Source organism: Lepisma saccharinum, chromosome 11 (genome assembly GCF_977018435.1).
Source record: "Lepisma saccharinum chromosome 11, izLepSacc3.1, whole genome shotgun sequence".
Lineage (NCBI taxonomy): Eukaryota > Metazoa > Arthropoda > Insecta > Zygentoma > Lepismatidae > Lepisma > Lepisma saccharinum.
The window spans coordinates 28,039,792-28,183,970 of NC_139239.1; the positions used below are offsets into that span (position 1 = coordinate 28,039,792).

At 39.3% G+C, this 144,179-nt stretch overlaps 1 protein-coding gene across 3 annotated transcripts; it reads right to left on the reverse strand.

The window, feature by feature from the left end:
* Positions 1-811: 811 nt before the first annotated feature.
* On the reverse strand, positions 812-116,352 carry LOC145994693 (uncharacterized). Of its 3 annotated transcripts, none has more exons than XM_083130853.1 (4): positions 115,878-116,352; positions 54,119-55,287; positions 37,081-37,297; positions 812-3,423 (listed from the first exon to the last, which is right to left on the reverse strand). In XM_083130853.1, exons 1-4 carry the CDS (start codon positions 116,050-116,052, stop codon positions 3,266-3,268), a joined length of 1,719 nt encoding a protein of 572 aa, XP_082986979.1. In that variant the 5' UTR covers positions 116,053-116,352; the 3' UTR covers positions 812-3,265. The 3 variants fall into 3 exon arrangements, with proteins under 3 accessions (XP_082986979.1, XP_082986980.1, XP_082986981.1); XM_083130854.1 differs by lacking the exon at positions 115,878-116,352 and adding an exon at positions 68,964-69,193; XM_083130855.1 differs by lacking the exon at positions 115,878-116,352 and adding an exon at positions 67,303-67,511.
* Positions 116,353-144,179: the final 27,827 nt, after the last annotated feature.

Genomic DNA, 144,179 nt, shown 5'->3' on the forward strand with positions numbered 1-144,179 from the left:
GGGAAGAAGCCGGAAAAATTCCAACCAATTTCGGGAATCGAATCCGGATCTCCCGCGTGATTGTCAGACACTCTACCAACCAGACCACCACAGCTCCTTGGATGAGGATTATACTTTGATTATTTCAATTTATTTTAATATATTTTCTTGTTTTTATGGATTTTCTTAATCCTTAAAATGTCTCACCTCGTTGACCAGACAATTATTTCGTAACAAAGAAACAAATAAATGCTCCCAGAATTTGATAGAAATGGAATGACTAGAAAGTAATTTCGTTCTATTGTTTTCATAAATACTATATTTATGCAGATCTCTACTACTTAATAGTGGTAGTGGTATTACTAGTAATTCAGCTAATTAATTAATTGTAAGTATTATTAATTAATTGTGATTATTATTATTATTTATTATTTTATTAAAGTATAATAAAACAATGGTAATGTGAATTTGGAGAAAGTTTTAGAAATAACCCCCCCCCCACCTTGATGAAATCCTGCGTACGCTACTGTCGCACGAAGCAGACAAAATGGCTACACCAGCACCCCTAGCGGTAGTCGAGGAAACAACAACAGGAACTGGAAGTCAACCTAACAGAAAAGCATCGAGTTCCCAAGTGGAAGGTGACAAGAGGCCACCGAAATTAATAGAACATTTACAAGTTTCGCGGATATATCTTTAGTAACTCGCTTACGTCTTATATACCTGTTGTATTGTATAAAAATGATATGAAACTTCTGCTAAATTTTGAGAACTGGATCATAATTATATCCTACTTTTAATATTCAAAGTTTTTTTTTATTAATGTGTCTTATAGAAATACATTACATGAATCTATGACAAAATTGTACAAGTTAAAGTTGAACAGACTTTTACAAGAATGTAAGACTAAAATACGTATGCATTACGATACAATGTATGCTCACATTGTAATACACAACACAAGATGTTCAGTTTTTTTTGGCATACAAATGTGAATAGGAATTATTCAAGACTTAAATATTAAAATCTTCATATTGAAATGTCTGTTCCTTGTACCATGCAAGGATCCAAAGCACATTAACAAACACACATACTTACAATACTAATAATTTTTTTGACACAGCTGCTGTTCATTTATATATTCACAAATATGTACAGTACATGTATTAGAAACATGACAATACACAAATATCTATATAAAACAATGTTAAGTTACATTCAGTTACCTTTCCTTGTTACTAGATATTTACAAACCAAGGAAATACTCACTACCATGTACATTTAAATTACACAGAAATATAAAATGCAATGGTAAAACAAGAATAACTTTTAAGAAAGAATTAGATACACTAAAGATAATAAAACAGTACGGTTTTAATAGAATCTATAATTTAAAAATATCATTTGTATGATATACTATAAAATAAACATTATTACTGTGTAAAACACTGGACTAGATATGAAATACCTTCATAAGTTCGTGCAATAAAATGATGAGGAAAATTATGCAATTATTAGAAAGAATTGTGCAACACTGGACAATGTACAAAGAGTAAATATTCAGTGAGATATATACTAAAATTGGAAATTTATCATTTGGTAGAACGCATTACATGAAGAGTCTACGTGATTTGGTTACCATAATATGTATGTAATGTTCTTTAAGTAAGAAGAGAACTAGCTTCTTTGTGTGAAAAATTTAAGATATAATTTTAGAATGAAAGAAAACTCTTAGATATGGATAGCAACAAAATCTCTTTGATTTCATGAAATCTTCGTCAAATGGTATGAAGTAACTTAACAAATGCATGATAAGAACAGTGCTGATCCCATGATTAATTTCATCAATGTGGGTCAGACGTTCAATGGATTTTCACAATCATTTAATCAAATATTTATTGCAAAAACCTAAGTTCTGTAATACAATTGAACAAAAAAATATACCAATACATAAATATTTGTGGCAATATTTTAAACATATATTTTTACATTTGTTGAAATAATTTTCTCCATCAAGATGATCCTGATGTAATAATCACCTCACTAAAGTAATGAACTATCAATTTTACAGGCAAATTTTCATTATATATATTTTATTACAAGAAATGACTGCCAAGACTAAAACACATAGTGTTCACTTGAGATGCTAGATGCCTTTTATTTCATTAGGTGTTGAATCACGAAACTGATGTTACACTGTAAGATTATATATTGAGCAATTCACATCACAGCACACATATATAGCTTTTGTACATGCACATACACACGTGTACAGTCTACCATAAATATTTAAGCAATATACAACAAATGTTATCAACTTTGGAATGTCAAATTATGGAAGAAAGTCATTATGATGCATATTTACAGTAATCGCCACTATGCATGAAGGATGATTCATCATTAACTGATAAGCATACAAATGATTGTAGTTTGAAAATTTTGTATTAGTAACCATGTAAAACTGGGTGATTTCATTATAATTAAGCAATTTGCAAATATGACTTTAATAGGAAACTTTATACAACTGTTAGATTAAATTTCATGAACAGCGTGAATATGTTGAAGTATTTTAATATGCCGTTACTTTGCATTGAACATGAATTATGTTTTATTTGTTTAAAAAAATGCAAATAATGAACTTATTTCACAACATGCAAAATTGGTGACAGCTTTCTCTTAATAATCTTTTGGTATCTACAAGTTTCCTCTCCACAACTATCAAATCGAAATTTTATTCATGAAATATTACTTAAACTTGCCTGATGATATATATTCATGATTGTAAAAGCTAGTTAAAAATTTTGTTTTTAGCAAATTTTACCATACTGTTCTTGCAAATTGATGTGATGGTCCTAAATAAATAATATGATCAATTAAGGAGTACATACATTGTTTCTTTTTAAAATTTTATGTGTTCTAACTCAAATGTTTATTTGTTTCTTGTATTATCCTGTATTCCATATTCAATAAATACATTACAGCATGGGTTACTCATTGAAATGAAACTTGTCAAAGAACTAGAATGCATGACACTCTTTCCATGTTTAATTTTCATAAATCCAACAGAACTTTTCATGTTTACTATGTTAGCATCTTTATTTTCACTCATTTTCTTGGTGTTGTGAATCGTCGAACGTCATGAATACCAATAGAAAAAACAATTTTGTGGCTAAATTTTACTAAGTTCTTTGACAATTAGGAACTCAAAGTATGTTTCATTACTTACTACTTTATTTAATTAATCTTTGGTGCATCTAGACAATAAGTTCTTCACTGTTCTGGCATTTTACACAAGTTGGTGTTCCTTCTCCTTACGTTTTTTTGGAATTCTTCTGCCTATGTGTAACTGCACTTGTCCACTCTTGATTTCCTTAAATACACCAATGGCTTCAAGGTGACTGAAACCATGAAGAGCTTTTCCATTTACGGCCAAAATTTCGTCACCTGTAAAATAAGACAACAAAACAAGTTAGAAATAGTTAAACTGGCTGTAATAAACTGACAAAAGTAAGAAACAACCTATTCTGCTGATCACTTTCCTTGTGAAAATTCATATTACACTGATTATGGTTCCTAAAAGCTCTGTACTGAGTATCATACTGACCTATTCACCACCACAGGAAAATGTAATGAAACCACAATTTGCTCAGTTTCTAGAGAACTTGCATGCAATGCTGGAAGCCAAAGCTACATTTACTTGAAGTAAAATTTGTATCATGTACTTTAACGCAACTGTGAATAGAAATATGAAGTGTTATCATAAATGGCAAGACAAGAATAACAACTGGAAAAAGACTATTAAGATACATGGATCAATTTAATTGAAAATGAACACACTTAACAAAATGTTAATGAATATAAGAATCACTGACACATAATTTTATTTTTATCTTAAAACTAAAAGTTTGAACTTTCTTGAAGTTGTTAATAGCATGTCATGGATTTCCATATGGCCATTCAGTTCAATTTCCACACTCATCTGTAAGAATCAAACAGTGAAAAAATTACACAGCTGAATTATATATTTATATAATATGAATATTTGTATACATTTCCTTCGAAGAGGGAACTTTGACACATAATGCAAGGCACCTTCTGAGAAGGTACTGAACAATCAAGCCCTCTTCCACTAAGTACACATCCGTAACCCAGTGTTGCCACAATATGAGGACACAATTTCCCTTTCCAAGGGGCAATTCGGACCAATTTTTCCCTTCACCTAAGCAAATCATACAATAACAATAATAAGTATTAGTAATGGAAGTAGCAGTAGCTGTAATTATTATTATTATTATTATTATTATTCCGTGTGAATACAAAATGTTAAATTTTTCACTGTACATGTCACTTTCATCGCTTCCTGACCAGATGTCCCGGTTTGGATCCTGGTCAGGAATTCAGTTAATCGTTAAACCTCATCGTTACTATTATCCGAAGGTGCAGAAAAGCGAATAGAAAAAAATTAAAATGTGAATATGAAATTGGAACTTAACATAAGCTGTAATAATGTAGTCAGATGTCTTAAAATTTCCCTGAAATTGTGGTTTTCTCAATCGAAATTCTCTTTTCCCTTTTGGCTAAAATTTCGGTCCGAATTTCCTGGCAAAAGGGAAATTTCTCTTCATGTGGCAACACTGCCGTAACTTCATTCTTGCAAGCTAACGAGGTTCTGGCATCTAGATTCACAGCCAGCATAATCCTTTGTGGAGCTTTGTCCATTCGTGGACTGAGTGTCTCTATACCACCTCAGCTTTTAGCACAGGTATGTAAATTTTAGTCTCCAGATATTTTATTGCTTTTTAGTTTTTTGATTAAGAGGGTCTATTTTATTTAAGATCTGACCTTCATATTGATGAACTCCGATCTCTCGTCACCGAATGTTCGTTTTTTTTTTGGCATGGGTGTTGTTGGTAAGTATCCTTTCATCAATTAACTCTATTCGTCGCCAAAAGTAGTAGAAAAGCGACGTAAAATAACCTAATTCAACCAATCCTCCTGTTGCCCCTAAATACAGATTTATGTTGACTTAAACTGCATTCAATATCGCATGAAATAATGGCAGTACATTTAATATATGGAAGAGATTTCACTTAATTGATTGATTTAGTTTATTTTACTTTGTTTTTCTGCCACTTTTGGCTAATCGCGAAGATGAGGATGAGTAATAATATGATGAAATTGATGAAGGGACACTCACAAAGAAAACCCATGTCCAGTCCGGGATTTGAACCAGGGATCCCTGACGTTGTAGCACTTCAAACTTTAAAATAGAGTACAAAAAGAACAGCATACAGATGTACGGAAAACCTTTAGTATTTAACGCAAGAAGGAAAATGTAGAAATAACATGAATATGGAATATATGTCGCAAAAGTGTTTTAAAATATGGAAATTACATATAAGAATAACTCAGATATGTAAAATATGTACTAAAAGCTAACATTTGCAAAAATATTGAAAATAAAAATAGAATTTTCATGCTTACATTCGCAAAGATAACATGGGTTTTAGCACAATATGAACATATGTATTTACATGTAAATCCATTCCCTGATAATCACATTAATTAAGCATTGAAGTACCAATAGTACGGTGAAATGGGTAGTGATACATGGAAAAGCAAGGAAAATATCTCTAATTACAACCACATGAAGCTGGATTAAGTGTGAGGGTATCTCCCCCTCTGCACTAAAGGTGACTATATGAACATTTTAATCACAGAACCATATTCATGAGGCCATAGATCGCAAGAAGGGAGGAATGGAGTCATTTACCTCGTCGTGAGGGTCATAACGCCAGCGGAGGCCATAATACGAACCCATTAAAATGCATGAGGTGCAAAACACCCAATGTGCCAAGAGTTCGTACAGCACTTCCTGGGAGCGTCATTTCCTGAGAAGAGGCCTGTCGATGTTGTAAATCAATTGTCGTCTAATGGTGAGATAAAGCGAGGTGAACGGGGCGGGGGGGGGGCTTTTTCTTCCATCCATAAGAAGCGGTACTTTGATGGCATGTCAGGGTACTCTTGGTAAGTTTTCTGAAGGTTCAGGCAATTACAATGCTAAAAGCCGCCAAGGAATCATCAAAACGTAACTCTTTACACTCAAAGGCACTTATAAATATGGGTGGAATTATTGTGAAGGCAGAGAGAAGGTTCATGGAGTGGCGTACCCAAGGGAGGGGATTGTGGGGATCATAACCCCCTCTTTGGTCCAGTATTACTAAGAAAGAACGTCAAAGGAAGGACAAGATGGCAAAATGAAGATTGATTACTAAAAACAGTATAAGTAACCCCTTCTTTCGAAAATCCTGAGCACGCCACTGGGTTCATGACGTCATGAATGTTATAAGAAAATGATGGAAATATTCTACCAAAAACATAGAATATGGAAATGCAAATATTTTATCTTTCAAAAATCATAAATTTGTATGTCATTTTAAAACTAGTTGGAGTTCGAGAGCAAAGAATATTAAATAATAACAATGGGCTGAACCTCTCGTACAAAATAAAGGAATTAATACTATTAGTATTACATACATAAGATAATATAAGCATAAATAATATACATGAACATGTGAACAGAAAAATAAAGATTTCACATACACCTATTAACGATATACACATTACAATAATTGCAATTATAATACGATTACAATTTTAGAAATGTAGAAAGATATGAGCAGATGAAACTATAAAGGGAAAAGCTACAGACATTCAAGTTAACATACAACCTTTAAGTAAAGATAATTTAAAAATAGTAATAAAATAACAACAGTTACAAATATAAAATACAAGAAGTATACAACTTGTTGAGGTGTCAATTTACTTCCAGTATGTGACACTGTTCTGTTGCTGTTATTTCAGAAGCAACTCTTTTTTAGTTTGAAACTACTGCGGATTTAATATTGATTGGTAGTGCATTCCATACTTTTGTGGCGGATATAGAGAAAGGTGAACTAAATACTGCAGTCGAGTGTCATATATGGCAGTTACAGATATTTGCAGAGTATTAAAAAGCCCAAGCTCCGCCCCATCATAGTTATATATATAACAATACACTGGTCTCCAGTTTTACATTCCTTGAAGTTGAGAGCAATGTATGCGCTCAAAACATTGGAAGCTAATGGCGATTTGACCTGGCTGGTAACCAGAGAACACCTGTTCGATTTAAGTTTACGTTTAACTTCGGAAGATCATAAAACAGGTCCTTTAAATGAACGACTTAGCTGTTTGAGAAAGCAAATATTTATGTATACTGATATTTATCTGCAGTGTAGCCAGAAGCGTCTCGTGAACGCATGCGTCAATTGTGGGAAAAAGGACAGCTTGCTCTGCGACGACATTCATAAGCATTTCTACATTCGAATTTCTTCATATATGAGAGTATTTCTTTTACACGATAGCGCTGAACTAAGCTTATATTACATTTCTTGGATCTGAGGTGAAAGAAAGTAATAATTCTTTTCCCACAATTGATACATGCGTCACTTCAGATCCAAGTAATGTAATATAAGCTTAGTTCAGCGCTCTCGTGTAAAATAAATACTTCTCATATTATAACACCATTAAGCCTTGTTTCCATGATATGAAAAACTCAATATGCTGACCAAGGCAGAAATTTATTTTATTATAAAACATAAACTAAACGTAACGTTTCAACCTTCTAGCAAGGTCTTCTTCAGACTCTTGGTCAGCATATTGAGTTCTTCACTTCTCCTATATGAGGAAGTTAGAATGTAGAAATGCTCATGAATGTCGTCGCAGAGCAAGCTGTCCTTTTTCCCACAATTGACGCATGCGTTCACGAGACGCCTCTAGTAGCCTACATCTTGCGAAAACACTTCACCAGCAATAACTCGAATCATAGCACCACCGATAAACGTATACGCAGTGGCGTTGATTGGGTTCCAAACCCGGGGGGGGGGGGGGGGGGGCAAGGCGACAAAACTGGGGAAGCAAAGACAGTATATTGATCTTTGTAGATAAGGTTTAGCATAGTGTGGGGGCAAATGTAGCAAAAAGTGGGTGGGCAACTGCCCCCCGCTCCCCCTAATCACCGCCACTGCGTATACGTTCATCTGTTATAGCACAGTCATGGTGCTTGCTAACTTATTTAGCAACATCCGTCCATGAAGAAGAATCCTGAATTTCGAACAAAATCGTCTATTTTTACATTTATCATTTTTCGTGTTGAACAGTTGTGTAAGGGAAATGGCACAGCAAACGGTTCACGCTATTTCCAGGAAACCTACACTGAAAAAATAAAGAAATCCACATCACTCGGCCTTTTTAGTCATGGCAGGAAAACAACCTAGTTTTTGCAAGGACAATGCCTCGTGCGATTGCGAGGCGAAAATATAGCCAGTACGTGGCGGAATTCTGGCGTGATGATGAATGCTTTCATTTCTACCGTGCATTTATTGCAACATCAGAACTGCAAGCAACGTAACTCCATGGTAAAATTTGAACAGTAGTCGTCTTTTCGAAGCTCGTCCAAAGTTATGCTGTTGAGGTATTTACAAAACGAGAAAACAGTTTGCTGCAAGGCCATGCACGTAGTTTCAAAGCCACTCAAGAGATGGCGCAAATGAAGCAGTTGTGAAAAGTTTCTCTTTGTAGCAGACAAGTCGAAAGTAAGTGCACTTTTTAAAAATTGACAAGATGCAGAGATATCGCCTTGAGTGCTGTTGATTACACTAAGTAACAATTTACCTTTATCAATATAGGAAATTGTAATTGTTTGGAAAGTTGCTCAAAAAGATCCTTTACTTAACTTTTTTATTCTCTTTTACCTTACTACAATTGCAAGGGTTCCACGTGCAAAAAAAGGCTAGCGTTCCCAAATATATTTTAATACCTCTCTTCACCAGGCAAATAGCAAGGGGGGGTCCCCCCTGGTCCCCGAAATCCTACAAATATCTAATTTATAAGTTATAATATACTGAGAAATACATCTTCAGGGCTTCTACCCCACTTTTTCGCCTTTAGATGGCGGCTACTGATAAGGGATGAGCCCCTCGAAATAAAATTCTGGATATGGGCCTCACTCTCAAAAATTACTGAGGGCCTTCATTTGTACAACAGAAATTACGATTTTCTCCGTTATTCCTGTGGAAACGTCACCATAATTATTCCAATTTGTTTAGAAAATGTCTAAGAAGTGAGAACAAGAATAAACAAATATTTTACTATTTGCCAGTTCAATGTCAGCCGTTCAAAAAGGTCCCTGTAACTCAGTGGCGTGCGGTGCAAAATCAGGTGACCTGCACTTGCCCCCTCCCATACCTGTCGTAATATAATACAGTAAACCAAGTAAAATTCAACCCTTGTTGAAATGAACCAAATAAACATACGAAACGTATGTTAAACATTTTCAGAAGTGACATACATGAAGCACGTTAAAGTTATGAAAATACCAATGTTAAAGCAAATATGATATAATGTAAACAAAACATTAAAAACAAAATTGTTGATGCGCAACAAAGGAAAAATTAATAAAAGCAATTTATGATTGATCAGAAAAAAAAATGTTTTGTCGAAACCGGTTTCATCAGAGTTGAGCATTGTAATTCAAACGTCAATGCAATAATGGAAATCAGATGGCCGAGTTTTTTCATGACGTCAGCTAGATTTGTAGAAATTGTGACAAAACCCGAACTGTTCCAAACTCCCTCTCGGGAACAAACAAGGACAACAAAAATTTGCCACTGGAAGAGTTGTAGTAACTTGTTTGAAATGCCTTGTGTACCATTTCGTTTTAGTTTCTAATTAGGTTAGGATAGGTGTATGTCTGCTGTCTTTTCTGTAAAGTTCAATGTACTAAAAGCTTTCGTCTTCAGCCGGTCGATCATACAACATTCGCGTTCTTGTCCTGCGCTGCGCTTGTCTTGCTGGTGGAACAGGTGGATGCGAGCTGTTCCCTCGGAAGCTATTTCGCAGCGTTTAGCCAAGGCATTTAGCAGACGCTTAGACTCTAGAAGATTTTTCCAGTTCGTTATGACTGGCAGACGCAATTTTGCAATGAGATTAGGAAACTATAGACTTACTACACTCCAAACTATCACTACGACGCAATTAAGCTTTAGCACATAGCAAAAACTCGAAGGAAAACGAATTCGCTATGTCTCTCGTAGGGAACAGCTTGAGAGTTCAGCTTCCGCGGTGGGAAGTGGCTCCATGAGGATCGTTTACCTTCGCGCGTGGTCGGAAATACTCGGCGTCAGAGCAGAGGGTGGGACGACGCAAGTAAACAAACTTCCAGTCAGGGTGAAAGTTTTTCTTCGGCGTGTTGATTTCGGAAGAAAGAAGTGTTCTTATTATGTTATTATAGATAATTTAAATAGCTAAAAAGGGCGATAAGTAGAAGGGAACAGCCTGTTCCCTCTGTTCCATGGAGGGACCGCCACTGCTGTAACTCATTTGAGGGGAGGGGACCGATATGTACTTACATTTTTCTTTCACTTTCAATAGTTCATGTGACACGTCCGTCCTACAAATAGTAAAACTAAGAAAAACTACGCAGTTGATTGATAAATGTTCACAATCATACGCGTGCGTATTTTCTTTTCACACAGAGAAATTACTGTATGTGTATTTCAATTGTGCAGTGTATTCCCGTTTCACCTAATGGCTTATCAGTACACGCAGGGCCGTATCAAGGTTTGTGGAGGCCCCTGGGCAAAATGTTTTGTGGGGCCCCCCATTTTTTAAATTATTTTTTACTAGGAGCTTTATTAGCTCAATATGTTAACCACCAATTTTCAGCAGTTGAAATGGTATACCTGATTTTAGAATCAGTAGTCATTCTCAATCGAACATATCGCAGATAGGTTTGCAGGGAGAATAGCACAGTGAAATAAAGTTATAGGACGAAAATTGCAGCGCTATAGCAGGAGTAAAATTATGCGTCTAAATTTCTACAGTATATATGAAAAGTGAACACCGTAACTACAATATATAGTAAATACTAAGGTGGTTCAGACGGAAACAGAGAACTGAGCAGTAGACTGTACTTACGTACACAATTTATTATAAACGATATTATTTACAATTAAGATTAAATATGTCACTACATATGCACGGTCCATCTACTGGACAATTACCGACAGGTTCATTGTGGAAAGTGTAGTAACTACACTTTCTTCAAGAAAATTCCCAAAGGCTTAACATTTAGATAGTAGACACACTTTCCTTACCTTTTTCGGCGATTTTTTTTTTTTTGGTGGAGGCCCTTCACAGTTTCTTTTATCAGGCTGTTTCTGATATATATGATGAGGAACGTAACTAGTAGATATGATTTAGCATAGTGCGGGGCCAAAAGTGGCGAAAAGTGGGGAACCCCATCGCGCCCTAATCACCGCCACTGATACATATCAGAAAGTAATTTATTACAAAATGATATATAACGATAATATAGTAAACAACCTTGTGTTAGGATAAGTTTAGTCATATCAGAGGAGGGTATAACCTCTACAACCCCCCCCCCCCGCTCCCCCCGGGACGACACCAGACTTTTTAAACCATGTCGACAGACCTCTCCTCCTGCAAAAGGAAAATAATAAATCTGTTGCTACTTTAGAGAACAAATAAAATACTGTCATAATCTCTGTTCTATTGTAGACTTAAATTAGATGACACCACCAAACAGGCTCGCATGTCTATGTTCGCAATAAATCATTTAATACGCAAACTACAGTTGCTATCCGTCACATTCTAGAACTCATAGCTCTGGATGAAATTTTAGGTCACCAACAGATGGCAGCAGATTCTGTATCTTCAACTTTTTCATGCCTCTGACTTTCTCCTTTACTTTAAGCAAAGCTGGTACTACTGAAGATATCGAAAACAAGTTCATTTCTTTATTTAATTATTGAAATTTCCAATACATATTAAACAGGAAAGAAACAATAGTAAAAACAGCAAACTAGTGCTAAAAATAAGAACAAAAAATACCAACATAAACAGAGATCGCATTACTGTTTACATTAATTACATTGTACTTTTTTTTATGATATCAGCTGAAAATATCTTTGAAATGTTGTTAAACTGATTAGGATGATCCTGCACCAAGTTTTGTAATCTTTGAAATATTAGCCGCAACATGAATACCCCATTTGCTCAAACATGCCCAACTAGGGTATGCAGTATGAAAAAAATATATAGTGGGACAATGCAATTAACTATTTAGCCTGATACATCTCTAATTTTCAACGTATGTAGTACGTAATTACACTGTACTGCGTAGGCTTTCACGGTCAATTTTCTTGGAGAGGAAACATCTGATGCTGCTGGATGACCTTCGTCGTGTGTCTGACGTGCGGTCTCCTGGAATGTGGAGGGAAGCTATCGCGGTTCCAGTTACTGGAATTGCTTCTTTAATTGTGGTTCAGTTCCTTGCTGCCTGCAGAAGGAAAAACATGCGTAATATGGTTCGCTTCCTTTTGCGTAGAGCTAGCGAGACCATTAGTCAAGAACCTGCAAGGTCTCGCGTAGGAAGGGCTCCCATGTTGGGCGTTGGAATGCGCGATGGGTCACCTACAGCTTGCCCATACATGAGGCGGAATGAAATATTAATTAAGGAGAACTGGGAGATGTTGTTGAGGGCATATTACCTTCTCAGAAGATGGTCTCTAGAATCAGAAGGCCAAGCAAAACACATATAATCTTCTTTGAATCACAGTGTAACTCGGGGAACGCTTCAGAGATGACGTTCACTTCCTCTAGTTAACATTTTCGCACAAATGCACATTTTTGTATATTTTTGAGACGGATAAATACACACATTAAATTTGACTCCCGCTATTAGATATTTTCGCCCCTTTAGATGTCAATTCTTTGTTCTGGCGTCGTTTATTGAGATGACCAATCTCAAAATATTACGTGCAATCCTCACTTCCTGCCCATATTATCTTCCCTCATTCGTGGTCTCGCTCGTACAGTTTTATGTCCAATTTATGCCCAGATGAGCTATTCGGGGCTGGACCTGCAGTTTAAAGTGTGATCCGAACAGTGGGGGATCCAGAAGTTGCAGTTGGGAGAGGCGAATTTCGGTCGGGTACTTCACCTCACAGAAAATCATTTCTAAGTAACACTCGCACTGCTTTATACACAACATATGAACAGGGGGGAAGGGGGGAGTCCAAGTTTGGTGCAAATTGAGATTTTGATTGCATGCTACTCTAGGAGTGGTGTACTACATCTCCACATGCCAAATTTTAGAAAAAATAGTTCGGCACAGGGGTGGAAAAATACAGGGTGCCCGAGCGCAATGGCGCCTGAATTTTAAAATTGTTTTATTTTTTAAAAATATTTCGAGTTTGTTTAGGGAAATTTCCATTGACTTTTTTTTAATAACGAATACAGTTATGTGCTTTTAATGTGTGTGTGTTTTCTGCATCACATGCATCATTAAATCAGAACAATAAACGTGATATTATAAATTTTTGCAGTGTTGTTAGGCTACTTGAGTTCCCTAGGCGCAACAATTAATGACTTTTAATCCATTCGTGTATTAATTAATAAATAATATTTCAAGATCAAATTTCATAGCTTATCTTTTAGAATTCATGAAATACTGATCTTAAACTTACAGCGTACGTATTTCTACCAGCTTCCCCTTTTGTGTTTCGACTCGCCCACTCAAATCGGTTTCTTTGGGAAACAGCACAGATCGACTTACAGAGTATATATAAATTGGAATTTCCCCCGACGAGCTAGGATGCCCCTTTATTGAAGCAGTTCATGATCTTACGAGCCAAGCTAAAGTGCAACAGGACCAGATTTGGCTACAATGAGCAAAGCTGGCAACAGTGGGAAAAGATAAGGATTTCTGTTTAGTTTGATCTGTCACGATTTGTGGTTCTGGAAACGTCTTCAGGCTCTCAAAAGGCGTGACATGCGCGTGCAGAAGGAAACTGGAAGTTAACACATTTTTCCTGTCACAACGTTGCAAGGAGATAAGTAATGCAACCGCGAGGGAAGGCAAGCGAATGTGCGAACACGCGCATATTAGCTCCAACTGGTGCGTACCACGACAGCTTTCACTGCGACATAGGTAAACAGCCCAGCCCGCCTTCCCCTCTAATGACGAATCGGTGCATGAGAGTGGTAAACATGGATTATCCACATGTGAGCACGTGCAAGCATTTCAACTGAAGCGTTCACTAATTGGGGCTCTTTCCCCAATTAATATGATTCGATCGCTTGGTGGGTGCAATTTTGTGCATCGAATCGTACACAGCACATACATGCTGATAAATTAATAAATTTTTGGTGCATGTTTGCACTTATTTTTTGACTGCGCCATAATGGACGATTGATGTAGTAGATACCGATCCGTAACCATATTTGTGGCGCTAGTATCGAATGTTAAGCCATGGTGAAACCGCACATATATCCTGATGCTACAGTAAAAAAGGTTATTTCAAGCATTCAGTAGTGATTTACCAGCGTTCGAACGCAGAATCGATGTTTCATAGCTCGTACCACTCTAAACCACAGATGGCAGTAGTGTATTGTAGACCACACCATTGTGCATCCAGGGCTTCCCGATGGCTGCTGAGTGGATAATAGGCCTACATAGTTGCATTCTAGTGGGGGGAAGGGGAGAGCAGAATACATTACAAAATATTTCCTAAATTGCCGTTAACTTTCGTTTCAAAAAGTGTTCAAAGACAAAAAGGTAATCATTGCATCACCACTTAAGTTTTTCACGAGTTCTTTTTCTGCTTTCGTTTGAAAATTTCAGGCGGGGCTGTAGGCCCATCAGCCCCCCCCCCTGCATACGCCAGTGCCAGTGGAGGAATATTGTTGTTCGAATCCAATTTTAAACTCGATATCCACATCAAAGATATCTTGAAAATATACTGAATGCAATGGAAAGAAGAAACAGTTTAAAATATATGTTTATATTCTCCAGTATAAGTGGTTTTGATGGCGCGGGAGGGCGGTGTTTTGAATCCTTTTTGGATCATACTAACATTCCACAGGACCTTGAGGCTCAACAGCGTCTTCGAAAATGTGTCTCGTACCAAAAGGCACCATATCAATAGTACAAATACGAAAAAATACATTAAAGTACGAACATGAAGGGAGGAGAAAGGGTTGTATTTTTAATCTGGCTGACTGGTTATTTGGTGGTTGTTATTCGTTATTGTGAAGTGTCGTTTCCTTGGCTTCCACTGTTGTAGGATGATTCATTGTTGCAGTTTGAATTCTGCGACTGTCGACTGTCGCTTGGGGCCCGTCCTGCGTTGAGTCTGTGGTCCTTACAAGGACCGAATAGCTCCAAAAATTCTTCACTCTTTTTGGCCAATATAATGGAAAAACAACAAATAGAGTGTCAAAGAACAAGAATGTTTAGGGGGAGGATGTTAGTTATTTATATTACAATTTTAAACATCTCATATAAAGTTTATGCTTGTAAAAATTCGTTTAACTGCGCCTGTAACTTGGGGCCCGTCCTGTGTTGTCTGTGGTCTTTACAAGGACCGAACGGCTCCTGTTCTTTACTCACTTTATGTAACAATGAAAAAATAATGACGAGTGTCTGAGAGCAATTATGTTTAGGGAGAGGACGGTTGATACTTACACTTCCAATTTTAAATATCTAATGCAAAATTTATATTTGTGGCAAAGTCTGTTACAACTACAAATTCTTCTTATTTTGAGACGAGTAGGTGTCCGATAAGAATGCATACGCTCCTTACTGCCATCTAGCATCTTGACTGCCTTTATGCAGAGAAACTATTTCTCGCATGCCATTACAATCAATTTTCACACTGAAAAACCACTGTGAATTATGCAAATATTCTTGTAATAAAATCCGTTTTTTAAAAAAATCCACAGAGCAATTCAGGTGCACTTAACTGAAGGGAAGGAGTGAGTTACATTCCGTTCAACTTTCCACATTAATATATAAATGAGAAAGGTCTTGAATAAATCCACAGCACTGAAAGAATACCAAAAAAAATGTCGAAAGCGAAAGGCAGGAAAACGTGTAATGCACAAAGAATTAAAGAATCTGTATTTTTTTTCAAGTGCAAATCACTTACGTGAATAAATTAATTAAAAGGCCCGCGCCTCTTAATGTAAAATAGAAAATCGTGCATTGCACATTACGGCGAATGGAATGCATTTTACATTCTGTCCTGCTTAAACTCTTAACAGTGGCGTATGTTGAGTACAAGATCTGGACTCTCACTGTCACGTGGTCCTAAGCTATCGAGGAAGGGAGAAGAGTAGTCTCGCGTAAACTCCGTGTGTAAGTGGTTAGACACACTCATTTAATAGTTGTCAGCGTCTTCAAGAAGTCACTTTGCCATGATAGGTTGCCAACTCGTAAGAAATCAGGTTGCCAACTCGTAAAAAATGAGGTTGGCAACTCGTAAAATATCAGGTTGGCAACTCGTAAAATATCAGGTTGGCAACTCGTAAAATATCAGGTTGGCAACTCGTAAAATATCAGGTTGCCAACTCGTAAAATATCAGGTTGCCAACTCGTAAAATATCAGGTTGCCAACTCGTAAAATATCAGGTTGCCAACTCGTAAAATATCAGGTTGCCAACTCCAGATTCACCATCATCATCTCACTGAAATGAATAATCTTATTTACAATTTCTCATCAATTTTTCTTCTGTATTTTATTCTCTAGGCTTCAGGCTTCGCAGATAGCCTAGCTAGCCTAGAATATACGCTTCTGACTATTAACTACCCTCAGCTCCTACATAAGGTGGCAAATATAGCAAAAAACTGCTCATCTCTATGTCCATTCGCTTTGATTTATGTAAAATAACTACAAAAAATCTTGTATTAGTAGCGCACTATAGAACAGTTGGAAAATATGAGAATCACAGGATGCAGGAGAATATGAGGAACAGTTGGGGAAGATGAGAATCATAGGGTGGCAGGAAAAGATGAACGAACCTCCAGCGCCGTATTGTAAGGAAGTAAGGTTAATTTAAAATATAACAAGAAAGATAAGCTGAGAATTTAGCATAGCATTCAGAATCTTCATCGCTTTTTCTGCCCTCTTTTGATCGACAAGATGAATAAATGAAATTGATAACCCAACAAAGGTGGGTTAACTACGTACAACCTACCTGGGATTCGAGTTAAGTCCAGTTTATGCAGAGAGAGGCTAATCAGGACTGGACCTACAGTCTAAAGTGGGATCAACCACTATGTGCCTCCACCCAGTATCGAATCTGGAACCCCTAGAATACAATGCGACGACGTTACCATTATGCCATCTGGAAGGCCCTACCTAGGATTCGGACTCTTGCTGAGTACCACAACAGGCTAACCACTACATCACGGAGGAGTAGGTAATGGCAATGCAGTCTACCCAAAGACCACGCAACGAAAAGCAGCCTAGCACAGGCCTTAATCCTCAAAGCTTCTCGCTCCCTGAAGTTTGGTTAGGGGATTAGCAGGATGTAAACTGAGGCGGAGGAAGAGGTGGAATGGGGATAGCCGACGCCCTTCGCAATAAGGTATCTACCCTTGGCAAACAGAGATTGATTTTCACGCCAACTAGGGATTATTTTGTCCACAAGCTAACAATATTTACATTAGCTTAGCATGTACTGTCAGTTGATTTACATTTTAAAACATAGGAATTTCAGATCACTCATGTAGTACATTATATCTATTTGAAAAATTAAATTTAGCAGTTATACATGACAATATTGCTGGCTGGTACATAAACACTTTTTTTTGTAAATTAATGATCAAGTTGCAGTGCAAACTTTGTGACTAAAATTTCCCTTTAACTCTCAAAGATTTTATTGGACGAGATAGCTAATAGTTGATAACAAACCAGAATTACTCTGCATTTATTTACATATACCGTACGAATTATGACCAAATGTAGAGAAGCAAATAATTATGTCAGAGGTGGAGTCTATATCCTTTAAAATTCCAAATAAAGATAAGAGTTTAATGTGTGTATACTTTCTGCCATCTCGTGTTCTTTTTGTTATTGCTGATGATGATGGTGCACTTGTTACAGTTTCAGTATAAAATTGTTCTTGAAGTACTGGATCTTAAACTTTGAAATAAAATATTTTATAATAACTGTCGGGATATTTGACGTTTCTATCCCTTCTCGCGACCCCGCTTTAAGCCAGGGTTGTTAAAGATCCAAGAATATTAAATAAATTCAATTCCGATCCAGGAGAGAAAATCAGCAAGCGTAAATGAGTTCTGGACCGTAAAGAACATTTTTATCTGTAACGTATTTCAATTCGGTCCAGGAACCTTTTTTCCAGATCAATTTAAATACTGTCCAGGAACCTTTTTTCCGAATCAGTTTAAATAGGGTCCAAGTTCCGTATTGAAATAATACGCAACTTGGATGGATTACGGACCTGACGATAAACAATTATCCACTTGTGAGCATGAAAGAATAATCCAGGTGCTGCCTGCCTCGAGAATTTAAGGTACAAGGTAGAAATCGGTAAAAAGGTAAAGTGTTCCCCTGTGCTTAGCACCACGCCATGAAGGCGTATAGGGGGTGTGGGGGTAACGCCGCACACTTTCTTGATCCGGTCGTGAGTGGGGGTGATGTGATCGGCGCCACGCCCCTGACCGCCTTTACCCCCCAGGGTTTCCCCCAGGTACCCATGTTATTCGATGCTGGGTGGGCGCCGGGGCCGCTTCCGTTAGAAAAGTTCCCGGATTTGAACCGGCCGGGGATCGAACCAGGGACCTTTAGCATGGTAGTCAGACGCGTTACCGACTGAGCCACCGCGGTAGAAATGGGCGAAACGCTGCAGTTACGTTACCCCTCTCCATTTAGCCCCATTCTCTCGCGCGTGTTCCTTCACTTGGTTGTAGCAACACCTCTGGCAACACTACCTGTCCCTGTTGTGATATCTGCTGGGCGGCTCCTATTGGCTGCAGTTCCTGGATCGGATGCCGGAGCAACACGTAACGGGTTTGTTTGAGCTCAATGTGACGACGCCACGCTAATATAGTCCATTGCGTTATGTACAGTAACTCTTCGACAAGGGAGTTTTTGAACCTGGTCCACGAGAGAACAGCGTTATTATTTATTCCCTATGCTACGCTTTCTACAACAGCAGCGTGACATTCCAATGTAAAATGTACTTGCGGACATTTTTAGAAGGCAACTTTTAATCGGTCAACCCTGGCCCAGGAATTGTAATTTCAATCCCGGACTGGGAGAGAAAATCAGCAAACGTAAATGAGTTCTAGAACAGTGTATAACCTTTTCATATTTTAAAGCATTTCAATTAGGTCCAGGAACCTTTTTCCGGATGAATTTAAATACGGTCCGCGAACCTTTATTCCGGATGAATTTCAATTCGGTCCAGGAATCTTTTTTTCCAGAATGAATTTCAATTCGGTCCAGGAACCTTTTTTTCAATGTAACAACACGCAACTTGGACCGAATTTAAATTCTGCGAGAAAAAAGTTTCCGGTCCTGCAGATAAACCCAATAGAACCCTTTAGAATTTATTGGTTCCTGGACCTTCAACAACCCTGCTTTAAACTGTAGGTCCAGTCTTGATTAGCCAATGTGTACACCAAGTACCAAAAATCACTATGTTTTACACGAGAAAAAAAAATGTGTTACTAAACCATTCTGCAGGTACAGTCAGATGCTATATATTTATACAGGTTCTAATGAGTCGAAGAGGACTTCTGAAAATAATATGACGTCACTGTGGGTGGATTCCAGTTTCTGACTCTTTAAGACTAAACATGCACTGCACTATTATGTTCATCCAAACACCGATCAATCAAAATACCCAACGCTGGGGAAGAATTTATATCAATTGAAAAACCATAAACAAGCACACCCAATACCCTTCCCAATCACCATTTTAATAAGAAACTTTCCCCAAAAAAAACATGTAACGCAAGAAGGGCTCTAAATTCTTCCGCAGGCAATAAATCAGCTTTGAGCAAACGCAACAGTCACGGCCAATTTGCATAGTTTACGGTTGGCTCAGTGACAGACAAACCCCGCAGACGCTTCCCAGAGTGCAATGCCCCGAGGCATTGTGGGTGGCGGAAAAGACCTTCATTGGCGCGCTGTCTCCGGAACGAACTCAGCCAAACAGACATTCCTGCACGGGTTTTGACAGCATTCGCTTCAAAGTAATTGTCTGCATTTAAAGAAGCTTCTCGTTTTGCATGGAAAACAACGCGGTGTCACTTTGGAGCCATTTAGCCTGAAGTCAGGATATCCTGTAAAGAAGGCGTGTCTTTCTCCCCTTAGCGTCGAATGCTAATTACCGAGGGTTATGCACTAAACACTAAAAAAGATAATTAAAGACACTGAAAAGAAGTACACTAATAAGAAGTACTAGTGTGGTGGAGGTTGCGGGCAGGGCCGTAGCGAGAAATTTATTTCGGAGGGGGCTCATTCCTTATCAGCATGCATCTAAAGGCACAGGGCGGGGCCAAGGGGGGCACTCGCCCCTCCTGAGATTTCTGGAAAGAGTCAGTGTAATTCGAATAGTGAAAATGTAGCGATATTTTATAACATATTTTTTCTGTGCATTGTGACAAAGTACAAAAAAGAAAAAATAATTGGTCATCAACAAAGTGATATTGGAAGGAAGAAAGGCGAATCCTTTGCAAATCCAACGCCAAATTACTTTCAATTCAATTTGAATGATTTGTAAAGTAGTAATAGTAGTAACTAATAGTAATAGCAATAATAATACCAAAAATGTAATAATAATAATAATAATAAACGTTTCTATGACTCTGCCTCCACTGAGGAAAACCCTGCGGGCCGAGTTGTTGGTCTTTCTCAAATCCCTCCTGGTTCTTTCCAGACAGACAACAAAGGAGAAAAACCAATACAGACATCCCAAGGATTCCTAGGCTATAACACCCCCGTGTTATCGATGACAAAGATTCCTGTGAGGGGCGGGCGGGGTGGATGTTATCTGGGTGTAGCAGGTGTGCATTTGGGGGGAAGGAAACTGCAATTTGGAACTCCCTTTGGGGGAGGCCATTCAGGGGGTAAGATGGGAAGTTATGATGGATGGCAGCCAATTAATTTCCCACACCCTGGCAGCTATCAGGCGGCGACTTCATTGCAGAGATTCGAAAGGAGGGGAAGGAAGAAACAGAACGACTGGCTGGAAAAAAAAGGCAATGACGAGACAGAAAAACATCCGCGGTAGCCCCAATGGTTGTCTCTTTCGTCTCTTTGTGGCCTTATATTTTCTCATGGTGGCCATCATTTTTACGCCCAACAAAATTGAGTGATTACTGAAAGAGGACGACAAAAATGACACCCGTGTTTACAACAGCCCCCGGGACCGCCTAGTAAAGGGAAGTCTGGAAACTGTGACTTTGGGCCAATTAAAGTTTCAAAGGACTCTGATCTCTTCTTCTTCCCAGTAACCTATACGTAAGCAGTGTTGAGTGGAGGTCGTATTGATGCAGCGGAATGTGATGATAAGGCTTAGGATTTTAATGTACAATAAAATACCAGAAAATGCTCTATAAACAATGCAATAATGCACTAAAAATCACCAAAAAAATGTTCCATAAAATGTTTTCTCGCAACAAATTTACGAGTTCACTTCACCACAGTAGACGATGCAGAAGTTGCAGTTGGGAGAGGCGAATTTCAGACGGTTTTCTCACCTCACCGACAATCAATATTTTTAACCTAGCTTGCACTGTTTAATATAAACAATATATAGTACGAAGAGGAACCAAGCTGACTTCCATTTTCTAGAGATTAGAGTACAGTTTTGCAACAATAGGGTCCAAGCCTGGATTAGAAGGTTACTATCAGAGGCGTATATTCGGGGCTATCTAGGCTATCTGCGAAGCCCAGACTCAGTGAATAAAATACAGAAAAAAAAATATCTATCAGAAAATGTGCATAAAATTGTTCATTTCAATAAGAAGATGTACCTGATTTCTTAGAAGTTGGAAACATTGCCCGCTTTCTTTGAATTCGCGAGACTGCTGGCCCAGCGCCGGCGGGCAACTCCACGGGGGGAACGGGCAAGCTTGACAGGGCTCCGATCAATGTTGCAAACCAATTTTTCCCAGCATGAAATTTCCTCAGGATCGGGTAATTGTGGAGAAAAGCTGTTACAGGAGAGAGAATCGGATTGCATATGGCGGGGGGAAAAACCCTCTGAACTTCCACAACAGTCTGGGTCAATGTTGCAAAAAACAATTTTTCCCAACATGTAATTTTCCCAAGAATGTTGAATTTTGAAGCCAAATTATCGCAGGCAAGGGGAAAGTTTGTCATGTTGCAGGGACAAGAACATCATTGAACGCTTGCAGAGGAGTTGAAAAAGAGGTCGTTGACCTTCAAACAATTAGAGATACAGTGAGGAGTAGAAAATTGTTGGCTGAGCGGTAATGGTTTATGAGTGCATCTAAAAATTATCGAAATGACAAGGACCAGTTCTATTCTAGATCGCGTCGAATGGTCTTGGTGCGTGGAATTTATTTAGAGGCAGCGTGTGAATACAGTAGTGAGTGGATTGTATTTTTGTGAATGATATGTGCTGTGTTGTGCAGTGAACTGAAATGAGGGACATAATTAACAAGCTGTCTATTCGGCTTACGAATGACGATAAGCTCCAAATCGTTGTGGATTTTTCTTGTATGTCCACTTTATGAACAGATTAGCTAATGGGGATCGGACCTACAGTTAAAGTGATATCTAAACCACCATGCATCGAATCCGGGACCCCTTAGTTTCAAGGCAACGACGTTACCACTGCGCCAACAAGGAATACCCGAACTTAAAATAATGAAAATATGTAGGTTGAAATTTTATTTTTATTCTCGTATATAGGCCTACATAATATTTCACGATATGGGCCTCTTATTTATGCAAATAAGAATGAAATTCTTGAAAACCTCTCCTTTTTGACTGTACATTTCCATGTTTAATTTATGATGTATATAAATTTTTAATCACAGAGTCACATCACTTCAACCCGCCACCCCAAATGAGTTAAAAAAAACAAAAACACCCCCACCAGCAAATTTTTGTCCATTCGACAACTGATATATGGTGCGATAGCCCAGGTTCTTAACCCAGTATACGCCACTGGTTACTATTGTATGTTGTTTTCATACGTTCTCCCATTACTATGGTAAACAGAAAAAAAATGTCTCAAGGGGCCTCGGGTTTGATCACCATTTGAGGCATTCGTATTGCACAGTGGTTCGGATCCAAATTTGAACTATAGGTCCAGTTTCGATTAGCCTATCATGAGCGTAAAGTGAACTTACGTCAAACTTTAAAAACATATTCTGGAGCTTGTTAAACTTGGTGATAAAAGACAGAACAGTTGAGTCTTCGAAAATATTAGGCATAAGTATATCCAAAACCTCCCCGTGGATCCTCGTCTGCTTTAGGAATGGCCAAACGGATCCGGATCCGAAAAATCCGGATCCGGATCCAAAAGTTACGGATCTGGTTCCGGATCCGGATCCGAAAGTTTCGGATCTGGATCCGGATCGGAAAGTTCACGATCCGAAAATCCGGATCCGGATCCGAGAGTTTCGTATATCAATCCCATTATAATATTACCACACCTTAAAAAGTATTATGATCTTCGATTACAAAGAAATTTTTCATTAGTTAGTCCTACAAGAATTTTTTCAAGTGTTGTTCCTAAAATACTCTGCTACGCATCGGCTAACACACACGTGCACAAAAATAATCTTACTTGTTTAACATAAAATGTCAGAGGTGATTTTGTAAATGCCATTGAAACGAATATGTATTCATTAGAATGTATTGGAAATGAAAACACACATAAATGTGAGACATTCCATTCCAGGATGAAACCTTTAACACATATAACAAGATAAAAATGTTATACAAATATTATACAATTTTTCTAGTTACAGTTTTACAAATTAAAATAAAACATTATAATATATGCAGTGTTATATAATTACAAAGTATAAGACTAACAAGGGAGGTTATCTAAGTGTCCCCCTCCGATTTCCATGAAAATTGGCAGGTTTATAGTGGGGCCCAATGGAAGAAATACGTATTTTTTGTTTCAGCTAAAATACTGTCTTAGGGGGCAAAACCCCCTCAAATGTCAAGATGAGGACAAATTTAAGTGGGCATTTGACCCCTGTGTCCCCCTCCAATTTCCATGAAACTTGGCAAGTGTATAAAGGGACCCAAAGGAAGAAATACGTGTTTTTTTTGTTTCGGCTAAAAAACTGTTTTAGTCAAAATGAGCACAAATTTAAGTGGGCATTTGACCCCTGTGTCCCCCTCCGATTTTCATGAAACTTCGCAGGTGTATAGAGGGTCCCAAAGGATGAAATACGTGTTTTTTGTTTTGGCTAAAAAACTGTTTTAGGGTGCAAAACCCGCCTCAAATGTCAAGACGAGGACAAATTGACGTGGGGATCATCTGACCCCTGTGTCCCCCTCCGATTTCCATGAAATTTGGCAGGTGTATAGAGAGGCTCTATGCCTCCTGTTTCTTCCTATGCCATATTTACGTAGTTTCGCGGTCAGATCCCCACTTCAATTTCTCCTCATCTTGACATTTGAGGGGGGGGGGGGGTTGCCCACTAAAACCGTTTTTTAGCTGAAACACAAAAACACGTATTTCTTCCTTTGGGCCCCTCTATACACCTGCCAAGTTTCATGGAAATCGGAGGGGGAGACTTAGACCTCCCTTGTATGTGTATTAATTAATTACAAATCGCGCACGCGCGCACACACACTATATTATATACAGGGTGTCATTTTAATGGCGGCCACGGACCACAGATTCGTATAGAGGACATCAAAACAAACAACTTTTCCCAGTAACATTTTTCCCGCTGGTGCGTCGATTCGACGCTACAGCCGTTCAAAAAAGATCGTTTTGCCGCCTGGATGCTGGCAACCCAACACAACATTTGATCGTACCTCTGACGTCATATCCTAGGGCGAAACAGCGCATGGCAGGGTTGCAAGGAACAAACAAATTTTGGGGAAAATGACAAATTACCAACCACATTATTTGCTGTAAAACGAAGCGAGAAACGCGTCCAGCAGACCGAACATCATAGCCTACCAGCTAAAGATCAGCAGTCATCACGGGGAAGGGGGAAGTGAACTAACGATATGAGAAATGGTAAAAAAGTATGCATGCATATGTGAAGTAAACTATGTCACTAGCTTGCAAATCAGCTGGTAGTTCTCCAGTACAATGTTTTGTTTCTCCAATCAAAACATCAGCAATTGAACATGGCGTACTAAACCCTTCAATTTTGTTCAAAACCAGAACCGTTTTTTCACTACTTACTTTTCCACTTTCCCACGAACTTTTTCCTAAGTCCCTCTGTTCCAGAAGGAAGATTTCACCAGATTTCATGGAATCAAAGTTGTTCCAAAACTTTTGTATTGTCAAGAACCAAGTGGGTTGTTGTAAGAAAATACACAGAAACACTAAGAAATGTACTTTCTCTCGTGAAAGCATAAAAATGCAAGATAATGTTTTTAAAAAATGCTATGAGACTCCCTAAAATTACAATAGCATGCAAAGTCTACAAGAAATTAAATATGCTTTGGCTTCTTTTGTTATGAAACCCATGAAAATTGGATTTCCAAAAAAAGATGTAAATACGTACACTAAAATCCAAACTTTACTTTTCGGGTGTCTCATGTGATGAATGGTATTTCTTTCTACAGTTCCAAACGAATATTAAAATCTATATCTACAATACTCTAAATAATGTACACTTGCACATTTCTGTACTTTATTAAGGGAAGAATACACTGGAAACAAAAGTGGCATTACAATTGAAGAAGAAAATTAAGCTCTTATTGACAAATTTGTGCAAAATTTCAAATTTGCTTTTCCCAATCTTGTGACATTTAAAACAATATATTTTTTATTATCAAATTCACTCTGCCATCTGTCCACTTTTAGTGAAATTATTCTGATGGTCAAGTAGAGACTGCACAAGCCTCGACACAAAACAATGGCCATTCAAAAACGAAGCATTTGATTTACCCTTTCCTGGAAGAATATCGTAAACATATATGGAATGGGTAAACGGTTGCTAGGACTTGAAATATTCCTTCTAGGCCAGTGTGTTTCCTTGAATGATAACATCCTTGCAAACCGAGCTGGAAACTACAGTTGTACAGGAAGTTCATGTTATCAGGATGATACATGGACATCCGTTCGTTAGGTTGTGGCGAGTTGGCATTTTTTCCCCTCTCTTTTTATTTTGAAACTAGGTCAATGAAAGATTCGACTTGTTGAGGTGTAATCGCGTTTTTTTTTTTTCAGACTGCAACAAGACTGGAAAAGCTAACAGAGAAAAACAGGAAACCGTGAGGAGTTTTTACTCAAGACTGGAAGCAAAACAGTTATGCAACACGACCTGCTCGTGTACTGTCTAATCTAATTTCGCAACATGCTGAACAGATAATTGAAAACGTAATTAGCAGAAATTTTCTTTTTGTTATCCTATATATTTTTAAATACGGGAAAGTCAGCACATTGACTATTACGACTGTTACAGGGATAAGCTCCTACATGAAAACAAAACCTCAAGATATAATTTTAAAACTCAGTCGCTGATATCTTCAAAACTTACACAGAGAGCGATTCCCACAATGGACGTAGGGGAATCTGTACATTTCCCTTCCCCTCTGGTTACAATTTTCAAACCCTTGGGGACAGTAGCCTGCCCTAGGGGTGTGTAAAAAAAACGTCAAAGCAGGAAAAGATAACTGACCATTAAAAAAAGTACATGAGTATTTTGTTCTTCCTTAAACATCAGGGCACTTGGGATCAAATTCTACATTGGAATATTTTCTTCAGGAAGGGGGGTTAAAATCAAAATATTGTCTTGAGGTTGGATACATAAAAAATCGTGACATCATGTTTACGAAATATCATAAAATAGAATATTTTAAGAGACAGGGAAGAGAGAGAGAGAGAGAGAGAGAGAGAGAGAAGGCAGCTAGAAAAGACAAGGGAAAATAGTAAGAGGCAAAAAGAATACAAGTAAAGAACGGGAAAATAAGTAAGCAACGTAAGAGAAGAGACAAGGGAAAATAGAAAGGAGGAAAATGATACAAATAGAAGAGTGAAAAATAAGTAGACAGCGTAGCTACAAGCGGCAAACGAAAACAGTATGAAAGGATACGAATAAAACAATGGAAATTAAGTAGTCTGGCTAGAAGAGACAAAAACATAATAACTTTTCCTTATACCAGCATGGGGGCAAGTGACCACCAGGACCAACCACCCTTGTGGGGTTTCCATGATCACTTGTCCTGCTTCTAAGGGGTCCCGGGTTCGATACCCGGTGGAGGCACAAGTGGTTCGGATCCCACTTTAAACTGTAGGTCCAGTCCCAATTAGCCTTACTGTGCATAAAGTGGACTTAAAACAACAAATCAACCAACCAACTTGTCCTGCTTCTGTAAAGCTGGTGGAAAATTCGCACAGTAAATTGTGCACAGAAAGGCAGAGAGCTAAGTTTTCAAGACACACACGAACCAGAACGAGTCACAGCTGAAAGACAGCAGCCGAGGAATCATCTGACCAATTAGAATCGTAAAAGCTAAGGACCTTTTCGGTGTCATAGTAATTGAAAGTGAAGGCAGGGGGCGTTGGAATCGCAGACGCAGTGCATTGAACCTAACGACCCCTCAAGCTTGGCTGAAAACCATCTATGACGACTTCTTATCTTACAAGGTTCTTCACGCTGGTCCTTCATGGCATAACAAGCCAGATAAAATTCATGGGTAACTTTTTGGCATACAAGAGTTCTCAAGCGATATGTTTCAGCAGGTTACTTGCTAAACAGTCCTACTTGTTCAGCATAAAATACCTTTGACATATCGATTTGACCTAAATTATTCTCATTTTGTAAAATACATCTTATACATTACGGATGTCCCGAGGATTAGTAAGAAGTATAAATATTTGTCTGGAAACTTGTCAAACGCCTTGCTTAGCGCAAAATCAAACTCTGAGCCACTTCAATTCTAGTCTTTGAAAATACATAGGGTGCGAGAGTAAAAAAAAGGTGGGGTGAAGAAATCTAGCTGGTAATATTCATGCACTAAACTGTACTGCTGCAAAAAACCGCGAGGTTTGTGGACTGGTCAAAACCGTGACACAACGAAAACAGTGGGATGAGCTTCAGGTGAGCAATATGTAGCCTACGCCAAAGAAAATTATGTTTTACCCGATAATTGCGTTTTGGTGTGGGATTAGTGTTGAACATTATACCACCAAATATATAGTTTTTTTTCCCTAAGATCTCACAATAATAATAATACCCATCGCTGACATCGGATACCTTCTTAAAAGCTAGAAGAGAAATTATAACAAACACAAGTTCACAGGAGCATCTACACATTTAGCGATTTAGGCTACAGCACCAGCGTATGCAAGGAGGAAGCAGTAAAGAACTCGGGAAGAAAACGACTCACGATTACAATTTTTGTCTTTGAAAAACTTTTAAAGGTGAAAAGTGGTAATTACGAATTATTTTAGTGTGTATCCTGCTCCCCTAGAACGCAGATAAGTACGTAATATCCACATTTACAGTTCCAACCTCTTCCGGGAGAAAAAAAAACATGCATACGCTAGTGGGCCACAGAGAAAAAATATCTGTGACTGGCATATTACAAAGATGAAGAAAGAGGATGGTGCAAAACAGAATGCTGAAGGTACTGGTGTTACAAAGAAAATGGTGCACAATTATCACAGCTCAACAGACTTAGCAGAGAATCGAAGTAGCGTAGGAAACGGTGACCTTGGCTGTTAATAGGACAAAGAGTGATGGCGTTATAAACTCTTGAAACAGGTGACACGGTGATACAGAAAGTGCACAGTATGCAGATAGAATTGGACAATGAAACATGAGGAGAAATCTTAAGACTTGGGAAGAAAAAGGAAATCATTTTCGGTGAGTGAACAGAAAGTCAGCAAAAGATGACTCCCGGTCTGAAGTCCTCCGAACCAAAGTTCCACTGTACAACAGCATCTGCATTCCTTGCATTTTAAGATAGCCACTGGCCACGTCAAAACATGCCAGTTTGTATTGACAACTTCATCAATGATGCACAGGAATTACGAAGTTATAATTCCAGGAACTGCATGTGAAACTTACTGTCCATAAATGCAACGATAAGTTACATGGCGAGTCTAGCTTAATTTTTTTTTTTAACTAAAGATGATCAAGACAATCCTACCGAAATGTATGGCAGACAATCCCTAGATGACACTACAATCCATTGTAGTGTTCCAGTTACCTTGTCGAAAGTACCGTTAATGTAATGTTTTTCAAGACATTAGCAAATAATAACAATTTATTGTTACGAAAATGTGGACAAAAATCTAAAGAAGAATTACACGAACATAATTATAATTGTTTATTATTATCATCATCATTATTATTTTAATTCTGACGTCAAAAGTCCCTATTTTTACGAAATTACATTTCATATCACTGATGACTGACTTTCGATTGTACAGTGTCTCTCAAAAGTTTTAGGACAACGACATTTTAAACTAGGCAACCCAATTTACACAAGCCGTTGGTGGGTTGCGTGCAGAGTTAGGCTCAATTTCAGGGTTGCCACATGCACAATAGATATTTATAAAATACGCGAAAGAAATATAAACAATTATTATTGTATAAAATTATTAAAAATAGCTATCACTATTATATCGCAAATGACAAAAGAGGATAGACGAGGAGAGGAGATGTAGTGAGGAGAATGGAAAAAGATTCGAGGAGAGATGAGGAAAAAAGAACAAAGAAGAGAAAAGAGGAGGAAAACTAGAGGAGAGGAGAGGAGAGGAGAGGAGAGGAGGAGACGAGAAGAGGGAAGTGGAGAGTAGAGTAAAGGAGAGAAAAAGAGAAGAACGAAAAAAGAGAGTGCAGTGGAGTCGGAAATCTAAGACAGGAAAGGAGATAAGAGGAGTGGAGAAGAGTGGGATGGAGATAAGATGCGAGAAAAGTAGGGAAGGCGATATGAGATAAAAGCAGAACAGAAAGAGGGGAGAGAAGAAGGAGAAGGAACTGGAGAGAAGAGGTAGTTGCAGAAAATATTGTCTGAGCGTCAAGAATGGATGCATTGGTCAAATTATCGACATGAAACATTCAATAACATTTTGAAATGTATTGGAGAATATATTAGATCGGTGCGAAATGCCTTTTGGCTGAGTTCAGAGCAAACTAAAATCTTCCATGTAAGATCTTTGATTTTACCTGCGATTACACCACTAAAAAAATGAACGTAATTTTTAATATTTATAAGAATTATTCAATTTTTCTCTACTTCTCGGTTCGTTGAAATTGAGATTTTGTAATTCAATATTTCCCCTCCCACCATCGTTAATTCCAAACTGAATCATTCCGTTTCACACGGCGTGGACAATGAACACAATGGGATATGTCTAAAACTTACGAAAATTTTCTGCCAACGGAAGGGTTCGAACCTACGTCCATCAAACTGACAAACCTGAACGGTAGCCACTACCCTACAAGCTTTCGTTCCTTAAACCAGGTAGAAGAACCGCTACACCACGCCTTTACTTTCGAATGAAACAACAATTTTTTTTAAGTATTCTGTCCCTTTAATATTGTAAATGTCGTTTGGTATACGTGTAGTTGAACTTTGACTTTAATTTTGATTTCCTTTCTTGTAGTATAACCGATATCTTCGAGAAATAATTTTCGAAGTGATTAAAGAGAGAATATTGGTAGTTGTGAAAATGCCAGTTATTTCTTTCTAACTTATTATTGTGATTAGACATTACTAATGGAAAATATCTAGAGGCTTGAACATTACAGGACGATGTTCTTTTCCTGTGATAGTGTAACGGACAAGATGCTTGTTTACTGATGCAAGTCTTGTGTCCAGAACAGTCTTATGAAATGTATTTGCTGTTGCGTAAGGTAACACGAAATAATTACACCGTGTGCGAACTACCAAATCTGTGCAACGTTATACGTAAACAGGCGGAAAATTTTATTCATAAAATCATGTCACATTTGACAGTATTAGTCAAGAAAGACTCGTGGGACACTGTGTTAAGGTGCTGGACTAAATCCTTCTAATTTTTCTTCCTCGAAGAACAACAATTTCTAAGGAAGAGCAACAGTGATGATCTTTCTTATTTCTTTTAAATGCTTACACTTTCCTTTAATTGGGTTAAAAATAAATAAGAATATTGCTTGTATTTCTGTCATTGACGTAGACCAGAGAGAGAGACAGACAGACAGATATTACAAAATAGTTCAAATAGTGTGAGCGCCATTAAAAAGTCATGATAATTCTATGTCGCGTACTTAGAATTATTCATACAGTAAAGAACATGTCTAATTATGAGTTAACAAAAAAACAATAATAAAGAGACATTTTCGCATCACGATTGCAGTTCGAAAAAGTCGGAACAGGGATTGAAAGTAACGCACTGTCCTGACTAAATCGGTGAATCGGACGTCTGCTAGCCTTGCATCAATGATTATAAAACTAAAACCACTCAATATTGCAGCTCGAAGAATTTTGCGCAAGAAACAGATTCATTTATGCAAGAGCAAAATTGAAATTTTTACACATTTCAAAAATCGACGATGTTATTTTCGTATTTATTTATTTATTTATTTATAGGTTCACATTTAAATATTTTAGGGTTCGAGGAGGTAGCATGGCCCACATGGCCACTCCCCTGGGTACTGACCTATTTTGGAGAATCTTTCTATTAAATTTAGTATTTACATTCACCTTATGCTCAGATAGATTAAACCGTTTATTGACAATCGTGAACTTTTCGTTTAATAGATACTATTTGGTTTTAGACGACGGGAGAACATTGGTCGAATTTCCTTTCTTGCTCTTTTGAGAGAATATATACTTCTACAATAGCAATCGCGTTCGGAAACCGTGAAAAAAATGACTTGGTTTTCAAAGGCAGACAAGCTTGGTAGTCTAGCTTGCTCGCGATCAAAGTGACTCACTCACGCTATTCAAGGCCGCTTCTTATCGCAAAAGTGCTTCGATGAACAGTGTCTGCACCCAGCACGTTACAAGTGACCAGAGTCGAATTTTAAAGAGAATCTGAAGAATGGTAGATTTCATCAGAGGCGGCTAGGTAGGCACCAGCTCAACATGCAATAGTTTAAGTGATAATTCCTGACAAACAAAAAACCGTATTGAATAATTAATGGGATAGTAATACGTGTATCCGCTCCTTTTTAACAATGTAAGCTCGAAGACAATTTGTATTCCATTTATTTATATTGGCAACTTGGTCAACCGGAGGTTATTTTATCGCCTTCGATGATCGAATTGTCTGATCGATTATTTTTTGTTTACCCAGGAACATGCCCCATAGGAGATTTCCGAGACCGGGTTACGCTACTCACTCGTAGCTCCCCAATTTCTTCACGATGGGGGGTTTCTACCGGTCCCATACACAAGCCGAGAACCTAGAGAGTGAGGATAGGCGGACTCGAATCCATGCCGTCCTGCAGTTGGAGTCCAAAGCACAGCTCCTTTGACCGCACGGTCACGGAGGAGGACTTTTCTTATCTTACCTTTGGCTAATCGCGACGATGAGGATGAATTATGAATAGAAAAATAAAGAAGGTCACGCACGAAGTAGAGGACGATCTTCAACCTCTTGGGATGACGAGTTCAAGCCCTAAATATGAGGATTTCAACCTTAGACGACCTCAATTTCAAAATTATAAACAAAATGCCTACTTACACTAAACTTCTCATCAAGGCCAAAATAGTTTGTAACTGTGAAACTACCCCTGAATACAAATTGACATTTTTTTTCCATGTGAGTAAGAATTCAATGTGTGGCATACAGACATAGATGATACCTTTTGAGAAACAATTAACTGTACCCTGTCCCAGCATCTCTGGAGCAAAGCCACGCACAGCGGAAGAGAAGTGGGGAGAGGGGGTCGAGTGGACAGAGCGAATCAGTGCACGCTGCTGGGAAGGCTGGTAACTGCAGTGGTTTTCCTCCCTCCACGCAATCCCATTCCTCTCACGTGTTCATCGCTGCTCAGATACTTTTTTCGTTCACCTGCTCCAGAGATAAGTGGGACAGAGTGTAGTTCGCATACATGTAGCAAGTAAAGAAACTTATCCCAGAATGAAAATTCCACGTAGTTTTAAAACGTTTGTTTAAGCAATGAATGACTGGAAATGGATCACACATAATTCCCTTGCCAAAATCTAGTGGTCGAAAATTAATTTCAAGACATTTCATATATATTCACCATATTCCAAGTTATAAGGAACTATTTCGTAGATGTTCATGAAACCGTTATAAAATTACAAATAAAATATATTCACAAGCTTAGATATACTAATACGAAGAAAGAAATTCAGAGTTAAATTTCAAATGCTTGTGTATAAAGTAATTCTAGAAGTACAGAGCTATATCTGAGTATTTAACTTCTTTTTTGCAGATAACGTTACAATATTGAGGCGACAGAATAATTAGGAACTGTAGCTCCAAGAAAACAAAGGGCGTAGTGTATTGGTTAGAGTTCTTGAAAGCATTGCGGTCCCACGTTCGATTCTCCATACTAGATGTTCCTTAAAAAAGAATCCCTTCCATTAAACAAGAGCATGGTAACATTATTTGTAATAGCAGTGTAAAGTAGCTACATTATTCTGCATATGAAATTTATAAAAAAAAAATAAACAAATAAATGAATTGACACACCTTCAACGGGATATTTTTATATATAAGATCGTGAATTATGATACAAAAGGTATGCTTAGGTGTGCTTAGCACCACGCCATGAAGGCGTATAGGGGCTGTGGGGGTAACGCCCCACACTTTCTTGATCCGGTCGTGAGTGGGGGTGATGTGATCAGCATCACGCCCCTGACCGCCTTTACCCCCCAGGGTTTCCCCCAGGTACCCATGTTATGATACTCATACGATAATTGTGTACTGCTTCAAAGACATTGACAAATATTAATGAAATAACTATTTATATGTGTGGCAATTCAAGACATGCTAATTTTACCCCTTTTCCCACTTGAGTTCAATGCAAGGATACCTCCGCAAATATCGAATGAAAAGTTCTCACCATGTGCAATTCTCCATTAAATGTTTTCGCCGAGTCTTACTACTTTCGTTTTCTTTGTTACAAACAATACTTGTTTGCACGTTACATGCAGGAGAGTTATCTACATTTCACATTGGTCAGCTCCTTTTACCTCGCTTAAGGAGCGAAAGCTTGTAGGGTAGTGGCTACCGTTCAGGATTGTCAATCTGATGGTCGTAGGTTCAAACCCTTCCGGTGGCAGAAAATTTTCGTAAGTTTTAGACATATCCCATTGTGTTCATTGTCCACGCCGTGTGAAACGGAATGAATCAGTTTGGAATTAACGATGGGGGGAGGGGAAATATTGAATTACAAAATCTCAATTTCAACGAACTGAGAAGTAGAGAAAAATTGAATAATTCTTATAAATATTAAAAATTACGTTCATTTTTTAGTGGTGTAATCGCAGGTAAAATCAAAGATCTTACATGGAAGATTTTAATTTGCTCTGAACTCAGCCAAAAGGCATTTCGCACCGATCTAATATATTCTCCAATACATTTCAAAATGTTATTGAATGTTTCATGTCGATAATTTGACCAATGCATCCATTCTTGACGCTCAGACGATATTTTCTGCAACTACCTCTTCTCTCTAGTTCCTTCTCCTTCTTCTCTCCCCTCTTTCTGTTCTGCTTTTACCTCATATCGCCTTCCCTACTTTTCTCGCATCTTATCTCCATCCCACTCTTCTCCACTCCTCTTATCTCCTTTCCTGTCTTAGATTTCCGACTCCACTGCACTCTCTTTTTTCGTTCTTCTCTTTTTCTCTCCTTTACTCTACTCTCCACTTCCCTCTTCTCGTCTCCTCCTCTCCTCTCCTCTCCTCTAGTTTTCCTCCTCTTTTCTCTTCTTTGTTCTTTTTTCCTCATCTCTCCTCGAATCTTTTTCCATTCTCCTCACTACATCTCCTCTCCTCGTCTATCCTCTCTTTCTTCTCTCCTCTACTTTTCCTCTTCTCCTTTCGCTTTCTCTTTCTCCTCTCCTTCGTTTCCTCTCACCTCTTTTCCTTACTGTAGGCTCATCAGCGATGAAACACTAGAAAACCTATTTTTTTCTTTCAGAAAGAATTTTGTCATTTGCGATATAATATAAATATCTATTGTGTATGTGGCAACCCTGAAATTGAGCCTAACTCTGCACGCAACCCACCAACGGCTTGTGTAAATTGGGTTGCCTAGTTTAAAATGTCGTTGTCCTAAAACTTTTGAGAGACACTGTACAGGGTGGTCCATATGTCTTGTTACCCCCATAATTTTACATAACTTGATAATAATACAACTTTATAATAATACAATATAATATAATGAAGTGTAAGGTAGCCATTCATTCCACATGTCGTGTGACATCAACAATTTTACATACTTTTATATTATGATAATAACAATATAACAATTTGTAAGACGTATGGATTCAGCGTCAACCAGGATGTTGTTCACGCATCCAAAAGGTCAGTATGGCCACCATTATTTTCATGGCACAAAATGACACGGCGCCATGACCTGTGTGAGATTTTACGAAGCAAATTTTTCGTGATTGTTGTCTGAAAGGCTGCCCTAATAGCGTCCTTTAATTGTTCTGTTGTTTGGTATCGTTGTTGTGATAATTTTTCCTTAATAATGCCCCAGAGGGCATTGTCACAAGACTAGAGATCAGGGCTTCTGGGAGGCCAATCCAGAGGCTCCGGATGATGTACCGATCCGCGTCCTATCCACCTATTGGGAAACACTTCGCTTAAATATTCCCTGACAGCGATGGCATAGTGAGGCGGTGCTCCATCCTGTTGAAACCAGGAACGTCCCAAGAGATTCATTCTTTGGAGCTGTGGAACAAAAAATGCCCGTAACATGGCGAGATAGGAGTGTTGATTGACTACGCCATCGAAGAAACAGGGACCTATCAAGTGTTTAGCAGACATAGCGACCCAGAGCATCACATGTGGGGGGGGGGGGGGTTGTTTCCCAGCTCTTCGTAATAACGTGGATTTTCCTTGGACCAGAAATACACATTCCTTGCACGTGCACTTCGATATATTGCGCATTCATCGGAGAAGAAAAAGTCAGCCCGCTGCGGGAGTGTCTGAAATACCTCCAACATTCTTCCACATGCTGCATGTCGTCTATGCACGTCATCATCGTTGACGCTTTTCAATCGAAGATCCTTCTTCGTGTGTTGTAACATTGTTGTTTTCGAGATTCCAAGCTCACCAGACCGTTTGCGCAGTGACTTCTGTGGTGACTGAAGCACAGATGCCTCCTCTCCTGCACATGTGTTCTGTCTTTTGGTTGGTGCCAGGCCTCGGTTTGTCTTTGATACATCCCAACATAAACAGTTTATTTTCCCAACGCAGTATTGTCACTTTTGGTGGTGCATTTTTTTTTGGAATCGTCTTGTGAAATCTCGTCGCACATCCTCCATGGTCTTGCCGGTATGTGGACGTTCATGGGCCCAAACACTGACAACAAGGCGCTTTTCTACATTGTAGGAGCTTGTGTCAGCCATCTCTTCAAAAGAAATACTGAATTAGAGATAACAAGATATTGATTCGAGGGGGTAACAAGACATATGGACCACCCTGTATGTCTAAATGAAAATAACATGTGGGATTTTGTCGGAAGTTTGAAGTACCGCCAGTAGATGTCACCGTCAACTATACTACAAAATATACTTTCACATTAGAACATCAGTTAAATATTGCAATCTATCATCTCAGTAATTGTACACGATATACGTGTGATTGTTTTATGCATTATAGATAGAGTTTAACTATTTCTTTACTATATTTCGAAGATAATCCTGACAATATGGCCGAGATAACATATCCTCAAAATAAAATCAGGGTGAGGTAGACAGAGTATGTTGTCACACAATCGTTAACAAGGACAACTCGTTTGAACAGTTTGAGGATCCTAGCTGATAGACACCAGCTGGCGATATGTGTGCCACAGCAAAATAATGTTTATATACCTGAATATACATAGTTGCAACACCTACCTTCTTTGAGAGAGCCGCTGTCTGCAGCTTGACCATTTGGGAAAATCGTCTTCACATAGATTCCCATCATTCCACGTGGAGAGTCCCTTCCTCCAACGATACTGAATCCCAGGCCCTTCTGCCCTTGCCCTTTCTGGAAGACAACTGACAATATGGTGAACGAGGCGTTCTTCAACTGTCGAGGGAGGGTGCAGAATTTGCTCTCTTCTTCTTCCTCCTGTCATTAAGAAATAAGAAAAGTGTGGTTAGAAATATTATGAACTTCCGAAAAAAATACCAATATCATGTGTGTTATGTAGTAATTACTATTGGAGTAAAGTAACCTGGCAACACTTCAGGAATATGACACACTCTGCTAGGATACGTTAATGACAGTTATTAAATATTTAAATATAGGGATAGGAATAAATCATGGATATACGCATAAGGATTATAATAAGTTAAAGATATGGAGGCACTTGTTGGAACAACCTTACAAATTAAGACGCATGGCCACAGACACTTCTGGGTGTCATTCATTTGTTATTTATTAAATGAAAGACCAACAAGTATATACCCATTTACAGTATTTGTTACACGAAAAATATAAATAGGATTGTCGCACCCTCTGTAGTTAACTGGAGACATAAAATACCTAAAAATTTACAAACATCAAATTCCTGTTTTATATTTGCAGGGTATGAATTTTCCCTACGCATTTTTGAAGCTTCGATCGACATGAACAATACAGAAATGTTATATAGTTCTCGTATGCTCCTGATACGTGATATTTCATCGCGTTCATTTTCGTATTGCTACAGTAAAATACGTCCCTTGGGTCTGTCTTGTAGTTAAGTACAGGTATGTATGTTCCGAATTTGTTTTGGATATTATTATTAAATATCCTACATAAATAGCAAAGCAGTTTTATCTTCTCGTGTAGATAAGGCTGATTGCGATGTTTATCGATGGGAATATAGGCCTATAATTCATATTGAGAATACAATCTGATTTCTTTGTAGAAACCTTGCGAATTTTTCCTGTGCCATTTGAGTTTCCTTGTATACTTTTTTTTTTGTCATGAGGATCACATATTTCCAATGGGTCATGGAATCGTTACAACCAAGAAATGTCTGTTAGTGTACAATACAACCAAGAAATATCTCTGAGTGTACAATACAATCAAGAACTCTTAGGAAGTTTCTGATGGGATTTATATACTTAAAATCACTTGTATTTATCAGTCGAGCTCTGGGGAGGTAGAATTTTAACGATAAAAACATTACCTAATTTGCATTTTACAATTTTTACATTGTTTGGGGAATATTTCTTGCAGCAGAATTGACGAAATTTATACAAAGTTAGAGAGAAGGGGGAGGCTTGAGAAATTTCTCTCTTCATTTTTACATAATTTTGTGTCATGTCCCACCTAACACAAACTATTCAAACTGTGTTGTTGTAACAGCAATTTAAAGTATGTTTATTACAATGCTGTAACTAGTATGTCTAGAATTTCCATTCATTTCACTTTGCATTTCGACATACACTTTACTAGCTTATAATTAAGTTTTAATCCATGAAAAATGATGTTACGTACAGTCTAAGATTTTTGGGAATTAATTTCGAACTATAGAGCCGGGAAAGAATATCCAGGGGGGTTCTCTGTCACCCCCCTTTCAATTTGAACATGAGACAGGATCCTAAAAAAAAATTCACAATGAAGTTACTATATTTATATTAGCATTATAACCGGGTGTCCTAGAAGTCTTTCCCTGATTACAAACTTTATTCATATCCGCTATATGCAAGGTAGAGATGTGAAAGTGGTGCCAAAACGTTGGAAAACTAACCAAGTTTTTTTTTGTTCCAGGTTTCAGTATCGTGGCAGTAGTGTAGCAGTGTCAGTGGCCAGGAAACCGAAAAATGTTCACAAATCAGGGAAAAGCTCAGTGTGTGTCCCCTGGTATCATTAGGCAACAAAGCCTGTACAATTTGCACTTTGTATGCACGAAAAAATAAACGTTTGTGTAAGATATCTTGAAGATAACTTTTTGGCTGATGTTTTACGTTGTTTGAAAACGCTGAGGTTGATGGTTCGGCCACTTCTCGGTAAGTCAGCAACAGATTCTGTGGTCTTGAACTTGTCATACCACGACATCGGGAGGCATCTTTCCACAAGTTGTTTGAAAGTTCCTCTGCACTGTTATTGGTGACCGGGTCTCGTGACACACTGAGATTTTTCCTGATTTGTGAACATTTCTGGTTTCCTGGGCACTGACACTGCTACACTACAGCCACGTTACTGAAACCTCGAACAAAAAAACTGGGTTAGTTTTATGAATAAAGTTTGTAATCAGGGAAAGACTTCTGGGACATCCGGTACTATGAAGAACATAAAGGGAACTGCAACGGAAAAAAACATGACAACAATCGCTCGGAAAGCAACTCTATTGTTGAGTTATGTCCAAAATCTAAAGTAATCTAGTCCTCTTCTGTTATCGATGTGTATATGTATATGATATGTATAAAAGAAGTCGTCAGAGTAGCAAAGTTACATTTTTAGGAAATCTAACATTTTTTCCACTCGGTAACTGCTTTCTATAGCAATCCAACAGAGACCAAGCATTGTAAGCTAGCCCTGATTACCCAATTGAAAAACTAGAATTGGAGTAATTGAAATATTATCTTTACGTTCCAGTACTGGGAACGTGTGCGTGTGAATTTGATGCAAGGGTAACCTTCTGTCACGACTGGACAAACAATGCCGTAAATAATGATTGCAACCTTGAAGATCATGTTGAGTACAGAAAGTTAAACGTGATGAGTGAAAATCAAGATTCCTTTTCGTTCGTCTTGGTCACTGGGTGTAACATTCAATGCTGATCCAATTATCATCAATTTCAGAAAACCATTTCTTGGACCAGCATTTTTATTTATGCGGGCAGGGAAAGTTGCTAAAGAAATTCTCTCTTTGGCAATACACAACAAATAGTCGATAAATTGATACAAGAGTTTGGCAATGACATGTTTGCAAGTCTGCTCGCACAATATGAATATACGCTCTGATACCTTTATATCACCACGACGATAATAATGAACTGATGGGTGATGGGACACACAATGGCAAATCAATGCACACTAAGGAATCGAACCCACGACCTCTGATAACGTAGCACATTAATCATTCCAACACGAATGGGATATGCGGTGGTAAGTATTGGGCCAACAACATCGTTGATTCAAACATGGGTTCTCGTTTTACCATCCAGGTTAAACCGACGTTTTAATGCGCATACATACTAGGGCAAATCAAAAAGTAAGTTACACCCCCCTGTATAAAACAAACAAAACACATTAGAAAAAAAAATATTGGAGAAAAATGTATGAACATTTAACTTTTTTCGACATAGTCACCAAGGTACTCCAACCACTTTTCGAATCCTGTGACCAGTTTTTCGATTTCTTGTGTGTAAAAATTCCGTCCAATTTCAATTGAGTTGACTTTTGTGTTCATCGGTTAACAACCACAGCACCCAGTGAGAGCACAGTTTACTATACACCCAACTGGTCACGAATCAGCATAGACACACTATTGTATGATATGTTCAGTTCACTTGCAATCTCTTTTAACTTTCATGTGGTGGTTGGCAAGGATGATTGCATTCACGTGCTCCGTTTTGTCAATAGTGTTCCAGTTGGAGGGTGCCTGACACACTGTTTGTCGTTCACGTTCGTTCTTTCCTCCTCGAACATCTGGCACCGTTTCCTGATCATGAGGTGTGACATTGCATTCTCACCATACACCTCGACAATTTGGCGATGGATTTCACTCTGATTATGCCTTCGTGTCCACAAAAATCGGACGACTGAGCGAAACTCAATGTTGGATGCCACCTCAGTGCAACACGGCATACTGACACGGTAACTACTCTCATATTAAAGCAGCTGCAGCATGGTTGCTTCGGGTATGGAGAGAATACATTCCGGATAGTGCTGCCACCAAGCGTGATTTATTTTCTCTCTTTTAGTACAGGAACACGGCTCGAGTGTAACTTACTTTTTGATTCGTCCACGTTCATTGCACTCATCATCATTTCCTGAAATGTTAAAGCAGGCTTAACCTGAGAACCCTTGTTTGAATCCCGCCATGACATATTTAACCAGAGATTTAACTCTCGCTAATTGACGACAACTTCACTACTTCCTAATGTTTTTCAAAGGTCTAATTCAATATCAGTTAGTACAGTAGGAATCATAAGTATTACCAAGCAAATTGCCCATTACCATGCTATTCTCTTTGTTCTACAATGAGAACTTCAAGACTTTAACAAGCCTCAAACAAGATGCCGAGAACGTCACAACAGCAGACGTAAAGTTATATTCCTTAAATAAACACTCGGGGTGCAAGAGAACAGTTAACGACAATAGTCATGGACAATTTGCAGCGCAATGCTAGTGCTTCCTCTATTCTTTAGACCTCCCCCTGATTTAAAATTATTTTCTCTCCTTGTTTAACGACATGGCGCTCGTAAATTTCTCCTAAGCAGTTAACGGTAAAACAGATTAGGTAAAACTTCTGGGAAAATGTCGGATATCTTAAACCGTCTAGTTTGGGGATGGGATTGTGTGCCTTACACCGAACCAATTATTGAGGACATGTGTATAAGAAGGCTTGGATGGAAGGGAAGAGGGGAAATTTCCATTGAAAATGCAAGACCGAGCACAATAACGCCAAAGCCAATTATAGCAAAGCGACTTGGTGTAGAAGGGACCAAACTTTTCAACAGAGGCTTAAACGATATAAAGCCAAACTTACCATCATGAATATTTTCCACACCCACTCGCCATTCTAATTAGGAGAAGCGGAACTGGATTGTAATATAAGATAGGGGTTTGGAGACACAAAAGGGTTATATCGTAAATTGAACAATCGTTTCGCACATTCAGTTGTTAATGGTATTGTCATAATTCAATAAATCGGATTCATCGTTTGTGCGTTGGCTGGTGTACCACTTCTGGATAATCATCATGAGGACGAATGATGACGATGACCTGACACAAATCATGCGGGAGACCAGAGTTCGATTGTCTGGGGAGGGCAATTTCAGGTGCTCTGGGGTCCATCCAATCTCTACTGAATGGGTAACAGGACGAAAGGGGGTGGCCAAGGCGTGTTGCTGATCACATTATCCTCAGATGCCTTAACAAGATGTCGCACCCTCCAAGGAGCCCTTTACTTATTTCACCAGGCTGGGAATCGAACGAGAGACTTCAGTGGCGAGATTGTGAGTCGATCTAAAGAACATCCTGCACCACAGAGGTGACTGTAATGTATGTATGTGTTTATTCATACATATAGGTATAACTACCAGAAGGGCTCGATGGGCCGGAACTCCCCTACCTTACAACCGACCTCCGCAAATTCACATACTCGTAAATTAGGAGTGCACAAAAATATATCAACTTGGGCCTCCTTAAAAATAAACTATTCGTTACGCTAATTATATATATACAGGGTGGAGAATTTAAGTTGATAATTCGAAATATCTCAACTCACTCTCTCTTTCGTTTAAGTAATAAAAATGCCAATCTTTATGAAATATGAATTTTTGTTTTCATTTTTTATGTTAAATATCTGTGAAACTACGCGCTGAAAAAAATATGATTTCTACAAAAGTTGTTTAGTTATGTAAGAGGAATAAAAATATTAAACAATACAATTTAAATACTATAAGTGACATTGAAATGACCTTGAAAATGTCTCCACTGGTGAAACATACTTAATGGCATTCGCTTTCCCTGAGAAATTTCGAATTATCAACTTAAATGGTCACCCTGTATTTATGATTTAGCGTCTGTTACTTTCGGCTAATCGCGACGACGAGGATGAGCGATGATATGGTGAAATTGATGAAGGGACACTTACCGAGAACACTCAGGCAGGGATTTGAATCCGGGACTCCTGGCAGTGTGGCGCGCTGTACTAACCAGTCCCCCACGGAAGTAGAAGGTTTAGGTAAGTGTGTGTGTCCGGAGAGAGAGGGGGGAGAGAGACAGAGAGAGAGAGATAGATAGATAAAGATAGAGAGAGAGAGAGAGAGGGGGAGGGAGAGAGATAGATAGATAGATAAAGATAGAGAGAGAGAGGGGGGAGGGAGGGAGAGAGATAGATAGATAAAGATAGAGAGAGGGGGGAGGGAGAGAGAGATAGATAGATAGATGGAGACAGAGAGAGAGATAGATAGATAGAGAAATATAGAGAGAGAGGGGGGAGGGAGAGAGATAGATAGATAGAGAAAGATAGAGAGAGAGAGGGGGAGGGAGAGAGAGATAGATAGATAGAGAGAGACAGAGAGAGAAAGATGGAGAGAGAGACAGAGAAAAAGATAGATAGATAGAGAGAGAGAGAGAGAGAGAGAGAGAGAGAGAGAGAGAGAGAGAGAGATAGATAGATAGATAGATAGATAGAGAGAGAAAGATGGAGAGAGAGACAGAGAAAAAGATAGATAGATAGATAGATAGAGAGAGAGAGAGAGAGAGAGAGAGAGAGAGAGAGAGAGAGAGAGAGAGAGAGAGAGAGAGAGAAACCTGCTGCATACATAAGTTGCTTTCACATATTCAACATCTCCAATTAACATTCAGCCTAAATTCCTGCAAGATATCAATCAGTCCAGGCGAAGACCGATTAGATTGAGATGAACTCTCCAACAATGGCATTGTAGAGTACGTCAGAGGCAATGACACTTTTAGACGTCCTCTCAAATGACAATTTCACTATCTTCCGTTCCAAATTTCTTTTCATCCCATTTTTGAAATGGCAGTCACGTCTCGGTCTGAAATAAATGATCCGGCGTCTTTTGAAAGAATGGGACAAGAAGGAGCGTGTAATGAGAAAATAAAGCAAAATGGGGGCTGTCAGTGCTCTCTTTTGACTAGCGGAAAACGAGAACTGCATTTGGGATTTGTCTTTTGTTCAATCCTCTCAAGAGTTTTTCTGACACTCTGACATCCCCCCCCATAACATTCCCAGTGTTGCCACTTATTGTCGCTCAATATGTCTGGATTTGGTTGGAAAGGCCACTTGGCATGAAATTAGCAGTTTCCGAATGATTTTATATTCAAGATAATATTTGAGAAAATAGACCAACAAATTATATTTGAATTAATAAACCATGTTTGATTAAACTTCCTGATAACAATAAACAAACCTAATTTGGCAACTGACTAACGTTGTTGCTAACTATGAATGAATTAGCGCGTTTACTGAAAGAATTCGGTCCTGGTGGAGAATAATTTGCTTGACAAATATTTGTTTACGAGAACAACTGTCAATCCCCGTGGTGGAGTGGTTAGTAGCCTACAGCTCGCTACGACGTCGTGGGTCCCGAGTTCGAATTTCTGCTTTGGCATGGGTGCTCTTTGTGAGTGTCCATTAGTTTCATTACTTATCTTCATCGTCGCGATTAGCCAAAAGTTGAAGAAATGTGACATAATATAAACTAACTCAATCAACCAGAAACAACTTTTTCTGTGTTTATATGCGGTTGATTCATTAGGCTATATTATATATATAGACACACACACACATATGCATATTAAAAAATATGTAAAGTTGACACCTCTTTACATCACACACTAACAACATTGCAACATTGAAATCATCACATAATTACCAAGAAGCATTCAAAATGGGCTATCCAAAACTAATAAAATTACAAATTTGAATGCATTGAAATTACAGTCGAGGATGTATTAGAAATTTCCGATGGCGTAGTGGTAACGTCGTCGCAAGGGGTCTTGTGTTCGATACCCGGTGGAGGGACATAGTAGTTCAGATCCCACTTTAAACTGTAGGTCCAGTCCCGAGTCCCGATTAGCCTTTCTGTGCATAAAGTGGACTGAAAACAACAATTTAAACAAACAACGTATTGTAAATCGCTATTAAACAGAAAATGTGGAAAGATGGCAGAAGACAAGAAATAAATAGGGTGATACAACACATTCCAAGACTTGATACGTTTGATTTGGTATACTATTGCATGATTTACGTCCCTATTCTGCCTCTGTAGGCTCGTCGCGACGATAAGGGTGAATGATGATTGCAACAGCCACGCCGGGACTCGAACCAGGAGCTTTCAGCGGTGAAGGGATGAATGCTAGAAATGAGAGTTGAATGTAAGACACGGGTGAGAAACATCATGCCCAGGATAAGCAGAAAAATATACTCAAAAGATTGATGAGAGTTATCTAATCCATCCGAAGTTACAACTCGTTTTTCTCACTATAAGCAGGTATATTCGTATGCAGCAACACAGCATAGACAAATAAACTCGCGAAAAATCCTAAAAATACATGTGTAGGGGCATGTTCTCGCAGATGGCCACACTGTTCAACAAAACCTGTCATTACTTGAAAACCTACACCACCAAAAAAAGATTTCCGTGGCCTATTGAAATCTCTTGCTCTGAATGGATTATCAAAAGCCTGAGGAGGAGGAGAGATGCGAGATGAAAGATGAGGCCCCCATCCGTCCTCAAGATTCATTTCACCCACCCGCCTCGAGCCATTCACACGCATCGAACCATTGAAATGTCAAGTGACAAATAGCTTCTTTAGTGGCTCCGATGACAGTCGTGTTTGCTCGCTATTCCTCCCGACGTAACCTTATATCCTGTGGGATCTCTTCTGCGGTTTTCCCAGGATCCTAGCATTTCTTCACATCAACTCATGCGGATCGGTGTCTTCTCTCAAGAACTCTCTCTTTCTGCTTATCATTACAGCGAGTCCACTTACGCATGTTTACCACTGTTTATTCCGTTGTAAACATAGGCTATAATGCTCTACATTACTTTTGCGGTGTTTATGGTGTCTATAAATGGCAAATTTGAGGGTTAGTGCGTGTTTTGCATGTTGTTGACGCTTGTTTTCGCAACTTCACTTTCTGCACATTATAGATCTCATATATATTAAACTGACAACTAGCATTTACCATATTTCAGGTGAACTTACTTCCGTTGCGTGTTGACGTCATAGAAAAAGAGAAAGTCCTGTTGCGAGACGCATGTACATGTCACCTTAAGATTTGAAGCAAAAATAATAAGTACAGCTTCACCAAGACAAGAATGCCCCTGTGGTGCTGTAATTTTCATTCGTAACGGAGCGTACGCGATGCAATCAGCTGCTTGCATTGTTCCCTGTTCCTGCGTTGCCAAATTGTACAGCGTTAAGAAAAGGGCCCGAGAGGAGGAAACAAAAGACTGTGCACTTTAGTTCGCAAGTTTTGACGGGGGCATTCTTACCTTCGTGAAGCTGTGCAGGTTTGTCTAAGTTTCATTCCATTCTTTCTATTCGGGTTTTCAATATTACTTTTCAATATTTGGGTTTAATCGCGACGATGAGGATGAATGTTGAGTGGGACATACACAATGATATTATCTATGCCTTAAACAGGGTTCAATTCTATTATACGGGAGTGAAAGTTGGCCAGTAAGAGGAAAAGAAGTAAGACAAATAACGCAGTAGAGATGAAATGCTTCCGTACAATAGTTGGTAAAACGAGAAGAGAGACAGAGTACGTAATGAAAGAATCAGAGAATTAAATCAGAAGCCAATAGAAGAGAAACTGACACAAAGACAATTAAAATGGTTCGGACATGTGGTAAGAATGGACGAAGATAGAAACACAAAACAATTTAAGAAAGCTAGAACAGAGGGAAGGTGAGCAAGAGGTAGACATTGGAAAAAGGAATAGAAGAAATAGGACAACAAAAGGAACAAGAGAAATGAAGAGGATGACAAACGAAACGGGAGAGATGGAAGGAGTGGATATAGGCAACCTCGACGCTGTGAGGCAAAAGGGGAAAGAAGAAGAAGAAGAAACAGGGTTCAAACTTGAGATCTCTGGTTTCGTAGCACGTTATACTGGGCACTCCGTCACTGAGGCCAGTTCCAACAAGTTTCCAAGACAACAATAGCAATTACCTAATCTCTGCATATTCATAAACAGGTTTGTCTAATGCCAATTGCTTATTTCTACCCGCTATAGCATCTTCAACTTAAAGCGGCACAACATGTTCAACTGAGTGCTTATGGCGGTGGTCTCGTTTTCAGGCTTCAAATCTAGTGGCCAGTTTTCCTGAATGAGTTTCCTCGGTCACCTTTTGGCGAATGCTGCGATGGTGCGTTTCTCAGCGAGCCCAACATCTTACAAGAAGTTTTGAATCGGATATCTCTCCACATCTATTCTGCAAGAACGAATTCAAAAACATGGCGGAGTGGTTAGCACATCGCATTCGAATCCTGGCCTCGGCATGGATGTTTGTGAGTGTCCATTCATCGCATCATCGCTCATCCCCATGTTCGCAAATTAGCAAAAAGTAGCACAAGAAGCGAAGTAAAATAAAGCAAATCAACCAATTAATGTAACGAAACACACACACGCTTTCAATAATTTGGTCAAAAGCTCGCATGGCTTACGACAAATCCTATTGTTGAAGTAGCAACTGCGCTGGAATCTTGCGCGTGAGAATATAGTGCAAGTGATAAAACCGTACTACTCAATGTATACATACTATATTCAAGTTGTGAAACCTTGTTTTATGAGATGTGAAGGAACACCGAAACTATACGGGAAAGAACTATTTCTCTAATATTCGAACCCTGGTTTAAAATAAACGCAACAGAAAGAAAAGTATCGAAGATATCAAACGCCACAGTCCGTGTTGACTGAAACACAGCGATGAACAGAAAGAGTTACGCCGATTTTCGGGTGACATAACAACACCCTGACTTGACATTCTTAAAATAAAAAGAACATCAAATGCTGGAAAAGACAGAAGTAGAACCGATTATTAAACATAACCTGCATTATAACCATATCCCCCCTTCGAAAACACTGGGCACGCCACTGAACAGAAAAAGCTAATTTTTATCTTACCCCGGTAAATAAATATGACTTTTACTTTCTCTTCACAGTTATAATTTCAACACTTGAAAGATTACGTCCTGCGGCTACGAATATTCGCAGAAAACTCTCTGAAACGGAACTTTCTGAAGCTGGAAAAAGCTTTGATTTCTCTGATAAATTCAAACGTGCCAATTTGGAGAGGGAGAAAGTACACAGCGCGGATGCTGTTCTGCTATGCAAAACAAATAATCGTTTAACAACGCAGTAATACGATCCCCGATGCGTCTTTGATCCAGACGCGTTCAAAATAATTTGGCCAAAGTGAGCCCAAGGAGAGCGTTTAGCAAACTTGGGGAAAATTTAATCTAACGAACGATCCACACGCTTTCAATAATTTGGTAGAAGTGAGATAAACGATAGCGTGTGGCAAAGTTTGGGATAATTTAACCTAACGCTAACACTCCAAAACCTTTCAATAATTTGGTCAAATTGTGCGTTCGACAAAGTTTGTGATAATTTAACTGAACGGGCGATCCAGACGCCTTCAATAATTTGATCAAAGTGAGTTCAATGATAGTCATTGGCAAAGTTAGGGATAATTTAACCTAACCGAGAATGACGCGTCATGTGTGTTTTATTTCGATGTAAAATGTAAATGCACATTCTCCTCATTCAACGTAATATGTCATGTAACCATGGTAGATTTGCAGCTTCAATGGCAATGATTGGTTGAAAAGATATTCGACCTTACACTATTGTATATGGTCGACAGCAGTGACCAACGAGTAACCATTGACCGTAAACGTCATTCAAGCAACAAAGCACTGCCTGCATTCGGCTGAAACGACAGCAACTAGTTTAGACGACCTTCTGAAGTACAATATAGAATCCAACGTTTCTATTTAGCTTTGATGCTACTTTCAGAATATTCCCAACTCCAGACAGTAAACAGATTTAAACTGGAAATTGTCCCTGCTATAAACTGACTTTGCCAGGTACATCCACTGTAGAACCGAAGTCAATGTAAATATACGCATGTAGTTTGTGACAAACCTTATTGGTTGTTCCAGTGGCAGCTGCGCAAGAATCTTGCGCGTAAGAATATAGTGCATATGGAAAAGCCATATCACTCAACGTAACTACTGTATTGAAGTTATGAGCCGCACAGCAATGACCGATATATACATGAGCAAAATAACACCAGAACGAACATGAGAAGCAATGAAAGAAGAAGAGGAAAACATGAAGTGAACAGGGAAATAATTGGAAGGAAATCAAAGTTCCCATAAGAAAAAAACAAACGAACTTAAATTAAAAATGTGATCTGATCAATTCAATCCATTGTCGAGTAACGTTGTCACATCTGTCTATGTAATCTTGCCTTCTCTTTCTACATTGGCTCCGTTTGGGATATTTAAAACGTGTTAGGTTAAGGTCAGGGAACTCTTAAATTCTAATGGGATCTATTGATTTCCGCGACAGACCAGGAACTTCTTTCTGGCAGAATTTAAATTCGGTCTTGTAATCAAGGGGGCACATTCTCGTTCGGATTGCACTTTAAACTGTATGTCCAACCCCGATTAACCTATATGTGCATAAAGTGCACCTAAAACTCAAAAGTTGAAATAAGTGAATCCAAAAAAGACGATTTCTTTAGTCTTCATCATTCAGATGCAAGGATGGTACATCGCTTTGAACTCAACCGAAAAATTAACCAGATTCGAATATGGAAATTCTGAAGCCTTTTGCCACAGGCCAACTTAAGAGTTCGAGTTTAGCATTCCTGCATCCCCTCGATTCCATTCAGACATTTCCACCTTTTCACCACCCCTGCTGCAAAATAGGGGTGGTAAGCGAGCAGAAATTAAAACAACGCCGAAATGGACCATAAAGAACATCCGTTCCGGAGCTAACTGCTCCCCTAAACTATTTCCATCACAATGCACATTAACTGGTAAATGAAGTGCACTTGGGGCGTACGGGCAAGCACCGTTTGGAAGGGGTGGACGGAACGCAATTCCTCTAACGCTGTACAGCCAAGTGGTTTTCCGGAAGACCATGCTTGGGTGGCCTGTTAGCGGGGGCCGAGTGGCAGGAAAGGGAAAAGGATTTGTGGCTCTAAGCAGAGAATGACAGGACAATGAGGGAGAGAGAGGATGAAGTTGGGGAAAGTGTTGGAAACTGGGAGATGCCCATTGAATACGTTCCTACATCCTGACTCCTACCACTAGAAGCGCCCAATTGTTGAAGTCTCATCTTGGAATACGTTTAGCTGTTGATCCAAAGCAGCCATGCAAAACAAAATTTCCTTATTGTTGTTGTGGTAGTGAATATATTCCATTAATTAATTATGTGTTTGGAGGTAACTACTAGCCTATAGTTACATGCAACGCAGCTAAAAGTAAGTCACTTTTCTTTAGTCATTCTAAAATTCCATTTAAAAGAAAGTCGCTGTAACTTTAAAGTTAAAAAGTAAAAGTAAAGTGCCATGAAGACGTATAGGGGGTGTGGAGTTAGGGCCCCCCCCTTTCTTGAGCACGGCCGAAGGTGGGGGTGATGTGATGAGCATTACGCCCCTGTACGCCTTTACCCCCCAGGGACAGTTATTTTTTGCAATAAAATTAACATTATGAACAGTTTACTTTACGACACTTGAATTGTTAACAATATCACGGGTTCTAACCCAGGCCTGTGCATGTGTGTTCTTTGATTGTCCCTTCATTAATTTCACCATATTATCACTTTCTCACCGCTGGGATTAACCAAAAGTAGCGGAAAAGCGACGCTAAATAACAAAATAAAATTAAATTAAATTTTTAACTTGAAAATAATAACGAAGTAGATGCTGAACATCTACTCTGCCAGATAAATTTTCGAATCCCGTCGTCGAAAACTAGACTCAAGAACGAAGTTTTTCTTATAAAGAAGGCTAGATCGGAAATTAAAAAGAAATCTCCATTGTGGAGAATGTGCACCAGTTACAATAAATTGTTAAACAAGAATAACACCATTAACATCTTTTCTATGAACCTAAAGCCACTATTAACACAATGACCTAAGCTTAAACACATAATTTCCTATGAAATGATCAAGTGTGTGTGTGTGTATATATATATATATATATATATATATATATATATATATGTGTGTGTGTGTGTGTGTGTGTGTGTAATTGTATTCACTATGTATCCTTCATATCGGCTCTGTAAATAGGTATGTACGCGTACCTGTTGAGTTCGATAAATAAATAAATTTGGCAAATCTGTTCCCAACTATGTGTCTTCGCTGGATGTTAAGGTGAGATAAATTTTCGTGGAATCGCCTCACGCAAGAAAGCTGGAGATTTTCGAACATTCACGCTTTATTGCAATTTGTCATTTCCAATTGCACGCGAAGACTTCAGTGTTTTTAGTGAATTGTAAAATAAAATGAATGTCTCTCCACTGGGTATCCGACCTGGGACCCCTCGATTAAAAGGCGACTGCAATAGCGGTGCACCATCGGGGAACCTGTTATATTTCGGAAAGCTGGGAAACTTGGCGTACTTAACCTCATCAACCCCTCTTTGCCCCTGGGCACGCCTAAGCATGTCGCAATTAGTTTGTTTAGTCTAATTATAATTCCATCCTGATCGTCGCGATTAATCCAAAGATGCAGAAAAACTAAAGAACGAACTAATGCTACAACTTCAGTGTCAGTAATACATTGGCACCCAAGTGGTGGATGGTAATTAACGAATGTGGTCGAAACTGAGTTGCTAACCATTTCTTACTTGAAGCAAATGGTGTTGCCCATGTTCTTCTTCCCCCTCTCTCCAACGTGGAATCCGCGAGCTGTCACTCATTTTGCGGAAATCGGACGGAAGTGAAATCGTAAATTGAACTATTTATAACTCTTGCTGCCTACCGTTCAGCAAGACCAAAGCCAACAGCCACACACAAGCAGAGCTTACGTTACGTGAGTGAAGGGGCATAAAATTTGATGGATCATGAGCAACGAGCAAGCATGGAATGCAATTACGAGAAGGAATTTCTGTGTATGGGCACGTTTCGTCCATCCTGTTCTTACCTAAGCATTGATTGTGTTACGGTAACTAAGAGAGTGTGAGAAGTATGGAGCGTTCTGCAAGAAAAATACTTCCAAAACATACATAAATAGAAGAAAGGCGAGGAGATTTCATTTCTTATTAACAAAGCTCGCCTCTGCTTGATTGAATTAGTTGTTACGTCGCTTTTCTGCACCTTTTGGCTAATCACGACGATGGCGATGAATAGTGATACGATCGGGTGGAAAGAACACTCACAAACACATAGGGACGACGCACCACAAGCCACACAAAGGATTATACTGGCTATGAGTCCCGACACCACAGCCACCGACATTTTCATTCGGTGTAGACCGGATGTTCAGGCACTGAAAAGTATTAAAAATGGCAGGCAAAAAAGCAAAGAAAAATTGAAAAAAAAAAGGCAGTGTATGTAGAAAAAAAGGAAGCAAGTTTCAGAAAGAGGCAGTGAAAATTTAAGAAGAGGCATTAAAATTTGAAGAGAAGGACTTAAATTCTTCTTAAATCTTTAAAAATGTATTTACAAATAATAATTTGAATAACAATGGTTATTGAAAAACGAAATCAAATAGAAGAAGAGAAATATCATTTTAAAAATTGCCTTGTCGGAATGACAAAAGAGGCAAAAAAAGGCAAAAATGTTTGAAAAAGGCAGCGTAAGGTGAAATAGACAAAAAAAAAAGGGCAACATAATGCCTTGTTTGAATTACAAAAGAGGCAAAAATTGTTTGAAAAAGGCAGCGTAAGGTAGGCAAAAAAAAAAGGCAACATAAGTATTGTTCAGAATGTTAAGAACCTTCGTATCGGTGTACTTTTGTGTTCAATTTTTGTCTACCAGCGTCGGAAACGAATAGGCACTTTGCCTAAAATCCGGGCTCTAGCTGATGACTATGTCTTCTATAAGCAGAGAACAATGCTTGCTTCCAACCAACAGAGTTTCATTCCTTAAAACAACACAGGATGTAGAATAAAAAAAAGAATGAAAATAGAGGTGGACAATTTGCCTGTATTATCTTTGCCGTTGACTGTACTACGTGGAGGCGAGATTGTTATTTGGGTGCTTTCGGAAAGGTGCACAACATACAACCCGCTCAGTGTCTTGAACAGGGTTGTGAGGAAGGAACGAACTACAATGGAATTGAGCAGTCATAAATGAATAAAAATCCATTATAACAATAGGACTATAACAGTTGTTTTTTTCGTATTTCTTGGTTATTTAGAGTCACTTTTCTGCCACTTTTGGGTGACCATGAAGATAAGTGATAGAAGGAACACGGACAAAGTACACCCATGCCCCGGCCGGGACTCGAACCCGGGACTTTTGGTGGCGAGATCGAGTCAACTGCTTCACCACCCTAATTACAGAGCTAATTTTCATTTCATGATCAACTCTACCTTTATAATCCAATAGAACCCTGGCATTTTCAATGGCGGGGGATAGGTAAATTCGCAACCTCGTATTTCAACATTGAATATTCAACACACACAAACATAGATCTAAAAGAGTAAGCTGAATTTGAATTCTTGTTGTGTGGCCTAATCGTAACGATGAAGATGAGTGGTGATGAGTTTAAAGTGACGAAGGAAACTCACAAAGTTCACCCTTGCCTTCGCAGGGGCGTTAGTAAGGTCACTGCCTGAAGCAGAATATAAAATGGAAATACTATTTATGCAGGCTCTAAAAATCGGTAAATGTGTAACTTGAGGCCGAAATTTGAAGGGGTGGAAGTGAGGAGGGCAGGACCTCAGGTTCCAGAAGGTTTAAAAAAATACCCCTTACAAATTTTAATAAACATATACGTAAATTTGGGAAGGAAGTGGGGCGAAAGCACCCTTATTCCCGCCAAATTTCGTCTATGATTGGAGCATAGGACTACTGGTTTCGTAGCACGTTATGATAACCATTCTGTCACGGAAGGGCATACCTTTAGTGCTTTGGCAGTGGAGAAAGGGGGGGCGTGGTCCGAACGCCAATGACTGAAGTGGAAGCATTTGGACCTTGTCAAAGTGAAAGACCGGATGTTCGAGGAAGGGGAGATCATCAGAGAAGAAAGAGTCCAAAATAGTCAAGTTAATCCAATACATACCGTCTCGTCTTCCAAGATGCGTGACGTCATATCCTGCCTTTGTGACGAAGCGTGGGACAATCCGCGTCCCTCCGCCTTCCCACGGCGCGAATGCTGCCGTTCCACATGATCAGGTTCTATCGTCGGATGGGACTGGCACCTTTCCCTGACGCTCCTCTTCAGCTCCCTCTGCTGGAGCTGCTGCTCCCTGCGCTCACCTGCGGAGTCTTCCGGTACTGCATCTTCCACGTGCCTCACGTGGAGCAGAGACGGAGGCCCCGAGCTGTTCTCCAAGTCATCTCTCCAGTCGCAATCCCCGTTCATGATGTAACCGTTCATTCTTGAGGTATCCGCCAGCGACCACCTTCTGGAACGGCTAGGTCGTGCACTGCCGAGGAACCCATTGGGACCTTGCACCCTTTTGTCCTTGACCTTCTCGTTGCTACCAAGGTCGGAGTAGGAGCTCGTGTTGGTCTCCGTGCAGTAGCCGGAGTCCCATAGCCCCGTTGAGGAACCGTCCGCAAATACGGTCCCTGACCCCAACTCGCTGTCGAACTGGTGGTAGTGTCCGTCATTGGAGCTACTGCTGCTGCTACGCCTATCCTCGTCCTCCTTGGGAGAATATCCGTTGCATAGCTTATCCGGAGGCGAAGACATTCTCCGACCACTTTTGGAGGACATCTTCGGCGCATCCTCAATGCGCATCGGCGGAAGAGAGGCCGTGAGGTCCTCACGGAATGAGTCGTCGTGGTCATCCTCGTTCCTCGTCAACGGTGAGGGCACATAGAAGACCGGAACCTCATGGACAGACAAGCTCCTCCTCTTGCGCCTTCCAAGATTGAACTGCTGAAGTTTACTCCTCAGCAGATGCATGTCTGGCAAGAGTCCGCTACCGAACTTGGAAGACGTGGAGGACGTCGTGGAAACGGTGTCTGGATCTCGCCCGTTCATTTCCTCTAACCTTCTATTGTTGCCTCGGTGATGCAGGCTATTGTTGAACTGGGAGACCGGGGACATGTCTCTGAAGAAGTCATCTGTCGAAACAGAGACTCTAGGAATGGATGAATCCCGGGAATGTAGAAGCTGCTGCTGCTGTTGCGAGCTCAGAGAATGGGTGCTCGAGAAGGATGAGCACCTCCTGCGGAGTTTGCGCCATCTCTGGGACAGGGTTTTGTTCCACACTGCCAAATCTGGAAAGAAACAAAGAGTACACATGTAGCGACTTGGTAAAATAATCATTCACAATTAACATTATACATGTACAGCGTCAACGAATTTTGTAATAAAGTGCGTATATTGATAAACTTGTAGGTTGAATTGTATCGTCTGCATATACGGTGTGTAGAGAATTCCGAAGTTCTAAGTGAGGCGAGTGTACAGTCACGGATATTTCCGGGTTGTCAAGTTTCCATTGAAAGTAAAAGGGGTCATTACAACCCAGAAATGTCCGTGACTGTACATGTTTACATATCAATGTTTTGGAAGTAATGACATCTGTTAACTAATATCCATTCGCTGCAAGATTGAAATTCGTGTAAACAAAACCACGTGACCTGAGAAATAGCGCCTCTTCTATGTGTTAGTTCTGGTGTTAATTTACCAATGAATATATTCGTCGTAGCTGTGCAGCTCACAATAAGGTCACACAACATCAATATAGCAGCTACGTCGAGGCTTTATCACATGCACTATGTTTCCACGAGCAAGTTAACTGCACAGCTGCCATTCGAACAACCAATAGGATTTCTCAGAAGCCACGTGCATTTGTTTACACGGACTTCGATCTTACAGCGGACAAGAATAGTAAGTTTATAAAATGAGTAACTGTAACACATTTTCCACAAACGGCTAACGACATTTGCGGTTACTGCTTCGACAATGTCTACGTGCTGCACATGTTATAACAAAGCACCAAGGACCAATATTCCAACTTCGAAGTTCTCAAATTCCACGTTTTAGAAGATATAATTGAAAGATTTTATGTTCCCTCCCCCATTTTACAAAATTGTAAAATGGCGGTCCCTTTTAAAACTGCATGGGTTCGGTGATGCCTAGCCAAGTTTTGTTTATGTCAAGTATAAAGGGCTATATCACACCAGATTGGAAACTTCGTAATCTCTGACTTCTCTACGGTCTATGGACAGTGTTCTAATATGAGATTTATTATAATATAATGACAATGAATCTAATTTCAAACGATCGACAACGATAAAAAGCCCTTTTCGGTTCATGCTGTTCTACGAATTACATCTTATTTACAATAAAATATCTGTGAAAGTAAATTACATTTTAAAGTATTGTTAACAGTAATAGACTTGTATTTTACAATAAGTACTTGTGGCTGAGTTACTTTTTTGATAAAGTAACTGGATCTAAGTAACTTTTTGGAAGGAAACGGTCATAAATCTACCAGGGGCGCTAGTGTCACGACTTTAACATTGGAAGAATCATGTGATTCGTGGGTGTCACTTCTCGCACGTAACTCGAACACCTTCTCGGTCGACTCAAGCACGGAAATCTTTCGTGGTTAGATTAGGCTTTCAGCATAAATACACTAATGTAGCTTAATAACGAAATCAGTTAACCTGACGTCAGAAGACGAAATATGGCGCTTGACAGAGAAGGTGTGACTTCTGTGATAGTCAAACCTGTAACTCGCATTCCAAGGGCACAGATATCGTAGCGCTAGTCCTATATGATAAAATCGACGTTGGATGGCACAGTTTCGGGAAGAAAGAAAGAAACCAAAGGCTACAAGAACATTTTAAACGATTGATTCTTTCCACCCATTCACTAAAAACAGAACACAACCACTAAACTTAGAATACCAATGAACCATGAACTTCCATAGCTAAAATAACCATCAATTAAGAATGTGCAATTGTATACTGCCGTAGACCTTACGACTACAACAAGACATTTATATCGGGAAAATATTAGGCTAGACCATTCTTTAAAATTTTGAAGTGGCGTAAAATTGAAGAAAATTTCGTTGATAGAGGGAGCTATAAAAATATCCGTGCTTGAGAACGCTTTAAGTACATCAGGGATTGTAAAAATTTTCTGTACATAAAATGTGAAAAGATATCTATGTGCGGGAGTGTATCAAAGAAAACGCTGCTGGATTTATACTCATATCAGATTACTAGGGCCATGCATATTTCGTTTTTGACAAAAAAAACGACGTCAAAAAACACATTGTAGTGTTAATTTTTCAGGTCTTTGAAAGGTGCGAGATGCATTTTGCTACCATGTTTCGTGAGAAAATGATGGGAAATGAACTGCATAATGCGAAATAAACTCTTAAACACGAAATTTAGGGCTTATTTACAGTCGCGACATCTTCTGAGGTCTGAATTATCCTGAGAGTTATGCAATTCACGGAAAATGTATTAATTCTGCTGTTAATATTGGAGAAGCGAAAATAAACTCCTTTACACAGAAATAAACTTAATACTCTGATAACTACATAAATGTGCTATTAGAAGTAAAATGTTAATTTTGTGTAAGAAGTGTAGTTTTTAAATCAAATTTAGGATTATATTCACAATTTTAAAACCAAAATGTATTTTTATATATCACTTTTCATCCGATTTTTCACCGCTATAACACGGAAATTTAATTTTATTTACCGCTTTCGAACCTGAAATTAACTCTGTTTTTGTACCGAAATTTTGTTTTCTTATTTACCAAAATTACGTGCCTCTACCGATTACAAGAAAATGCTTTAGTCTAGATTTCGTGGATACGTGTAATATTTGCATAATTTCCCCAAGATAGGTTCCCTAAGGTCGCGTAAATTTAATTTGTTGACCCTTATTTCTTCCGTTCCCTAGAATACTTAAAATCCCTCTCGGATACATGACGAGCCCATGTTCCAACGAAATAATACCAAAAAAAAAACATATGCATGTACAAAGTTTACGTAGGTATCAAATGTTCACACAGCTTGGTACTATCTGTTTTAAGTTCAATTTGATCAGGGTAATCTGAACTGTACCTGCAGTTTAATCTAAGATCTGAACCTTCAACCTTGGAGGCCTTCATACAATTATGTCGGAACACACATGCACGTTTACACACATACGCTGGAAACAGTTGCGTCCATAGTTTTCAATTTAATGTGGAAAGTAAGATATATCTGCTAAAGGCGTTGTCTGCTTGACTCACGCACTACAGGCCACTGGCGTACACAAGGGGGATGATTGGGATGCAGCCCCTCCAAAAATTTTGAGAAAATCAAAACTTTCAAATGGAAGTAGCTAAGAACACTCGAATCTAATCCCCACCTTAAAATGCTGTCCGAATACAATTTTTGTCTGGTAAAATAGTATTAACAAAATGTTCTGCTTTGTACACCGCCCCTCCCCAGAATGCAGCTATGTAATTACAAACATTCCCAATTAAAGCTCCCTCCTAAAGAAAATCCTGAGCCGGCCTCCGTGATGGAATGGTTAGCACACCGCGCTGCGACGCCAGGGGTCCCGAGCTCGAATCCCGGCCTGGGCATGGATGTTTGTGTCTATTCATCAATCATATCATCATTCATCCCAATTTTCGCAAATTAGCCAAAAGTGGCACAAAAGGGAATTAAAATAAAGCAAATCAATAAACAATAAGAAAATCGTGAGTAAGCTAAGTTGCCACAGGATATGGGTTCGGACCTCGGCCTGGGCATCCCCTTATCAGTTCAGTTTCACTAGTTTCATTCTTACCTCATTCTCAAAATAAGCCAAAAGTGGCAGGAAAGGTACGTAAAAGAAGAAAATTACAGAGCAAAATATTGTGGAAACCGAACGCCATCACACTACCAAAATTTGAACTCTAGCACAAGAATTACTTACCGCTTTTCCCATCACAAATCACACGATTATTACTGTCGCACTAAAGTACTGATTATAAAACTTTATCCTTTGTTTCACCAGCAACGCACGCACAATACTCTGCCACAACAAAGAAGAGGTTCGCAGAGCATGCACCGACCACCAATCGCGCAACCACACTATCACTGAATGCAATCAATCACACAGGTTGTGCAGTCACGTTTGCTGATCACAGCAAGGTCAATGAGAAAAACTTTGCACCGCCCAAATCCGTTCCAATGACTGGGGGTTCACAGAAGAACAGGTGTGAGCTATTCTGCCGTGCTGTCATCCAGAACGCCAGGTGACATTCAGTGTTGCCAATCTGTGATTATGATCGCTACATTTAGTTATTATTATTGAGTTCGTAATGTTCGTGCGATTCGCCAGAATATCCAATCTGACAGGAATCTCTACTACAACTGTGACTTTGGTCTCAGTTTCGTGACCAGGAATTTCTGGTTGTGGGTGAGGAGAATACGACCAGGAGTGAAATTTTCGTGCAATATTTCTAATTTTCTAAAGTAATGTTATGTTAAGGGCTAGGATTTTTATGACCCCAAAATCACCAAAATACGCAAAATAAAATATGCTCTTAAAGCCTAAAATTTTACAAAATATGCACTATAATTTGAAAAATATGCCCTTATAACTAGACTGTTTCAAACATCAATATCTAACATATGCTGAAATACAGGGTGGGAAATAACCTTTTGCTAGGGGTCTGCAGGAAAAAGTAACAACAATTAAGAAATTATGGTAATACCAAATGTTTACTACGACAATTGTGGTTACAAAAACAAAATTAAAAGTTAGTTCGCGACAAAGCCCCTTGCTTCAAGGCAAATGTTAAAACCAAGACCTTCTTCGGCGAAGTGGCATTGACTTCTTCAGCATTTCTGAATGGCCGGGTGCATCACCGGACCTGAATGCAGCGGAGCACTTTGGGGCTGTTCTGAAGGACGCAGTTGAGTCCTTGATGATAGTGGAACGCGGACCGGACCGCTATTCCTGGCCAACACTCCTTGCACATCTGTAACAAGTCCTCCGTGACATGGAATGGAATACGGACTGTTTGCGAATCTTCTGAGCTCCTACCCTGATCGTCTTCGTGCTGTGAGAGAAGCAAACGACGGACATACTAACTTTTAATTTTGTTTTTGTAACCACAATTGTCGTAGTAAACATTTGGTATTACCATAATTTCTTAATTGTTGTTACTTTTTACTGTGGACCCCTAGCAAAAGGTTATTTCCCACCCTGTACATACTATTTTTTGTTCACTTTATGGGCCCTGATGAGTTGAAATGCACAATGAATACTTTCAGTAAATTTTCAATTAAAAATTAAAAAGATTTTGCTGCAGTCCCAAAAAAAACTTCGAGTGAACATTGGAGTAACAACGAACCCACTTGGAAAATGACTGTATATTTCTTGAAAAAGCTAAAATATGCTGAATATGACCGAAAATCCATCAAAATATGCTTTATCACGTAGAAATGGCCAAATATGCCCTTAAAAAGCACCTTCATTCAATTACTTTCTTCACAATATGAATTTTATTTAGGGAACACATCACCATTACCAAAAAAAAAAAAAATTTATATATATATATATACTAAGTCATAAAAATCCTTGCCCTAGTTGTGTATAATAAATGTTCTAAAATGTGAATACAATGCAATCGTCGATTTGGGAACTAGAGAAACGTACGAACTTGTAGTTAAAAAAAACACTAATGGTCCGAAAATATAATTCTAAATACGACACTGATATTATATTTGACACATTACTGTTTTTCATGTTCTGTAACAAAGACAGTAATAAAGGAATATTATTAATCAAATCATGAGTAACATGTAAGAGGGTACTTTTATTGCAAAGAAATCATTGATTAAAAACGATAAATTCATTAAGTTTATTTAACGTCGCATTTCTTCCACTTTGGGCTAATCGCGACGATGTGGATGAGATGAAATGGCTGCGTCCTAGGGGGAGCGTTATACGCAATATAATATTTCGTAATTACCATTTCTAACCTTCGTATTACAAGTTGTTCAGAGAAATCGTCTTCGGGGGTTATATTAAGGAGTGTCTGCACTTCGAACTTTGGTTTATCCCGAGTTCTTTAGTGCTTTTATTAGAAAATTTTTAGTTTTTCTAAATTTCGGAGGGAAGTTGCCCCATCGGCACACCCTCTTGCGTACGCCAGTGGGATTTGTAAGTATTATATTTGTTGTTATTATTATTAGGTATAAGATTGAAACAATTCCAATTCGAAATAATGGAGATGGTACTAATACTACCACATTAAACAACTACACTGTTAAAAGTCACATAACAGTCTACCTCTCAATTTACAAAAGCGAGTTTGAAGTACTGTTTATGAACGCTTTGAAATATGTTTTCACTTTGTGCTTGTATTGTTGCGGTTGATTTGATAAAGACAATTATACGTCATTAAGATGAGACATTTTGTCTGATTTTGTTGTTCCTTTGAAGGACCAATTTAACCAACAAAGTTTCCAGTTAAAGAACTAATGAAAGCTACTATTCAATTATGCAGGTTGACAACACTACAATAAGCGACAGTGCTTCAATCTGGCGTTGGCCTAACAAACGTTTTCCATTCACCGAAACTGATATAAAAACGAAATATACAAAGAGCACATCTGGCTACCGAAAGTGGTTCAAATGGGGGAAGGGGTGGCTACTGTTGCGTCAAACAGGAAAAGTTGTTGGAAGAAGTGAAGGAGGGGAACTGATATCACCTGTGGACAACACGAAAAGGCACTGCAGACAGGTGCTTCCGGTTTTTTCCACCTGCGAATACAAAAACGCATCTGTTGTCACCGTGCACGAAGTACACGCGAACTACATAGAAGTGCAGTGATTTTGAAACCAGTTCATTATTCACCCCAGTTTTCACCTGTATACACAACAGTATTTAGGAATAATTTAAATAAAAAAATTGAAGAAGCTGGGAAAACAGATAAGAAGAGGGGGACGAAAATTTATATTTTAACCTAGAAATCAGAGCCAATGATTTGATTTTTGTTATTTAACGTCACTTTTCTGCCACTTTTGGCTAATAGCGACGATGAGGATCACAATATGATATATCGCGTTCCGACATAATTTCTCGGGTAAAAATAGAATTAAGCGTGCTATTAAAAATAACAACAGAACGTCCATCGAATTTCCCATCATTTTTAAATGGGGGGAACAGTTGCCTGCCTATAGTGCTGCCACCTACAACAGCTTTCACTGACCAGCCCCATTTAACAACCCGAGCAATTTGTCTTCCATGTGTCTCATAATAATATCTCTAGGTTAATCGCAACGAAGATATTTTAGATACAAACAAGGAATATTTACAAGGAACTGATAAATGTTACCACAGCTCTCCCCCTAATTGTTACAAGGAAATTTCAATGGTTTGATCATTCATATTAAGGGTGGTGTCACGACTATTTTCCGCCACAACAAGTACGAAGTCGATATAAACAAAGCCTCGTGAGATGAGAGATATCCTATTGGTTGATTCCGACGACAGCTGCTCGCGACGATGAGGGTGAGTCATGTACTGCTGAAAAGACTGATACGGACAATCAATGATGCTCCCAAGTCCTCCACCGTAGCCGCTCGGTCTAAGGCGCTGTGCTTTGGACTCCCGACTGCGGGACGGCATGGGTTCGAGTCCGCCTGGTTCAGTCTCTGGGTTCTCGGCCTATGTATAAGGCCGGTGGCAACCCACCATCGTGAGGAAATTCGGGTGCTACGAGTGAGTATCGTAACCTGGTCATAAAAATCTCCTATAACGGCTGGGGGTTCGACGTGCTGACCCCACACCTCTAGGTAGGATCGTGGGAGGGAGACTGGCAGTCGGGAGATAGGCCAAGGCCCTTACGGGCTGTAGAGGCACGGGTTGTTGTTATTATATTATTTATGCCTTAAAATTAATTCTAACCTGGGACCTCTGACGTATACACCTCCTTACACTGACTTCAAACTAAAACAATGTATTGTGGAGCTGTTATGAGTAAATAAAAAATGCTTGCATTACCCACCAAAAAGAAATTGCTGGTGTCCATGGACAATGTGGAAAACAGGATAAATATCCAATGCTTGACTATTGGCGGCGATAAGAGGATCACAGCATAAAACCAAGCACGAGTTGTTACCTTCTAGATTGCAAACACTGCAACATTATGCAATGAAATAACTTGATTGCAGAGACAGGCTAAATGAATTAGCAGGGTTTATTGATAGCTTGGCGGTCAAAATACGTGTTCGTGAAGGAAAGTCCGAGTTCTGGTAGCTTGTGCATATTTTGTGTAACTATGTGCGTTAAAGCTCCTTTAACTTTTGGTGCAGTAAAATTGGATTATGACACGTAGCTAATTCTTATTGTAGAGACATCTACCGTGAAATAAAAAATGATTCAGGAAGAGACGGGTTAGAAGCCTTTGTGTGTGACACCTATTGTTAAAATGGATTTAAAACAATACTCGCAAGACGCTTTGTTGCACGGGAACGGAAAAAAACGTGTTGTTAATGTTGCTTCCTGTAGGATCTTCCTGCTAATGCTTTCCAATCAGGCCCGAAGCCAGGATTTTATTTCGAGGGGGGGGGGGGCTTATCCCGTATCAGCGCAGGCGTCGCCAGAAATATTTGTAGAGGGGGGCAGGCCACTGATAAAACTATTAGTAGAAATAATAATGACATATCACGGTTATAATTGTGATTTTACAATAATATATTATATATTATTAAAAATAAACAATTTTTAATTCCAAATTTATTATTATTATTATTAGAAATAGTATTATATAAATGGGGATCCACCGTATGATTGAATATCCAACACTGTTGTCAATTATTTTTCGTACATTTTGTACAGGTAGTGTACTGAAATTCATAGTTATTGTATTTTGTTATTAACTTTACACACTCCGTTAAAAAAGGCTTTAAAAGTTAGGGTCAAATTTTAGTCCTAAAGTTCATATTGTGTGACCTCTCACAAAGTAAACTAAACATTTTGAGAGTTGTGGATCCATTTATTCTTTAGATTATATGGTAGAAAATAAAAATATAACCTGCTTACTCTGTTATACACTAAACTTTATTAGATCTAATGTTTATTCCTGCTAAGGTAGTAAAATTAATTAGCACTATACACTATTTAAATTAGATATTTGTAGGATTTCGGTGGGGCTTCAGCCCCTTTAGCCCTCCCCCTGGCTACGTGCCTGTTTCCAATAGATGTGCTAAAACGTTCAATTTAACTAGGACCAGCGTCCGATAACGACGGCTTTCCATCTAGTTTAACAATTAGTGACTGGAGAGCAAATAACTTTTCACCACCTTTCTTTGATGTCGATAGCGTCGCCGAGCAAACGAGGACCACAGAAAACGCTATATAAATCCTCAACTCCCGAGGACAATACAACAGCTACTTTTGAAATTCCCAGAAAAGAAACAATACCGTATAACGTCTCCTCTTGAAGGGGATACAATAACTGACTGCTACTTTTATCCTTCAAGTATTTGCACCCTCGTGACAATGAAAGGGGCTTAAGATGGGCGGGGATACGGAAGGCCACTCATGCAGTAATCCGCCCCGGTGGCCAAGCACAAGAGGAGTAGTTGACATGGCAGACAATATTGACACCTATGGCGCCTTGTTCAAGTTACGACTTTGGCGTGAGTGTTTTTCATAAATTTCGTCTAATCATCATTGATACTCATCGTCACGATTATCCCAGAGGCAGAAATATAATTCATTTCTTGAAACTGTGAAAACATGAAGCTTTGAATAAAGACCTAAGGGGAAGTGGTGGGTTGGAAACCCCGGGATGACGAACTTCAACCTAAAACCATATACCGGGTGTCCCAGAAGTCTTTCCCTGATTACAAACTTTATTCATATCCGCTATATGCAAGGAAGAGATGTGAAAGTTGTGCCAAAATGTTGGAAAACTAACCAAGTTTTTTTTTGTTGCAGGTTTGAGCAACGTGGCTGTAGTGTAGCAGTGTCAGTGTCCAGAAAACCAGAAATGTTCACAAATCAGGAAAAAGATGAGCATGTCCTCTGGTATCACGAGACCCGGTCACCAATAACAGTGTAGAGGAACTTTCAAATGTACATAATTCTTTCGTCTAGAATATCTGCCATCAATAAGTTGGTATTTAAAAAATGGAATTTATCTTCATTCCCAAATCCTGTCAAGCCCAAGAAACATTGTATGGAAAGATGCCACCCGATGTCAAGAGCATTAATTCCGGATTCCTTGGCACTGACACTGCTACACTACAGCCACATTACTGAAACCTGCAACAAATAAACTTGGTTAGTTTCCGAACATTTTGGCACCACTTTCACATCTCTACATTGCATATAGCGGATATGAATAAAGTTTGTAATCAGGGAAAGACTTCTGGGATACCCGGTATTTCACACATAACTTCAGTCAAAAAGCATTGTGTTGATTATGATAAACGAATGATAAATGATTTCGTTCCTTTACTTCGCTTTTGGCTAATCGCGAAGTTAAGGATGAGTGATGATATGATTAGATTTGTAAAAGGGCACTCACAAAGAACACCCATGCCCTGGCCGAGATTCGAACCCAAGACCCCTGGCGTCGTTGCGCGCCGTGCTATCCATTCGGTCAGTGATGTCGGCTAACAAATTATAATTACAAATAAGACGGTACTTATCGTTACATGAACATATTAACTTCAAACTGAAGCAGTGTTCTTATCTTAAAAATTTAGTCCAGTATCCCCCCCCCAAATGAATTACATTAATGATACATATCAGCCGTGGTTCTTATTAGAAACACAACATATATGAATCGGTGATGACAAAGTTATCGGAGCATTTTTACGTCCTAACTGTAATGGGGAAAAAGGAAAAAGAAAAGACTGTTCCTCCGAAATCCAATTGAAATCGGATTTATTTCTCGATCTATGGACAAATTTGTAGATCTTTACGATGACTACTGCACCAAACTTTCCAATATTAACTGCCTGCACATGTAGGCTTTAGGCTAATTTCTTCCCTAAATTCTATTTACACAAGCCACTTCTTCTATTGTTTATGTTTTTAGGCAAAATACATTTGCTGCTTAACGATCCCTTGGTTTTTCGTAACAGATTTGTGTACTTTCATTTTTATGAGCCGCTGTATGTGCTCATCGAACACACTATTGTGTATCCACTGTAAAATCGAAGTTAACGTAAACAAACACGTGGCTTCTGGGACAGTTGCGCAGAAATATTGCGCATAGGAATACAGTGCATGGCTAAACCAATACCATTCAACGTCGCTGTTCTACTGGATTTGTGGAAGGTAACGGTTCCGATTGCTTTATGATATTTCAAATTCTCTTAGCAGAAAGACTAATTATCGTAGACTTTTAGCATCATTGTCAAACGAAATTTGAACCTTCCTCAAAGTAATGAACACTATTAGGATTTCGAAAAAAATTATGTATGTTGGAAAAAACAACTTTAAAATTACATTACGCAAGCATGCGCGCTCCCCTTGGACAAGGCATTCGATTCTCCATAGAAACGACAGTAAGTATAGTAGACTAGTGGGAATGAATGTAGAAGTAATTTAGAACTTTTTTTTTAGAAAGTACTTAGGGATATTATTTAAATGCTAAGAGAACTAAACGTGACCCGCCTAACGTAACCACAAAAACATTCATTCGTAACCAAGACGATAGTAAACGAATGGCTGTTGGCAAGTACATAATCATATAATTGAAAAACCAGCGTGCATGAAACACGCAGTAAAGAATCACTAAATATCCGCAGTATGTGTTAACTGACGGAAATCGAAATATGTGAAAATTGCATCCGTAGCATGATGAAATCGCAATAAAACAAAAGGAACTTGGGCCGAAATGTTGATTTTCTCAAAATTTCTGGAGGGGCCGTAGCCTCACGAGCTCCTCCAATATTCATAGGCAAAACAATACCAGAACAGACACAAACTGTCTTAGAAGTCACGTGGTTTTGTTTATATTAACTTCTTGCTCACAGTGGTACTGAATTCAAGGAAAGCATAGTGTAAATTAGTTTAAAAATATTGGTCACAGCTCACAGTTTCTTGCATAATTTAGCTACCCACGCTACACACATTGGGAATGTTTTGAACCTCTCCCCTGCCCCCATCCACGTCATTAGAACGCCTCATCACGTCCTTTCTATTCTCTTGACAGTTCAAGGTCAAGGGTGTTCTGATGCACAAAAAGCAACGTATTAATATCCACGTGACAAGACGGGAATTACTTTAAAACATGGACGAAACATTAAACAGCTACTTACAGTTAGAGAACAACATGATTTCCCTGTTCTGTTCCTTTACCACTCTCACAACACTGCAAAAAGCACACAGAAAGCTTGATAACCACTGTCAACACAGAAGCACACACAAGACGCTGCTTTTCTAACTACAACACAGCTAACTGGTTTTTACATTTCTGAGCAAACTTCTGATCCTCCCTCCGCTGTCCTTCTTGAGACTTTAGCCCAGACGTCGCCTGCATGCTCTCACCCCCTTCCACCCCTGCTTTCATACGCTATTGGAGAAGATCGTCAATTGTCTGGAATTACCCAGAAGGCAATCAGCTGACAGACATGACAGCGTGGAAGGACCGAGGCGTCAGGTACGTTCTATCTTGGGCATCCGTCAGCAATTTTAACCTTGCACTGATGTGCTAAGCTCCAAGTTCTGCGACCGACCACATGGCCACCCTCGTTATGAACCGTTTGTGGAGGGGTGGAAGATGAGGGTAGCCTCGACTTGTTGCTATGGAAACGTTGCTGTTACTGTTCATAAGCAATGTTGCCACGTTCTGTGCACAGCTGAACAACAAGGAAGGAGGGGGGGGGGCAAGGGGCTAATTGCTGAACGAATGCAAGTGGGGGGAGGGGGGACAAGCTAAGCTCGCTGGTATCGTGTAGAATATGTTTAGACCAATTCCCTTGGGCGACTTTATTGCATTCCTAGCCTACACCGTAACCAACTGCGTTGAGTGATTGACGAGTTCGCCCTCTAAGGTTCCAGGTTCGATTCTCGTTTTAATCATCATACTAATCATCATCGCCGTGATTGGTCGAAAATAGTGCAAAGCAGACGCTAAAAAGAAAAATATAAAATGCAGGCACGGGTGCTTCTTCGTGAAGCATACAACTTTTTAATTTAAACTATTTTCAAATCTTGTGAACTCGCTGGCGTGCGCAGTGGGGGAACTGATGTAGTTACAGACCCTCCCAAAGAGGAGAACATATTTTTTTTTTCAGATGAAAGCAGTAAAGAATTCGGGGAAAAACCAAAGTGATAAATGCCCAGATTAACCATTTTTGCCTTCGAACAACTTCTAAACCGAAGATTAAAAATGGTAATTACGAAATATTTCATTGCGTATCGCCCCCCCCCCTCTCCTGCAGAATACAGTTATGCAATATCCACCATTACAATTCTACCTCCCCCCCTCCCGAAAAAAATTGCATACGCTAGTGTGCGAACTACACTTAATATTTACTATGTAATTTACAACGTCCAACCGTTAAAATGTAACAGCATACCTGTTAATGTACAAAGGCTCATTTAAATTTGTATATTCTATTCTGCATAAATAATAATAAGTTTAGTTTCCTTGCCCTTTAATTAATATATGTTGAAAATTAAGCATTAAAATTGCAGTGTACAGCCTGAACGGTGCATTCTAGTTGAAAATTCAAGCGCATTAGACTGAAAACCACACATTTCCAACTTTCCCCCCTCTTTTCATTTCTCGCTTTCTGCACTAATAATGGAGTTCTCCCATGGTGAAAGAAACTATTAACTAATTCGCAATTACAGTGGGGAAATTCAAAACAGCACGCCTTTAAAAAGGGGGGGACATGAAACGCGACAAACGTCTTCGGAATACCATCCACCAAAAAAAAAAAAAAAATTAAAAAAAGAAGAGCATTCAATTTACCTTTATAAAAATTATCCAAACACGCGGGACGCATCTTCAAGAAACTCCTGATTCAAGAATGAAGATATTCCACTCTCAAACTACGGTCACACGAAAGCGATCAGTTAATCTTGAAGATTCTTCAACATAACTCAAGTCCACCACAACGTCCACACACACTCGCACACACAAGCCGAAGACTCAAACCGGGGACCTCCTCAACACCACGCATGCCGATTCCGACGACTCAGATCGAACTGAATAAGCTGAAACGAATACTTACTGGGACGTTGCATGGAAGATGAACTCCGTACCAGTTAACTGTAAAGAACATTATGGGGAGAACTGTTTCTCTCACTTGTAATACACTTTCCAATTGCCTTGAAGTGCGTGATGAGCTGATTGCGCCATATCCTTTATAGTGTTGGGTAGAAATTTTAGGTCGGCAAACAGTTAGGTGGGTTTTGTTTTATGATCTGCGCTAAGTACGACCGGTTAGTTATCAACGATTATGGCTTTGCATTTAATTTCATTCATATCGTCAACAATCCCGTGGGTGTATTAACAAGTCATTGTTCTTTTTTTTTTTTTGCGTGTGCAAAATGTTTTCACTTTTCTTACTACAATATCGAAGACATGTCTGAGGCTAACGCAAATTAATGCATGACAGTTTATAAATATGGTATTTTTTATTGTTTCATTTAGTTTGATTTTTGTTATTTACCTTCGCATTTCTTCCTCTTTTGCCTAAGAGGCTTATGGTTTGTTTTACTGAAAGAATTTGGCCCTTCTGAACAGTAATTTGTTTGCTGCCTATTTGAACCAATGTTTGGTTACGGAAACTGAAGTTTGATTAGTGTAGCTTCACTTTTCCAGCTAATCGTGACTACAGACGGCACCTGCACTCCTTTGGCACACGCAATTTTCATCCTAATGGTACGTAATAATAATAACTAAAACAACTGAATGAGAATAGTTTATAGAGGTTCATGTTGCACTGAATCAATCTGCCCCTCAATTTCCGGTGGCGATATTCATGTCCAAAGTGTAACAAAGCTACAACTAACTGTGTAATAGAACTATCGATTTGTATTAACATTCAAATGTAACTTCAAAGCAGTCACGAGAATTTTTCATGTAATCTATGTAATTTAGCTAACACATTACTTTTAGTTTGCTTTCTCTGATTCTATTAGTTCTTTTTTTATTATCTATACTTTGCTTACAGAGAATTACCACCTATTTTTTATATACAGATGTATTTTTAATGTGACAAAAAAAACTGTGTATATAGTTATAAAACATGCAAAATCAATCATGTAGGCATAAGTATAACTCTAGCTGTACACAAATAATAATAATAATAATAAGCGGAGTTACTAAGGTTAAATAAAGATTGATTGTAATATTCTTCCCAGATGAAGACACTTCGCACCCCTCACAATTAGCTGCGAATCCCATCTGCACGCCCTAGATTCCAGATCGTGGCGCCATCTATGATTCCGAACATGAGAATGAGTGAAGATTACATGAAATTGATTGTTTGTTTGTTTGATTTACTTTATTTTACTTCGCTTCTTGTGCCACTTTTGGCTAATTTGCGAAGATGGGGATGAGTGATATGATGAAATTGATGAATGGACACTCACAAACATCCATGCCCAGGCCGGGATTCGAAACCGGGAATTTCGGTGGCGAGGTAGAAAGTGGATTACTGCCATAGTGATAAACTCAAGATATCGTAAACAAAGGTCTGGTTAAATTCCTGGTCAGAGTATATAATTTGCGTTAGCATCTCCCTAGCTTCATGGGTTGAATTACGCAGACATCCCCTATCACTTCTAATCATCATTCATCCTGGTCGTCGCGTTTAACTCAATGAGATAGAAAATCGACGCTAAATAACATAAATTAGAAATAATAATAATAATAATAATAATATGTAAATAAAAATAGCTAAAAAGCAAATATGAAAAATGAAGAAACTAATAAAGAAGGAGTAAATAAAATTAAAATCTCGAGAGGAAGGAATTAATTTTGAAATTAAATAAAAAGTGAAAGAAAAACTGCTATGTTGAAGAAGTAAGTAAGTAAGTACGAGTATTAAGGGAGAAAGTATTATAATAAATATAGACGATTTACTTTTCTTGACGGTATTTGAAAAAAAAAATGCAATTCGGATGTTGCAAATTTCTTACACGAAAAAATGAACTATTTGTAAAATTCTTCGCGGCTTTGCATGGTTGCGTGTTAATTGCCTTCATTAAAAACTCCCCGTGTCCATAAACAGTTGGTTTCACGTAATGATCTGATATAAAATTAGAAATCCACTCTGGCGTCTCATTTGGCCACTTTTTTTATTTCCTCTGGCGGTCATTGCTATTCTAAGTACACTTTGTGTAATTTAACCGTTTGGAATGAATTGGTAAGGACGAACTGTTACGTAAATACGATGATCAGAAATGCTTATTTTTACGACGTCATCGCAATGTTTTGTAAGTCCAATGTTCTTGTGAGTAAAAGTGATTAAGCTTACGACATTTGTAACATCAGAAAAGACCATTGTACCGTAAGCTCCATTCGTAACTTGTACGCACGCATTTATAGTGGACATGAGATTAACCCATCAATGAACTATACAAATACGCAAGTAAAAAAAGTTCTGTTCTGCTGGAAGCCCCAGTATGAGCTATACTAACGAGTGTATCCTGTTTTATAGTAGTGCCAAAATATCTGTGCCTCGAAAAAAAAAAAAATGCGAACTGCAGTCTTCCCCGTGGCTTAACATTCGATACTACTGCTCGCATTTCCATCTGGCGGCTGGGAAACAACGAATCAGCGATCAGTTCAATTCTGTTCGACTAACATCGGGCATTTTCGTGTCACAAGGCACCGGATGTTGCTGGCGGGATGAAACAAATGAGCGTTGGATACACATGTTGCCAAACGTACTGTAAAATGGGGGGAGAAAAAGAGTTGATCACCGCCGTTAATGGATAAAAGTTGTACAATAGTACACAAAGCACGGAGAAATAGTACACAAAACACCCAAACAAGCTATTAAAAACAACTGACAAAAACAGAGGTACGCTTGGCAACGTAACGGGAGAGCGATGTTACCCCTACAGCTTTTACTTCGCAACTGAGGTTGTTGACACTCATCGACGCCGCCTCCTCCCCCTGAAGACAACTGATGGACAGATGGGGCTATGTAGTAAAAAATAGATCAGCCACCAGCTGGGCCCGCGATCAGTATAGTGCCACTACTTCAAGGCTTGAGCTACAGATATGCTGGTGGATGAGTAGAGAAGCAAACATTTCTATAATTATTGTAGTTTATGAAAGTAACAAAAATATAAGTGTATTCACAATAGTATACCTTTATAAATTTTCATAAGAAGTCGAAATATAATGTCATGTGCATAAATGGACTCAATTTTCACAATTAAATTATATTAATTTCATACCTAAAATGAAGCGAGTGTATATAATATGCAAGATACTGAAATCCCCTTGCCGAAGATACTTGACAAATTAAGAACGTAATTCTTTACAATAAGTTTTCCTTCAAGTTCATCTTGAAGTTAACCGCTGCTAACAAAACATTTAGATATATTGCTTCCATATACCGATGACACCTAGATTCAAATTCTATTTATTTTGGATTGGCTTATTTCAGATAGGAATTCCAAAGTATTGTCCTTTTTGAGTAGTGTCTTTGTGTTTGTCCTGATTTGTAAGACAATGAACATAATCTGAAAGTGACGTTTATTTAGGTACAATAACGAAGCTCACATATGACGAATCCTCTAGTCCGGTTGATTATCAATATTTAACCTAATGTCTTTGTGACACACGTTGGTGTACTTTATCAAGCGGTAGAACAAGATACTAGATCCGTAAACAAAGTTCACAAGAAGGCAAGCAAATCTTTGCGACATATAATGAATATATTCAATGGGATTGTCGATTACGCGAGTTCTGGAAACTTTCCAACTCACCAAGCTTTCCACTTCACTCATATTGTCCAGGACTCACGCGGTCAAAATATTCCGACAAAATCTCTTCATTAACGATGGTCAGGGAAGCTTTAAGTTGAATGTTTTTGATAAAACTGAGTCGGTGTTTCCCATAGTTGAAAGTAAGTTTGGATCTTTGAAGAAAAAGATTGGATTAGTGCGACTTGAAGCTTTTATAGTGACAGTAATGAAGAGATTCTATCGGGTTATGGCTATGTGAGTTCTGGAAACGTCACAACTCACCGAGTAATTTTCCAGAACTCGCCTGTCTTTTTCCTTTAACCCAATGACTACAATACAATACATTACAATAAGTTGCCTAAAAAATCCCGCCATAGATCTGTAGATACAAGGAAGGCATCAAGGGAAAATGGCGTACTCAAGGCGCACCAAAGGGGGGCTTATGGGGGGGGTCATATCCCCCATTTGGACTTAATTTATGGTTATATTCTCCAACCCACATTGTCATTCAAATTGCTATTTCAGTATTAGATTCATCCCAACCTACAAACTTCCTTGGTGAACTTACGCACAGCAATACGACATATAAGTGCTACTAGAATCTACACCACTAACAGTTATTAATGTCTAAATCATTGTGTACTCTCCAACGCTAAAATGCCAAGACCCGTTAGCACATAATTGAAAAGGGAAAACGCAATATATAGAAAATTGTTTAATCAAGATGAGAAGACAACGAAGTGAATCCGTCTGTAATTAATACAATCGAAAGTGCTTCCATGTCCCACGTGTAGCACGTTTAGTTTTGCGAACTAAATTGCACATGTCGTCACGTGTTGCCTGCAGATCCGTGTGAAAAAAATCGCCACACTTCAGTCGCTTTACTGCTTGCAAGCGTGAAGAGGCGAAGCCACATTATGTTGCTGACGTGTGAAAAGATAATAAGACTGCTTAAAAAACCAAAACATTCTTGTTGCAAAGTGTCTTTGCATGTATAAGTATTAAACTGCATGTGTGTCTCGATTTAACATTTCCATCCTCTAGCCTGTGCAACAAAATCCGGTTTAAGATGGTTGCACATGGGCGCATATAGGGAAGGTCGGGGGGGGGGGGGGTGACATCCTGGAATAAGGAAAAATTGACTATTACTCCTTCTTCCCTCCCTTTTCTCTATTGCTTTCCATGTATCATCTTTCTAAATTTCGATTTTCTTGTCTCAGATTTCGTCTGTCTTTGTTCGTGTCTACTTATCTCTTCTTGTATCTCATTTTGTATGTTTTCTCTTCCATTTTCTGTGTGTTTTTCCTTTGTCTTTCTCTTTATCGGTCTTATGCTATTCCTCTTCCTTCTCTCCTTTCCTCTATATATCTTTCTCACTTCTCTATTTCTCTTTATCTTTTTCTCTCTCGGATCCCTATTTTTTTTCTCTCTATCTGCAGCAGCTTTAGACTGCTCTCTCTCTCTCTCTCTCTCTCTCTCTCTCTCTCTCTCTCTCTCTCTCTGTGTGTGTGTGTGTGTGTGATTGTCACCATGTTTGCTTTATCTAACTATATTAGATTTCTTTTTATGGTGCATTGTGTGCATTGTGTACTGTTTGAGTTAAATTTTACGGCCACTTTATGCACACATAGGTTAATCGAGACTGCACATACAGTTTTTGACATCAGATATTATTATGTAAGAGAAGCTGGCCAACGATGAAGGGGTGACATGATCCCTCCCCTCCAACCAATACCATACACAGAAAATAAAACTTTTCAGTTCTCTCAACATTGTCGCCAGTTTTATTGAGTATTTGGAAATGACTAGCAGATTTTGGTTTCCGACCATTGCATTATTCCAACATGCCACAAGTTTAGCGGGGGGAGGAGGTAGCTGAACTATGTGGTCATGCTTCCACAACAAAACCCCATGCGAAGGCCAGCGACTACTTCCATAAACAACTCTGCGCTTTAGAAGAATTACAAACCCAATTCCAACAGAACAGACTGACGTTTCCTCTTTTACCCAACGGACACACACGTGACTATGCGTGATGTACAGCAATGGAATTTCCTGTCCCCTTTGTGTTGACAAACATTCCAGTCATTTGTTGCAATTCCAACAGATTTCTATTCAACAATGCAGACCGTTACATTCGATAACTATCAGAGTTGTACGTCTTGTTTTTTTTCCCCCCGCTGCAAAATGAAGTTTCCTTTTTTTCACAAGGATAACCTTAGTTATTTATATTATTTTGCTTGTAAATAAATGTAGAGCGAGATTATTTCGTTGATCCTGACTGATATGCATTGGCAGCTTCTGAGCGAGTCGCAACTCCCGAAGTCCTCAATCAACAAGCGAGCCGGTGACGTCATCTCAACCAAGCACCAATCGCTAACCCTCTTGCTCATTCTCTAGACTGTTTGTAGGTTCGCTAGCTAGACTAGAACAGTCAGCTGGACATGTTCCGAATATTATCAGACTAAAAAATCGATTTGTAAATAGATTGAATAGTTTAGAAGCATACCAGTCGTACAGAGGGAGAAAATAACGTGTAGAACTCGTGATCAAATAAGTTTTGCTACTGAAAGCCACTTCGTCCAGGGTTTTGAAAAAAAAAATAAAGTGATCCAGACGGTAGGATCAATTAGCAATTTACCGAGAGATGGTTCAGAAACGGCCTTGTAAAATACGAGAACAGAACGAGATCAGGCCTCTCTACGGTGTACGGTAAAATGGCAAAGGAAATAATGGCAAACGGAAAAAATGGCAAAAGTGATAATTACAAATGGAAAAAATGGCGAAAGTAGAAATTACAAACAAAAAGCAAATGATAAATAATTGATATAAATAGTTCATATGTAAATTGTAAAGAAAAATGTTGATGCTGTGTTTAGCAAAATTATTATTTATTCACCTTTGATTGCGTCACTTTACAATACCGTATTTAGCTAACAATATTTATTCACCTTTGATATCGTCACTTTACATGCATTGCAACATTAGGTTATGTGCTGCTCCTCGTAAGAAATCGTGCATTGTTCTTTTGATGGCACTGTCGGTATAAATTATCCTAGTTTTCTTATTTGGCAGTTGTCAAGTATTTTGCATGAAATGTTCTCTTTTACCGTCCAAAATCAAATCTGCTAGTGTTTCAAGTTCACTTGGATTGCACGGATGTTGATTTCGAATCTTCATATCATTAGGACACGTGGCTATCATTACAGCATCGTAATCAGGTGGATGATTATGGTCGTAAGAACACACATGATTTTGTTTCAATAAATTTGTTTTTAGTATTCAGAGATTTAACAATTTTCATTTTGAAAAAGTAAATAAGTTCATCTCTCTGCGAGAAATCAGTGACACAAATTAGGGCGAGGGGGTAGATAAGGGCTGGCTTCAATCCCTGCTAACAAACACGTCAGCAGGTGTGCGCAAAGCGTAAACTTGTTTTCAGTGAAGATGAAAACCCATGCTATGCTGTTTGTAACCTCTGTAAAATCAAGACGAGATAGAGAATTTCCCTTCGAAAGCGAGACCCTGCCAAGTTTCGTTTCGTCTCGATATCGTTCCTAACTGAAAATTCAAACCCATGCGTATATTATGCCTGTTCAGTTTCAAGATAAGCGATCTGTTATCTACTCTTGTCACAAACACACACGAAGTTATTGGATGACGCATGTTGCTTTCCAGTGACTTAGTAACTGCACATTCAGTTCGAAGCGACAGGCGACACGAGTTACTTGGAAACTTCATGCATAAATGCAACCATTCGTATCGAAGACAAGCAAGAAACTGCACATGTTGCTCAGTCGGACTGAACTGTTTTCTCAATAGTCGCCTCAATCTATTGGTTGGGTCTGAGCAGTGAATGCTTTTCTTTACAGACTGTCGCTTCAGACTGAAAGCTCCCTTAAAACTCTACAATACAGGCATCGTTCGAATCGAAGAAATTTGATTTTCCACATATACATACATATTAATTATTGATGACTTATTTCCCCTGTTTGTGAATAAATTTAGATTTGCAGAAAATTCCTGGTTCATGACCATTCAATTCGTACACTGCGTGCAGGATACATATTTTCCGATTGTCTTTACGGTACTTACGCCGAAAAGCTCTACCGTGAATCGAACCTGTGATCACCCACGTGAAAGATGAGATCATCGGAATGCTTTGTTGATTTAGATTTCATGCTTTGTAATTACGCATCGCTCTTCTGCCATTGGCAAATCGCGACGATGAGGATGATATGATGAAATTGATGAACGGACACTCACAAGGAACACCCAAGCCAAACCCGGGATTCGAACCCGGGATTCCTGGAGTCGTTGCATCAGAATGTTTTCAAAACGATAGTAAAACGGAATAAAAAGCAAACTATATTTATATATAATTCTAACAAGAACCAATGCACAACGCTGCAGTGAAAGTTAACAACTTGTTACAGAGAAATGCGGGCTGACGCAGGACCATTCAAACCTTCTTCCGACGAGGGCACTGGGATATATTTTTAGGTCACTTGAAGGTCACAGGCGGTTGACGTGATATAAATATGTCAACATAAAAGACAAGCAATAAGAAATGTAATATAGTGAATAGAAATCAAGTGCCTTGCGTTCCTAAGATCTTCAAGAACAATTCAAACTCATTCCATTGATTTAGTAGACATTTTGCATTAATCAAGAACACACACACACACACAAAAGACAACTTTAATGCCAAGGTCATATGATGCCAGATAATTTCAATAAAGTGCCTCCTACGTTGTGCATTGTGATTAAACAAAGTAATTGTAATGCAATTTTCGCAGAAGCCTTCTGGTATCGTTGAAAATGCAGCACATAAAGACAAATCACAAATTGCTGTATTTGCATTTATGTTATTTAGCGCCGCTTTTCTGCCACTTCTGGGTCATTGAGAATGAGTGATTAGAAAAACTGATGAAGGAACACTCACAAAGAATACCCACGCCTACGGCAGGACTCGAACTTCGGTGCCGAGATCGGGAGTCTGCCAGCGAGCCTGAATCTCAAACGGGAGTTATCAATTTTAAAAAAGTAGACTTTACTGACAAATTACAAACAACGATGGAAAAACAACCCTAAGTTTTAATAATTTTACTAGCCATTTAACCTAACCCATGTTGTGTAAATCATATATCTCTCTTTGAAGATTTGGCCTACCAAAAACTTGGTCGTCTACACCAAAACGTCTGACGCCTCCACAGATGCTGGCCAGAAAAGTACATGTTCTTTCTTGTTTAATACACACGTGAAAAAATTTCGATTACATACCTGTTACCGTTAACTCAGCTCCAACAATGTTTTCACTGCCTGGAACGCACTTTTGCTTCTGAATACACAATCAAGCTTCTTTAAAAAGCACGAAATGCTATCTATGACAGGACACAATTCATGCAGGACTGAATTCCACGGAAAATTTCACTTTCGTTAATGTTTTAAGTATCCTTAATGCTTAAGTGCTGTTACATCACGAATTACGCTACTGAATTAATTAACGGTCACAACTTCAACTATTACTTTCTGTTCAAAGGGAAATGTTAGCACAGCGAAAAAGAAACAAAGACAAAATTAGGAGCAAAGCACCTTACGACCTTACGAAAAGCCTGCTAGGCCCCCTTGTGGCGACAATATCACTAAAATTGTCTCCTGTATTACTTTCAGGTGTTGCTCGATTATGCAAGGGAAATTTGTGGAAAACTTTCTCACTAATTTTTCAGAGAAGGTAGTTCCCGAGGTGACGGAATGCCAGCGGACAAATAAAATTAAGGAAAAAAATGTTTGCCGGGTATGCAAATAAGCATTATTTATGCGTATACCTTTTTTTTCCGGTATGACCGTGTGATTTTTTCCACTTCTGGAAGTATTTCCGTGTGTGTATGTGTGTGTACGCGTGTGTTCCAAATATCAAGGCCGAGGCAAGCCGTGTTCGGATACCAAGGGAGAATTGTTATAAATTCCGAACTCGTTCCGAGCAGCATATGTGAGCAACATAACGCTACAATATACAGCTGATTTCGCTGCAAAATAGTTCACGAAACAAAAAAATGATTTACTTGAATTAACGAAGCACGCTTGGTTAAGCTTTTGTGGTAAGTGTAATTTGGTAATCCGCCCAAATTCCTTGGTAACTCTAAAGAAATATTCACTATTACTAACAGAATTTGTTTCTAGTGAACAATAATTTGTTTGTCGATTTAGAAAAATTTGGTTGCCACAAACTATTTTTTTGCTTATTCTAAACATATTTCATTCTTTGTTTAGTAATAATAATAAGAATAATCAGAATGCATTTGGCATACACAACTTAAAATATGTCGTGTGATACTCCAGTAGTGTGAAAAGAAGCACATTTTTTCTTACTCCAATGGTGCGTAAAATGCTGGTCATGCACTTAGATACCTCAAAATTGCATCTTCAGAGGAGAAAATACAGTAAAAAATTAATCAGAATATACATTTATCGGCTATTATTACGTTTTTATGTAGCAGAAATAAATCAAAATTGGGCAGATCAGTTTTTTTTTAAAAAAAAGTCGCATTTACCTGTGCCAGATGGTGCACCAGGGTGGTGACGGACCCTGCACTCCCTCTCCCCTTTGATTACAGGTTGTTTAACCTTGGGGGATGGTACACATATACAGAGCCCAATGTTTGGAAAGACTGTACTGCAATCTCCCCAACTGGAAATTTTCCAAATACCATAGTGAAAGAACCTGATATGAATCAGGTTTTGTGTGCAGAAACTACTTTTGAAACACTCCCCCCTTCCCTAAGTGTTCCAGATATGTTCAAGGACAAAGACGCAATCTGACCAGATTCATGGGGGGATCGGGATATTTCAGTTCAACCACGAGCCAGGGAGAGGGCTCGGGGGCTGAAGACACTATCGAAATCCTACAAATATCAAATTTCAATTTTGTAATTAATCCTGCTTGTGAAGTAAAATTAAACATCTTGTAAAATAAGTTGTAATATACTGAGAAATTAATCTTCAAGGCTACCCCAACACTTTTCGGCCTTTAGATGGCGGCTGCTGAAAAGGGATGAGTTCCTCTCCATAATAAAATTCTGGTTTATTCTTTCATTCAGTATTTACCACTCAATGTTTTCAATGGAGCAGCTACAAACTTCCGCAAAGCACACAGACACATTAAGGCCTAGGATCTTTAATATTTAAAATAATAATAAATCTACATTAGGCAAAAAAAAAATATCGAAGCAATAAGATTTTAGAAATGTTGCAAAAAATTAATCTATTCCACTCTCCATGTTCTAATCATACACGAAAAAACACATTGATCCTGTGGGAGCTTTCAGACCGAAGCGACAGGCGATACGGAGCTTTCACATCAGAGTGACACGCGACAAGCTAATTACAATAAAACTTCCTGAACGCATTTTAACTTTGCATGCCCTCCATAGAATGATCTTGATTAAGTTTTTGGAAACATCACCTAGTAAACTAAAATCAATATGCAATATTAAAATACACTTATGACCTTAAAAATCATCAAAATATGCAAAATCAAAAAATATTCATTATAAAAAATGTACTTAAGACCTAAGACATCCACAAATATGCCCTAAAAACAATATATATTTCTCGTAATACTGTGTTTTATCTTGAGTTGCTTACTTCATGGAGATCACTACTTTCTTGTGCAAGAATAAACCGAATTAATTAACGCTTTTCTGCCACTTATGCTAACCGCAAAGATGAGGATGAATGCTGATTACATTCAATAGATGAAAGGACAGTCACCGACACACATGAACAGCGTGCAACCAAAATGTCCAACAAACGATTATACTGACTGGAGTCCAGACGCCAGAGCCACGTTAGTCTGCAAAATACAATGCAGAATGTACTACGTGGAAGAAAGGTTTACATTTGTGTCTCTCTAGAAAGGGTCGGCCACCTCTTGCACACCGATTATGGTTTTTGCAAAACCAAAGGCACGTAGAGTATTGCCATCTGTCCGAAAACATTGATGTTCTGCAGCTACAGTTGTATTTCGATGTAGGAACTCTCACAAGAACACCTATACTTAGGCCGCGACCCGAAGCCACGAATTTCGGTGGCGAGTACAAAAGTCCACCACTGAACATGCTCAGCAGTGGAGTGTTGGTAGTCAAATGTAGCGACACGCTATATAACTCGGCACTATGTGAAATAATAAAGAGTGAAAGCAACAGACAATATGAGTTCCAGTACGTGCTACCATCTAGCGGATAAAAACTGAAGCAGGCCGCATGCTAAGGTGAGAGATTGTTGGCACATTAAATGAATTCAATCACTGCAGAATGTCATTCGCGTTAATACAGTTCGTGCTTTTGGAATGCCTGTCCTCCGTTGCTCTTTGGACGGGTTACAGCATTAAGCTATATCAATTCCTGTTTGGAAAGCCAGAAAACAACAGCGATGGGACAAGATGCGTTGATCACTCGCAGCCAGTGATGTGCGTCTACGCGTAAATAACAATAGTCTATATTCTACACTTGGACTATTTTATACACGAAGATTACGTAATCTATGTAAACAACATGGCGAAAGGTGATAACTTAGCAAAGGGCGCCGTGGAATTAGAGGAAAATTTTACTGCGTATCAGTTGCTGATGTGTGAAGAAAACTTTTCATACTTTTTCATCCAAATTCGAACAGTTTCTCACCTAGGAAGAAACCTAATATAGGAAATATTCAAGTGTTTTATGGGAAAAAGATCACTCTTGCCTCACGACTGCCATCTGATGTTTTTTGCATACTACTTATCTTCTTCCATAGTTGATAATAGAAGGGAAGATAAATTTCGTTGTAAATAGGATTATTTTCATTTCGTTAGGAACCAATATAGTTGAAAATGTCACTTACCCTTCATGAAACCTTTGAAGATTAATTTTAATGCACTTTAGATTGTCTACGTAGTCTATGGAAACTACAACCCAATGTAATCTACGCGTAGATTACGTGTAGACAACGCATGTAGACGTAAACTTATAGTCTACTGCACATCACTGCTCGCAGTCCAACGAAAAGGTGTTTGGTTTGGCGCTCAACAAAACAATGGCATTTAAACAAGACAATTGGAAGTACGCTAAATTCTGTCCATTCATGTTGGTTTGAAATATAAAGTAGCTACATGAAAATTTCGCCCAACACACCCGGGCTCCCGTGGCGGAGTGGTTAGCACATCGCGCTACGACGCCAGGGGTTCGAATCCCAGCCTGGGCATGGATGTTTGTGAGTGTCCATTCATCAATTTCATCATGTCATCACTCATCCCCATCTTCACAAATTAACCAACAGTGGCACAAAAAGGGAAGTAAAATAAAGCAAATCAATAGGTCAATTGAAATTCTACACTATGCTATGTTTAGACACCAAAAAGGTCGGTGCCCGTCTGGGTATATTATTTATGAGTAACTTATGACTCTTACTATGGAAGTTTATATCGTTATCTTGTTTACTAAGCATTTTTTTTACATTGTTTCGATACTGCACAACAAATCTAGACTTTACGAGACCGAGACGATAATGAGACAGACATTTGAAATTCGAGACGAGACCAAGAATTAGACCAGCATTCTCTTAAAGGGGGGGGGGGTGTTTGCTTGAGCCTTGGGGATAGCTGGGTTTTATATTTTAACATAGAGACAATGATGTAGCTGGGAAATGCTATGCGTAACTTTTCCTAGTTTAGGGATACCATTCCCCCGCATCCCCCTCCACTTCGAACACTGGTACCATCCCTTATGAAGTGACGATTTGTCATAGTTCCCCACGCACACTGCACTGAGCCATGAAAGTCTGGGTTGCCCCCAGGTACCCATTTATTTAAGACTAGGTGAACCCCAGAGCCACTTTTATGCAGGGACAGGCCGGAACTTATTCCTGGTTGGGATGAAATCCATCTTGCTGGGGTTGTTTTGATCTGGTGGGGACAAATCCCCGGTACCCCTCCTCGCCAGCCTCCGTGCTAACTCGGACCATGACATGTAGCTGCAGTCATTCGAATGGAAGTTTACTGCAACTAAACTAGAAGATACCCCTGCTAGCTGAAGGGATTGGTTGATTGATTGATTTTGTGTTTTAAGTCCACTTTATGCACAGTAAGGTTAATCGGGACTGGACCTACAGTTTAAAGTGGGATCCGCTAAGTTAAAAAAAATAATGTTCTCCTTAAACTACCCAAACAACTTCAAATTGAACAGAACACAAAAAATAATTAAACAATTTAGTGGAAATGAATGGAAAAACAATAATAAATATTCAAGGAGTGACACTTTCTGAAGACATCCAAATGTAAACCTCCTTTCCACGTAGTACACCCTGTACTGCATTTTGCAGACTAACGAGGCTCTGGTGACTGTACCCATGGTCAGTAAAATCCTCTATGGGACTTGTGTGCTGTCGATATGTGTTTGTGATTGTCCCTTCATCAATTTCATCTCATCACCATTCATCTTCATCTTCGCAATTGGCCAAAAGTGGCAGAAATAAACACGAAGTACAATAAATCAATCACTAAATCATCCTGATGGACGTAGGCGAATCCGTTAACCCATAATAGAACACAACACAACCCTAAGTTCACGTACAGACAATATTTGCTACTCTAGTCTTCAAGTCTTTCAACCACGTAGTAGGTCAACAAACACAGGAATGAGTCACCACCCTCCCCTTCCCTCCTTAATTATGCAACAAGTCTCAAGGTAAAAATATTTCCATGGTACGGGCGGACGTCCCTAATTACCAACCACACACTGCAATCTTTCATCAGCATCGTCCTCTTCCCGCTTTTATGTGACTTTCTCTGAAGACGAGGAAAACCCTCAAGCAGCAGGTTTACCGCAAAATAATCAGCGGTTTTGAAGAGGCGTTCAGTGGGGCATGGAGCTCTTGAAGGACGCATGTGTCTCGAAATTGGCACGGGAGTGTTTTGTTTGTGCTCATGATACGAAAGCTCTTTGAAAGTTGGTATTGCTGTCGTCATTGATGCTTGGGATGCAAAGGGTTATGCCATCCTGGGATAGTCAAACACCACTCTCTTCCTTCTAATCATCATCATCATCATCATGGGCTTCCACATGGAGGGTCAGGAGGGTTCAACTGCCATAATTTCTACTAGATGTCACCGTTGCTTTCTTCCGCTTTTACCGTCTGCTTCTACCTGCATTTGCATTTGTGTTAATAACATTGCTTTTTGTGCCAGATGCAATTGAAGGGACACTCACAAAGTACCCCTTCTGTTTTTAGTATTAGCGTCGCTTTTCTTCAACTTTTGACTATTTGCGACGATGAGGATGATGATATTATGAAATTGATGATAGGACATTCACAAAGAAACCACATGCCGAGGACGGTATTCGAACGCGAGACCCCTGGCGACGTCGCGCGTTGCGCTAACCACTCCGCCACGGAAGTTTGCACAAAGAACACCTAGACCTGAATTTGAACCCCGGAACTTCACGCCCTTGGCGTTAGGGAAGTAGTCTGCTTCCTTCCTTTTCTGTTCACCCTTCTGTGACATTGTTCTACACCGGGGAGGGAAGGAAGAGCCAGTCCGTCGACCTCACCCCAAAACAAAACAAGCCTGTTACTTTTCATAACAGAAACAAAGGTCCGTTGATTGGCATCCAAGAAGAAAAATTAAGTGTAGCTATAGTCTAAAATCTTCATACCTACGATAAAAGCCCAGGCTGTATACCCATGGTTTCGGACAAAGTTCCACATTGCACGGTGGATTCTGGAAGTGACGAACTCCTGCACAGTCCACAACACACAGTGAATGCTGGCGGCGGCGGACTCTTATATTATAAGGTACCACAACACACGGTGGATCCTGGCAGCGAAGGACTCAGACCAAAATTTGGTTTTCTGTTTTTTTTTCTGTCGAACCGGCTCGCAATCAGAACACACAGGAGAAAGAAAAATACTACCACTTTTGCAACGTGTTTTTCTCTACAATTTATCCAGACTCTTGGAACAAAACACGAGATATATTTTGGTTGCCAAGAAGATTGTTTTCAGCTGGATGCAAGCTGGACATTAATGAAAAACATCTTTCCTTCAAAACAACATTGCTTTTCTTTGTAGTTTTCTTGATTGATTGATTGGGTTGGTGTTTTAAGTCCACTTTATGCACAGTAAGGCTAATCGGGACTGGACCTACCGTTTAAAGTGGGATCCGAACCACTATGTGCCTCCACCGGGTATCGAACCCGGGACCCCTTGTTTACATTTTCTATGTAGTTAGCTTAAAGTAGAGTTGTAGTCCATGTACAACACTGAAATAATAATAACAATAACACTGAGCGATGAATGATGACCTAATATGCTGATGATTCATTTTGAGTTCTGACTTTACGTTTACCAAACAATTTCTGTACTTATCTCTTCTATGGATGTATGTGAGTATATACGTGTGTTTGTTCCGGCATAACTCTCGAACGCCTGGAGCGATTTCAACCATACTTGGTACCCGTATCACTTGCAATCTCGAAAGGAATACTGTGGGGGTAAGACACCCCTGGCACCAATAGGAGTGGGGGCGGGAAGGGGGTGACATGGAAAAATAATCGAAAACGACCGATATTAGTGTGGAATCCATAGTTTTCGGGCTCGCTAAGATGAATAGTGAGACTCCCAGTGCCGTTCAATTCTAAGACACCCGTGGCACCCCTAGGGGTGGGGGTGGGAAGGGGTGACATGTAAAACAACCGATATTAGTGTGGAATCCATAGTTGTCGGGGTCGCTAAGATGAATAGTGACACTCCCAATGCCGTTCAACTCCAAGTTCATTTTGCACTATAGTTAGAATTCATTATATTCCTGTCTAATAGAAGATTGGGATAAATAAATACCCGGGCAACGCCGGGCAATCCGCTAATTTTAAATATAAACGAGAGTAGAAAACCATTTTTCACATAGATATGTTGTGTGGCAGTGGGCAGCAGGGTTAAGAAATTACGCTTAAATGGTTTTCTACTTGACGCGTAAAATATGTAGAATATCTACATTAAAAACCTTAAAATGTGTTACAAAAACGTGTAAAGTACTAAAAACCTACAATTTCACACATTTTAAGGTCCTGCCTCAAAAATACTATAACAATCCACATAGGCTATACATTTCTTTAGTGTTTGTATTCATTATTTTCATACATTTTCTATTATTTAAATTATTTTACTATTCTTTTACCATACATTTACTCACCACTTACATATTATTTAACTCCCTGTTAATAAAAAAAGAAACAATAGGGTGCAATTTGCTAATATTGTGTTTTTGTTAATATAGCGTAGGTTCTCTGTCCCTTTTGAGTACTCGCGACGATGAGGATGTGTGATGATCGCATGAAACTGATGAAGAGACACTCAAAAAGAACACCCATAACCTACAACATAATGTGTAATTGTGTATATATGAAAATGCCAATGAAGTACGTATTTCAATTCATGGTACAGGTAATTTACGTAAAATAAGTTATCGAGTAAAATTACCTGTCCAGCAGTGTTGTTAAGGGTCCAGGAATTTTACATGAATTCAATTCCGGTCCAGGAGAGAGAAAATCAGTAAGCGTAAATGGGTTCGGGACCGTAAAGAACCTTTCTCTGTAAAGTATTTCAATTCTGTTCAGGAACCTTTTTTCCGGATGAATTTAAATACGGTCCAATAATATTTTTCCGGATCAGTTTAAATACGGTCAAAGCTCCATATTCAAATAAACAATACGCAACGTGCGACTGAATTTAATTTGGTTCTTGCACCTTTAACAACCCTGATTACAAGATATCGGCGAGGACCAAGAACATTATGGAAGCAGATATGAAAAACAGTGTGCCATTAAAAGAAGAGAAGCAGTAATGTTCTCCCCGCCCTTTCCTGTGCGAAATTACTGCACATTTCACGCTTTTTTTTATTTTTCATAAAATGAAATCTTGTCAGAGCAAGCGGTTTGTTTAAACGAAGCCGAAGCAGATCTGGATCCGCTTGGCAGACAGAACGTTGCACCGGAACATTGCAAATCACCAAACAAGGGCCATACATTTAGCACTGGCAATGTGAGCTACCATGTGGCGTCGAGACGGACTTCCTGAATCGTACAACAGATAGCGCTGGCTACTGGCGCCTCGGTGTCGCAACTGATAAGCAATGTATCAAGCATGCGTTTGCTTTCGGTTCGACAGCTGAAGAGAATTTGTGTGAAGAGTATTCTGTGCATGACAGTCCTAAGGTTGATGCACAATAAGGCAGAACTGTGAAATTTGTGGTTATTCGTCATCACAACACGTATTTTCTAAATCAATACATTCACAAATGGAATAATAATATTTCTGAAGGACTACAAAATATCAAAAAAGATCTGCATTTATCAGCTTTGCGTGGAAGCTCAAGCAATTGAAATGTACATTGGTAGGAATCGAACAGGGAGCCCGTTAAATACAAACAAAAGAGTTTAACATCTATCCTGTTTGGGAGAGGAGACGCTTATGAAGGAAAATAATATAGGGTGTTTCATTTACAACGCAACCCGGAGTTGGGGATAGTACAACTTTTGAACCGGAAGTGGTTACGCATATAATCCTTATACCAAATTGAAGCCTTGTTCATGAATATATTTTTAAACCGGGGAACAATGATTGGATTTCATTAGTGTCCACGCAGTGTTGCCAGATGTAACGTGAGGTCTAAATTGTTTTACAAAGCATGAAAAATGGCACATAACACACATGTAAGCACATGACGTCGGTAATTTCCAGTTTGGTTAGGTGGATTAGCTCGGCATTTATGGCAGTGAAAAAAGAAATGTTCATTTCTACCGATAGCCAATCGGATGAGGCGTCTTTAAGGGGGAACTAGGAAAATAGTTGTTTTTAGAGTTTAAGACTGTGCATTGGCAACACTGCTGGTGTTTCAGTGCCACAAAAGGTGCGTTTCGAAACTGTATACATCATGCATTAAAAATATATGCATGAACAAGGCTTCAATTTGGTATAAGGATTATATATGTACCACTTCCGGTTCAAAAGTTGTACTATCCCCAACTCCGGGTTGCGTTGTAAATGGAACACCCGTAGTACAACTATTGTATTGTACTTTTGATTATTTAAGTTTGCCTTTGTGCAATTTCGGTGTAAACATAACGATAGGAATGAATAATACGTATTTAGATGAAACAAGAAAGCCATAAGCACCGGTACTCAAACGTTGAACCTTCGGTGCCGAGAACGCAGGTTGACCACAGAGGCGGCAAGAAAAAAGAAGTAATTTTGATCGCTTTTATTGGTACGTTAATCATACTGGAAACGTGTTCATGTTTTGTTTTGCAATGCTTTTTTACCCCAAATTTGCATCTCCTATACTCTGTTCCAGTAGTCTGTGGGGCAAGGGAACAAAAACAAGTCCTCTGGCTCGACCAATGAACTCGTGAGGGGGAGAATAAGTGTAGTTACCAGCCGCTTGCAGTAGGGCGCATTGCTTTGCTCCGCCAACTCTCTTTCTCCCCTTTTATTTGGTTATGCGCGGCCTTGCTGCACACGTTCCCGAGAGAGTATATTCCCGTTATGCTTGCAACAATTGAAACGCTGTTCAACATCAGAAATAAATAAGTGCACGAAGGGAGCAACGCGACTGCAGCTACCTAACGTTGCTGCAGCGCGGACTGCCTTGCTCTGCCCACTCGCTTTCTCCCCTTCTCTACCGTTATGCGCGGCGTTGCGTCAGAGACTCCTGGGACAGACTGTGGCTCATTTTTTTAAATGTTTTTTTTACAGTTTGATTTAAAGAAATCTAAAAAAAAGTGTAGTGACTTTTGAGACGCCCTGTATGTTATTTCCTGTTCTTTGCTACCGATAGTTAAGACTTCGCATCTAATTTAATCGGTTCTGTCAACCTACAAGCAACAAAAAAGGGGATATCTAAATGCGAACTTCGGTATCTTATCCGGAAACATACGTGCGGTGAATGAAAGGAAGTTTGCCGGCCGCAAAGCCAAAGGTTGCCGACACTCTGGTGCCAAAATCTCACCTTTGAATGAAAGAACTTCCTCTGTTCCGGTTGAACCCAAGATCAGCCTCACCAAAGATATGCTTTCTTATTTTGGCATGGCAAGACCGAAACCACAACGTCCGACATCCTGTTTTTAAGAAGAGAGTGCGTGTGTGACCTGCTAACGTATGTGATGGAAAAATAACTCGTGCGAGGTTCATTAGCGACCGCTAATCTCGAACAGTTGCTAAGAAAAGATCGCGATAAAGCTGGAGAATGCCCCCCTCTTCCTCATTATACTGACTGCACGGGAAAGGTTAAAATTAACTCGTTCATTAATTTAAATATTTCCGGTCTAGAAAATCAAGAGAACAGCGGTGATGGGACTCGATGTGCTGACCACGCTTTTCCGCCTAGAGCCAGATCAGTGTTGGCACAATATGAGGGCACAATTTCCATTTCCAAGGGGCAAAATTTCCCTTTTTGGACCAATTTTTCCCTTCACCTAAGCAAATTATATAATAATAATAATAATTACTATTATTAGTAGTAGTAGTAGCAGCAGCATTATTAGTGATGATGGTGGAAGCAGTAGTAGTCCATGTTCGATGAATAAAAGATATTTTTTAAAATATTCACATTTTAGTTTCACTTCCTGGCCAGATGTCCCAGGTTTGAATCCTGGTCAGGAATCCATTTAAAAATAGTTAATCCACATCGTTACTATTTATCAAATAGAAAAATAAATAAATAACATAAAAATGTGGATATGAAATTAGCATAAACTGTAGTAATGTAGAGTCAGATGACCTTAATTTCCCTGAAATTGTGGTATTTTTCATTGAAATTCCCTTTTCCCTTTTGGCTAAAATTTCGGTCCGAATTTCCCTGTAAAAGGGAAATTTCCCTTCATGTGGCAACACTGAGCCAGACTATTTTCGGAACAGCTGAAATCTAGAGGTTACCAGAACAACCGCCAAAGGATTGGATTGGATTGATTTGTCGTTTTAAGTCCACTTTATGCACAGTAAGGCTAATCGGGACTGGACCTACAGTTTAAAGTGGGATCCGAACCACTATATGCCTACACCGGGAATCGAACCCGAGACCCCTTGATTACAAGGCGACGACGCTACCACTGCGCCATCGGGGAGGGCATCAACCGCCAAAGGGATAAGCACGAAAGTAACATTTCGCGGTTGTACCTTTCGCGCTTTTTTCTTCGCGGTTATTCCGTTCGCGCTTAATCCATTTCGCGTTTAAACCTTTCGCGATTGTTCCTTCGTGTTTATTCCGTTTGAGCTTGTTCTGTTTCGCTGTTGTTCCCTTTTGAATTTACACTTGTGTTACGTTTCTCAGCCTTTAGTCCGTTTCGCGCTTATTCCACCACCCCCAGTCTAACTAACGAGCCTACCATACAGTCTAGATACAGGGGTCGCCAAAATTCGATCGCGAGCAGGGTTGCCAATTTGGTGCTTTTCACACCAGATATGGTGTTTTGACAAATCGATCATCACTCATCCCCATCTTAGCCAAAAGTGGCACAAGGGAGTTTGTTTCACATATTCGATAATGTAATGCACCCAGGAACATGAAATGACTTTCAATCGGTTGAGAAAGGACTATTCTTTGAAAATAAGGCTAAAGATTGCCTCCCCTTCCCAAAATAGCGGGGGGAGAGGGGGCAAACTCTCCATTTTTTATGATTTTTTCATTGAAAGTTGGGGGCCGCGGTCCACCCAATCCCTCCCATTGGCTTTGGCGTTTTAATTTCTGCACGGTTGCATGCCCTGATGTTTTAGCTGCAAAACAAAAGTTACCCGAAATAGATTGGTCAAATAGTCTAACAGTTATAACATTTTTTGTCAAATAAGTGTACGAATTTAAAATTCGCGCCAACTTCCATACGTAAGTTTGGACTGGGGGGGGGGGGTGCATCCACATGACGTGCCAAAGCTTCGTTTTAACCCACTGTAAGTGTTTCCGACCGAACAGAACAGTATCAAGATAATAAAACAGGAATTTTGTAATCAGCTGCATGGCCGAAATATCGACCAAAATACGAGTAAAGGTTAAATATTAGTGTCAAATGACAAATTTTAGGTGCTATGTGTACAAGTTTGAAGTGTCCTTGGCTGTGTCTTCATGTATTCAATCACTCTTACTCATTTCCGTCGTCGTGAATAAACTAGAGATGTACAGACACTATTAACAAGCAATAATGCAAATCCTATGAATCTTAGGACCATTGCGATGATTTTGACGGTGAAAGTCTTTTACAAATTAATGGTAGGACAATTGCGACGATCAGGACCTAACCTAACCAAAGGCAATACTGTAGAAGGTTGGAACAACAAAATAAATAGGTGGCTTGGAAGATCGCATCCAAAAATTCATGATGTTCTGGCCTGTCTCAACAGAAGAAACCAACATGAAGTACATGCGGATGGAACTTAATCTATTTAGAAGGTCAGAAAAGGAAGAAGCTTGACATTAAAATCGACGACAGAGTTGGAAAGTGTATTCGCATATATGAGGTAACGGGTGACTTCAAAAGGTGTCTGTTGGCTCTAGCCCATGTTTAAATACTTGATTGAACCAAATTCCCAGCCAAGTTTGACGAAGCACTTCCATGCTGACAAGAAATAGAAGAAGAGAGAAAAGTAATAACAAAAATACGAAAATGAGGAAATAGTTATGACTGACGATGTGTGAATAACACTGATTATGAACACGCCAAAGTGGTTGTAATGCAATGACCTTGCCAGTCTAATGCCTGGAGAAAGTGTGAGAGGAATCAGTGTTCTATTGGAAAATATGTGTAGTAGCTGTGATGTGTTTGTGTTTATATTGTGTTATAGTTGTGATGTGTTTGTGTGTGTCTTGTGTAGTAGTTGTGCTGTCTAATGTGTTTGTGTTCGTCTTGTGTAGTAATTGTGCTGTCTAATGTGTTTGTGTTTGTCTTGTGTAGTAGTTCCTCCATTCATATTGGGGGTTAGGCGTAGAGCTGACAACTCTGCACTGTAAAAATACATGTCAAGAAACAGCAATATAAGGCCATGGATGTTCCCAAGGTAAAATATTCCGGAGGTAAAATAATCCCCCGTTCGGATCTTCGGGTGGGGACTACTTTGGGAGGTCCCTGGACTAAGGATAAGATCTACATTAGGAATAAGGATATTAAATTAGGCACCTGGAATGTTCTGAGCCTTTATCGGCCTGGGGCATTTCAGTGTACAGTTAATGAGATAGTTAAGTATAAATTAGATGTAGTAGCTGTCCAGGAAGTTAGGTGGACAGGAGAAGGGAATTGTAAAATTAAAAATTATACTTTTTTCTATGGTGGTACTGAAAATCATAATTTTGGAACAGGCTTTTTCATAAATAATAGAATTATCTCGGCTCTTAAAACAGTAGAATATATTAATGATAGGATATGATATGCAGTTTTACAGGGTAGGTGGTGTAAAATTATTTTAATAAACATACATGCACCAACGGAAGATAAAGATGATAATACTAAAGATGATTTTTATACAGAGTTAGAACAGGTCTTTGATAATTTTTCTCAGTATGATATGAAAATTCTGTTAGGTGACTGTAATGCACAGATTGGCAAAGAAGATACATTTAAACCCACGATTGGTAAAGAAAGTCTTCATGAATTAAGTAATGATAATGGTATAAGATTGATTACTTTTGCAACCTCAAAGAATTTAATTGTGAAAAGTACCACTTTTAAACATAAAGATATCCATAAATATACCTGGTCTTCTCCAGATGGTAAAACTCATAATCAGATAGATCATATTCTCATTGATAAGAGAAGGCATACTAGTATAATTGACGTTCGTACACATAGAGGTGCTGACTGTGCCAGTGACCATTATTTAGTAATTGCTAAATTAAGAGAAAGACTCTCAGTGATAAATCATAAGCATCAAAATCTAAAAGTTCTAAAATTTGATACAGGAAAGTTTACTGATGAAAGAATTAAGAAAGATTACCAAATTAAACTGTCAAATAGATTTGATGTTTTGCAGGATTTAAATGATGATGAAAATATAAATGAAACAGACGTAAATAAGAATTGGGAGCACATACGTAATGCAATAGAATCAGCAGCTAAAGAAAGTATAGGATACCATAAACCGAGAAAAAGTAAGCCATGGTTTGATAATGAATGTCATAATCTAATAGAAATAAGAAATCAGGCTAGACTTAGGTGGTTAAATAACTCTGATGATACAAATCTAAACAATTATAATAGAATAAAGCGAGAAGTTAACAGCACGTTTAGAAGTAAAAAAAGAGATTACTTGAAAAGCAAAATTAACGAAATTGAAACAAACAGCAAAAATAAAAATATCAGAGATTTATATAAAGGTGTAAATGAGTTTAGAAAGGGGTGGCAACCTAAAGTAAACTTGATAAAAGATAAAGATGGTGATTTTCTAGCTGACCCAAGTGATATTCTAAATAGATGGAAGAACTACTTTAATGACCTTTTAAATGTCCATGTAGGAGATAAATCAGAAGTAAATGAGGTACACACAGCAGAACCTTTAGTTCCAGAACCTAACTTGACTGAAGTTAAAGATGCTATTAAAAGGCTAAAGAATAACAAAGCACCTGGCATTGATTTAATACCAGCTGAGTTAATTAAATATGGTGGAAATTCATTAATATGTCAAATTCATAAATTAATTTGTTTAATATGGAATAAAGAAGAAATCCCTCAACAGTGGAAAGAATCCATAATTGTTCCTGTGTTTAAAAAAGGTGATAAAATGAACTGCAATAATTACCGTGGAATTTCTCTACTTTCAACAACATACAAAATATTATCTAACATTCTTTTAACAAGATTAACCCCATATGCTAATGAAATTATAGGTGATTATCAATGTGGATTTAAACGTAACAGATCAACTACAGATCAAATTTTTCACATCAGACAGACACTTGAAAAAAGTGGGAATATAATCAAAATGTCCATCAGCTATTCATTGATTTCAAAAAAGCATATGATTCGGTCAAAAGAGATAAATTATATAATATATTAGTAGAGTTTGGAATACCTAAGAAGCTTGTTAGTACGATAAAAATATGCACCAGTGAAACAGAAAGTAAAATTCGTGTGGGTATTAATATGTCTGACAAATTTACAATTCATGATGGGTTAAAACAAGGAGATGCATTATCTCCATTGCTCTTTAATTTTGCCTTAGAATATGCTGTTAGGAAGGTAAAAGAAACTAAAGAAGGACTAAAATTAAATGGCGTGACTCAGTTGTTAGCATATGCAGATGATGTAGACTTACTGGGGGATGGTGTGAATACAATTAAGAATAATGCTAAAATATTTTTCAAAACTGCTAAAGAGATAGGTTTGGAAGTTAACAAAGAGAAAACTAAATATATGCTTAGAGGCCGAAACCAAGTGTTAGGTAATAATCAAAATCTAATTATTGATAACAACTCGTTTGAACCAGTTTCCAAATTCAAATACTTAGGAGTAATATTAACAAATGAAAATTATATTAAAGAGGAAATAAAAAGTAGGCTTAATTCAGGAAATGCATGTTACTTCTCTCTTCATAAACTTTTGTCTTCTCGTTTAATATCGAAGAAACTAAAAGTTAAAATATACAAAACAGTAATCTTGCCTGTAGTATTATATGGATGTGAAACTTGGTCCCTTACATTGAAAGAGGAACATAAATTGAGAGTATTTGAAAATAAGATCCTTAGGAAAATCTTTGGACCTAAAAGGGATGAGGAGACAGGTGAGTGGAGAAGGTTACATAATTTAGAACTACATAATTTGTATTCATGTCCAGATATTATTAGAATAATTAAATCAAGAAGACTTAGGTGGGCAGGCCATGTGGCACGAATGGGAGAGGAAAGAGGAGTTTACAGGATTCTTGTTGGGAAACCTGATGGTAAGAGACCTGTAGGAAGGCCAAGACGAAGATGGAGGGATAACGTTGAGATGGACCTAAAGGAAATCTGTAGGGATGGAAAAGAGTATATAGATCTTGCTCAAGATAGGGAAAGATGGAAGGCCTGTGTTGTTGCAGCCATAAACCTTCGGGTTTAAGAAGGCTAGAGAGTTGGTTAGTTAGTTATTCGAAAATATCAATATTTCACATAATTTTCTTGTATCAGGTATTGTACGGGGTGTTAAGTCATCCCTCAATTTGATGGATTTAGAATATCGTCGCAATTGTCAACCCGCCTTTTCACTTCTGTGTTCATCGCAATTGTCAGTCATCGCAATTGTCCACCATTGCAATTGTCCTACTACCAAATCCTACACCACATTTCTTTTAGCAAAGAGTTATTTTGGTACAATGACATTCTATCAAGCACAATGCACATCTAAATCAACAAGTGTCCTTGTTTCCTTTCAATCTAGAAGGCTTGTCACCTGATTAGATGACAGCTAAAGCTGGCGACAATGACAAGTGGAAAAATCGCATAAGTGAATCACTGGCTCATTACCTTATTAAGAGATCGCACTCGAGATTAACCTTCTTAGAAACGAGACACACCATATGGAGACACACATGTTACATCCTCTGTATCAAGTGGCAGTAGCACACAGTTCAAAATTTACGGTTAAATATTTTTGGGCTTTTGTCTAGCGGTGATATTAATGCTTCTTTGTGCTTTCACCTCAAAAAATGCAACTGTAGAAAAAATGATGTTAAAGAGACACTGGCGATGGTCCTAGGAGGTCAACACAATATTTTGGTCAACGTTTACCCTCAGTAAGGAACCGCGGTGGTTTAGTTGGTGATAAATTAAAGGACAGTGTTGACCTTCGTGGCTGAGTGGTTATCACAGTGCGCAATGACGCCAGTGGTCCCGGTTCGAATCCCTGGTGAGGCATGAATGTTTGCGTTGTCCCAATGAGAAAATTTATAAATACGTGAAACTGGCACATGTGAAAAACAGAGATAGAAAATGACGGGGGAACAAATCGGTAGGGCATCGGAGTGCCAGTCTACTACGCGGGAGACCCGGGTTCGATTCCCGAGTTGGGTGATCTAAAGTTGGAATTATTCCGGCCTTGTGGACGCATAAAGCGGCCTCTGGGGCTCAGCCAGCCTCAAATAAATGGGTACCTGGGAGGGGTGGCTAAAGGCGGCCGGAGCGTTGTGCTGATCACATCACCTCCAAAATGGTCGAGCTCGACGAATGTATCGAGCCCTACCCCAGCATCTCTGACATGCATGCCTCATGGCATGGTGCAAAGTGTACGGGGTACTTTTACCGTACAGTGGTGTTATTTTAACACCACTGAAAGTTCGTTCACCAAAATGTGGTGCGGACCTTCTTGGAACCACTCTCCTGTCAGAAAGATAGGGTGTGGAGGGAGGGGGACAAGGAGAGATATAAAACAGACAAAAAAAGGGAGATAGAGAAAGAGGACGAGAGAGAGAGAGAGACAGACACACTAGAGAGAGAGAGAGAGAGAGAGAGAGAGAGAGAGAGACTAAGTAATCAGTTATGACCGACCCTGCCGAGAAGTAAATGTTTCCTTTACCAAACTACAGCGCCTTGAATAACGTAGTGTGGAAAACGACCCAAGAAACTGGTTCCCTAGACGGATGAGAAACATAGATGGCAGTGCGATCAATGTCGGTGCTAATTTTCTTATGAAAGTAATGCGGCTTTGTTAGTTTTTGGAATATATTATGTAGATTTGTTTGTCTTGAAAGGCGGTACGTGAATTGATGGAAACAGTCATATTTGTGGAGTGATTTGCAGTCACGAAATGACATTAATTTGGAAAGAAAAGTAAAATAAAATTAATAAATAAATAGCATGCGTAACACAAGAAGAAACATCGCAAAGTGATTCCGGACGTCAGGGGTTGGATTGCGTACTAGAGTTTTATTTTTCTGTTATTAGAATATAAATAGTATCCTGAGAGATATTTCATACCGAGGCGACAAACCACAAGTGTCGCTTGAAAGCGAGCAGTCCGTAATCAATGCAGCCTTTCGAACCGTAGGGACACAAGCAGTGTTGCCCACGAGACGAGACTTTGACCTGTCTCGTCTCGTGGAAATGCTGTGAAATGCTGTCTCGTCTCGAAAATATTCGTTTGTCTCGGGACACATGATCAATCTCGCCCCGTCTCGTCCCTTGGGCAACACTAGACACAAGCTCTGACTGCCCCGTTTCCTCAAGGAGATTTTACACCAAAGCGACACGCGACAAACGATACGAGGATTTAACACCAAAGCGACACGGGTCCTTCGGTCCAAGGCAACTTTCACACCGAAGCGACACATGTTGCTTGGAAACGAGCCAATCAAGAGCAAAATTTCACATCGTAGCGGCATGACGGGAAGCACAGCCAGCGTTCGGTTGGTGAAATCCTCAAGCGACAAGTGTCGCGTGCCCCTTGTCGCTTTGGTGCGCAATCTCCCTAAAGCAAGACACTCATTGCATCGCGCATGCGCGAGCAACAAACCATGGCAACACGTTGCAAGCTATTGAGGAAATGGCCCAGTTTGAGCGACGCACAAGCGACAAAGCGACACGTGTGACTTATCATGTCGCCTAGATCTGTTGTTGTAATGTGCGGTTTTTCGTGTCGCCTACCTGTTGTTCGCACAATTAGCAGCGAACGCTTGCCAATAGACTGAAGGCACCATGTCGCTTGTTACTTAGTTGGGAACTCCCCCTGTAGCGCGTCACTTCGGTCTGAGCACCCTTCCCTTAAGGAGCTTTCCGACCGAAGTAACAAGTAGCACGCGATACGCCATATGAACGTGTCGTTTGCTGTTTGGACCCTCATGTGCAATGAATGCTATTTTACAGTCTGGAAGTGTGTGTCACTAGTGTGACAGTGTGAACATCCCGTGTCGCTTGTCCCATTGGTTTGAAAGTTTCCTTACACTCATGTCGATGGCACTAAGAAAGTTTTGTGGGGTTCCTCTCTTGTCGTTTCATGCAATCATCATTATCATCATCGCCGCGATTAGTTTAAAGCGGAAGAAAAGAGACAGTAAATATCCAAAATACAAATGCTTCAGTGTGTATATCTTTAAAAGAAATGATGATGATAATGATAATGAACCTAATTCATACACAAAAATTTAGTTGCCAAGAGCATTCCACGCGTATTTTTTCTCCCGTGTTATTAACGAAAGTATGACGATAACATGACGTGGTGGACTGTCTAGAAATGTTCGTTAATATCTTCGCGACCACTGTACCAAATATCATAGCAATTATCACATTCATAGAAATGCTTCATGCACAAGAATCAGACGTTGCAGCGAAAACTCCATTTACTTCCATTATAAGCAGACGAATACCACGCACCGGGTTCAACACCAGCGCCTCTAGCGGATCATTTTCGAGTGGAACCAGCCAGAGCGCGCAGAACTGTGCCGTTTTCCACACTACGTTATTCAAGGCGCTGTAACCAAACAGGAAACGCGAAGCATATAGTCGAGACAGGACATGTAAACATCACACTCGACTCAAGAGCGAGACTGAGACGTCCTTGGAAAAAAATCGAAGCGAGAATGAGACCAGACTGTTTGATACGAGACCGAGAACGAGATAGACTTGGGGAGAATTCACAACGAAACGACATGTGTCGCCTATTAATCAAGGGATCCCGGGTCGATACTCGGAACTTTGGATCGCACTGTAAACTGCAGGTCTATTTCCGATTAGCCCATCTGTGCATAAAGTGACTTAAGAACGAGCTCTAGACGAGGCCAAGGCACTATCAAATCGCGTCTCGATTCCATATTGAAGTAGGTATACACTTCTGAGCAAAGCCACTTCATCCCCTACCTCCTGAAGGCGACAGGTGTCAACTACGGTATGACTATCGGAGCGATCCTAGTGTTTCAAGGTCGAGCAACTAGTTAATGCGCAACCAAGACGAGAGCGCCAACCAAGACATTTTTGGTGCTTCAAGCGTGGGAAACGACCGAGCAAGCTTACAAGTTTTCTGTTCGTGACCTGAAAAATAAGATGTTTTTGTTTTTACTTCACCGGAAGTTCTTACCCGCTAGCATCCGCTGCAGAACCCTTTGGAGATGAAAAAAAAAAAACCTGAAAGGGTAAGTTCTTGTAAACAGGTGCTGAGGATCTGTTTCCAAATTTGTGCGTGCTTAGGGGGAACGTCTCCAGCTGTTTTATAAGTACGTGAAAAAAAGCTGTGTATCTGGTTTGGAAGGCAATAGAAGAATGAAGATCTCTGGTTTGCGGAAAATATTTTTAAGTACAAAGCCGTATCACCTGTGAGTCACAAGAAGTGAATGAATCTTGGGGCAATGAGCTTCTTTTGTCGGTTACAAGGTGAAGTCGTTTGGTGAAACGAAAAGACTTAATGACAGTTAATGTGGCTATAAAGACAAACTATTTATAACATCCTTCTCAAGTGCTGTCGACCTTGACGCAAGCAAATACATACATACAGGGTGTACACTGGGAAACTTTAAAAATAGGTCTTCCTCCTCTTAGTTAGATTTGAAGGTAGTTGGAAACACTTCATTACTCCTGTATTGGATAAGAAAGTGGGGGAAGGCAGTTGCAGACAAGGCCAACACTACCCTATGCGCACGTAAACTTGTTTCCGGAAAGCTTTCTGTTGGAGTCTTATCAGGCATGATCTGGACAGTTTGTGGAAATTTTTTGTGTTCCTACACCCCCTTCCCTCTGTGTATATGTGTGTGCGTGCGCGCGCGCGCGCACGCCGACACCCGTTTCTTTTTAAGTTTAGCGTATTTTTATTGCATCGACTAATTGCTGTTATGGCTGGGAATGAACCAGGTTAGCAAATAAAAATGTATAAAAAATACCAAAATTCCTGGCATGAGTAGTTAGTAGTAGTAAAGATTAGGTAAAGTTCCTCGTGCGTATAGCAACGTGCCATGGAGGCACATTTAGGGGATGTGGTAGTAGGGCACCGCATGTTCTCGAGCTCGGTCATTTTGGAGGTGATACGATCAACACCACGCTCCAGCCGCCTTTCTTTTTGCCAGGGTTGTAGTAGAAATGAGAAAATACTAGAAATGTTTTGCATTCTGCGTATGTGACAGTATTCTTTGGATATTGTCCCTTAAGCATCTGTTAACATCCTAACCCGCAGTTTTTTCAGGATAAACTAGTTGAAGGCCGTGAGTGGTTCCTGAGAAGTAATGAACATATCACAGAATGCGCAATAGTTTTAGCTCACGTTTCTTGGGGGGGGGGGGGGGATGATATACAAATTTATTCTACGAATGCTTACGTCATTGTGACCATGCAGTCATCCGGCGTCTACACACAAGGTCAGTATAATGGTCTGTGGAGTTTGGGCTGTGTCCTACGTTTGTGATTGACTTTCACAAATTTCATCTTAACACACCTTTCATCCTTACCTATGGGATTACTCAAAAGTGGAAGAATAGCGAAGTAAAATAAATAAATCAATTGGTCATTGTGTTTTTCAATATTTCTTCCTGATCGAAAATTAATGTTTCACCGATGTAATGCATCACTATAGTCATGTGAATTATTATTTTCCGTCATCATAGTTTGCTTAATCATTCCTTAAAGCATAGACTTTAACGCTGTTGTCCTTAGTGTAAACTATCTTAACTGTGTGGAAGTTTTTATGTAGGCAAAAAAATGGTTAAGAGTAAATCCCAATTGATTGTTAGAAATTTAAAATATTATAACTCTGACGTGACGCATTTTAACTGTTCTTAGTTCGCTGTCAAGGAACGATTTCTCCTAACTAAAAGGATTCCGGAATCCGTGGTAGAGTGGTTAACACAGCTTGTTTAAACACCGCCTTAGCATTGTGTCCATTCGGTGTTCATTGTGAGTGTCCCTTCAGCAAATTCATCATTTCATCGCTCATCCTCATCGTCACGTTTAGCCAAAAGTGGCATAGAAGCGAAGTAAAAAAAAACAAATCAAACATAAATAAGAAGCTGAAGGGAAAAAAATATTTCATTACCAAAAATAAAATATATAAAATACAGTAATTACTTTGCACTGCAGTTTTTTTTGGCAGTGTGTAGCTGTCTTAGGGTCGTATGTTCGAATTAGCTGACCTAAAAATATACGAAGGGTGAACGATTAATGGAAATGGGGATGAAGGTTGTATTACTTTAGTAAGCGTTCAGTCGTAAATCCTGTGGACACTGTGATTTTCGTGCAAGGAAGGGTTCCTGGGACATCAACTAGGTCGACGTTTACTTACAACGTTACGAGGGTATGGATTTCTCTCAACAAGTGAAACAAATGTTTACGGTTATGGAAATTATTTATACAATTTGTTTGAGTAACGTCGTTTTCTACCTCTTGAAATTAATGGTGACTGGAGATGAAAAGACACACGTGCCAGATTGTAACATGTTTTGAAGAAAGAGGTCTTAAGTTCGAACCATGATTAAGGCATGTTTGCCCCATCACATCCATGTTATCAATTGGTCAATCATTCTCATCGCCACGGATTAACAAAGAGGCAAAAAGGCAACGTAATATATCCTAAATAGAAAAAAATACAGAAAAGGGGCAAGGAAATGCACATATCGTGTCGAGTCGAGGTTGTGTGTTGCAAGACGGAAATGTGTGACTATTATCGCAAGAGCACGTTCAATTATAATAGGGCAGAACCATATATCACACAATACAGGTGAAATTGCTGTAGGTTGACGTGAATTGTTAATCTGCCTAAACTCTTAAAATACTCTAATATAAGGTTTTTTGTTCCACTTATTATATCAATTTTGAGGGTCTTCATGACCGAGTGCTTTGCATACTGCTCTATGAAACCGGAGACCCTATGTTCGATTGATTAATTGATTGATTTGCTTTATTTTACTTCGCTTCTTGTGCCACTTTTGGCTAAGTTGCAAATATGGGGGAGGCCTCCTTGATGGCGCAGTGGTAGCATCGTCGCCTTGTGATCTAGTGTTCCCGGGTTCGATAGCCGGTAGAGGCACATAGTGGTTCGGACCCCACTTTAAACTGTAGGTCCAGTCCCGATTAGCCTTACTGTGCATAAAGTGGACTTCAAACACAAACTCAATCAAATATGGGGATGAGTGACGATATGATGAAATGTTGAATGGACACTCACAAATCCATGCCCAGGCCAGGACGCGGGGCCCCTGGCGTCGTAGCGTGATGTGGTAACCACTCTGCCACTGGGGCCGGAATCTATTTTCGAAGCTTGGGTAATATTTAAGAGCTTATTGTGTTCGTTCATTTTTTCTGGTCACTCCAACATTCGTCCTTATCGTTGAAAGTAAACAAGAGGGATATAATAATGTCGTAAAAATATCAAAGTTACCACTTTTTACATTTTATATTTGTTTTAGAGCTAATGACAAAAGAGAGAAAAGAAACGAAAAAATGAACAACCTATTTTCATTCATGAAGGAAATAAATCGCCAGCTCAGAACCTGATTTCTTGAAAGCTCAAAATGGACAACAAATATTTCTTCCGAGGCCGAATGACCACAGGAAGAAACGCTGTGCTAATTCCTTGATGACTCATGGTTAACATTGCTCTTCTGTGTGGTGTTCACGACTGACAGGTGTGCAGCTCTTCCTTATCTTGGATAGAGAGTTTCGGCATTGACGCTGCAGTGTTTCCAATTCAATATCGGTTTTTTTCTGTTTTCTTGTAATAGGTGAGGCCTCAGTGAGGCCTTACTAAATATTTACACTGTACTATACCCTGTCCCAGCTAACTGTAGAACAGGGTCGAGCATATCGGCAGAGGAGGAGGAGGAGGAAAATCGAGTGTTAAAAGCGCAGCGTTGCCAACCGTACGGTCCAGACCTTAGTCCGTATGCTAAACACACGGCTTGTCAAAATTTGCTCTTGCAGTTTTATCCCTAATATTTCTTGAACCAATCGTACGGACCTGGAGACAAAAATACGGTCCGTTTGCAATGTGCGTTCGGTATTATCCTTTTCAAAAGTGTGCAACGCTGCATAGCGAAGGAGGAAATCGGGTAACTCCCGTCGCCCATTACGCAACCTGTTTCTCTCACTGTTCATTGGTGGAGCCGTCTCGCGTCAGTACTTGCGCAGAGACTTGTTCTCGTTTGACTGGTCTATAGTTAGCTGGTACGGAGTTTACATGGAAGAGAGGTTCACATTTGGTTGGTTACGAGAAAGTTTTATTGAGATTTATTTTGCTAGTTTTATTTGAGAAGGTCGTCGATAAAAACATAAATCAGTTTGCAACACAGTCCTGTAAAGTTGTTTTCTGTTGTTAGAAATGTGTCAGAAGTTGTAAATTCAACAACAAGTCTTCTTTCAAGGGAAATACAATGTTGGCAATTGTTTTGCAATGTAGGAATACAAAAGGCGAGAAAGGCAACCATCTTCATAATATTGACACACAAAAGATTCTATTTTTGTTCTTTTATGTTTTATGAGGTCAGAGGCGAATCGATGTAATATATGATAGGACAAACGCTCCAGATCACTTGGATTATATTTCTATCTGCCACCAATGGTCTTGCAGTAGGTGCGTGCTGGATGGGGTGGCAATGTCAGTTACAATGTGAATGTTGTAGCAACAGCATGGTTTCCCCCAAGACAACGTTGCGAAGCGTTACATGTAACTGTTTTTGTGCGTTTAAATAAAGTACAGTGACCTCTATATTCCAACGAGCTCATCGGGGTCTTCTCGAAACAGGTATCTTTAGCAACCCTCGCGGAACTATCCGCCTGCAATAAATCTGGCAACATGGGGTATCTGCGATTCGAGTTTGTCTCGTAACTCGACCAACGATTGGCAGCGTGGGACACGGAAGTAAACGATGACAGCCGAACACAATAGAACTGAATGCTGATTGGTTACTATCCACTCGCCAGTCAAATGCCGCTGGCATCGTTGTGCTCAGCAGAGATGTTCACTATGAAACATACTGTATGCTTGTTTGTTTGAATTGGTGTTTTAAGTCCACTTTATGCACAGTAAGGCTAATCGGGACTGGACCTACAGTTTAAAGTGGGAACCGAACCACTATGTGCCTCTACCGGGTATCGTACACCTACTGTATGTTAAGCATTCGAAATAACAATAATTTAAGTAATTCTAGAGTGGAGAAAACTTAGCATATCAGGAAACATGCCACGGAACATACCAATTAAGTGATTTGAATCGGACTTGTACTACAATCGCCATATTGACAATATGGCCGCCAGGACTATTTCTTATTATATCCCACTTCTTTGTACTGTGAAAACAGACTCCTTTATTATATACTTGAGAAGGAGGCAAGTGCAACACTTTCCATGATTAACGCCATCTAACCGTCATCTAACATCCATGAAAAGTAACCGACAGTTTTCGAAATTGAATCTTAAATCTAACTTACGACCCCATTCCTTAACCTTAGTGCACTGATGTACGCCTAAGGGGAGCTGATGGGGCTACAGCCCCTCCAGAAAATTTTCAAATGAAAGCAGTAAGGAGCTCGGGAAAAACCGCTCACGTAAATGCAAACTTCCCTTAAAATAACCCAGAATATCATTTTTGTGTTTCAACAACTTCTAAAACAAAGGTTAAAAATGGTAGTTACAAAATATCTTCTTAGTTTAGTTTATGAGCTGTCAGATGGACTCCGATGTCCATCACCCGCTAAACGCATTGCGTGACGTAGCATCCATTGTAACGGTATAGTACGTGCGAATTAATTGTTCGACCTTCTCTTTGTTTTTGTTCGAGCAGACGCTCGCGTGTTCCAGGAAGAGAAAAGAAGAGAGAGGAATTGTTTCACAAGTCTTTTGTTCCTTTTTCAAACATGGGAAATTCTGTGATGGAAATCGTGAATGGTCTCTTTTATTTCCCGTGTTCTGCGTTGATCCTACTGCAATGAAGCTGACCTGACGCCAGCATCCTCGGAGAAAAGCCCCATGTAAATATACGGTTCTAAGGAGAGGTCAAGGAGGGGGTCAAGTGGGGTAATGAAACTTCACTTCTACTTAAATATTACCTAATGTTCTTTCGTACTCATCACATTCTTCCCTTCCATTCGTTTATCCTTTCTAATTACTGTATCTTGTTTTCTCGCTCTCAAGCAGTGTTGAATCCAGCCACATTCTTCCGGGGGTGACATAAAACTTCACGGGGGGTCATTGGCATAAAATTAAAATACTAATCAAACAATGCCAATCTTTTAAAATTGGCTATTACTTCTGATATGAAATTAAACTACATTAAGTGCAATTAGGTATAATTGACTACCATTTTAAGAATGAAACTCTCTGTGGGTTCCTTCCCCCTGAGCAGTTGACAACTTCACACAAGCTTGAAGTGAATCCTGATACATCATATCTCTTAATTGAGCAGTTATTAAAACGGACAATAATTTAAATTAGTTCATTATTTTGACTTTTAGTTATAAAAAGGACTGAATCATTGCTTATTACTACGAAAAAGAACAGAAAGAATACGTCCTACGTTAAATTAATATGAATGAAAGAAGCCAAAGTGAATATGATTGTCAATATTCTTAGTTATTTACCGAAGGCTCTGCAAGGTTATTGAAATTTTCGGTTTCATCCCCGAATTCATCACTGCCCTCACGTGTTCTCATCTAACTTTCTTACCCACAAATACAACCTGATTGATTTTATGGAATTGTGGGTAATGTAGTCTGCTGTAATGGCGCCTGACTTGAAAATGCTCTAGGATTTGTGATTTTACGACTTTTACATGCAGCATATGCATGTTCTATCGCGTTTTGTTTCCGCTAAACATCATCTATCTTCACTGTCACGACTAACTTTCAAAAAAGGTATTGAGAAGTGCAAGAACTAAATACAACAACATGCTATGTTTTTGTGTCCAATCTATCATGGAATTTCTTCCGTTTCGATCGATTTCTGATGAAGGATAAATCATTCCATCTCTTCAATGCCCGTAATTAATCCTACACTGGTCACCATGTTGTTTATATACGTGTAGACGTAAGCGATTGGGTTCCAAAACTTGGGGGGGGGGGGGGAGGGAGAGGCAAAGGACAGTTTATTTTCCCTTGGTATATAAGGTTTAGTATAGTGCTGGAGCAAAAGCCGCCACTTGTCACTGGTCTTAGAAGAGCCAGAGAAGTAAAGATACTCTTTTCCGGCCATGTCTCAATCAATCATAACATCTCTAGATTCACGGCACAAGGGTTAGAGCTGCTATGAATGGACAAAACAACCCTGGATTTCCACAATCAATCATGGTATTTTCCGGAATAACGTCGGTTCCCGTTTCCTGCTGTCACTTCTTCTTCCCATTTTTGGTCAATTTCTTTTCTCGCTCGAACTTCACTTCCGTTTCCGTTTTCCGCTTCTTCTTTTGGAGAAAGGACGGAAAATTCCGTCCGCTTTCTCCATTCTTCTTTCAATTCCAAATCAATGGAAGCCGCCGAGATTCAAAGCTCTAAAGTCTTAACAACAATTGCACCCGTTTCCTGCTTGTGGAAGACTGCCACGTTTAGTTGTGTAAAAACAGTTTATGTCTTTCAGAAAGTGGTCTTAATTCCCTTCGATGATACTGAATCGGAAGTACAAATTGAAGCGGACTCCTGCCATATATGTAGAGAAATAACGTTAAAATAAAGAGGAATACCACCGAGCGTTCCGGATTTGAGTCCTGTTCTGGACATGGACGTTTGTTTCTTTCTCCCTCCACAGGTTTCAATAAAAAAATAAAAAAAATCGAGGCGGGGGTGGTGGTTGGGGGGCTATGGAAAATGAATTAAAGTCCGACTAAAATTACGTGTATATGCTTCGCATATATACAATCTCATTTCAATCACAGTAACTTCCATTAATTATTATAAATGACTGATACGTAGTTACACGTATGACTGGTACAGATTGTTTGCAGTAACACGGTAACTTCAAAATGAAGCAGTGCATCTAACTTAATTTATCCGTGGCGTCGCGTTTAGCCAAAGTGGTAGGAAAAATGACCAAAATAGAAAAATACAATTTCGCTCTATGTAGTAGCAACATATTTCTTGTTGCAAAAAATACTGCCACATGGAGGGAGCCACACATTCTTGATTTCGGTCATTTTTTTAGATGATGTGATCAGCACCACTCTCCGCCCTCTTTTACCCCAACAGGAACACATTTATTTAAGATTGGGTGTACCCCAGAGCCGCTTTATGCAGGGGCAAGGCGGGAAAAATTCCTACCTTACATCAGGGTTGCCCATCCCCCACCAAGGCCAATGGCGCATCCCCCCCCAAATCATGTCATGCGTCCCCCTAAATCATATCATTCGCTCCCTCAAACCATATCGTAATCCCTACAAAAATATTTAATCACGACAGTGTGTCTAGCGAAAGTAACTTTCTCCTTAGCTTTTTGCACCTGCTAAAAATTAAGCAGCATAACAACACCAAGCATTATATTTTAAGAAGTGATGTTACTAATGATTGAATATTGAGAATATCGATTATGCCTTGTCATGCAGCTATAGTATAAATCTTCACAATCACCTCAGTAAAGCGCCAAACACGCATTCTCGTAACACAAATCATTGCGAGCGAAGCGAGCAAGAAAATTATTACATCCATTTATTTGCAGGCTTTCAAGAATATTAATTTAATTGGGTGTCAATACTTTCTTAGGAACGTTCACAGTCGAAAACGTGTGGATACCATATCGCTAAATACAGTCTCCAAAATTTAATGTTCGAACTCTCTCTCCGCTAGAGAATCTAAGATTTAACACTTTATCAAGAGCTTCCTATCTCCCCCTATAAATTTAGTACTCAATCCTACCACCAAAAAAAATTAATTCTCAGTCTCCACGCCAGAATTTACGTAACAGTTTAAGACAATAGTAATACACAAGAATTGGATACCTCCCTCAATTTAATACTCAATCCCCCCCCCAGGAAAATAACCGCCATAATCTAAGACCTAGAGTTGGATACTGCCACCCCCCCCCCAACGTTTAATTCAGAATCCGTGCCAATTAAGACCTAATATGTAAGAATTGGGTATTTCTCTCCCCTCAACCCCTTCGATAATGTCCTTAAACACTTTATTTTCTTCATCTAGTGGATTAAATATGGTGCATTTGAGGTGTAAAATTTTTACATATATTTTGAAGAAATATATAAATGTTGAATTTTACATTATTTGAAGAGGAAAAAGTCCCCCCAAAATCTCGATGGCACAGCTTGCGCCATAATCGCCCCCTGTGGGCGCCCCTGCCTTACATCACCCAGCCCGAAAGAAATACTACATTTCTTAAAACTGAAAGAACAAAATTACACCTTCCCCAGTATTTTTATGTGGATGTCTCCATCGAATATTGTCCCTAGTCATGACAAAGGCCCGGCTAGGATTCGATTCTAACTACAATTTGAACATTTTTTTCTTGTACAGTTGTGATCACTGCTCTTTTGAGACAAAAGAACACCACATATTTCAATGGCATGAAGATTATCCTGTTGTACAAATTGAAGGTACTCGTATTGTAATTCACCAACTCATTCACGGTCAGCACAGCGTGCTGCGACGCCAAGGGAACCCGGGTTCGAATCCCGGCCTGGGTGTTCTTTGTGAGTGACCCTTCATCAATTAACTTCATCATATCATTCACTTTTTCGCGATTAGCCAAAAGTGGCAGAAACGCGAAGTAAAATAAACCAAATCAACAAACTCATTCACATGAATGCCCATAAGCAGTGTGGCAAACCTTAGGTTTTTAAAAATCCCTGTCACACTACTCTCAGTAGCTGACAGTCAATATGCTGTCAGACAAGCCAACAGAATCCAGCCGGCTTCATATGATTTTTCAGAGCCTGAATCGCCAAGCTCTATGATGACACCAATAACATTCAGATGGGGGTGACACCTGAGAAAAATGGATTCTGTTTCTATACTCGTTCAATAAAAGAAGGAAGGGGTGACAAACTTTCATCTTTATCGGTTCTTTCCTCAAACAATACTTATTGCAATGGCTCCCCCTGCTTAGACCCTTTTCGCCATCTTTTCTCCCTCAACCCCCAAACTGAGACATCGTCCGTATTCTTTACCTTTATTGCTTCTCTCCCCCAGCTACGGCTATTCAGAGGGTGCACTTTATTGGCATACTTCCTCCCCTTTTTTTCTGCTGCATTATCTTTGGAAGCATTTCAGTGGAATTTCGCGTGCGAAAACCATGGGAGGTCCCCCCCCTCCTCTTTCCGCTTCAGCTGATCTCCCCCTTCGGGCAAAAGCACCCCAGATGCGTATATAGACACAACACTGGAGGAATATTGATGTCGGGGGATGAGTCAGCCTGCCAGCAAGACAGGGGGACCTTGTGGTGGTGGTTTGCGGATATTTATGAATCAGCACGACGAGGACCAGACGTGCAGGAATCTTGTTTGTGACATTGTAATGGACGTAATGAAATGTGTGGACCATGTAATGTTGGTGAAGAGTTTTCTTTTTTCCTATTAGAAGTCCCTGGTCGACATGATCATTGTGTACGTTATGGCTGTTCGGTTGTCCTCAGTGGTGCAGCGGTTATTGTATTTCTCTGTGAAGTCAAAGATTGTGGGTTCGATACAGGGGAGCACAACGATTGGCCGTATTCATTCCGTTTATTTAAGCCAACATTTCCTTTCTGGTCTCCAATTTTAATCCTAATCTAACCCGGGACCTCCTGATTACAAAGCGACAGTGATACCCCTACGGCATTCTAGAGGCCATTTTTGTCTTTTCACGTACACATATAGTTGACATCACCCTCCACGGCACAGCGTACAAGTATTGCTCGCCAAATTGTCCATGGAATAGATTTTTACGTATGCTATTGCAGATGTTATCGGCAGCTTGTTTTGAGTTTTGTTTCCATTCTTAAAGCTCTCATTAGGCAGGCGCGTCGCCTCAGAATGTTCGCATGAGCAGCTGAACACTCATGTATATCTTAAATTACGTACATATGAAATGCACACACACACATAAGTATATTTATTCGAGAAAAATACTATGTTGATGTACTAGTATATTAATACAATTTACTCTGACACGACTTCTTTAACGTCTGATAACTTTTTTTTAGATAGTTGGTAACACTGACTCCCACGGTGTTCCACGGAGCGCGTTGAACACAATTGCTGTGCGTGTTGCATAGAGCTGACAGCTAAGGGGCTGTTGGCCACTATACCCCGAAGATGTTCACTTCGCTGTGCGAACACTGATGCAAGCGAAAATACTTCTTACATTCGGCACCAGAGTGCAGCATATACAAGGCATGTCTAGGGGGACTCGAAAAGGTCTGTGCTACATAGTTGCAAACTTTAGCGACAATTCGCTAAACCTGGCGCATATTAAGGGGGAGGTACCATTTCCCCTAGGCCCTTCTTGTATTACTTCAAGTATAGCGTGATTTTTTTGGGGGGGGGGGAATTGTTGAAAATAAATTGAACTGTTATTTTCACTTTTTCAATTGAACATGAAGTTATAAGGAAGTGGAGTAAAACTGCATTCAGTACAAATACATTATTGTGAACACTCGTATACGAACCGCACGCGACGCCACTGTCATTAGGTAAAATAAAGTGTATGAACATGGTTATGGACAATTTACTTGGTAATACTTATGCATCCCACTGTACTACGACGGGTTCGCGATTGTTTCATCAATCGATTGTAATAAATTATTTCCTCTTATTTTCATGTCATGTAATTATTCTCAAATAAATGTAAAAAAACTAAATTGAAGGTTGAAAGTAGTCTAGTCGGTTGGGCGTCTGACTGCCACGCGGGAGACCCAGGTTCGATTCCCGGGGTGGGTGATCTAAGGTTGGAATTTTTCCGGCCTTGTCCCAGCATAAAGCGGCTCTGGGGTTCACCCAGTCTCAAATCAATGGGTAAATGTGGTGCTGATGATACGTATCACCTCCAAAATGGCCGAGATCGAGAATGTGTGGCTCTACCCCCACATCCCCTAAATGTACTTTCATGGCACGGTGCTATATGCATAGGGAACTTTACCTTTACCTTACGATACATTTGTTGAACAGTGTCATTAGTCAAACCATCCTAGGAGTGGCGGCGTTTAGGAGGGGGCGTTGGGGGGAGCAGTTACCGCCCACTTTTGGCCCCATACAATGGTCTCGTAATGCTAACCTTGTCTACCAAGATAAAGTAAACTGTTATTGCCCCCCCCCCCCAGTTTTGACACCCAATCGCCGTCATTGTGAATATTGAGTAAAGTCAAGTGTTTATCTTTCATATCGTGATTCTACCTGTATCTGCCTATTGACAACTGAAACTAATTATTTCGTCCACCCTTGAGCACATCACCCCGAAGAGACGTCACTCTCCCACTATAACTTCCTACGAACAGCAAACGTTCGACATAACTAACTAACTCTCTAGCCCTCTTAAACCCGAAGGTTCATGGCTGCAGCAACACAGGCCTTCCATCTGTCCCTATCCTGAGCAAAATCTATATACTCTTTTCCATACCTACCGATTTCCTTTAGGTCCATCTCAACGTTATCCCTCCATCTTCGTCTTGGCCTTCCTACAGGTCTCTTACCATCAGGTTTCCCAACAAGAATCCTGTCAACTCCTCTTTCCTCTCCCATTCGTGCAACATGGCCTGCCCACCTAAGTCTTCTTGATTATCTCATTCTAATAATATCTGGACATGAATACAAATTATGTAGTTCTACCTCCACTCACCTGTCTCCTCATCCAATTTAGGTCCAAATATTTTCCTAAGGATTTTCCTAATACTCTCAATTTCTGTTCCTCTTTCAATGTAAGGGACCAAGTTTTGCATCCATATAATAATACAGGCAAAATTACTGTTTTGTATATTTTAAATTTTAGTTTCTTAGATATTAAACGAGAAGACAAAAGTTTATGAACAGAAAAGTAACATGCATGTAACGTTCGACATTCCAGCATGAATTAAAGGAAGAAACTATTTCAATACAAAGGAGCCACTCTATCCGTACATCAATGGACTGGCAGGAAGTCAAAAGTATAAGCTACGACTATGAATTCCTCCAAGGTCAAAAACCTAATGACTGGATCAGTTCCGCTGGTGCGACGCTTTGAGTTCTTGCAAGTGCAAAAATGAGAGCTCTAACAGATCATTAGCGTGCAAGGTTCACACAATCCTCAGCGACATTAGCTGAGTACATTATCTGCGCGAGACATGAATAGTCCAGCAAGAGTTTCTTGCCTTCAGAAGTAATTGTATACTGTGTTACGCTCATCACAGGCTGCTGATCCCTTGATAGTGCCATTGCCTTGACGCCTGCATAATCATATTTCACAACAATCCCTTCTGACCTGCAGAAACATAACCAGGCCAGTGCCTGCAGTGTGTGGGTTCCCCTCGCGCAAGGGAAATTTTCACATCTGTTTCCACGTGCTTTTAAGAGCCTTGCAGACAAAGGTGCAAGGAATGGGAACGTTACGCTTTCCCGAGGAAACTAGTGAGAGCTTCTGTTTCCGTCGTGAAGGAGAAAACGTGAGGCAGATGATCCCCTCAACACTCCATTTGTTCTCAGCTGGGAGTGGCTGCTGATCTTTATCAGGAGAGTTTGAGGAAATTCTGGAGGTGCTAGTAATTCTTCAGCAGATGTGTCATCAGTTGGGCAATCAACGTGCGATTCCGAGTGATCTGATAAGATTTAAAACAGTGTAACAGACTTTGAGAAGCACGTTATTCCTCAATTGAATGACCGTGAGATTCGAGCAATGTTGTTAATAAACTATCAAAAAAGCCATAAAATTTCGTTAAAAATCAAAATTATTTTGTGAATATTGCCTTTTTATCGGCAGTCCAAAGTTATGCAAAATTTATTTCATTTAAAAAATTGTCAAAAACGTTCCTCCGCCACTGGCTTCGAGTTTGCAAGTGTGATCCTAGACTTCTTCTACAATGAAGTAAATTATAATTTACAGTCTCAGTTGTCGATTGTCTCAGAAATTACTTTTATTTGTAACGCCTTTGAGGATTACGCTAAAGTTTAATGTTTCACAATTTCGACCTGTTTTCTACTTCGTAAAATGTTAGTTGAAACCACAGACATCCTAATTTACAACTCTTTATTTAAACAAGTCCTCAAAATGTGTCACAACCTCGTATAGTGCACGCGTTTACTTCGTTAACGTCGAAGAATTGAAGAAAGCCGCCGCTACAAACGTGGATGGGGATAAATAGCGGACGAGTTGTTTTCGTCCAATCACACTCAACCTTCAGCCAATGGCGCAGCTGTCATTCTGCTCGTCTACTCCACGTGGAGTCTCAGTCACATGACTGCGGATACGCTGTTGCCGTACTTTGCAACTTCAATGTGGAGACTGTGGGAAGGTGCTTGTGCGCGGAGGGACAAGGTGGCGTAGAGTAGATGTGGAGAGTAGATGTGTGTCAACACTGTGCGTTGAATGTGATTGTTGCAGCTGGTGGGCGCGCTCCGTGGACTACAAAGTCAGCCGGTCGTTAACGGAGCTAGCGCGTAGACTATACCGATGATGTCACATTTCCAGCTTGCTACCCCAAATTTGGGTTGGGAACAATCAGTACCTTTCAGTGCTTTCATCATTTTCATTTACTCAATCAATCCCGACTATTTTGTAAATTGACATTTTGTGTGGGAAAACTGGAAATAATTGACGAATTGAATTTTCTGAAAAAGGGGAAATTATGCTCACTGGTTGTTGCAACATTACAAACATGTTCCATGCGAGATGAAGAAGAGTATGGACATTCGTTCTACAGGGTGGTCCACAGGTAATAAAACGTACCGTCACATGAGACAGAGAAGGGGGAAAACTAGGCATTGTATCGCGGCGGCGATCTTGAAGTTCGTGATCTTGGATTCAACTCGTTGTTTTTTTTTAATGGAACTTAGTCAAGTGCATATGTCACGTGCCCAGCAGTCCATTAAAATATTGTTTATTGATTTAGTTTATTTTACTTCGCGTTTTGTGCCTCTTGGCTAATTTGCGAAGATAGGGATGAGTGATGAAATGATGAAATTGATGAATGGACATTCACAAACAACCAAGCCCGAGCGGGATTCGAACCGGCGACCCTTGGCGTCGAAGAGAGTTGAATCCAAGATGGCGGACTTAAGATTGCCAAAAAGTTGGCCACAATCCCTATCTGGGGTATCCTGTATCATGTATTGATATGTTTTTCTTGTTCCACCTTTTATATTTGTTTTAAATGGGTGTTTAAGTACTTATGGACCACCCTGTATACTGATATATTTCCGTGCGTACACAATGGAGTCCAATACCGTGAATCATAACTCCAGTGTATTAAATATGCCCTGCCTTGGCAGAATAATAATTAGTGCACACTTCATTGATGGAAATGCCAATTATTAAGAGGCTCAATTTCTCTAACTTAGAATTCGTGAGATGGATGGAAATTTCTCTTGCTGCGACTACGTTTGCATGCGCAAGCACGTGGAGTCACACCAACCTGCTACTAATTATGCAGAAGATGTCCAAGTAGCCGGAACACAATATATTTAGTTGTAAAATGCCTCGATTCTCAGCAGTGTGAAAGTTTTACTGTGACATGTTTCCAATAATAATCACCGCCAAATACTAGGGCGATGGATATGTGTTAATTAATGCAAGTGTACCGGTAGAACTTTCATGGAAATCGAGCTTAATTGTTAACAGTTTTCTTTCCTTTCCTAGTTTCGCCAGATTTGTGATTTCTACAGTAATAATGCAATTTCCACATTGGTACAAGTTACCGTAAAATTCTACCGTTAAAAATTTAAGGCCTGAAAATTCACAAAATCGGTACGCAACAGTTTTTTGTTCAAATTTGAATATTTTATCATGTATAAAGATAGATAATGAATATAAATTCGAGTTGAGTGCTTCATCAATATATTTTTAAAAGCTCGATCATTACAATTATACATCAGTTAAACTTTCAAAACGGTCACGGTAATTTTTAATGATAGATGGGTGCAGGCTGATGTATTTTTTTTGGGGAGTGATAAATTTGAACATTTAACTTAGTTTATATTGAAACAAGTAAAGTAACTAAAAATATTAAACTGTTTGTGCTGCATTCCAAGTTTTCTAATTAAAAAAATGGACTTTTTTTATTGACATTTGAGAAACAAAATTTGCTATAAACCACGAAAAATGTTAGGGGGGCACGGGAAAGTTTCGGAGGGCCAATGGCCCCTCATGCCCTCCATAACAACGTCCCTGGTTGTATGGACTTTGAATCCTGGCTATGGCACGAATGTTCCCTTGTATTTTTTTGTTTTTACTGTATCAAATCAATAGCCAATTTATCATAAGAATCTGATTAACCCACTGGAGTTGAGAAAAGTGTGTGTACATAAACATATGCGTACAAACACACACACGTACTTGTTATATTTGAACAAGTAGCATAATAATACGCTACACGACGAGTTACATTTTATATGAAGGAGTGTAATGCCGATTTTATGGGGGTCAAAATCTTACGTACAATATCTTGACTGCATTCTTGCAGACTAACCTGGTTCTGGCGTCTTGACTCTCGGCTTATTGTTCGTGAATGTCCTTTCACCAAATTCATGTTATCACCTCTCATCCTCATCTTCACGATTAGCCAAAAGTGGCAGTAAAGCCAAGAAAAATAAAACAAATCAATCAATCAATTAAAGAGATGCTAGAAGGTTTAATACTTTGTGAACCCAAACACAAAGGTAATTATTTAGTATCCACGGAGCATACCATCCTGATGCCGTATTGCATGTTGCAACTTGTTTATTAATTTCTGTTTTTAAATATTTTTTCTCTGGTAACAAAGATAATTAGGATCCTCAGGTGCTGAAAAAAATTTACCGGTTGGAATTACTGAGTGTCATGTTGTTTACAAGAATGACACACACAAACATATTCATGCTACAACTTGTCAGCTGTTAAATTCTTAGAGAAAAAGAAGCATTGGGCTTACCTTTCTTGGCGGGTGATTCGTCTCCAAATCCTGGCACTGACAGCGAAGAGCTGACGTCACTAAGAGACAAATCATCGTCTTCTTTCAAAGGGTACCGGCAACTGTGCCTCAGCGGAGTCATCCGAAGAAGACGAGGCACGGCTTCAGGTTCTTCCGAGGTTCGAAACAGAACCATTTTGTCCCCAGTAGAACACTAAACGCACAGTCACTTCCGGCTGCTGAGGCCAATGTTCATTTCTTGAGTTCTAGTTGAACACTAAAAATCAATGTAAGAACTGCTGAAGACACTCTTGAGTGTTATACACTAAAAACCTATGTAAGAACTGCTGAAGCCACTCTCCAGTTCTGGTTGAACACTAAAAATCAATGCAAGAACTGCTGAAGCCACTGTCTTGAGTTTGGTTGAACACTAAAAATCAATGCAAGAACTGCTGAAGCTACTGTCTTGAGTTCAGGGTGAACACTAAAAAGCAAAGCAAGAGGGCAATGTCCATTTCTTGACTCCTGGTTGTACACTAAGCATCACCGCTTACACTGTTGTCCACCACAGTGCGCAGAAGTCTCCTGGCCATCACTAGCACCTTCCGGTAACAAACGACTTAATTCATAGCGCCCTTGGTTCTGCAATGTCTTTATTCTTTCCGTCCACCCTCAGGGCTCCCGTCTTCTGAACTGGATGTCTGGCGGTTCCTCCTGGGATATCCCGGCAGCCCCTGTCAAGAGGGATAAAACCAAAGATAATTAGAAGTGGGTCCAACAGCCACCCTCCTCCACCTCCTTCCCCTTCATCCGAGTCTTTCAGGGACCCCCGCTCTTTTCTCTAGGCCATTTCTCATACCAACCCCTACCCCCTCAACGCCCACCCTCCTGTGTCTCGAAAGATTCCGCCAAAGCATTGGCGGGGGAGAAATAAGACTGCACCATAAGAAGTGAGGGGAAGAAAAGGAATGGTGGCTCGTAACAGGGGGTGATGATGCTAGGGTGAAAGAATGGATGGTTTTTGGTTGGAAAGCTGCGTATGGCATTGAGTGTAGTTGTCCATCCCTTGCGTTGGGGCCTTCTTGCAGTGAGGACAAAAGGGGAAAAAAAACACAGTCTTTTCAGGATTGTGAAATACCGGTCCTTCATTCATCCGTATCCTTCCCCTCCCTTCGGAATGTCGCCCTTCTTCAACCACCCCAATGCTTTTTCTTCTAATTTTAGCGCCAAAGTTTCGGAATCGCACCTTCCACTTGTCCCAGTTGCTTGGAGCCATGCCGAATGGACTAAGGGAAGGAGAGAGAGAAAGAAAGAGAGAGAGAGAGAGAGAGAGAGAGAGAGAGAGAGAGAGAGACAGAGAGAGAGACGGATCAATGTCTGCATCTCAAAGCTGATTTGTGAACTGTGTCGTCGGCTAAGCAGCTCACTTTCATCCCCTTTCCAGCATCCCCCGGACTCCTCCTTTTGGAAAATATCCGGAATTTAAAGATGTAAGCTGGGGTAGGCAATACAAGCAAATGGTTTCTGGGAATTAGATTTTTTTTCTACCTCTATCCTGATCCAGTGTTTCAAACTGCCTACGACTTTCAACAAAAAACATTGGACATGTAGAGTGGAAATGGGTGTTGGGATAGTGAAATTAACCAATTCAAGAATTAGATATTCTTATTTACTTACCAAAAGGCACGTAACCAGGGGGAGGTCTCGGGGGGCTGAAGCCCTCACCGAAATCCTACAATTGTAATTCAGTGGTAATAAATTTTACTTTCTTAGCAGGATTAAACATCTTCAATAATAAGTTGTAATACTGAGAAATTCATCTTCAGGGCTTCTACCCCTACTTTTTCGCATTTAGATGGCATAAGCCGCACCCTGAAATAAAATTCTGGCTAAGGGACTGCTTACCTTAGTTCAATTCAAGAACTAACCTTTCTTATTTACTTGCCACTTATTTTTTCCTAGTGTTTAACACTGCGCGCTACGACGCCAGGGGTCACGGTTCTAATCCTTGTCCGGGCATGGGGGTTCTTTGCGAGTATCCCTTAATCAAGTTCATTATCATCCTCATATTCGCGATTAACTAAAGTTGGCAGAAAAGTGAAGTAAAATCAATAAAATCAACCACCTAGTTTTATAAGGTGTGGCTAAGATATATATATATATTTCTTACTTAACATTTTTTGTTTAATTTTTTTAATTTTTTTTTACCATCGTGGCGATGAGGATAAATATGTGAAATTGATGATGAGAGAAACGTAAAGGATGCATCCATTCTCAGATTGGATTCTAACCCCGGACCTTAGATGTCCAAACGAGTGGTGAGCATTAGACGAACTTGGTCATAAGGCTGCAGTTGAACTTGAATTTATTACTCCACATAAAACCACATGCGTTGGTATTTGGGGGGTTCAATACTTTTTTCATCACAAGGCAAACGACAAATGATATATAATTAAATATTGCATTTCTATAATTTACAATATTCATAGAATATAGTATTCCTGATTTTGTTGCTAGTTTCAATTTGTTTTTGAACGTTGTTATGCACTCTTCCGTTCTTATACAATTTGGTTGAGCCGGACCCCGTAGCGGAGTGGTTAGCACATCGCGCTACGACGCCAGTGGTCCCGGGTTCGAATCCAGCCTGGGCATGGATGTTTGTGAGTGTCTATTCGTCAATTTCATCATATCATCACTCATCCCCATCTTCGCAAATTAGCTAAAAGTGGCATAAAAAGCGAAGTAAAATAAAGCAAATCAATCAATCAACAATTTAGGAATTGTAGCTTTCCTGGCGACGTGATTCGAACAAGTGTTCTCTGGTTACCAGCCAGGTTAAGTCACTGTTGGCTTCCAACGTTTCGAGCGCATACAGTGCTCTCATCATCAGGGAATATAGAAATGGAGACCTGTGTGGGGTTAAATATATGACAATTATGGTGCGGAACTTGGTGGATGGCTTAATTGACATGTGATCTGGTCCTTCACGCGATAACATCACGCCACCTCGATGGCGTAGTGGTATCACCGTCGCGTTGTAATCAAGGGCTCCCGGGTAAAGGCACTTAGTGGTTCGGATTTCACTTTAAACTGTAGGTCCAGTGCCGATTAGCTTTACTGTTAATACTGTGAACATTTAGTACGCTGTGTGGAACACCATCAATGTTATTGTACCGTTAAACTGAAAAGTGAATTTAGGAAAACAATTTTTGAAAATGTTATTCTGTAAGACTAAAAACTGGAAATATGATTGTGTTCAAAGATTTGGGTGATATCTTTCAATAAACATTTCATATTTAGTGGCCGATGAAATGAAATAGTTTTCTAAATGCAAGAAATTTGATCATTTTTCGCAAAGGTAAGCCTTAACTTTCTTTCTTTTCATTAAAACTAACATTTGCTTCAATTTTTCACGACTAAAGCAATGTGACACATCTCGAAGCAGCAGCTTAAAGTTTCAAATGGCTATTTCGTTCCTGGTTTCTTCTTTATTTGATCCGAGGAGTTTCTTGTATCGACAACGAGAAAAGCTCCGAAGTCGTCTATGATCCAGAAATATTAATACAAACATGTGAAAGAAAAAAGTTAATTGAAACACACTAAACATACGTCTTTGGTCTTTGCAGAAAAAGAAAAACAAAAAAACTAATAGCAGTAACAAGGATGGTGGCGATGCACCGATGTCTGCCCCAGGGCCCCCGCGAGTCTCGTTACGCCCCTGTTTTAAGTATTACTTTACTCACATTTATTTCTTAATCTACGAATCGAAGAAATGCTTAAGTTTTAGCATATAGGGTGGTAAATAAATATAATTATCCTGATTATGATTAGTGATGTGTTTATTTGTCAGCTGCTCCTGTACGTACACCTATTTCCCGCGTTGCAGTCCTAGAACAAGGGCGTTAAACCTAGCATAATTTTACCACGCTAGTAACCATTACTTAGCATATTGCGCGTGAATTTATACGAAACAACTAGCCTTAGGTTCAAACGCCACTATAATCTACCTGAAGTGGGGCAGTCTAACAAACAGATCGGTCAGGAAAACCTTCCGGACCTATCGGGGCGTTTTTCCTTCGGGGGACCCGGGGCACAACCCCGGCTGCCCCAGCCTAGTTACGCCCCTGCACTTGAAAACTTTTGCCACACGCCTAATTTCATGGCCGTGACTTTAGGCCACTTCTTGGGTACATATCATTCCCTGTCCTAAACACAAAGAGAGGAATGAACAGGGCCTGTCTGGTCTTGGAGAGAGAGCACAGATATTAGAAGAAATATTTGTTGCATCCTCCCTCCCTCTGAACCCACCACATCCACCGCAACTGTGGCCATATTTCGTCGGGGTGTGCTGAGCGACATACGCATTTCCGTGGGGGAGGACCTTACTCACAAGGACTCCCACATTTGATTTCTTCCTCGGCGCTAACAAAGATATCTCCAGACCTCACGGCGTGCGTGTGTTGCATCTTTCAAGAAGTTTGCACTGCTCTATATCCCGAGCGGGGGAGGGCTGTTATTATTTATGGCTTTTGGGACACGCATGGAAGTAGGGGGAGCGACAGAAATTCGCGGAGACCAAATGAAACGACGGTAGAGGGTGGAACCAACAGGAAACGGCTCTTTCGCTGGGGGTAACAGCTTCTTGTTTCTTTTTTGGGGGGAAGAAAATTCCACCTAAGCCACGGAAAAGTTTCCCCCTTCTCTCTGTTCGCCTTGTGGGTTTTGGGATTTGCAGAGGGTGGAAAAGCGATAAACACAAGCAGCACTTGGGATGGGGCCTGAGTCAGTGACGACAGAGAGTGGGGGAGGAGGCATAAGCCCCAGCATCCCGGTGTCACCTAGCTTGGAGAATTGTCGAGAGGGGATGAAACAAACACTCCGCGCTTTCTCATCAAAAGGTCAATGATATCATTACTTTTCCGAGATCAAATTTTGAAATGGGGAGGGGGGATCTGAAGGGAGCCAAATTGAATCAGGTGCAGGCATTGGCTTGTGGGTATGAAGAATTGACCTCTTGGCAATGATTTTATTCGCACCCTGGTAACGTTACCGTGACGTATTGCCCCCGCCCCCACCGATGGTAGATATCGCCTGTCAGTTTCCAAGGTAACATATGGTCTGTATATTCGGATAACAGATCCCCACCAAGTGAGAACAACTTTAACTTCACCCTCACTTTAGGAAGCAAAACCTTCTTCATAACCATTTATAGACTCTATATTACCCCAAGATATTAATTTACATGCTTAGAGGATGATTCGGTCATATTTTGAAAACCACGTCAATGAGCTGAGAGAAAGAGAAAAGGGATTGTGCGTGTGTGTGTGTGTGTGTGTGTATTATACAGCGTGTTTCAAAATGATTTGAACGATTTCAACTCCTTATATTTTTTTTATTAATTGTGAAATTTACTTAAAATTTTACACATAAATACTATAACCGTCCAAGTCTTAGTGGTAAAAATTGTAATACAGTAACTCACAAAAATGCTCAATGTGAGCCCCCTTTGTTACCCTGCGTACATCAGTTCGGTGGTCCAATTCTTCCCAGACCCGTGACATCTGCCTCAGAAGTGGAAGGCCTACCTTACGATTTTCCCTTGCAAATGCATCCTGTTGTCTTGAAGTGTTGATACCAATTGCAAATGGAGTTCTTTGATGGTGGTTCTTTACGAGACACTCGCCACAGACAGACTAACGTGAAATTGTAGGATGCAAAATGCTTAATCTGCACCACAGGCAGCCAGCCATCTTGCAACTTGTCACTCTTCTCTTCCACCTGGGGGAAGAACTTCGAATTGCTACGACCGTGCCAAACAAAACTCGAGGATGTGGTCGAAAGTATGCTAATACAATTTTTATTGTTGATAGTGTTTTAACGCTCATGGAACGATTTCTTACCGTTAGAATCATTTTGAAATATGCTGTGTGTGTGTATATATATATAAGGGAAAGAGAAAGAGAGAGAGAGAGGAGTAGATATAGAAAGGAAGGATTGATCGAATTAGTTTATTTGACATGTCTTTCCTACCACTTTGATGTGGATGTATGGCCATAAGATGAATGAAGGGACAATCACAAACATATACTCGTATGGACGACACAATACAAGGCCTCAGAACCTCGTTGGCTTGCAACACTGCAGTTACCGCAGTGTACTCCTAAGTGGAGGTGAGGTTGATTTTTGAGTGCCATGAGCAAAGGTCATCCCTTTCACCCCAGTAAGAGGAAGGAAGGTAGTGAGATCGAAATTATGATACATATAAAGACAGAGAGATCGGGAAAACCGAAAAAAAAAGTATGAGATGGAAAGAAATGTGTAATGTGTTTACACCGAAATCAAACACGGGACCCGTTGATTACAAGGTGACAGCGATAACCCTTCGAAGTGGTCACCTGAATAAGCATTTTAACACGCCGTTTATACTAGAAAGAGAGACAGAGAATAGGAAGTAGGAGGCAGAGAAGGAATAAAGAAAGAAAATGAATGAGAAAGAAAATGAATGAGGAAGAAAAGAGAGAGAAAGAAACAGCAATAGAGAGAAAATGAGACAGAGGGAAAAGAAAAGTAAACAGAGATAGAAAGAAGAAAGTTGAAATGTAAGAAAGGAAAGAGAAGAAAGAAACGGAAAGAGGATGAGAAGAGAGAACAGAAAAAGAGAGAAAATGAGACAGAGAGGAAAATGAAAAGTAAACAGAGATAGAAAGAAGAAAGTTGAAGTCTAAGAAAGGAAAGGGAAGAAAGAAAAGGAAAGAGGATGAGAAGAGAGAACGGAAAAAGAGAGAAAATGAGACAGAGAGGGAAAAGACAAGTAAACAGAGATAGAAAGAAGAAAGTTGAAATGTAAGAAAGGAAAGAGAAGAAAGAAACGGAAAGAGGATGAGAAGAGAGAACAGAAAAAGAGAGAAAATGAGACAGAGAGGGAAATGAAAAGTAAACAGAGATAGAGAGAAAGAGTTGAAGTGTGAGAAAAGAAACATGACAATACGAGACAGAGAGAGAATCCGCATAAAATTTTGAAGTTTCTTTGTACATAATGAATCCACGCAGAAACAAGAAAACGATACCGGTATCTGGCATCATTTCTCTTAACTGTATATCTTGGCATGAAAGCAAGTTCAGGGTGTGGGAATCTTGAGTAAACCATTCACCAAATCTAACGTCATGAACAGGTGCCGTCATCTTGAGCAAACTCCATTCACCCGCTCCAATGTCATGAACGATGCAAAACATTATAACCTGACTCACTACTATTTCTCTAATCTAGCTTCTTCCTTCGTCGCTCTTGCTTTTCCAAACCACCACGAGACATGAAGAACATGTCATTTTCAAACAGATAACGCATGCGTCAAAGGGGGAAAACTTCCAAACACATCGACAACACGTCATCGCAAAACCTGCTGACTATCTCAAGAGTGACGCATAACACCGCCCTGTGGAAGCAGGATACTTGTTACGAACGAAAGACACACTCATTACAAAACAAGGCCAGATATCGTAAATAGCGAAACCTACATCGCTAGCTTGATAAGTTGAAATTACGAAGCAATGCGATTTATACGTCATCCAGTAAAATATCTAGGGCACTAAACAACAATTAGGTATAAGGCAGAGATTACTACGACTCCGAAAGCACCATAAATACTACTGTTTGGCTGCCTTAGCCGAGACCATGGACGGAAGTGCGCATGCGCCAACCGGACGTGTTCAGTGGCTAAATAGGGGTGACGGCAGTTTGGACAGGAAGCGGATTCCTTGAAAATCGTCTGCTGTAGAAATAGCAATGAAGTTTCAACGTAGTAACATGACCGCCACAATACATATAGAGATGTTTACGAATTATATAAGGGTTCGAAACGAAATTAAAGCCATCCATATACTATATCAGGAAATAGAACATATCAGGAAAGTATTAATCAAGTCACATTAGTATATAAACATATTTGTATACCAGTAGCTTTATTTTAGACCTTTCAATTAAATTGATCTCCTTAGTAAATATTATAAAGCATTAATCAGGATAGTGTTCACTAATAATAGTATTATTGTATATAGTATTATAATTATAAATGTAGTAACTGAATGGCTTGTGACATTTTTTAGTATAACGAGGGTCTTTTGTAGAATGTGCAACAGGGGCCAAAACGTCCCAATTTTTTTTATTCCACTTCGAAACGGTTCCTTACGAATTGTAAGAGCCATCACGAATCACAAACACAACACAGCAAGCGGTAATAAACACAACAAGCGAAATACCACAGGGTAGTTTGGGGGAGTGCATCTCCCTGCTTCCCCTCTCGCGTTTGGAATCGTCCTTTTCAGGTAGTTTCGTCTTCCTTGGCCGGACTGTAGCTTAAGTCAAACTATCTCGACTTCCAGTCTGCTTACCGGTGCAGTGTTGCAATCTTTCGGTGAGGAGAGACTGTACACAGTTTTGAGGGAGAATCAACATTCGAATATGCTCAGATATTCCAATCGGGACACGAGAGAAAGAGAGAGAGAGAGAGAGAGCAGAAGAAAGCTATAGAAAAAGAAATTAAACGGACAGGGAGAAAGTGACAGAGAGGAAGAGCGAGAGAGAGGTAGATAGGGAAAGAGAGAGGACGGGAAGAAAATAATAGGGAAATAGAAGGGGGAGAGGGAGAAAGAGAGAAAAAGAGATGGAGAGAAAGAGCATTAGGTAGATTAGATATATACAGAAAGAAGACGGGGAGAGAACAGTGGCGGCGATTGGGTTCCAACACTGGGGGGGGGGGGGGGCAAGGGCAGTTTACTTTCCCGTAAGGTTTAGCATATTGCGGGGGCAAAAGTGACAAAAGTTGAGGAGGGGGCAACTGCTCCCTAATCGCCGCCCCTGGGAGAGAAATACAGATGAGCAGGCGATGATGAAACAGAGAATAGGGAGATATATAAGGACAGACAGACACACAGACAGAGAGAAGGGGAGAGAGAGAGAGAACACAGGGAGATAGAGTAACAGAAAAAGAGGTTGAGAGAGAGTGGATATATAATATATAGAAAGAAGAAATTAGAGAGAACAGGAAGAGAGTTGAGGGCATGCGAGATAGTCTCCACGCGGCTTTCCCCTTCGAGTCAGTGTTGCCAACTTAGCTCTCTTAGAGCCAGATCTGGCGCTTTCGTGTACTTGTTTGTCTGTGAACTGGGGTGCCCGCCTCCGTGCCTCACTATGATACAATCACTGGTTCCGGCCCACATAGACCAACGTTTGCCATGATTATACATTTTGCACGTGACGTGATATTGTTATATCGGCTGCGTCGCCCCATCCCATCTTATATCCCCAGCTACTTTTATTTATATCACCATGTTGACGTGAAATTCACATAATATTGTTATCAGGGAATCCTTTATTTTCGATTTCGTACGACCATCAGATGGGTGATGCCGCCGAATCTAGATGGTGAATCCCAAGAATAAATTGTCATCAATTTAGAGTTAACGGTAATAGCAGCGCCCCACCCCTTTGACAACTAACATTATTCTAGGAAGTACTTCGTAGATCTAGCTCCTTGAAAGTCAGTTTTACCTCCATTTAAGGTGAAATTTAGTTCTTTTGTGCACATCAGGTTTGGCAACACTGCCAGGAGGCAAGGAGAAATGCATTGGGCATATGGAAGTATTTTTTGATTTTTTATCTTGGGAATATCAAACTTATGGAATAGAAAAATGATATCAACGGGGGGGGGAGTTTGAAGAAGTGATTGTCCATCAGAAAAGTCGAAACCTCCATTTGATTAGCAGTAACTTGATGTTGAAGTTGATTCCCCATCAGGAATACATGGGATTCAGAAAATTCTTATTCGTCATATTTTTTACAGGTCGTATCTAGCTTAATAATCAACTTTGAAAAATGCTTCGACCTGCCGCATGTGGAGAAATTCATACTCTCTTGTACCCCCACGTTTTTCTTCAGTAGCATTGCCCCTTCGGACGATATTCAAATAAATGCAGACATGGTGCATAACTGCATCTTCTTACCTTAAAGAGAGAGAAAAAGAGCAGGTGACAAATATAGATCGCACATCGGGGTCCCGGGTTTGAATCCCGGCCTGCACATGGATGTTTGTGAGTGTCCTTTCATCAATTTCATCATATCATCACTCACCCCCATCTTCGCAAATTAGCCAAAAGTGGTACAAAAGGCGAAGTAAAATAAAGCAAATCAATCGACAGGTATAGCTTACCTGAAAATACTTCACCCACCCATATTAAATTCACTGCTGACGCCATTGGTATTTCAAGAATCTACGAAGAATCAATAAAATACTGTTGTCAATTGGCACTGCCGCTCTCCTGTTGGTCTAGATCTTGGAACATCAGAAGGAAATTGAATTTCAAGGCAACGTGTACGTATGAACTCACACCTTCTGATATCTTGGAATTTAGAATTCTAAGAACACGAGACCAAGAAAACCTGTACATTCCTTCCTCAAAAGTTGCAAATTCCAGACACGAAGTAGAGAAATGTAGAAGAACCAAACAGTCAGGCTTCTTCTTGACTTCAACCAAACCATTTTTCTTTATCATGGATCTCCACGTCTTTCAGACTTCACATGGTTCCTCTATGGTGCATCCAGCGATAAGAGGGTATAGAGTTTCCGGGAGCAGCGTGTGATAAGAGGAAAGGATCCCATGGCTTCCAAAGGTTATCTAGATTGAACAGACCCTCCCAAGGACTGAGGACCATGCGAGATGTTTCTTGAGGACGTCGGGGCGAATCCCTGAAGATATGGGAAGATCTGTATAAATATGCTAGAGTGGTTCAGTTCAGTTCCATGTAAAAAAACAACCTTCTCGTTTGTTTGTCTTGCAAAGTCAGAGGGGAATGTAACGAAATGATAAGAGATTAAACTTTGATGATAGAGTCACTACGACAGACATTGCAGACATCAAAAGCAAACCGACTGAGCGGAACTACGAAACGCGTGACATATAGTTGAGCTTGGAGAACGAAGATTCCAAATTTGGATATAAAGAATTCAAGAATCTTATAGCGATTTCTGGACTCTCATAAATATACTTATATACACATTGCACCACTATCATACGTAGAGGGATAGCTGACGGGGGTCGTCTCGCAAACGATCAAACCTGTCAGGTTCTAAATCTCGTCACGGCATCACGAGAGAGAGAGAGAGGGGTCACGTCTGTACACCCTTCAGCACAACCAATGTTCATCTCAATAATAGTCTAATCTACATATATATGTATATAAAAAATGTATGTATGTATGTATGTTTGTATAAATATGTTTGTTCCAGCATAACTCTCGAACGCCTGGAGCAATTACAACCACAGTTGGTACACATATCACTTACAATCTGGAAAGAAAAGCTGTGGGGGTAGGGATGGGTGTGGGAAGGGTTGACATGTAAAAATAATCGAAAACGACCAATATTAGTATGGAATCCATAGTTTTTGGGGTCGTTAAGATGAATAGTGACATTCCGAATGGCGTTGAACTCCAAGTTCATCACCTATAGGTATCGGGGTTGAGAGGGGGTGAAAAATAAAATGTTAGAAATGACCTAGATTAATGTCGAATCCATAGTTTTCGGAGTCGCTAAGCTAATTGGTAACATTCACGATGAACAAACTTGGTACACATATGACTTACAATCTGGAAACAAGTGCTGTGGGGGTAAGACACCCCTGGCACCCCTAGTGATGGAGGTGGTAAGGAGATGACATGCAAAAATAATCGAAAATGACAGATATTAGTGTGGAATCCATAGATATCGGGGTCGCTCTAAGATGAATAGTGACACTCCCAATGCTGTTCAACTCCAAGACACCCCTGGCACCCCTAGGGGTAGGGGTGGGAAGGTGGTGACATGTAAAACGACAGATATTAGTGTGGAATCCATAGTTTCCGGGGTCCCAGGTTGGAATGGGTGTTCTTTGTGAGCGTCCCGTCATCATCATATCATCACACATAGACACATACAAAGTGTATCCCGATCAGTGTCGTGCGCAGCTGAAATTGTAAAGTAGATAGTAGCTACATAGCTGCTTGATAAGAGGGCTGCATACACAATAAGATATATTCTTAGAACTTTCAACTCTCAAAAATAATAATCAGGGGTCATATTAAGGAGGGTTTGCATTTATCACTCCCCCCAGTTCTTAACGTATTTTATTTGAAATGTTGATTTTCAAAAAATTTCGGAGGGGCCTGCAGCCCCATCAGCCCCCTCTGTATACGCCAAAGCCTCCGATGGCGTAGTGGTAACGTCGTCGCCTTGTAATCACGCCAACGGAAACTGAGTCTTACGCCGCAATTTCTCCAGTCAACGTTTTACATTGTAGCCGTTACAATAGGCAAGAATTTGTATAACGAAGTTTTCAGAGTGACACACTGTACTGGCCTACAGCGAATAACATTTCTGCAATACGCAAGATTTTCCCATCGTTCCACTTTTGCATCTCTTCAAATCGTCTAATGAAAGAGAAACCCTAAGAGAAAAGAGTTGGTGCCGCAAAACGTGATACTGAGGGAAAGAAAGTCGATGTGAAAAAACAAAAAAGGACCTCCCACATTACGACCAACAAAGAACGGTGCCGATATTTAATAAAGTCATGAATTCCAGGAGAACAAGTCTTCAAAAAAACAAAAGTCGATCAGAAAGCGCCTCTGGTGGTATCGGATCGTGAGATGTTCCCAATTGATGTTGGCTTCCAACATAAACCCTCGAGGCATTTTTCTTTCTCTTGTCTCGAGATAAAAAACGTTTATCGGTTCGAAGTTATCCGACAGTTATTTCTTCATTCAAATTCAAATTGCAACCGTCTTGTTAAATTAGCACTTCCTTTTAAGATACTCTGTAAGAATTTAATTATGAACATAATTCAAGACATTTTGTAGCAAAGGAAGGAAATTAACTGCCTTAGGTCAATCCCACAAAATGTATCTTTGTAAGAAAACAGTAATTGGTTACATAGCATTTTGTAACCCTGGTCAAAATGCTTGGTGTTACTCCATGCTGTGTGAACGAAAAGTTTCAGAACTTGCTCAATCTGCGTGTTAATTTACACAAACGAGATGCAACCATTTTCAATTTGAATTTTATCATGCATAAAGATAGATAATGATTATAAATCACAGTTGTGTGCATCATAAATATATATTTTTTAAAACAATCATATAACAGTTGGGCTGAAAAGTTCGTAGGCTAACATAGTAAAAAATATTTTTTTGACAAAATTCGATTTTATTATTCAATATAGTTAGTTGCCTTCGAGGGCGATACAACGATTATAGCGGACATACAATTTTTCGATGCCATTTTTATAGTACGATTTCTCTTTAGCCTCAAAATAGGCCTCAGTTTCGGCGATTACCTCTTCATCAGTGCTAAATTTCTTTCCAGCGAGCATTCTTTTAAGGTCTGCAAACAGGAAAAAGTCACTGGGGGCCAGATCTGGAGAATATGGTGGATGGGGAAGCAATTCGTAGTCTAATTCATATAATTTTGCCATCGTTTTCATTGATTTGTGACACGGTGCATTGTCGATTGTGAGCACGCGCGGCACCCATTTTGCACACAGCTTTCGCATCTTCAAATATTCATGCACAATATGATATGATCCATATTTTTGTGTGACGTCATCAGTAGAAAATGTGTCACTAATATATTTATTTTGTGAAAGAAAGCGTAACCTCCTTGTTATTCTACGTAATATTGCGCCTTATTAGTAATGTATATCTTTTGTTTAATGTTTATTGTATTTTATGCTACATTATGGGTAATTTAATGTATCGTCATGTTTGCGAGAGTTCACTATACTAATTTGTATTTCTAAACATGTATAGATGTCAGTTTTGTTGTAGTATCCTTTTGTAAATAGTGAGTGATTCATCTGTACTTTAATCTGTGTTCTCAAAAATAGTATAAAAGCGAGGATATCGCGTAAGAATCATCACACTTTTGCCACGGATCGTCGAAGCTTTTAAACTTAAAAAGAACTCCTCGGTGTTGTGCATACATCCTGGTATGGTAGTTCGGGGCGCAAGCTAGGCCTATGTGAACATAGGTACGCCGATAGCCATGCATTGATGATATGCACAATACTGCAACCATTCTACGTTAAATAATAAAGCTAGCCTAAGGAGTAATTTGGAAATAAAAGGCTAAAGAGCAAATATTGGCTCAGTTATCATTGCATATCTCTTGGTGTGGTAGTTCGGGGCGCAAGCTAGGTCTATGTGATCATAGGCTTGCCGATAGCCACGCATTGAGTTTATGTGTTTTAGTTGAGTCAATTCAACGACAAAGCGAAATCCTCGCCTTCGTCTCAAGTATATTTGCACTATAATTACAATAAATAAAGAATAAAACCTTTCAGTTTATACATACTGCAGTAATGTGGTTTTATTTCTCTGTGCTGTGAATATTGTCTTTGCCGCAGAGTATTATTAAGTTAATATTAATAGTATAATAATACGAAGCGTACGTCAAATTGCCTGAGAACGTGTCAAGTGGCAGCTCAACGTGTTGGCTCGATTTTGTAGTGTACAAGGGCAAGACAATTGTTCAAAGTTGAGATTAATTGTGCAAGAGCACTGAACTTTCATATGTATTGAAAAGCACAGAGTTATTTTGTTTCGATATGGACAAGAAGCATTTGCGTAGCGCAAATAAAAATCTCACTTCGAGTTCAGGACTTAATGTTCCCGATTGTTGTCGGGACATTGATAAAGATAAAACCATATTTGTGTGCAAGAAATGTACAAAGCTTCTACATTTTGAATGTTGTGGCCTAGATATTCGAACTGAAAGCCACGAGTCTACCGATTTGGTTTGTAAAGATTGTGAATTATTGTCTACGGTATGACAATCAGCTTTTGTCACCTACTTTTTTTAATCCTAGGTTTTCATTATTTTATACGTTTTCGGTAACCTTCGTATCCTCTTGAAGTTGTTTCTCTGCTTTTGTCGACTTTTCCCCCTTTCGGTCGTAGGAGCTCGGAACCAACAATGTGCTGTGATAAATCTTTCACTGTTTTTGAGCGACTTTTGTGCATTTGGCGACGGAAAGTCAACTTGGGAGGCCAATTACTGAAGGAACATGTTACGTACCGGATGAGGGTAGAACTATTCTTTTCACCCCATTCTAACGCAACACGTGTGCCCCAAGAAGCTGGACCAGGCAAAAAATGGACGCTTGACCACCAACGTCGTAACTTCAGATTCCCGCGCCTAAAAGTCAGTCCGTTGTATTCGAAGTTTCAAGCTGTCTTTATATAGTGGCAGAACGAACAAACAACTACAGTCTACCGCCAGTTTTTGAACCGACAACACCTCTCCGACAGTCGGAGTAAAGATTCGGGACTTTGTTTTTCTACCGCGCCGTGTATTTTATCCTGCGTGAGTGAGTGACAGTGACTAGTTGTACGAATATGCAGTGTTAATTAGTGACCTGTGCACTGGATTCGAGTTATTCGTTTTGTGACGAGGAACATTAATACAACTATGGCGGGCTAAAAATCAAGAGAAGGAGGGCCTTGGGTCTTCCTAGCCTGCATGAAGCCGACAACGCAGCAGATCATCGCTCAGCGTCGCGACGTCACACCACTAAAACGCCGCCACGAAAGCCACAAACGACGCCCACAGCCCGATTAGAAGCCATGAAATGATACCGCCGAAAGCCGCCAGCCGAAACAGCATTCCTAGAGTACTTCGACGCCGACACCGACGCCCGACGAGAATTCTACGGAGAGAGAAAGAGAGAGAGAGAGAAACTGGAAAATGAAGCGACACCAGCCCACACTTAGATCTACCGTCTAGAAGAGAAGATTGAGATAATGAAGCGACTCCTACTGCGTCTTGAGACGACGCCGACGTCCCGCGTGAGATCAGTAAAGAAACTTCGCCCGTTTTCGCCGTCCCCTCAGAAAGAGAGAGAGAGACGATGCGAAGCAATTAATCGCTCCATTACGAGGCCGACAAGATTATCGCCGTGATGCAGAAGCGTAGAAGGAAGATGTGTCCAAGAAGATTGCGAAGTGCCGCTACAAAGAAGTAATGTGGGGAAGTGTTAGTGTTGCGAAGAGGACCGCGGGTTAACGTCACGCCGCCGTTTAGAGGACTACGGTAAACGTCGCTGAAACGTCTAGAACGCCGAGATGGTATAGTATACTACTGTTAATTTTCTATATGTGTGAGTGATCATCTACCCAAGCCTCCAAAGATCGGCCGTCGGACGAAAAGATACCAATATTTAAAATTAAAAGTCGCAAAGGTATTGATTATAATTATTTCTCGCCAACATCATCTAAATTTCACGACAATTGCTAATTCGGAAGAGATATTCACAGCATACTGTTGTTTTTCCACGCTCTGCGCCGAGCTGTTGAGTAATAATGTTTATTGATGTCACCTTATATGCTTTACTTGGTAAATATTTGATTAAAACGGCATAAATCGTGTATCTCTTGCAGAGATCACCTCTCAAGTTTGCTAAGTGAGGAAGTAAGTTAACTTCGTGTTATTTTTAATATATTCATACATCAGTGTCTTCATTTTTCAGTCTGTAAACATGTGTGCCTTGCAGTTGATATCTAAGCCTAATGTTATTGAAGTTCCAAGGCGCATTAGTGATAATTCTACAACAATTAGTTAAATGTCTAAATAAATTGCAAGAATAAAAAGTTTACGTGTTATGCCCGTTGGCAGAATGTAATGAGCACGCGCAGATGAAAGTTAAGTATCTTCAATTCTAGGCAAATTAACGTCTTCGGGCGCAGTATAAGATTCATAAAAAAACAAACTAAATGTTGCTTGGTGTCTAAACAAGGGCCAATGTATTTATCTTAATGTAATTTGTTCCCCTGCGGTATGAGAGAGTGTGTGAATGCTTGAATGATAGTGAGGGGTTGTGTAATGTGTCTATTTTTTTGTGTGTTATAGTAGTGGTATTTACGGTAGGGACAGCGCCGGAAAGGAAGAGCTCCTCTTAAGCAGCTTTGGCCATACTTAAAACTTGCTCAACATGAGCATATGAGCTTTTTGCTCTAGTGTGGAACCCTGCCTAATCCAAGATTTTTGTAAAAATGCCCTCGGGAATTTTTCAGAAAGGAAGAGTTCTCTCAGATTGATTTGTTTATACTTACAAAAGTTGCATCAGCCAGATTTTTGTCCATAAATTTGTCAAAAATTGATAAATTAAGCAAAAACCCATACATACACATACATATTTACTTCCGGTTTAAGTTTAATTGGATACCAGGTTCAATTTGCTTATCTAATATTAAAACAATGCAATATGCAGAGCCCCTCTAGAATTGCTCCGTGACTCTATTATATGTTTGCATGTTTCCCCTCTGTGTTAGTGTGTACAATTCCCGAGACGGTAGTATTGATTTTTGTTTTGCATGTTTCTCCTCAGCGCCAGTACTTACAGAAATTCCCGAGTATTGCATCAGCCAGTATTGTGAGAGTGACTGAGGAGAACAGATGTGTTGATACAGTGCTTCTCATACTTACAGGCCTGTTTGGTTTAAATATTCATATTGAACAATATAAAATCTGATATTTGTTGTAATCCACCCATATTTAGAGTCAAGCTTATATTTGTCCCATGTCCTGCATGTTTGTGCAGGTATTTGCGCTGGGTCAGTGTGAATGAATATTTATTCTCTTTTTCCACTTGTAAGCTATTGGCTTTACAACCTGTCATAATAAGCATAGAGATTAGATTTAAAACCCAGGAAATTTTATATAAATACCAAAGCCAAAAATATTAAGTGTATACACACATACACACATACACACACACACAAAGCACAGTGCTGAACCCAACTGATATTTTTTATTCAGTATAAAGTTTTGAATTGAAACCCAGGAAATTGTATATAATAAACAACAACAAAAATGCCAAATCAAAAATATTGTAATCAGTGCAATAAAAATATATTTAGCTCTAATTGGGCCAGACACCAAAAAATTTGTAACCCAGACAAATACAGAACTCCCACAAAAATTTGCCCCAAATGCAATAGAAAATACAGCATGCAATACTTCACATATACACATAAAGATACTTGCTCTGCACAATCATCAACACAACCATCCACATCTGGTCTGAAAAGAAAGCACGAAGCACCTGTTAATGCTAGAGCAGCAAAGCAGCCACGCTATGAACCCATCCGTAGCAGTTTTAACGGCCAATTAAGGGATCACCGGTTTGTATCAGAGCCAAGATGTGGCATTGAGAATTTTTTGAAGAGTGTAAATTCTAATGTGCAGGCAATTCTAAATGCACAAAATGGCTCTTATAAGCTCTCCCTCAAATTGTTTACACAATATAAGAAACCAAATGGCACAAAATTTACACAGCCCCACATAACAGAAACTGTATCGGTATACTCAAATGCAAATTCGGACAGAATAATAAGCAGGTTGATGGATCAATTGAATATTAAACACTCTGAATTTGCGGCAAAAGAGTCTGGATGGAGCCTATGCGGCTCTCCACACAAGTTATATGTTAACATTTCTGAATTCAGCCCATTAAAAGGTTCCACTTATGTGCCATTACCTGCCAATATCAAAAACAAAAGAGCCGTGGTTAATATAAAAAATAATGACCAGAAATGCTTTTTGTGGTGTATTTTAGCTGCTCTGTATCCAGTTTCAAGGGATCCTCAGAGAATAACTTATTACAAGCAACATGAACATGATTTTGACGAGGCAATGGAGGGTTTAGAATATCCAATGTCTGTTCAAAATATTGATAAATTTGAAAAAAGGGCCAGACATATCAATGGCAAACAATTATCTATTAATGTATTTATTTGTTCCACTGGCAATTGCCCGATAGCACCTCTCAGAATCAGTACACTTGATGATGAATCTGCTATTCCAATTGATTTGCTCTTAATTGAAGGGGATGACACATATCATTACACTCTGATACATAATCTTCAAGCTTTAGTCAGAACACAACTAGACAAATCCAATACAATATTCAAGTTGTGTAGAAGATGCTTAACTGTATTTGATGGTCAAAAAATGGTGAAGGGGGTTCGGGAAGAGAGTGCAGAAATTGCAAAAAACAAGTTAATTGAGCATCTGAAATACTGTGGCAACCATAAACCTGTTCATATGGTGATGCCTAATCCAAGTGAAAATTGCAAATTCAAAAAGTTTGAAGCCTTGTTGGAACACCCAGCATATATTGTCTGTGATTTTGAATCAAACCTCAAACCTCTTGCATTCTGCAATCCAGATCCCGAAGAATCTGCAATTACACCATACCAGCTACATGAACCTTCCAGCTTTTGTTATGTGGTTGTACAGGATGGTGTTGTTATTAAAGAATATTCATACATGGGACCAAATGCCATCAAAATATTTGCACATAGAATAAAAAATGAGTGCCGTGACATAGCATCTAACATCTTATTAAAATCAAAGCCTATGTTGCCTTTAACAGAGGATCAGATTGAAGATTTCAACAAAGCAGAAAAATGCCCGGTATGTGATTGTGAATTTTCAGATACAAATATCAAGGTGAAACACCATTCTCATACAGATGGTAAATTCAAAATGGCCCTGTGTAATAGCTGTAATATTCAGATCAAGAGACCAAAATTTATCCCCATATTTTGCCATGGAGCATCCAATTATGATTTCCATCATTTGATCAGATATGAGGGGTTTGACAAGGAGAATTTAAATATTTTAGCTGAAAATGATGAGAAATATATATCTATTAGCAAGATAATTAAAGTTAATGGTGTTCCTATTCACATAAGATTTCTTGATTCTTACAGAATTTTATCGGCTAGCCTGCCTACACTGGCAAATCAATTATCTGATGATCAATTCAAAATCACACGTGCTATGTTTCCAAATCAGGACCTGAAATTAATTAGGCGGAAGGGTGTATATCCATATGACTATGTTACAGATTTTTCTAAATTTGATGAGTGTTCCCTGCCACCACAACAAGAGTTTTACAGCAGAATCAGAGGATCTGGAATCACTGATGAAGATTATCACCATGCCCAATTGATGTGGAACAATTTAAATTGCCAGACACTTGGTGATTATCACAATGCATATTTAAAACTTGATGTCACCCTCTTAGCTGATATATTGCAGACATTCAGAAAATCTTCCATGCAAAATTATAAACTGGATCCATAATATTTTTACAGTGCCCCGGGCCTAGCATGGGCCGCAATGTTTTTGAACACTAACATGCATTTGGATCTGATCCACGATCAAGATAAGTATCTGTTTATGGAGAAATGTATAAGAGGGGGGATGGTGCAATGTTCCCAGAGATATGCCAGAGCAAATAACAAATATATGCCTGATTATGATCCAGCACGGCCATCAAATTATATACTGTATGTAGATGCAAACAGCCTCTATGGTCATGCCATGATGCAAAAACTGCCATATGCAGGGCTTGAGTGGGTTGAAAATTTCAATATTGAAGATCTTCAGGATTTTGATGACAGTGACTATGGCCTCTTCTTAGAGGCTGATCTGATAATTCCTGATGATTTGCACAATAAATTTTCTGATCTGCCCCCAATTTCCGAGGTTCAGTGTTCACCTGGCTCTAAACAGAAGAAGCTCATGATGACTCTGGAGCCGAAACAGGGTTATGTCACATATTACAAAAACCTCCAGTTCCTGATGAAACATGGTGTTCAAGTGACCAAAGTTGGCAAAGTTTTGAGGTTCAGGCACTCAGAATGGTTGAAACCATACATTGATACAAATACAGAGCTTCGAACATCTGCAAAGAGCCAATTTGATAAGGGCTTGTTTAAATTGATGGTGAATTCTGTGTATGGCAAAACAATTGAAAATGTCAGAAAACATACCGATGTTAAAATAATTACTGACCCCAGCCTGAGCAAAAAATTGGTTGCAAAGCCTAATTTCAATTATAGAAGAATTTATGATGAGCACATGGCACTTTTCAACATGAAGAAAACAAAGATCAAATTTGATAAACCTATTTATGTAGGGGCTGTAATATTGGAATTGGCCAAATTACATATGTTAACATTGTATTATGATGTGTTGAAACCTTTTTATGGTGATAATATAAAATTGATGTACATGGACACGGATAGTTTTATTCTTGATATTAAAACAGAAGATGTTTATCAAGATATGTCACAGCCTGAATTGTTTCAATACTTTGATACCAGTGAACATACAATAATTCAACATCACCACAACAAAAAGGTGCCTGGCAAGTTAAAAGATGAGACACTTGGTGATGTTATTGTGAAATTTGCTGGGTTAAGTGCCAAGGTGTATAGTTTTAAAACATGTAGTGGTGTTGCTGCCAAAAAGGCCAAGGGCATTGGCAAAGTGACTGTTGAAAAAGACCTCCAATTTGAAGATTATGAAAATTGCCTCAAATCCCAGAATTTAATCAAAACATCAGAAAATAGAATTCAGAGTGAGGATCACTTGTTGACTTCAAATATTGTAAGAAAAGTGGCTCTGGACCCACATGATGATAAGAGATGCATTTTATCATGTGGCATACATACTTTACCTTGGGGTCATTGTGATTTGAAAAATGGAAATCAATGCCCAATTACAGAGCATGATTTGAAATAAATAAACATGCCTATGAACTTATTTGGGTTCAAAAAACAGGCTATTATGGACCTGCCAATACCCCAAGCCTCTCCTGATATGATATCTAAACTGAGTGGCTTGTTAATTATTCATCTGAACAGCATACTTACAGATGTTGATGACGAAACAGGTAAAATATTGTACATATTTAACAATAATTTAAATCATTACCAATTACCTGTACGTGGTCAATTGCAATTTATTACAACCCCTGAGGGTGATGTTAAAATTTCAGTAGGGAGAAATATTTATAGAATTAAGCACTCAAACATGGTTTCTGGCACTGTATATACTGTTTCTGCTGGTGACTGTTTATATATTGAGGTCCCTGGATCCTATGACAAGCTTATACCCTTTTTTATAGAATTAAGAATCAGATACTCTATAATAAATAACCACTAAAACAAAAATGCCTAATGATATATTTGGCCATACAAGACATGAAGATCACAGTGATGAGATTCTGATGCTTGATGTCAGAGTCAAGAAATTGAGAAGTGATTTACAAGCTTTACAAACTACACTCAATGCCAGTCTTCAATTAGAAATTACAAATTTACAATCACAATGCATGGACCCTCTTCTTAAAATTGATTCTGAACTCAAATTGTTGCTTCAGAAATATACTGATTTGGCCACATTGGATAATTTTCAAAGTTTGGAAGAAGCTGTAGCAGCTCTTCAAGCCAAATTTAAGACCCAGGCTAACAACTCTGAGCAATTGAAACAGCAATTGGAAGAGCAGATTAATAATGTCCAGGCACAACTCCAAACAATTGTCAAAAGCATAAAATCACAAGAAGATTTTGATCTAGTGATTTCCACTCTAAAGGAACAGATTCAATCACTCCAGATACCTAATCTGGACCCCCTGAACAATGCCATAGCCGAGGTTAAAGAAAAAATTGAGACACTTGAAAATTTTATGAACAACTTGCCATCTTCTGATGCTTTGAATGCAATAACTCGGAGTGTAGCAAATATTAAGCTGCAACTTGAAACATATGAAGATTTTGGAAAAATTCAAAGTTCCATAACCCATCTTGAAGGTACAATAGCAGCAGTGCAAAATGATTTGGCAAATGTACTAGAATCCCGATTGCCTGGAATTGTAGATACCCTTGTCAGTGTCCAGCAACAAATCACAAAGCTTGAAAACCTCAACACTGAATCTGAACTATCTCATTTTCATCACTTGATAGATGATATCCAAACAAAACTTGAAATTTTACAACAATCAACACCCACTCAGGCTGATATAGCCCTGCTCCAAAATGCTATGCAAAATGTGGCTGATGCTTCTGAATTAAACAATGTAAAATTGGCACTTGAATCTTTGCAAAATACTGTATCAAATCTCCCTACATCACAGGAACTTAAAAATATTAAGAGGGCAGTGAATAGGATATTGAAATCAGAAGATATCAAGAATATCCAGACAGAGATCAAACATCTCACTCAGACAGTTGCCACTCTACCAACTAATCAACATATTAATGAACTGCATGCCTTGTTTGAGGATATCAGAAGACAGGTCCATGATCTTACTGCTCAAAATTCAAAATTGGCAGTTGTTGAAAATTTGCAACAAATTGTAGCTAATATCAAGCAACAGCTAGGGACCATGGAATCCAATCAAGCAAATGCTCTGTCTGTTTTTGCCACCCAGCTCCAAGAAATAGTGCAACAATACAAGAAACTTGTTGTGGACATAAAAATAAAGCCAGGCCATGATGATGATGTTAGGACCATCAATGAGCACCTTGAATCTGTAACAAGCAGATTGCTCACAGCAGAAAAAGAAATAACGGGCATAATCGAGAATCCTAAACATACAGTAATTCTTGAATTGTACAGCATCCCCAACAAAGAATATGATTCTCCATTTACACCAGGTGGCAAAATATATATGCTGTCCCCTGCACAATTTTATTACCAGTTTTTTGTTGGGGGCACACTGAGACCAATCAAGATCAAATATTGGCTACAACCACAGGCACACCACTACCCCACCTTATCAATAACAAATGCTGACAACAAACCAAAAATCACCAGTGTAGAGTTAGAGGATTTTACAGACCCCAATACATTAGAAACAGCCTATACTGAAGATGATGGCACTCTGGAATTTAAAATACAAATAGGGGACAAATTATATTTAGAAAATCCTGCAGTATCAGCTGCTGAACACCCTATAGTTGCAATATTCTTGTTTTCATATTATGTCTAGACAAATTATTGTTGATGAATTACACAGACAAGCCAGACATAATTATAAGAGACTCCCAGTAGTCACAAAGGGCATAGATGATTTATGGCAGAGCGACTTGATTGAAATGGCAAGTGGGCAGTTGAAAAACTTAAACAAAATCAACAAGGGCTACAAGTATCTACTCACTGTAATAGACACATTTTCAAAATTTGCCTGGGCTGTGCCACTCAAATCCAAGACTGGAAACTGTGTTACAGAAGCCATCAGGACAATCATCAATCAGAGTGGAAGATCACCGCGCTATTTGCAAACAGATAATGGCAAAGAATTTTATAATTCAGTGTTTCAACAATTTATTAAAAGCCAGGCAATAAAACATTATTCGAGTTACAGTGATCTCAAAGCCTCAATTGTAGAGAGATTCAACAAAACCCTAAAAAATCTTATGTATAAACAATTTACACTTCAAGGTAATTATAAATGGCTTAATATTCTTCCAGAACTTCTACATAAATATAACAACTCAGTCCATTCCACAATCAACATGAAACCCTCTGAAGTAACTTCATCTGATGAGCAAAAATTGATCAGCACTGTTTATTATCCTAAATACCAGCCAACAACAAGAAAGGCCAAATACAGGGTGGGCGATCAAGTAAGAATCAGCAAATATAAGCACTTATTCAAAAGAGGCTTTACAAGAAACTGGAGCACTGAATTATTTACAGTGGTTCAAGTTAAACCCGGGACCCTTAACACATATATAATAAAAGATCACCGAGGAGAAATTCTCAAAGGCAGGTTCTATGAACAAGAGCTCAGCAAAACTAAACAGCCTGACACATATCTCATAGAAAAAATCATCCGCAGAAAAGGCAACAAGTTATTTGTCAAATGGCTGGGTCATCCGGAAAACAGCTGGATCGATGCAAACAAAATAATAATATGAGCACCTGGGATGTTATAAAAAGGCTGCCAGAACCTGAACAGCAGAATAAGAGAAATGGCAACTTGCTGCCTGAAAATATTAGGTGTCTTATTGTTGGGCCATCTGCTTGTGGTAAAACTACACTAATGGTTGATAATTTTTTATTGGCACCCAACTGGTTAGACTGGAAAAACAGGCACTTGTATGTCTTCTCTAAGAGCTTGGAACAATTAAAATATCAGCAGCTGATGAAGCTATATGATGGATTGGATATAGCCACTTTTGAACCAGATGTTAAGCCACTCCATGAATGTCTCGATAATTCTGTTGTTGTGTTTGATGACATTATACTGGATAATCAAAACAAGGTTAGAAATTTCTTTACACAGGGCCGACATAAAAACATTGATTGCTTCTACCTGGCACAGACTTTTTCAAAAATACCGAAGCAACTGATCCGAGACAACAGCAATTTTATATGTGTGTTTCATCAAGATCATACCAACCTCAAACACATACATGATGAATATGTAGGTGGGGACTTGAGCTACAATGATTTTTCCAAGTTTTGCAGCAGGTGCTGGAACCAGGACAGTTATGGGTTTGTCACAATTGATATGACAAGAACACCCAATAGTGGCAAATACAGAAATAAAATCAACAATTTTCTAGACATTGAAACATAAATAAATAACCATGAAAAGGCCAATCATTGATGATCTTAAGTTAAGAGATTATCTTGTAAAAAGATTTAAGGGATGGAAATCAGAGAACCGAGGAATTTATGAAAAACACAAACAAACAGAACAGCCTGTAATTGATGCTATTAATAATTTAGGTAAGAATATCAAAACTGTTACAGAGCAAAATCAAAATTTGATCACAGAGCTTGTACCTGTAGCTGCTAGGAACATATTAGATTATCCATTCACCCCACTTTCCAGTATTCATACACCTAGTCCTGTTGCTCCTAGAAGAATTGAAGCTACTCAGGATCCTATTGAATTGGGTCTTCTTGCTCAAAAATATTTAACCACACCTAAAGACAATAAAGATGAGGTGTTTGGCTTATATGCTGACACAGAGCTTGATGGCAGCATCATACATAGAATTGGCAATTTCAGAGTAACTTTTATGGGAGATGATCTGATTGTTTATTCAGAATCTCGTCTCGGAGAAAAAGGTGCTTTTGTTAAGTACCCCGGAACACCTGGGTTGTGGGAACTGATGACTAGGAAAAGGCCTGGTAGCTATACAGATCAAGATTATGAGCACTACAAAGAAATATTAATAAAATCAGATGCTCTATACCAGAACAATGATCCCACACAAAAAAGAGTCAAGTCTAGCAGTGGAGCAAAATACAATAATTTAATCAAGCCCATATGGTCACAAATCAAGACAGGTAGTGGAATAAAACAATACAACACCCTGCCTAAAGAATTTGTGTGGGTTGATGATGTCAGGAAACTTGTAGATAGGTTATTGGTGATAGCTGGGGAGGAAAATGCTGGCAACCACAATTTTTACAATGAAAAGGTTGGAATTATGGACATGATAAGCACCAAATTGTCTAATTTTATAGTGAATGACACTAAGGGGATTGGATATCTCATAAAAATTATTAATACTCTACCACCTAAATTTTGGAATATTTCTGAGGGCCGGGGACTGGTTAATGACATTATAAACAAGCTGCCATTTGAACTACACATTCCAGGCTATCAGTATTGTGGTCCAGGCACAAAATTGGAGCATAGATTAAACAGAGGTGATCCTGGTGTTAATCCCCTAGATGCTGCTTGTAGAGACCATGACATAGCATACAACACACATTCTGATCTTGACAAGAGACATGTTGCAGACAAGAAATTAGAAGAGGCTGCATTTGGTAGATTTGTAAGCAAAGATGCTTCTTTGAGTGAAAAAATAGCAGCATTGGGAACCACCATAGCTATGAGCACCAAACAAAAACTGGGGTGGGGGCTGTGAATATGTATATAATAAACCTACGATGAAGGCCAAGGGTGTTATGTATCAAATACCTTATGCAGGTCTTAAATCTCTTAAAACTATTGACAGTCTCTTGACCAAAAAGCAGCGCAAGAAAAAAAAATCTTGTCTTGCCAAGGGGCATGGTATGAAATTGTTGCTTAGTACCCCCCAATTAAAAAAATTACAGCAATCAAGAAAAAAATCACATGTGGGGGGTTTCATATTTACTATCCCGGCCATCTTAGCAGCACTCGGGGCTGTTGGGAGCTTGGCTGGGGGATCAGCTGCCATAGCAAAAACAGTAATAGATGCCAAGAAAAATAGGGCAGAATTAGATGAGCAGAAGCGCCATAACCTGGCCATGGAGAAACAAGGCAAAGGTGTTAAGAGAGCCATGAATAAGTTTAAAAAAAACAAGAGCCGCTTACAAACCAAGATATTGAAGCTTTAATCAAGCCACTGGGCATCAAACATTTTAGGGGTGTGTACATGTCTGATTCTTTACCGGAACAACCACTCAACAAAGAGTGTGGCATTGTTAATTTGGATAAGTACAAAAATCAGGGCACTCACTGGATTTGTTATCTTAAATATTTAAACAATGAGGCATTTGTGTTTGATTCATTTGGAGGTGTTCCACCTGAAAATTTAATAAAATATCTAAATTCACCCAATCTTTATTACAATAATGCCCGTGTTCAAAACTTCAAAGATGTTAATTGTGGACATCTGTGTTTATCTGTTCTTAGATATATGTCTCAAATAAATAAACCAACAATTGAAGATTTTCAAAAGGCCTTGTGGTATCTAAAACATCATGGGGGTATTCCATCTCACCAGCCAAAATTCAATATTGAAACTCAAATTGCATGATGACATAGTGTATCCCAAAACAATAGCTCTCAGAGCATTTTATGGCATGTACTTGATCCCTAATATTACACACCACAACAACAAAATTGCAGTAGGGGATCAAAAAATTGTCATCACTCCAGGGCAGTATAATCTGTCCACTCTAAATGCTCAATTACCCAGAGGTATAGTTTTAAGTCAAAATTCTGTCACTCACAGAGTAGAGATTGTATCTGCCACAGAGACAGTACATCTGGGTACTATAGGAGAGCTGTTAGGCTTTGAGAACAACACAAAACTTGAAGCGGCCATCAAACACACTGCTATGAATATACCCAAATTCTTAGCCATAGAGACTCTGAATATTCACTGTAATGTGGCCGAGGGTATGATCACCAAATCAAATGGCATAGGCACTCACAAACAAACCGGCATCATTGCAACATTCAAACCTAATTCCGAATTTATGGAGCCCATCATCTACAATCCATCCCCAACATTATATTTTCCTGTGTGCCATAATAGAATAGATTATATTGAATTGATGGTCACTAATGAAAAAGAAGAATTAGTTGATTTTGCTGGAGCCACAACAACTGCAATCATAGAGATTAACATTTAAATAAAAATACATACAATGGAAAATATTGAGAGTTATGAGCTACAATCATTCCCCCCAAACAGGAGGACATTTG

Bases quoted from the DNA above. Each gene is read 5' to 3' on its own strand.
- LOC145994693 (XM_083130853.1), bottom strand. From the start codon at position 116,052: ATGGTTCTGTTTCGAACCTCGGAAGAACCTGAAGCCGTGCCTCGTCTT. The intron at 55,288-115,877 runs GTAAGCCCAATG...GTTTCTTTCCAG, and splicing joins CGAATCACCCGCCAAGAAAG to ATTTGGCAGTGTGGAACAAA. The intron at 3,424-37,080 runs GTAGGTGTTGCA...CTTATTTTACAG, and splicing joins CAGCGGCTCTCTCAAAGAAG to GTGACGAAATTTTGGCCGTA.